This window comes from Labrus mixtus, chromosome 14 (genome assembly GCF_963584025.1).
Source record: "Labrus mixtus chromosome 14, fLabMix1.1, whole genome shotgun sequence".
Lineage (NCBI taxonomy): Eukaryota > Metazoa > Chordata > Actinopteri > Labriformes > Labridae > Labrus > Labrus mixtus.
In genome coordinates this window covers 29,235,664-29,379,842 of record NC_083625.1, presented here as the reverse complement: position 1 = coordinate 29,379,842, position 144,179 = coordinate 29,235,664, and the positions used below count along the sequence as shown (strand labels likewise).

General features: G+C 39.9%; 5 protein-coding genes across 9 annotated transcripts in view; 3 read left to right on the top strand and 2 right to left on the bottom strand.

Moving 5' to 3' along the window:
• Positions 1 to 4,704, top strand: part of alcama (activated leukocyte cell adhesion molecule a) — a 38,554-nt gene extending 33,850 nt beyond the window's left edge. For both annotated transcript variants that reach the window (XM_061056103.1, XM_061056102.1), the window contains exons 13-16: positions 1,511 to 1,537; positions 1,916 to 2,030; positions 2,353 to 2,463; positions 3,145 to 4,704. In XM_061056103.1, coding sequence (XP_060912086.1) covers positions 1,511 to 1,537; positions 1,916 to 2,030; positions 2,353 to 2,437 — 227 coding nt within the window. In that variant the 3' untranslated portion in view covers positions 2,438 to 2,463; positions 3,145 to 4,704. The remainder of the gene's footprint in view (positions 1 to 1,510; positions 1,538 to 1,915; positions 2,031 to 2,352; positions 2,464 to 3,144) is intronic.
• Positions 4,705 to 9,422: 4,718 nt separating this feature from the next.
• On the bottom strand, positions 9,423 to 42,633 carry cblb (Cbl proto-oncogene B, E3 ubiquitin protein ligase). 4 transcript variants are annotated; one of them, XM_061056098.1, is made up of 19 exons: positions 42,407 to 42,633; positions 41,277 to 41,447; positions 40,271 to 40,521; positions 32,580 to 32,726; positions 31,313 to 31,469; positions 29,634 to 29,755; positions 27,957 to 28,094; positions 26,619 to 26,706; positions 25,649 to 25,780; positions 23,121 to 23,321; positions 21,488 to 21,682; positions 20,545 to 20,889; positions 19,083 to 19,174; positions 15,719 to 15,832; positions 15,576 to 15,640; positions 13,915 to 14,016; positions 12,726 to 12,905; positions 12,522 to 12,638; positions 9,423 to 10,773 (listed from the first exon to the last, which is right to left on the bottom strand). In XM_061056098.1, the coding sequence occupies exons 2-19, from the start codon at positions 41,442 to 41,444 to the stop codon at positions 10,520 to 10,522; spliced, it is 2,868 nt and encodes a 955-aa protein (XP_060912081.1). In that variant the 5' UTR covers positions 41,445 to 41,447; positions 42,407 to 42,633; the 3' UTR covers positions 9,423 to 10,519. The 4 variants fall into 4 exon arrangements, with proteins under 4 accessions (XP_060912081.1, XP_060912082.1, XP_060912084.1 ...); XM_061056099.1 differs by having other exon boundaries at positions 15,719 to 15,829; XM_061056101.1 differs by lacking the exon at positions 12,522 to 12,638.
• A 20,331-nt stretch (positions 42,634 to 62,964) lies between these two features.
• Positions 62,965 to 81,548, top strand: LOC132988753 (nucleoprotein TPR-like). The gene is made up of 6 exons (XM_061056324.1): positions 62,965 to 63,621; positions 65,312 to 67,245; positions 72,290 to 75,308; positions 78,042 to 78,262; positions 80,384 to 80,816; positions 81,520 to 81,548. Exons 2-6 carry the CDS (start codon positions 65,359 to 65,361, stop codon positions 81,546 to 81,548), a joined length of 5,589 nt encoding a protein of 1,862 aa, XP_060912307.1. The 5' UTR covers positions 62,965 to 63,621; positions 65,312 to 65,358.
• A 575-nt stretch (positions 81,549 to 82,123) lies between these two features.
• Positions 82,124 to 130,377, top strand: LOC132988752 (trichohyalin-like). Its single transcript, XM_061056323.1, has 3 exons — positions 82,124 to 82,994; positions 129,730 to 129,793; positions 130,080 to 130,377. Exons 1-3 carry the CDS (start codon positions 82,124 to 82,126, stop codon positions 130,375 to 130,377), a joined length of 1,233 nt encoding a protein of 410 aa, XP_060912306.1.
• A 1,338-nt stretch (positions 130,378 to 131,715) lies between these two features.
• Positions 131,716 to 141,674, bottom strand: zpld1a (zona pellucida-like domain containing 1a). Its single transcript, XM_061056096.1, has 11 exons — positions 141,085 to 141,674; positions 140,356 to 140,469; positions 139,775 to 139,995; positions 138,138 to 138,319; positions 137,666 to 137,738; positions 137,321 to 137,418; positions 136,480 to 136,560; positions 136,224 to 136,395; positions 135,314 to 135,416; positions 134,679 to 134,708; positions 131,716 to 132,929 (listed from the first exon to the last, which is right to left on the bottom strand). Exons 2-11 carry the CDS (start codon positions 140,459 to 140,461, stop codon positions 132,751 to 132,753), a joined length of 1,245 nt encoding a protein of 414 aa, XP_060912079.1. The 5' UTR covers positions 140,462 to 140,469; positions 141,085 to 141,674; the 3' UTR covers positions 131,716 to 132,750.
• Between the last annotated feature and the right edge of the window lie 2,505 nt (positions 141,675 to 144,179).

Genomic DNA, 144,179 nt, shown 5'->3' with positions numbered 1-144,179 from the left:
AGAGGAAGGCTCTGACTGTTGTGTCTTCATATGCACCCAACATCAGTTCAAAATACACAACCTTCTTGGAGTCTCTAGGTAGAGTCCTGGAAGGGGTTCTGCCTTGGGACTCTATAGTTCTACTGGGAGACTTCTAAGCTTTGTTGTTTGGCTTCTGTGCTAGTCATGGATTGGCTGTAACAAACATAGGGAAGATCATAAGTGTTCTTGGTACCAGAACACCCTATAGGCCGAAGTTCGATGATGGACTTTGTAGTTGTTTCATATGTTTTATACACTTGAGTGAAGAGAGGAGCTGAGCTGTCAACTGATCACCACCTGGTGCTGAGTTGGATCAGATGATGGGTTAGGCTGCTGGACAGACCTGATAAATCCAAGATTTATGGGAATATGGGGTCCCGGGGCCATTGCTTAAGAGCCATCCGGTCCCTGTATGACCAATGTGTAAGCTGTGTCCTGGACCTCTCTTTTAAAACTGGTTGTTATCAAACTGTCTTTTCTTTGTTCTCTTGTAGAGCCCTATTGTTTGAATGCATGCTGTGCCTTTGCTGTTGCTATTCAATGTTTGTGTCAGTCTCTTCTTATCCTCTGTTCTTTTGTCCTCCCCCCACCCCCTTGCTCTCTATCCCTCTTCCTGCATCTTATCCCATCTCTCCCCCTATCCCTTTCCAAGCCCAGTGCAGTCTAGGCCTGTGAAGACTGTATCGTCATGAGCCGGGGATCCGGCCGAAGATTTCTGCCTTTTAATAAGGCAGTTTTTTCTTACCACTGTAACTTTTGCTGCTTTGCTAAAGTGCTCATGATGGATAGGCCGGATCTTTGTAACATAACAATGAGTAAGGTCTTTTACCTGCTTTTTGTAACATAACAATGAGTAAGGTCTTTTACCTGCTTTTTGTAACATAACAATGAGTAAGGTCTTTTACCTGCTTTTTGTAACATAACAATGAGTAAGGTCTTTTACCTGCTTTTTGTAACATAACAATGAGTAAGGTCTTTTACCTGCTTTTTGTAACATAACAATGAGTAAGGTCTTTTACCTGCTTTTTGTAACATAACAATGAGTAAGGTCTTTTACCTGCTTTTTGTAACATAACAATGAGTAAGGTCTTTTACCTGCTTTTTGTAACATAACAATGAGTAAGGTCTTTTACCTGCTTTTTGTAACATAACAATGAGTAAGGTCTTTTACCTGCTTTTTGTAACATAACAATAAGTAAGGTATTTTACCTGCTTCTTGTAAAGTGTCTCGAGATAACACTTGTTATGAGTTGACGCTATACAAATAAAAGTTGATTGATTGATTGATTGTCTTTTCTTTAGTATCTCCATAGATTTTCTGTGGTTTGTTTTTGGGAGGTGCTAAATATGTCCTCTGACAGCAGAGTAAACTGCTGCTTTGACAATGTGTTGGTGTTTACCTGTCCCGGGCTTTTAATCACTTTTACAAACAGTATTCATATTTTTGTTTGGATTTCACTTTTTATATATATTTTATATTTTCTTTCAGTTGTTCCAGAGAGAAAACAGCAACAAGGTAAGATTTTTATTTTTTTTGCTTATATCTTTCTTTTCTTTTCTGTTTAAAGTACATTTTGAGGAATATTTCTTTAAAAATATCAAACCAGTTTTAAGGGAAAACCAGGTATGGTAAATTTAGCAAAGATTGACAATGAGTAATTTATGCACCAACCAAATTGCTTTCTCTTTATTAATATGATGATATATTTAAACTGAGCCACAGACTTTAGGCTCAACAAACCAGGCTTACCCTCTTTTCTCCCTTAGATAGATTATAAACCTCCATTGATTGAGTATAAATCAGATTGAGAAGATAGTGATTTACAAAGGACCAGGTTCTGGTCATGTTGCTCTATATGAAAGCTTCTATATGAGGGTTGCTGTCCATTTGCAGACCCTAAGGAGGATTCAGGGGACCAAGCAAAGCTCATAGGAGGCGTCATGGGCGGACTTCTCATAGCTGCTCTTGTGGTGGGACTCATCTACTGGCTCTACATGAAAAATTCAAGGTGAAGTATTCATTTAAGTACCTGCAGAAGTCATGGTGGCAATGCTACATCTACTTGACATCAGGAGGCTCCATAGGTCCAAAAAGATTTTCCTGTGGGCCCAAAGTGTACGGGTCTCGGGGGCTCAGGTCCCTGTGAGGAAGTCTCTAAAGAAATGAGAATAAATACTCCTGAGTGAGTGTTAGGTATGATCCACAGTCTCTGTCAAAAGATGAAACTTAAGTGATAACTGGAGTTAAATAAGTACTGTAATAAGTCATTACAAAGACAGAATTATAAATGTAACTAACAGTTCTCTGGATTACTTCTGTATGACCTACAGACAAGGAAGCTGGAAAACTGGTGAAAAGGAGACAGGAACACCTGAGGAGAGCAAGAAACTAGAGGATAACAATCAGACAGTTTGAAGACTGTGCTACATGGGATAAAAGAGGTATGCATATGTGACTCTTATCCAATAACTTGTTATTTCATGTGCAAATCTCAAACAGTACTATTTAAACATATTTTTACAAACATACAAAAGTTCTGTCAATCTCATCGCTTAGACTCCAGACCTTTGATATGCCATTCCCAGCACTGAGATATTTTCTCTATAGAGAAAATATTTAAAGAAAAAAACACAACATAATGACCAAAGGAAAGTGGACATACAATGACACAAATCCATGTGCGTGTTTTTGTGAAATTGATAAAGCTGTCCACCTGTTTCCACTTATAGAGTCTTAATCATCGATCAAGATGCATCATTTCTGTAAACCAGTATGCATAATAATATCTATACAGTATCCCTTTACACAACAAAGCACAGCGCTATCCACTCAGGCCCAGAACAAAATATCTCTTCATACTGGATGTAATTGTGTATTAGATGATTAGCAGCTTATGTATTAGATGTGAGGTCATGAAGGTTGATTTTATTTTGGATCTGGCTCTACTAGTCCTGTAGTGATGTCACCATATGTTTAAATCTCAATGCTTACTTTAGTAAGTACAGTGATATCATGTATGATAGGACTGACAGTCAACTGTATGAGCTCTCAGAATCTGGAATAGCTTTTAAAGATTAATTTGAAAAACGATGATAATGCATCACATGTTGTCATCATCATAGGAAGAAGCAGGTGGAAAACCAACTGTCATCATTAAACACACAGACTTCCTGTTGGCCGCTGATGCACTCAATAAGTTTCCAGATACCAAGAACCAAGTCCTGTCACCAGCCTGCTGTCCCCCCTTACTGTTTGAAGTCCACACTGAGGCCGCCACGTCACTGTGTCATTCTTTCTTTCTTCTTTTTTATTTGTGTTTCTAGTCAATACTCCTTGTTATGTTGTTGGAGACATTCTGTTAGATTTTTTGGTTGGAGCTCTGACTAGTTACAGTATTTTTTTTTGTATTTCTTTGGTTTGTTCTAGAATGCCTGAGTTAAGGCCTGAATAAACATTATGTGTCTGTCCTGGCTGAGCATGCCAACATTTTGACTTTGTACTTGTGCGCTGTGTGCCTTTATGTGGCTGTGCTCAGAGAAATAGACACTTCACTGCTGTATCACCCTGACCGAAACTGTTACCACAATGACCTCGACATATCATAACCGCCTGACACTCTGTCACTGTGCCTACCCTAATAACAAACTGTGTTTGACACATGGAGCAACATGATACAGAAGAAATTTTGGTGAAAGACTTTATTTTAGTCTCAAATGTGATTCTTTTACTTTATTTTTCATCTAATTGAAGATTTAAAAGAGAAAGAAAAAGCAATTGGAAAAGAGCAACAAGTTAGAAATCCAACAGCATTGTGTTCTTAATGTCTTATAAATTCATGTTTTAGTTTGATACACTACATGTCATGTTAATGTCTTTACCTCACTGTTTCTCTGTTCTTTTACCAACCCTTCAAGGCTGGGATCAGGGTTTTGGAGAAAGTTGATTTTATCTTTAATGTTATCTTTTTATGCTTCATTGTGTACATTTCTTATGTATTTACCTGGATGGTGATACTGCAGCATGCACATTTTTTAGGTACTGAATGTTTGAACTTCTTTGTGTTCATTGGTTTCATTATCAGAACAGGACTCTTAGCTTGTGAAGGATGACCCAAACTGAAGACAGTAGTTGAAATGTAGAGACTAGTAAAGCTGCTTGTTCTCTGGATTTACATTTACATGACCCAATGGGCCAGCAAAGAGAAGGACTTGAAAAGACAGTTAGAGTATTGATAACAGTAGTTCAGTTCATAGTTAGCTAAGCAATGGTTCATTTTGAAATATGATATTTTGCAGAAAACATATACATATTTATGATTTATGTAGTTTTTCTATCTATTTTGACAGAAGCATCAACATGTCACCTCATTCTCATTTACCTTTGTTCTTTCACTGGATGAAACCCATTACCAATAGTAAAGCTTTGAGTATTTATCTAATAATGTCATTAGGAAAGGAATGTTTTTTTCAGATCTCTTGTTTTTTAAACTGTCAAATTTACCAATGAAGCTTTTTCACAAATGGTTGCAAAATGTTATGAAACTGTTCTATCATGACGTTTGTTGCTTTCAAGTAATCAGGTAAACAGTGAAACCAAAGAAGAAAAAGGCTTTAGTTGTAAATACAGACAGACTTTGTTTTCTGTTTTTGATTGTTGTCAATAAAGTGTCAATAAAACAAAAATGTTTGTGTTTTTTTTGTTTATTGTCCCAAGAAAAACATCTGTCTATCTTCACATAGTTGTAGTTTTTAGTTTTCTGTTCAGTTCTGATGTTTACACTAAGGAGTGAGTCACATTTGTTTTGCACATTGATCACATGAAAGAGAGGCCTGCACCGAGTCTAGCACCCCCCAACCCAGTAGGGTCCAACTGCAGCCTTGCAGACCGGGCAAGACCCTTACAAAACACGCCCACAGACACACGATGCTACGGTGGCTGAGGAAGACAACAGAACGATGCAACCCAAAAATGAAGCTATATTAATACTTCAGGTAGCAGTTTAAACATTTATTACACAAAAGACCTTTTAGGGACGAGAACACTATGATACGTGCATTGGATTGCTGTTTTCTCTGTTGTGTTTGTCCCTACCAAACAAACATAAATAATAATTATATTAAGCAAAGACAAAAGGATTACACATTACATGTATTTGAAATCGAATCTGAACAATATCAATGTTTTTATTATGATACAAATATATGAAGGCTTTGGGAAAACAAATCATTTTGAAAAATGTATTAAGAAGAAAACTTAAGGATTTGTTATTTATCATGTGACCCTTTGAAAAGTTAAAGTAACTGCAGAACTTTCAACACGTGCATTTAACTTTATTTTGCAATCTTAATTTCTGAATCACATTTTCCCCTATTCAGTTTATGTCATGTCTCGAAAATGACTATAACTTCAGCTAATAATAGATTTTATATTTTCACATTTGCTGAACAGTAATTACTTAAACAGGAATCTCCATGCAGTCTGTGCTCATTTACTACAAAAAACCCTTAACTTACTTTTATTGTATTAATTAGCTTAGATTGTACAAGTGGGAGAGAGTGAGACAATTTTAAAAATGTTGAAAATAACATCTTTACTTTACGATTAGCTCTATGGTAAAACAAATTTGATGCCCAAACATTTTAAATACTTAACTTTACAATGAAACAAGGTTTGTCAAAAATGCCATCAGAAGGTTTTAACAACTAGGATTGATTAAGGAGATGAAGCTGTTAAAACATCAGGGAGGTTAAGTCCTCACATTCAGTTGGGCCTTGTCTCTTACATCCTGCTCAATGTTTAAGGGTAATAACACGTTTCTCCCTGGAAACACAAATAAATGTTTAAAATAAATAAGTTACATAAATCTTTATAACATCTTTTCACTTACACACAAGGCCTATATATATATCAAAAATACACTGATTTGCAATACTCATGAATATTTAAACCTACCAAAATCCAGTTTCAATCAAATGACAAGTCTGCACTGTCCAATCTTCAAGATAAAGGCTCATGTGTAAATTAAAGCTAACTGACAAAACATAAATCCCATAACACACTTGAACTCACCTATAGCCTACATATTTCTTTAAATATGTTTTTAGCATTCCTTCTGTTCATCATACATTAAAATATGTTTCCTCATATGAGTGTAGTAATGGAGCCATATGTAGCCTACAACCACCAATGTTTAGACTGCACCAACATTCACTGTACTTGTTAACAATCTGATTAAAATGAACAAATGAACACAAACACTAAACTATTAAATGAATCTTAACCAACTAATAAATATATAAATGTATTCAACTACCGGTAAGTATTTTTTATCTTTGAGTCTGTGTTGTAATTTAGCTTTCTTACAACTGCAAAAAAACACAGACAATAATAAAAGCATTTTTCTTTCTTCCATTAGAAACTTATAACGTTTTCCTGACAGTGTTACTTCCATTTGAATTTGTCCCTTTCCCTTTAGGTGACTGAAATGAATGAAGAGGGGAAACCAGAAGTACAATGTAACCATCAAAATAAAAGTGAAACATACCTCATTACATTAAGGCACTTGGCAAATGAATTTGTTGCCTGTATCTTCAGGTTATGCTAAAGTTAGTTAGTGCAATATAAAGTGATTATTTTAGTCTAGTGGCATTCATTAATTGTTATTGCTAATCCCAAATAAAGACCATCTAAATGACCCCTCCACCATCGTGACATTCTAACATTGACATGTTTAACTTGGTCCTCGAGGTGTTCTCTGCCCATCAGTGAACCCAGGTGAGGCACAGACTGTACTACCCATGTACACAGAGCTTTTCAAGTTAGGAGGTGCAGACTTCAGACTTCAGATTTATCTTAAAATGTCTATCACATCACAAGCAAAAAAACATTCTGCTGAATAATGTAGTTTGATTCTGGATGACTGAAAACTGTGTTAGGGTAAAAAGTTATGAGGTCAGGCTGACTAGGATGGTCCAAAGATGAATAATAGCTTAGACATACATAGCCCTAACATATAGAGGGGCCATGCCACAGACCCTAACCAGACCTTACTTTATAACCAATTTGAAAAGGGCTAAGGTTACATTTTTTATGGGCAAAGTGGAATTTGAATGAAATATATTGATTTTGTAAATACTCAACTCACACTTACTGCTTTATATATCTTATTTTAAATGTCATATTTTCCCCCCTTCTCCACAATGCCCAATCATCAGCAAATAGTGAATGTCCAATATCAGAATCTTTTTCAGAAAATACATCACTAATCACAACTGATGAACTCCGCTGAGGAGTTCCGTACGGTGGCCAGTAGGTGCCAAAGGCTCGGCAACTGCTTAAACGACGCATATTCAGAAAAACATGCAGAATTTTCAGAAACGCTGTACATTCAAAAGCTAATACAAACTCCCAAACAAATGCAAAGGCTGAAACACATGCAGCCTTTGCTGCACGCAGCTAAAGAAACAAACGTGCTGCAAAAAGGCAAAACAATTTCATTAACATCAAACGCCCTGCAGAGACATGAAAACAGTCAGAAACACCGCAAGATCAGTCTTCACAACGGAAGTGCTCCAGCCTCTAGGGGCGCTCTGTGGAACTGAGAGAGAGAAGTACAGAACGTTTTGTTTAGGTAGGACAGCTGTATCGTTGAATGACATCAACATTACAGAAAGGAGATTCAAGAGTCCCACTGAGATTTTGGCATCGGGGACAGTTGCTGTTGCTACAGACCCGGTATGCCTGGAGCTAGTGCTCGTTGTGGGGCTTAAAAGCACCAACTCCATCACATCCCAGTTTATCATCACACAATGACATTTGTTCTCCATCACATCCCAGTTCATCATCACACTATGACACTTGTTCTAAAGTCCTGTTTTTGCACAATAGACAGCCCCGGAGAAATACTGCACTGGTAGTGTTTACCCGTATGTGGTTTGATAATAAATCCACTTCCTCGTCTCCCTCCCACATCAGTAGAGAGTTGAGGGGAATGCAGTGAGAGCAGCCCCGGTAGGCTATGCCTGGAGCCAAGCCCTGCACACATTCTCTTTGTTATTTTGGCCATTTACTTACCTCCAAAGACAATTACACTGCTGCTTCAAAATCTGAATTTGACTTGTGTTGCTGGCTTGGTCGGGAGTAGGAAGAGTAGGGGTCACTCATCATGTTGTGTCTAGGTTTCCCTAGATCGGGGATATAACACAAAACAAAACATCGAGCAAAGGATTCCTGACTTTATTTACTTATTCATGAAAATAACTTATCAAGAAAAACATTTATTGTGTATAAATTAATTGCACATTAATCTGTGCCCTACTCAACACTGTTTTCACCGGACCACATTAATAAGAAAATAAAATACTACTAATATAAACTACCCTTGCCAATCTAAGGCAACTTACCCCCTTGACAAGGAAGACCAACGAAATGCAAAATTCTGAACTTAAACCTTTCCAAGTTTAAGAAAATGAAAGAAGGAACAGAGTCCAAAACCGAACCCCAGGGAGACGCCACAAGATTTCACATCGAAAATCTTTCTATAAAATGTGGTGGCCTAGTTTTCAGGAAAGAAATAAGGGTCATTGTCTAACTTTCAAAACTAGTTTTGATAGTTTTCTGCCTTTGGATTAGCCTCGATGACAAGGAACCAAACACACCTAATTGTTTACAGCTCCTGAGTATATAAAACTACAAACAGTTAATCATTCTGGTCAGGAAAAAAAAACATTGATGTGAAAATGGGTCAATACTCGTTTGTTTGGTTTCTTAATTCATACACAGAGACTGCTGAGAGCTGACTTTGCTCCAACAACTATGTATAATAATAAGTATTTGAGTCCAGGTATTGAGAAGTAAGGATGACATAAGATCCAAATATCTGATTGATACATTAAACAAAATCCTCACTGCAGATCCATCTGATGCTCTGTCTCTGTTAGACACTCATCAGACTACTGCCATGGAAGTAGAATTAAGAGGTCACTCACTCTTTGAATGTCAAATACTACAGGTATCAATGACAAACTTCAGAGGATATTTGATGTTTTTTTTCCAGCTTGGGTCTTTTTGCCACCATTTCTATTAGTCAGAATAAAATTGCACTCTCTATACTGCAGAGATTTGGAAGTTCAGTAACATTGCTATAGATATAAAAGTGTTGGTGCAGGAGAAAACTGAAGGAAGCTTGTCCATTGTTGTACATACTCTGGATTATTTACAGCCTGGGTGTTCACAATAAATAAACTATTATTTAAACAGTCCCAAAACTGCAATAAGTAATCTAACAGGAATTATTACAGTAGCCGGATTTAACCATCAATTTTAAACATGTGCGATGGAAAAACTACAACCTTGCCTGGTCCAGCACACATCTGTTAACATCTGGTATAACAAAACAAAATGGCCATAAAAAAATATTTTCTTATATTTAAATAACTCCAACAATATATGAGACATCTTGAAGTCATAAGGCAGAAATACAGCTTCCAGATTTGAATTTAAGGCAGTTTAAATTCACCCGTACTGCACAGTGAAGTTGCATATGTCCTGTCTAATTTACTATGGTCTTCAGAGGATTCTGTTGGCTTTACACTGCAGCACAGCATCAGAAAACAGATAGAGAAAATCCTCAAACATTTGGGAATATTGACACTTTCACCATGTGATGGCTTTGATATTAAATATGATCCAGCAGGTATGCAGTATGCAGTATGACGACCGCTGAGCTTTTCATATGTGAGCTCCGACACATCATTCTGCACGCTGATCAACACAACAATACACACCTCTCATTTGAATGCTTAGGCTAAAATGCAGGCACAAATGTCTCTGGCTTTTGAAAATTCTAAAAAAAATATCTAAAACACTAAAATGTCACTCTTCTAGTCCATGTAAGACACGAGGTGATAAATAATGCTGCTCCACCAAGAGCTGTCCTGAACATTCTCCAGATCTGAAGGAGTCAATAAGGCATCCTCAGGCTCTTTCTGACTCCCACCTGAAAGCCCTTCTCATTCTGAAACACAGGTATTTCCTGTGAGGGGCAACAGACATTAAGAGGAATAAAAAGAAGACATGTGGAGGAGTTCGAGAAGAGAGCAGTGGAGCCCACCACAGGTTGTCAATAAAAGTGACCCCTAACATCTACTAAGCACATCAAATGAGCTGAAAGTATTTTGTTCTGTTTAAAACGTGTGGAGGCCTGTACAGTAGAATATGAAGGGGAACAACAGTAGCAGGATCATTCAATCAAACCACGAGACAGAAGTGTTGAAAACAGAAGAGCACACTGTAAACACTAACAAAAGTGCTTCTCTTTTGTTCAGGTTCAAAGGTATTTTCTCAGATTTTGTGTTTCTGCAGTGTTTTAGTCACTTTGAAGTTAACTCTGCTTTGGAAATGTTATTTATTCAGCACATTTTTGTTGACTGCCATGTTTTAGTCAATCCATTCACATAACCACTTCCTTGCTTTGCATCCTTGTCAATGTCTCCAGTTCTAGAGGTTTAGTCTGGGGGCCATTAAGGCAAACTCTCGGAGAATTCCTCTGGCCACGTCGACTTTGTACTGGGCGATGGTCAGCGCCCGCTTCACGTCCTCAAAGGAGTAACCTTCCCCCATCAACTTGGCTATCTTGGCATCCACAGTCTCCAGGTCCAGGCTCTGGGGTTTACCTGGCTGACTGTCTAAAGGGATCTTCCTCGGGAGGGGCTTGGGCGGTCTGGCGGGGGCCTGTAAACAGTCCATGGAGACTTGAAGAGAAAGGAGAGAAATCATTTCAGACTCAGACCTTCACTTGAGTGTTATTAGTGATCAAGGAATGGTTCTGACCATTCTTTTACATTCACACACACACACACACACACACATATACATCAAATACAAAGTCAATTAAGAGATCAGTGAATACACCACTAAGCGACATGTCAGGGTTTAAAGAAAGGAGAAACAGAATCTAAACTAAAATGATTGACTTACTTCTTTAAAGTCTAAAAGTCTTTAAATGTCCAAACTGAAAAATTCCATAAAGCGTGAACAACATAAAGAACTGTACCGAAGTGACAACAAGAGGAAAAGAACACTGAGACAAAGAGGTAATCAGACCCTCAATCAAATGGAGGGAAACCAGACAAAGGGAGGACGAAAGACAAGAAACACAAATGAAAACAGGAAATACTTAAGACACAGGGAACTCAAGAATGTAACAATAGACACTAGGGGTCTTTTTCAAACCGGCCACTACACCCTCTCCCTACCCCTCCGTTTTATTAAGTCCGTCCCAAACCAATTAGCGGGGAGTGGTAGTGGGTTATAAAACCCTCCACCAGCGAGTGTGCACCGATGCCGACTTTCGGATCACATGCAACATGTCTATAGTGTCCGGTTGTCATGGAGACAGCAACCTGTGAGTTCAAGTGCCTATAAACACTGCTCCAACTAAGACAGACATTTAATATCGTCATACAGACGTTAACAACTTCAAATGTGTACTGAGGATCAAATATATGTTTATTTATTGTAAAGTGTTTTATATTTACAGGGACTGTTGAAAAAACAAAATAATATTAAATCATGTTGCAGACAACTTTTCACTGTTAATATTTATTTCTTATTTTTCTACTTTTGATGTCTTTGTGAAATCTCAATTCAACAACAAAAAATACACTTTTTGCTGCTCTGATGTTCAACGATATTATCCTTGTCTTTGCATTAATTTAGGACACCCTGATCTAAGAATTACAATAAATTAACTGAAATTATAAATTACAATAAACAATGTAGGCTCAATCTAATAGTTTTGTTATAAGTTATTAGCTACAAAAAAAAGCCGTTCCCGCAAGATACCACTGAGTAACCATGGTAACACACAGTTCCTGTTTCCACCTGAGAGAGGGACGTTTTTCCCAAAACCTGCTGCTGTATTTCTACCCTACACCTTGATGAAGGGGACACGGAGGGGGAGGGTGTAGGGTTTGGTTTGAAAAAGGGCCTTCGACACAAGGATAAGAAATTACACAATAAAACAGGAAGCACTCAAATCTGAAACACTAAACCAGAAACCCATTACACCTTAGCTGTGTGAAGTATAAACTAAATATTATATCACAGCCTTGTTCTGTCACATTTTTCCCCCCAATATTTTTGGGGTTGGCACCCGTATCAATAATAAAGACCCGTCTTTAATATCAAGAGAGCAGATACTTGTGAATTTGGTCTTTTATGTCCTGGAATACTAAGGGATGGTAACATATGGTCTGCCTGGTTCAAGGTCTAGAGAAAATAATACAACTGAAAATAGACCTAATGAGGTGAATATGTCATTCAGAATTCAGCCAAACTTTGGTCAAGATTAAAAGATGGTCACAGGACTTCTTCATGTTGTCAGTATAATACTTCTCTCCACAAAACAAGAGGGAAATGTACAGAGTAGGGAAACTGTTTGGCTGCTTTTCTGCTTGAATAGCAATAACAGAATGTGCTTTGTGAGATGTGACTCTACCTTGACTGTCTTTTAAAAAGTTGAATTCTAGGCAGCATCTGGAGCCTTTAACATGTTCTGTATGTCTTCTGAGCGGAGGCAGAGGAACAGCATTGTTCAGCATGTCAATCACTGTGTCTAAACCACACAAAACATGGAGATAGTTAACAGAGTCATATGATATATTATGAACAGTGTGATACTACTTCTTATGAGAGAGCTCACCTGGGGTTAGAAGCAAGTGATCCTGACCAGAGGACAGCCGATGTGGTTTTGTAAGGGCCGAGGAGGAGGAGGAGGAGGAGGAGGAGGATTTACAGGATGAGAGATCTGTGAGGCTGTGTCGAGCTGGTGGAGGAGGTGGAGGCTGGGAGGGTGGGCCGCTGTTAAAAGCGTCTGTTAAAGCTGAAACAGGACAGAATCCAAAACTGAGCTCTATGATATGATGACAAGTTCATACATATTAAACAGGGAGGTGGCTGACACTGCAACACAAACAAAACACATGATGGAGAGCGGCTGCCATGGTGGCCTTTCTGATATAAAATGTAGCCATGCACAGAACACAAGTGTATGTGTTTGTCTCGGTAGAGATACAGTCCTCAAATCCATCTCATTAGATAGATAGATAGATAAGGCATCAAACTTAAAAACACTGAGTAACAATAAGGCAGGCCTATTTGAAACATTTTCTTGCTGTTTGTCTAACCCTAACCCATCACAATGTCTATTGATTACTATTTAAAGGAAAACCAAATGAACGTTGCACATGTACTGCCAGTGGAAGGAAAATATGCATTTCCTGAAATGGTGCTGAATACATTTTGAATTAAGATTTGACTTGAGTTATTTTTTGTGTGGTTTTGAATCTTCGTATCTCTTGATAGTGCATCAAACTGAACTTCAGTCAATAAAAGCATATGTGAATACTGAAAGAGACAGGTATCCCTCGACGGATCATTAAAATCCACTCAATGAAGAAAAGAATGGCAGGAACAAATCATTTTTGACATATGAGGTGGTCCACCTGAGCACACAGCTGTGATGGCCAATAAATAGTAAATGGACTTGAGCTTATATATCACTTTTCTAGTCTTCTGACTACTTTGCACTGCTCTGCACGTCACACCCACACATTCACTGATGATAGTGATCGCTATGTAGTATCATCCATTAGAAGTTACTAATCCCATTCATACACCACCACTGAAGCAGCGGGAGCAATTCAGGGTTAAGTGTCTTGCCCAAGGACACATCGGACATGTTGCCCAGCTGGGGATTGAACCCTTGACCTTCTGGTTGAGAGGCGACGATTCTACCAACTGAGCCACAGCTGCCCCCAATAGGATGGGCTCAGATGGAATGTAAGCTGGGACAAGAAGGTTAGGGCCCAGTGAGATGGGGGTGAGACTACCTTGAAGGGGCAGCAGAATGTCATAGTCAGATGATGAATTGTTGGCATTGAAGAGGCTGGAGGCAGCATGTGACGCCCCCCTGAGCGAGTCTGAGTATCCCCCTAAAAAAAACAAGCAGAGCGCAGCAAAACAGTTTACACAGCTATTTTAAAAAGGGCACAGCATGCAATTAAGATATCACACTTAGAACAATCATTTAAAGAAGTTTGCATTTCTTTATGGATTTTTTTCTGCTTCTGTTTTTCATCAGGCTTAATTTTTTTTAAACAAGATAGAATAAAACCCCTACTTATTTTACAACATTGGAATAAGAACCTGAAAAAACAAACAAGCAAACAATTGATCTGTAGTTGAAACAAATCAGCGGATTAAATGACTTGTTTAGATGTGTTCTTAAAGTTTTTTGTGCAACACATTCATCCTGCTTTCTGAAAACTTAAATGGATACTTCACCCGTTGAAACATGAATCTGTATTGACATTGGGTCATATATGTAGTAGAAATGTGAAGTAAATGTTGAAGTTGGTGCCTTCTTGGCCGTGAAAAGGCAGAAAGTGTCTTTTTGGCTCATGTGGATGAAAGACACCAAATCCCAGAATGCACAGCACCGCAAACCACTCCCACTAAGGTCCTCTAGTTCAGAATCAGAAATACTTTATTAATCCCAGAGGGAAATTTGATCGTTACAGTTTCTCCAAAATATACAGTATAGCAGTAGAAATATAGTAATAAAAACATTTACAGACATGTTTACTTCAACACATAAGACCGTTTCCTCAACTGATTCAGAGATTTCTTCCAGATGGTATCTTGGAAATTCCTGTCAGAAAACAGACTCTATGTCTGTGTCCATAGACAAACAGTGAGAGCACCGACACTACCAGTCCACTCCAGCTCGAGCCGGCCCCGGCTCCTCGTCCTCACCGCCGCCGACAGTCAGGCCTTATGTCTTGGCTGCTGAGCTGAGACAGTTGCTGCCGACAGGCCGGTCTTGTGACGTGGTGGCAGCAGTGGCTAGAGGCGGCCCCGGCGGATGGTGGCCAGCGGCAGCAGCGGCCGAGACACAAAACCGGCCTGTCGGCAGCAACCGTCTCCCCGCTATGTGTATATTTTTTCGCCATTATCAGCTTTCTCCATAGAGCCTGTTAGCATAGCTTCCAAGCAATATGGCAGACGTTAAGTTTCGATTCTGGGAGTGAGTTCCCACCCACTGATCTGTGATTGGTCTGTAGCTTCAGTGGTCGAAAATATGAGGAACTAGCGTTGTAGTTTCACCCCGCTAACCGCAACAGCTTCCAATGACGCAATATGACGATTTTTGCATCACTGGAAGCTCCTTTTTAGACTTAGAAATACAAAGATTTCTCATCTCAGGGGAAAATGAGGGAGGGACCATTCAAAAACACTACCAGGTTTCTAATGATACAAAGATTAATGCAAATGGGTGAAGAATCCCTTTAAGTATGATTAAAACATTATCTATGTATATATATTAAGAAAATGGGATCAGTATATGCAGATTGTGTTCGCGGACAGACGCTTGCATATACATTTTGAGCCATGTCATACATTTTCTTTGGATTTGAGATTTGCAGAATTGAAAAGTTTCTACATCAGAGCTGTCAGTGATTTAAAAAGTGTAAAGATAACATGGACTCACTGGGCTCAGGAGGGCCAGACTTCTTCTCCTTGATGCAGGACTCTGGAGAGCTGTTCTCAAAGTTTCTGTTGACAAAGGTTCACAGCAGTTTAATTTTACTCTTGGTGTATCGTCATGTTAACACTTTGAGAAGAGGCCGGTACCTGCTGGGTATAGAGAGGCAAAGGGGGGCCTGACTCAGGCAGAGGTTGGATGAAGGGATCTGGTAATCCTGCACCCTCACCATCGCTCCACGCTGATTCTCCACCACAGCACTGCTGACAGGGTTGGACAGACTATGGTTATGCTAACTTACTTCTGGGTTTTAGGACTCATTCCTGTGGCGCCCTATTCACAGTATGAATAAGTATTAAGAGTGTTTAACTGCAGTCAGGTAAAAGTGAGAAAAGGGGAAAACGTATCCCTAAAGAGTGCTCATTTGAAGGGGTAAAATTAAGAGTTGATGGCTAAATTATGTCATATCACCCCCTTCAAAGTGAGTTTGACCTTTGACCCTCATCGTCTTAGAGCTCCTGTGAGGAAGACTAAAAGACTTCAGTTTAAATTTGTACTTGTTCTTTTAGATTTAACTGCTGCATTTGACACTGTGTATCATGATATCTTGATCTCTCGTTTGGAGCATTGGGTGGGCATCAGGGGCATAGCACTGGATTGGTTCAGGTCGTACTTGGCAGATCGAACTTTCTGTGTCAGCCTTGGTGACTTTTTATCCTCCTGCTCCTCTCTTGTACGGAGTCCCACAGGGCTAAATTCTAGGCCCTCTCCTTTTCTCTCTCTATTTGCTCCCGCTAGGTTCAATACTTAGGAAGCATGGCATTGCATTCCACTGTTATGCAGACGACAGTCAGATTTATGTGCCACTTAAAAAGAACAATGAATACTCGACTGTTTGACTGTTGTTTGAGTGTCTTGATGACATAAAGGCCTGGATGGCTCTGAACTTTTAAAATTTTAATGATAAAAAGACAGAAGTGATGGTTTTTGATGGAACCACTGGGACCCTCCCTGTAGATCTGGGTTCCTTGGCCCAGTATACCAAAAAATGCATCACAAACCTAGAAGTGGACCCTGATCTTAAGCTTGACAGTCAGATTAAGGCTGTCGTAAAATCAAGCTTTTTCCATTTGAGGCAGCTGGCGAAAATAAAGCCAATTCTTTCAAGGCAGCACTTTGAGACGGTAATCCACGCCTTTGTTACCACACGACTGGATTACTGTAATGCATTGTATGTGGGGGTTAGTGGGTCCTCCATCGCCCGTCTCCAGACAGTACAGAATGCAGCTGCACGTCTTTTAACTGGAACACGAAAATATGACCACATTTCCCCCATTTTAGCCTCACTCCACTGGTTGCCCATACAATTTAGGATCAATTTTAAAATCATTTTATTTGCTTTTAAACCTCTCAATGGTCTTACCCCGCCCTACCTCTCTGAGCTTCTACCCCCGTACACGCCCACCCGCTCTCTCAGGTCAGCTGATCAGCTGCTCCTGAAGGTGCCTAAAACCAAGTGGAAGCTCAGAGGGGACTGTGCGTTTGCTGTTGCGGCTCCAAAATTATGGAACGATATACCTCAGCACTTTAAACAAGCCTCTTCTCTGCCTGTTTTTAAATCTCGTCTTAAGACCCATGTCTTTTCCCTGGCCTTTGACACACAGTAAGACGTCGACTTATTTATTTATTTATTTTATTTATTTTTTGCGTGCCTATTCATTTTACTTATGTTTTATGTCTTTTAACTTGATTCTGTATTTCACATGTAGTTTTCTTTTATCTCATGTGAGCTGTTATGTATTTTATTTATTCTTCTGTACAGCACTTTGGTCAACTGTGGTTGTTTTAAAGTGCTTAACAAATAAAGTTTGATTGGATTGGTACCCAGTGCAATAAGTATGTTAAACAACAACAAGCCCTTTGTTGCTCTTTCTGCACACTGGCACACCTCCACTTTGCACTTTAATAACTTTGTAGGAATTCCCAACTTGGTATGAGCTTGACTGACTTTAATTTGGTTTTATATTTTGTTGTCTGATTTTTTTAATTTGTAAAGTAAAAAGCCTGTTCATTTTCTCCATAGCAGATTTGATTATTAGCCATGATGTCATAACCATCCAAGGTAGACTGACCACGAGCTACCTGAGTGTAAAACAATGATTTATTCTCCTGTATGAGACACAAGTATGATATCAACCTCGTTTTAATAAAAAACATTCGCGATATTGGGGCAAAGAACTACACTACCCACCATCATAGAGTACCACAGAGACGTCTCTGATTGGTTGAGCTTGCTGTTACCATGACAATGTGCACTGTGTGCCTGATAGTGTTTTTTTTATACAGAGTTACATCTTGTTACAACTGCCAACTATTGCTGGCTCTTTAACTTTTGATCAGTTTTTTACATTTTTATATTGTTGATTTGTATTTAATTGTGCACTGTGTTTCTTTTGTTGGCTGTCCTGCTTTGCTGCTGTAACACTGTAAATGTCTCCACTGTGAGATGAATAAAGGATTATCTTCTCTCATTATCGTTCTATAGATAGATACCAAGAACATATAGATACATTTGTCTTTCAGGGTCACATGCACTAATGCCTTTCACAAACTTGAATGAACAGGTGTGTTGCCGTAGCAAGCCTTTTAAAGGTTAGCTAAGTGTTAGCATACTATGTGGAGCAGCAAATCACAGCTTGAACCTATTTGACCACTAAGTAAAACCACTTCAGTACAAAAACAACATCAGGTTTCTAAATCTTTCAGAACCCAACAGCATCTTGGATTGATAATACATGAGAGTCACACTATCTTTTTTTAAGACTTGAAAATAAATTCACAATAAGTAAAACCAGTTCCATAATCATAATCTAAACCACTTTCATGCTGCAAAATGTGGGCATCATATAAATTGAAGTTCTGTGACCACATTTATTTCAGATGTGAATATTAAATTGGGTTGTGACATTTTAATCTGGTAATCACTTAGGTATGCATTCTGGCATGTTTGAGTCCAGCCAGCAACTTTTTGCATTTCAACCCCCCTGCTCCCATGTATCCTGTCTGCCTGTCCCCCTTCAATCTAATGGAAAGAAAAATGGATGTATGTTTTTGTTTCTGAAATGTAACCTGTGCTCGCATACTGCATGTGTTAATCCATCTGTGTAAAGGAAGTGTGTTTATTCCACTTTGACTAATACTTCAAATATTTTGCAACCAGAACTTCCCCTTTTGACACAAGCTGCATCAGAAGTGACATCTCTGAACACTACTTCACTAGAGCTCATTATGTAAAAGAATCCTAATGTAATTATTGCAGCAGCTAAATGCTTCTTAGCTTTGCAGTTAGCATTTTCAAAACTGTTTCACACCAGGAATTCTCCCTAAGGCTACCCAACCTCCCTGCTAAACATCCCTTGAGACAGTAAGAATGGTCAAGAAATGGAATCGAGGACAAAAAAAAGGATGTTTAAAGTAAAACAAGAATTTGTGAGTGTGTGTGTTTGCACTTACTTTTGGCTACTGGTCATTGTGGACAACATTGATGAGTCTCGTGGGGGAAGGATGTCATACTCGTCGTTGTCTTGAACACCATTTGAGAAGGGCTGTACACCAGAGAAGGACAGGGGAACTTCAACAAAATCAAATACTAGTAAGGAGTAGTATGTTATTGTATTATCTTTTCTGTTCTACAACAGATTTGATTCAGGTCACACTCCCTAACCCGCCCACCAGAGCACAGACCAGCATGCATTGCCCCGCTCATCAGCCCACTCACGCCCCTCAGCAGCACTTTGACTTCTCCAGTTCCTTCTACACAATCCAGCTCTTGGTGTTCATGAGTAGACCGGGCTGCATGGACAGTACTTCACTAACAGACTATTTGAGAATTCAGGACTGTGTGTTTGACATGGTGGTCTAAAGAGCATCATCACATTATCGTGGGTTTGGTATAAAAGGAAATTGAACAGGACCACAGCTAGGTCATCATGGACTTTGTGGACTGGTGTGAACCATCTTCAACACCAGCTAGACAAAGAAGATGGTGGAGACGCCCTGGTAAACATGCAGCGATTGGACATTGAGAAGGTGGAGACATACAAATACCTGGGTGTTCACCTGAACAACAAACTGGACAGGTCACACAAACACAGCTGTCTGTATAAACAGGGCCAGACTGCAGCTGCTGAGGAGACTGTGCAGTTCTAAGGACAGGAGGGAGCACAGAGAGGGACAGAAAGAGACCCAACAATCTGGCCAGGATCTTTTTTGGACGCTCCTCTGGATTCCATAGAGGAGGTAGGTGAGAGGAGGATGTTATCAAAGCTGACATCCATGTTCGACTGTAGAAGCCTTAACCAGCTCTGTAGGCAGCACACCTTTTTTACCCATCCTGCAACAAGTAGGCCTATTGTAGCTCATTCATGCCATCTGCTGCTATACTTTGGAAATCCAGTGTCCCAACTACAAGCAGAATGAGTCTCGGGGTATCTCTACTATAACCACCCACTTACTCTACAGTATCCCATTATTATCAGACCTCTTTAACAGTTCATTCTAATCTGTCATAAAAGCTCTTAAAAGTCTACTGTGTCTGAACAGCAGAGCATTAGAAGAGGCTGTTACTAATGAAGCAGAGACTAATACTATACTACACTAAATACAGTTTCAGTTAGTGGGAGTTAGAGATGTGTATATGTTTTTATCAGAGAAGGGGGGTTAGGATCTAGGAGGTCTGTGTGTGTGTTTGTGTGTTCTGAACAAAGCTTTGATGAAACTTTATTATTCAGGAAAAAACAAGTTGTACATAAGAAATGTATTGAAGTAAGCTGAAATTTAGAATTTAGAAAAGGTATGGGGGATATAGATATTAACGTTTGTTCAAAACAACCACTCAGGAAGCCAGAAGGTGACCATAGTTTCAGCCTTTTCAATCCTCACACCTTACAAGTTTAAACAGAAATCCTAATCCTACCTTGCAGCTTTCTGAGTTTCCTGTCCTGTCCATTTTGTGTAACTTTCCAAATTCTGCAGATGGACAACTGAACGGTCGTCCGTTCAGGTGAGGGGGGACACTGGGTCCTAGTTGGAGCAGATGCTCAGATCCAGTCCTATGGTCCTCTGAAAAGGGGCTGTCCCTGGAGCAACATGTCTGAGGGGTTAGCACACTGGTAGAAGAAGAAGTGGGAAGCCAAGAATTGCGTTTCTCTGAGGGGATGAGAGGAGGACGTTCAGGCGGAGGCAGAGGAGGCGGGTCCCTCTGGGGGGGAGGTGGTGCTGGAAGAGGCTTGTCCTGCTTTCTGGACATGCTTGGTGAAGACTAAAGAAATGGAGAGATATGCTTCATACGCTGATATTACAGAAGACAATCTCAACAGCTTTGAAAACGTTTTGTTTAGTTTGTAGGATGGGCAAGGCTTGGGAGAAATATGCACACAATCCAAATAACCATAAACTTCAGAGGCACCACTGTTTTGGCATCAAGTCTTTGTGCATTCCCAAGCTGCCACATTCAAATATTCAGGTGAAATATAAAACTTGCCTTTTGACTGAAAGTTGTGCCCAAAGTTTTTTTCCGCAACCATTCCCAAAGTTTTAAGCTACTGAGAAGAAATTGGCAATTAATACTATCCTTTAGAAAGTCAAACATAGCTTACAGCCATCCTGGGTCGTTAAACTGCTTTTAGACAGTTTTTATATTTTTGTATTTATATGTTTTATCTGTTTGGCATCTGTTTCATGGGTTCACATCTGTGTAAATATAATTCTTGTAGACCCTGTTAAGCTCTTCCCAAACTTATATGAAATATGTTTCAAATGTATTTGTGTCAGTCCACTGGTAACAGACTTTAAAGATGATGTACAGGAAACTGCAGGTAACCCAATATTCTTGTTCTAGTGAGAAGGCAGTTCCTCACCTTCGGGGAACTGCTGGGACTGGAGGATGGGGAGTGGATGGCGCCCTTCTGGATAAGGTCAAGCCGGGGTGGAACAGGAGGAAGGCTGAGGTGCTGCAAGCAGTGACTCTGGTCTCCCACATGAGCTTTTCTGTGTTGGCTGACAGGTGAGGAACTAGGAGACACCATGGGGGAGTTCTGGCGCTCAGCACAGTGCTAAAAGAAAAGTAAAATATCTCTTACTGTAAGTCCTTCATTATCAGCTGCTGTGTGTTGTCACAATAGAAATGCATCATCTGGCCTCGTACTCACCCAGCTGAAAACTTTCATCTAAAAATAAATACATTTGAAAAATAGTCCGACTTCTCCAAATCCCCATGTAACATAAGAAAAACATTTCTAAAGAGTAAAATGTGACTTTAAAGTGAAGCTTTTGTTGAGACTTGTGTTTGGACAACTTTGGTACAGAAACAGGAATGATAGCACACACTAAGTATATTAATGACTCTGTGTACAATATGATCACACTACTTTGATCCTTATAAATAATGTGTTTTCAATACATACACTAGCAGTCATAAGTTTGGACACACAACAGTAACAGTCTTCTCAATAATATACTTCATTATTATAATATAGCTACTGTACGCTGTATCTGCAAAACTACTAACTGAAAGGCTTTTCTTTATTTTGTAATATTTTCCACAATTTAGAATAATACTAGATATTAATACAATAAAAACATTTCATTTCCTTTTGGAAAGAAATGCATACATCCATAGGCATCAACTTCAATATTTCTATTTATTTAAGAAACACATGTCAAACATTCAAGCATAAGCCTTTAGATTAAAATGTCTTTAATAACATGCATTTCAATCAAGAGTCCAAATATTTGACTGGTAGTGTAGGTAAAGCCCTGTTGCTTCTAGTGTTACAGCAACCCAATCGGCACATTGGAGGAGGGAACAAGTTCATTTGATGTTTCAGAATTGAAGTAGAATCATTCATCTAATCTTTAAGAACCTTTTCTGAAAAATATTTCTATATAACTGATAAGAATCCTGTTTTTAGATTCTGTCTTTTTAGAGTGCTTTACTTATTACAACACATGTATGAGGACTTGAAACAAACATTTAGAAACCATTTTATTCATATTGCAGTTTCGGCTAAGTCTTATAGTCTTAGTATTACTTAAACCACTCTAGATGTGCTGTATGAAGCTCCTACATTTCACCTTTTTTACATTTTGTGTCTTTTATTTTTTATATTTAACATTTTTAAATTCTATTTTATATATTGTAATATCTTCTTATTCTGTATTATTTAAGTTGTTGCTAGTTCTGCTTTATTTCCTTGTTAATTGTTTAGCACCAATACACCAAGTCAAATTCCTTGTATGTGTAAATGTACTTGGCAATAAACCCAGATTCTGATATTGTCAAAATACCATAAAATATTGTCAAAAATAAAATGAATACTTTAAATCCTAAAGCCACAAATGTTTCTGCATGCTTACTATAAATGAGTTTAATAAAAATAGAGCTGACCTTTATCCTGTAAAAAAACAAAAAAAATAAAGAGAGAAGCGGGACGCTTTATGCCCTTTCCTTAGTCAATAGATTTAGGTCCAGGTTATTATAGAGATATTTACCTTTCTGATGTTGGCCAGTCCATTCATAACCAGGCAGTCCTCTCGGTCTTCATCGTCATCCAGTTCCAGGAAGGTGCAGCTGTGCTGGTCCAGGAAGAAGCACTTGTTGCCCTCATTTCGTGGGTCAAAGGGATCCACAATTATGGGCTCAGTGCCCTTGATTTCACATCGACAGAAAGGACAACCCTGACCATCTGATTCCTGGAAAACACACACACACACACACACACACACACACACACACACACACACACACACACACACACACACACACACACACACACACACACACACACACACACACACACACACACACACACACACACACACACACACACACACACACACACACACACACACACACACACACACACACACACACACACACACACACACACACACACACACACACACACACACACACACACACACACACACACACACACACACACACACACACACACACACACACACACACACACACACACACACACACACACACACACACACACACACACACACACACACACACACACACACACACACACACACACACACACACACACACACACACACACACACACACACACACACACACACACACACACACACACACACACACACACACACACACACACACACACACACACACACACACACACACACACACACACACACACACACACACACACACACAGTCTTAATCACATGATCTGATGAGCAGGGTGAGAAATCCAGCAGACCATCCAGCAGCCTGCGACACACATTGTTAAGTTTATGAGCTGCTTCACTACTGCTACATGTCTCACCCCAAACGAACCCCATTCATGAAAGGAATCTTTTTCCATTCCCCTCTCACAAGTTCCAATCAGACAATATAAGAAAATTGCAAAGCTGCATTTGTGGCTAACATGTACAGGAGTTGTGGGAGGAGATGCTTGAATTGTTATAGTGATCATCAGTGTGGGTGAACGAGGAAAGAACCCCCCTGAGTCAGATGACATCTAAAACAATATTAACGCATTCACACTTTGTAAAGTTAAAATAGTGTTAGCACACACAAGTAGGAAAGAGGCTGACAGCTAAATAACAGCCTTTGAGGTTCTCTGTGAAACATTGTGTGATTAGTTGATGCATTGTTCAAGTTTACAATCAAAATAGTCATTAGTTGCAGCCCTAATTGTTATTCTACATTTTTAATGGGACAATTTCACTTTTTAACCAAATAAAGGTTGGGTTGAGAAGTAGAATCCTAGACTTCTTGAAAAATTAAAGTTTCCAAATAAATACCCTACAGAAAGAATCATAATCATTGTGAACGGTGAAGTACAGCATACTATGAGGAAACAGGTTTTCATCACAGAGGAACATGACTCCATCCTCTGTGAAAATGACTGATGACTAATCTCCAGATAACGCACTTGGTCAGACACACAAACCTACATATCTAAATCTGTCTCATGAAATCTAAAACTATTCTCCCACAGTCTGTAGAGATTCAAAGTATAGACACGAAAGAGAGAACAGGATGTGGAACTGCATAGATCGACATCTAACTGTGTGTGAGAAGTGTGTGTTATACTAATGTTCAGAGTGTGAGGAGAGTCAGGGAACGACCACTGAGTCAACGAGCTGAGCGTGTTACGTACTATCAAGAAGGCCCCCCCCCCCCTCTCGAAATCACTAGTTAATAATAATTATTATTATTATAATTATACTTTATTTGTATAGCAGTTTTCAATACAGGGAACAAAGTGCTTCACAGAAGACAATAAAAGCAAACAACTAATGAAAGCAAAAAAGAAAAATATCTCATTAGTGAAGCATTCTAACATTTACACACACTGACATACAAAGTTGAATGTGTGGCTGTAGTGGGACACATGGAGAATGTGTCACGTTCAGCTGTCATAACAGGAAGTATGACAAACAAACACAGTTGACGTCAGTGCTGCCAAATCCTGTAAGAGAGTCTAGGACTGTGCTCTAACTATGATTTTCAGAGAAAAGTGCTGCTGCTTTGAACGTCTTCAAACATAGCAGAAAACCAACCAAATCAAACAAGACAAGTCATATTGTACTGTCAGTGGACACGCCGTTGGGTTTTTAAATAAGCTGTAGGTATTGTTGACTGTACACTTTTACTATGGACTGTTGGTCCTTTGTCCCTTAACTCACTCACGCACATCATGGTGATATCCATGGTAGTTATGTTTTATATGTATGTATTCATGTCATAGTGCTGTTTTTTATGGATGTATTGACTACCTCTGTTGCAAACCAAATTGCCCCTCTGGAACAATAAAGATTTTCCAAATCCAAAAAACAGGCCATTATTCAACTAGACATCTCAACTGAAAATGACCTGTTGCCAAGGTAACCAAACCTTTGTTGGCTTCAAAAAGTATTTTAGTAAAAAAAAGGTATGACTGACTTTCACCTGCAGAAGTTAAACAAAACAACACGATACAGACTGTTATTAAACAAGGTCTTAAATATATTTAGCAAAACTTTAAACAATGACATACCTGCCAGGCTGTAAGACAGGAAGTACACATCAGGTGACCGCAGGGTTCAATCTTGACGTCTTTGTCGTTTTCAGCACATATCTTGCAAAGCTGGAAGGTGGAGCCCATCTCACAGTACAGCTCATACTGCTCCTGTACAATCAGGGAAAACATGATGAATATAATAAGAACACACACACATACAGCTTACATAGAATGAGAGCAATCCACCAAGGGTCCCTTATGTTTCACATTATGTGTTCACAACTTCCCATCAATAACTCAGAGGTATTCCATGACCTTAAACTGTCATGATTAATGTTCTTTTCAAAGGATGAAGAGTTGTAATCAAATGACAAACATTATGCTTGTGATCCATCTGTTTAACACACACATTAAATGATTTTGTTTTTTTTTGGAAAAATCTAATTTAAAAAAAAGTTATCATATAAGAAAATGGCTGCCACACATAACAAGCCTCTGGATTTCTCTTACTACATGAAACATATTTTAGTTTAGTAGGCAGTATTCAGTACAAAATGTTTGAATATGTAGAAGCAGTATGTTAGCCGTCTTGTCCCGCTCTGATTTGTATTTTTGTGTTTCTGCTCTATTGACATTATTCATCAGCGGCATGCTCAAGATGTGTGCTTTATTTTCAAAATGATAGTTTAACAAACAAGTTTAATCCCCACACACACACACACACACACACACACACACACACACACACACACACACACACACACACACACACACACACACACACACACACACACACACACACACACACACACACACACACACACACACACACACACACACACACACACACACACACACACACACACACACACACACACACACACACACACACACACACACACACACACACACACACACACACACACACACACCCACACACCCACACACACACCCACACACCCACACCCACACCCACACCCACACCCACACCCACACCCACACCCACTTGTGTCACTTTGATGTGATCATGAGGGGTCGGCTCACATAAACCAGTGAGATCAGGATTGTAACTGCGACCATCAGGGAACAGGTAGCTGCGGATGAAAAAACAGTTTGAACTACACAGAAAGATATCTGCACCAAATATTTTCATTTCACTTCCAACATGTTATCAAGTATGGATTACAGGAATTGTTTTTACGTGTTGATATTTAATTTTAGATTTATAAATATGATTAAAACCAATTGTAATAAGTCATTTTTATTTTCCTAAATTTAAAACAATATGAGTTGCTAATGCCTCTCCAGACTTCTAGCCATCAGTAATTACTCAGTTTACAAGGTATGATGATGACTTTTCCTAACACAATCCTCTTGTTTGGGGTGCTCAGACCTGGTATAAACATCAAATCAGAAGTGGACAGCTCGAAGTACATGTGTTCACACATTCCTTACTAAGGAACATGGATCAGGTACACAAGGCTCCATTAGAGAGACGGAAGAATACGTAGGAAGGAGAGAGCAAACAAGGAAATATGTTTGAAGAGACATGAGACATCATGTGAAGTCAGTTAGTGATGATAATATCAGATCAGTTGGGGTTAAACAGCTGATTGTGTCACACATGTTCACTGTTTCATTCTAATAAAATGTCTACAATAACTTTGTCTCTGTATTTTACCCGATAGCAGACATCTACACACGGTATTTACTGATCATGTTGTGAACTCTGTGTTTTATAAACTTTTGGATTGTGTCATAAACTCTCTGTCTGTTGGGGCACTGGATGTTCCTCATGTGTGGAGGCTGTTTGTTCAAGTTTGGCCTCAGTTAAAATTATAAAACAACGATCAAACTTGACACTAAGTATCGATCAGCCTTATATTAACTACATGGACAGGACGATGTAAAAAGTGTTTGACAGACTCCCACTCTCATATTTAAGTTATCGTCATAAATCAAGAATGATACACAAAGTTATGTTTTATTCTCAATCCTCCTGTCAAACACTTTTTTGAAAATCCCAGCAGCTGATTGATGTTTCTGGTCTGCTTAAGTGTCCGGTGTGTCTGTTAAACATCTGTTTTTTAGGGCTGGAGTCCAATATTCGGCTGTTTGAATATTCGTTTGTCGGGTAGGCAATCGATTGTTTATTTTAGGATTCGAATATTCGGCCCAAGACACATGAGCATACAGACTAATAAACCCATATAGACAAATGTGTCCTTGACCACCTCTTTACAGTATGTGGCCCGAGTGATCAGATCGTATTAACTGTATTTACTGTGGATGTTGATAGCAGGTGTAAACAGGCTCTAAAGAGAGTGTGTAACAGGTTACTTACAAACCCTCCCTGTAACCATCGATGAGGGCCTGGAAGAGCGGCTTGTTGTTGGGGATGGTCTGTAGAATGTTTCCATCGTTGGTCACATAGCCTATGGCCCACTGGCCGAGACGAGTACAACTTAATCTGAAGATGTAACTGTTAAAAGAGAAAGATGAAAAATTCAATGTCCATTTTTTTTAGTTGTAATATTAGCTACTTGTCAACATATAAGTGACTTTTAGATTAATTATATGACGAAGATTCAGATAAACTGGTTCATGTTCAAAATCTTTTTTTTTTAATTCAGCACCAAATCAAATAATAGTGCATACCAAGAGTCTTTATATATTACACAGCAGTATAGTTTCATGACATTTTGCTGTTACAGCTTGCAATGGTTTATTCATTGTATTTTTCTGTATATGTTGTGTTATATGTATTCTTATGTAAAACATGCAGAACAGCAGATGGATAACTGTGAGTTATACATAACAACTCCATTTTGTTGTGCTTGTTTGTTTTGCTTCCTATCATTATGGCATTAATGGAAAATTGTATTGCACATTACACATTTTTCACATATCCTGCAGGCCTTTTACGATCAAAAAACCTTTATTACATTCAAAATGTTCAAGCAGATAAGGCCTCATGGTGCCTCATATGAAGTTAAATGAACTTGGTGTGATTAAGGGGTGAAGATGCAACATTGTTGTATTCTTCATTTGGTTTGGTTTGCCTTTACACTGAACTTTGTCAAGCACATCAGAGCCTTTCAAATGTTGTGTACAATAGTACCCGCCACTAGTTACTAGCTACTAGCTGTAGCTCCAATCAGTGGCTACTGCCATGGAGCCTAATGCTGCACTGTATCCTGAATAAACAACAGGACAGTGGAAGAATTGCATCTCGTAGTGTAGCGCAGTTTGGCAGTATGTGATCAAATAAAGTGTTTTGTCAGCTGTGTCAGATTATACTGGCATATCAATTGGCGCAATATGTAACCAAATTTAAAACAGGTATGTGGACGTTAACCTGCAAGGAGGGCTGAAGGCTAAATGTTAAATGGACTTGAGCTTGTATAGCGATTTTCTAGTCTAATGATGCAGGTCACACCTACCCACTCACACACTCAGAGGCTAAGTGACCTTCAGAAGTAACTCATTCCATTCATACACATTCAAACGATGTCGCCGCTGATGCAGCAGGAGCAACTTGGTGTTAAGTGTCTTTCCCAAGGACACATCGGACATGTTGCTGCAGGAGCTGGGGATCAGATCTCCAACCTTTCAGTTGATAGAAAACCGACTCTACCAACTGAGCTGTCCCTGATGTTGTTAGCAATGCTAACGTTAGCCATGCTAGGCAAACCTATTTGACACTGTTAACAGACGGCCAGATTCAACACCACATTGCACTAAAATTCGGTTAACTTCCCTGGTGTGGTTTGGATAGCGGTTTCACCCACGGCAAACCGAAGGTTCTCTGGTCCGCACCAGAATTTGTTTGCGCATTCACACTACCCAAAACCAAACAGAATATCCGATAAAGCCCACCAGAGTGAATTTCAAACTGACCAAACAGCTTAAGAGTGAATGCAGCCTTAGTCAATTATTCCTAATGTAAAGAAGACACCTAGAACAAAAAAAAAGAACAAGTACACCTAAGTAATTTCAAAGTAAATAATAGTTACCATACCTCCCCTGCTTGTTGATGTATTTGTGCAGACGGGCTTTGACTTCATCATAAGTAAGGAAAGCCATGTAGCCAGGATGTGTCACTGCCAGGAAATTCCAGTTCCTTAGAATTGAACTCCATGGCTGAAAAAGAGCATCCAGTTTGTTATTGAAGTGCTACTTACTTCAGTATGGTGACATTGCTGAACCTGGCTATTGATGAATTAGCAAATTCAGAGTGTTAATCAAGTGTGCACCTGTAAAATCAAATGTGCACATGTATGCCACAACTATTGGACTGAAAACTTAATGATTGATGACCAGTTAACATTTTAGGTTCAAGTGGCCTCGATTGCCCGGTCATGTCGATTTGCCCTGTACAACATCAGGAAGATCAGACCTTACCTGTCAGAACATTCTACACATCTCCTGGTACAGGCTCTTGTTATAATACACATCGACTATTGCAACTCTCTACTGGCAGGTCTTCCTACATGCACTATCAAACCCCTGCAGATGATCCAAACCGCAGACTCAAGACTGGTCTACTGATCCAAAAGAGCACATGTCACTCTGATGTTCATCTCCGTCCGTTGGCTTCCAGTTACTGCTCTCATCAAATTTACAACCCCGCTGCTTGCCTAAAACAGTGACAAAAATGGCTCCTCCTTACCTCAACTCTATCATCCAGGTCTACACTCTCTGATCCATCTGATCCGACCTTAACAGCAGTGCCTTAAGTGTGTTTACTTACTCTCTGATGTACGTCATTTTGGATAAAGGAGTCTGCAAAATTAATTGTAGAGCTGTAAAAGCTGGGACTATTGATTCTGGTGGGATAAATGTATTACAGAAGTAATGTGTACTTTAACTCAGGGTAAATGATTTTGAAGTTTTGGTGACCTGCAGAAGGAATATAGACTTTAAAACAACAACTTCTCCAGATACCTTCAAGGAAGTATATTATTTTGAAAAAAATAAGATGATTAAAAAAACAGAAATAAGTGAGGAGGGCAATGTGGTCATTGATATTATGATCAAAGCATTCAAACAGAACAACAAGAAAATGATTTCAAAACTCAACAATAGTTTTCAGACACAGAAAGGGAACAATACGGGATACATCGAATCTAAATGGTAAAAAGAACTTAAAATAGAAATACCAAGGCAGGACTGGTGTTCAATGTGGCGCACACAACTACTCGACAAGCTCTAAGAAGTGGAGAGAATCTTTTTTACTGAAGCCTCCGCTCTACTCCATCGACACCCCTCCAACCCCCCTAGCGTTCACATGAAGGAGTTATCACATGGAAGGCATTGTAATAAAGCTTGATGAAGAGCAAGCAGAGGACAAAGGCAACGCCAGTCCTTGGCTGGAGTTTGCCTGTTGACTGTAGACAGTCATGACTCAGAGTTGGATGTGTCTGGGAAACCAGCACAGGGAGGCATCCCAATCAGATGCTGGAACTACCTCAACTGGCTCCTTCCTATGTGAAGGAGTAGCAGCTCTACTACGACTATCATCCCTGAAGCTGACTAAAGGCTGGTTTGGACGACAGAGGGTGATTCACTCAGGGCCTGGTACGCTGTTTCTTTCAATAGAGAAACAAACTGCCTGAGCACAGATCCCAATACTAAAATGCCATGTGTGTCAAAATGAGTAGATTCACAGGTTTAAAACGTTTTTTTCGGTTGACCTACCTGAAAGAGGCGTGTGAAAATGTCGAACTCAAATACAGAAATATAATCGTTGCAGGTGAGGTCGATGGTTGATTTGAGCGCCATTGCCTCCAGGCCTGAGCTGATGGGATGCATTTCATGAAGGCAGTGCCGGAAGACTTTCCAAGGAACAATGGTCCTACAAGACAGCAACAAGTTTAATCACAAAAGCAAAGATACATTCATTTGTAAGGCAAAAGTGATTTAATGAAACAATTATCCACTGGTGATATACAGTAAATATTCAATAGAATGAATCCACTGATAGTACGGTAGGTGTAAAAAAGGCCTGTTCAGGTTAGTCTTTTGTTCTGCATCTCCCGTTTCTGAGTGCACCTGAATGTGTTGCTCATTGTCTGAGCGCCCCTGAATGCAGCATGCACAGCGCATCTCCGAAGTAACCACAGTGAGAGAAACATGCCCAGACAAGTTTGGATTCAACTAAAAGGAGTCGTGAATTTTCTGACGGACTTTTATTATTGTGTGTGTGTCTGTGAGACAAGTGAGTTGATTATTGCTGGAAATTAATGTATTTTGTATTGTTCATACTTTGCCTGTTCAATTTGTAAGTGCTGATGTTGTTTTTCCACTTTAAATACATGCTAATTGCTAGCTAATTGATAACAGTAGCATAGCTTGTGAAGGTGCAAAAGTGCATTGACTGCTAAGTGCTAAGTGTTTTCAACAGTCTGTATTCTGGAATGTTCTATGTATAATTCACATTCCTAATTGTCTTTCTTTTATTTATTTTATTATAGAACCACACACACACACATACACATATGTTCAATTATTTCAAGAAAAGGAAAGGCCTCAAACTCATGCCTTGTACTGTTCACCTTGATTTTATATAAATGGCTTTTAACGTACTGGATTCTCCATCTTTCTTCCTCACTCACACCTTTGCATCAAAAATAGTGTCCTGACCCGACACCCTGAGGTGATTGCTGCCACCCTTTATTGGATTCTTAATACCTCTCATACAGTAGGGGTGAGTGTGTGCAGTCTAACAATTGGCAGTTTTCTTTAAGACAGTTCAAAGTTTTTGAATCCCCCTTGTGTTATGTCCATGAGAAACACCATGTGCTTTTTGAACAAAAATAATGTGACAGTGAAAAAAAACCGAAAAAAAAACAAGGACAAATCTCCAGACTGCATCTCCTCTTTACAAAATGTAATAATGATTACCCAAAAACGGAAGCATTATATCCGTACGGCAATTAAATAGCAATAAATAGATATAGCCTACTTTTCTCCAAAATACTTTCTCCAGAAGTCAGCAGCATCAGCCTTGGTGATCCTAAAAGTGTCTCCCTGGAACTGTCCTCCTGGGAAAATTGCTTTGATTTCAGCCAGCATGTGGCTGAATATCAGAGACAGCTTGGTCAGGTTTCTCCTGCAAAGAGGAACCAAAGGAGAGGAAGATGTTGTTGTTATGCATTTATGTTTTTCTGGTACACGAACACATCCTTTTCCAAATGAAGAGAGCTTTGAAGTGTAGACATGGTTTGAGAGTACATGTACCAAAACAGATATAATTTTCTTTTCCTAATTAGCAATTTAAAACTTGCATTAGCTTTGTGTGCCACACTGAGCATTATTGTTGTGTCACAAAGCTGTAAGAGGTGTATCCACACACACACACACACACACACACACACACACACACACACACACACACACACACACACACACACACACACACACACACACACACACACACACACACACACACACACACACACACACACACACACACACACACACACACACACACACACACACACACACACACACACACACACACACACACACACACACACACACACACACACACACACACACACACACACACACACACACCAGATGGTTCTTCTTTATGGACGCTTACTCATCTCAGCCAGCCTTAGATCCTTCATGTGACATCATCACATGTCATATGTTTCAGAGCAGAGGTTGCTGTCTGCTTTAATGTGACGTCATATAGACAAACTAAAATTAACCATGTTGCCACATAACTTTCCATAAACATGTTTTTCATACAATAAGTATTGCATGAATGTACGTTTTACTTTTACTTTGTCAGTGATAAAGCACAGTGATCCTGATTTAAGATAGTAGGAGGTGGGTGAAATCATACACCAGGAAACACTTCCTGTCCTCTCAGCTCGGAAAATAAACCACATCACTTTTATCCATCCGCTTACAACCTGAACATGGAACATGAGCCAGTCATTGAAACATTTAAGGAAACATTATTTACATAGCGACCATAGGGGTTACCCTATATATGTCACATCTTTGTCACATTTTACATAGATTTGCCTGTTCTCTCCAAATAAATAAAGACTCATTGCCTATCTTTGTATAAATATCAACTTATTAATACTTTTACTGCAATTCTGAAAATAACTGTTACTTGTAATCACTCAGGCTCTCATTAGCTATAATAGGCTGGGGAAAGCAAATGGAAGGTCGTAATTGGCCAATAAGGTGTCAATCAGGTCTGAGTAAAAATACAGGAGAGTCAGTGTCGGTAGAAGCGGTGAGGACGAGGAGCCGGGGCCGGCTCGAGCTGGAGTGGACTGGTAGTGTCGGTGCTCTCACTGTTTGTCTATGGACACAGACATAGAGTCTGTTTTCTGACAGGAATTTACAAGATGAAAATTACTTCAGGAAGAAATCTCTGAATCAGTTAAGTAAACGGCCTTATGTGTTGTAGTAAATGTGTGTAAATATAGAGGACCTTAATGGGAGTGGCCTGCGGTGCTGTGTATTCTGGGATTTGGTGTCTTTCATCCACATGAGCCAAAAAGACACTTTCTGCCTTTTCTCAGCCAAGAAGGCACCAACTTCAAAATGTATTTCACATTTCTACTACATATATGACCCAATGTCAATACAGATTCATGTTTCAACGGGTGAAGTATCCCTTTAAGGTATATGGCAAATGGACTTGAGCTTGTATAGCGCTTCTCTAGTCTTCTGACTACTCAAAGTGTGAAAGATATGTGAAGAAAACAACTGCCTGTTGGAACCAACCATTTAGGCCCCACTCCTTCTGTTAACCGAAGCGCGCACACATAACTTACTGCTAAAATGCTACAGATCCCTCAGGCCAGTGCAGTCGGTATCAGAACATATTCTTGTGATGGTTTTGAGCAGACAATCAAAGTAATGGAAAGTTCAATGACTGCATCATTAGTTCTTGTCATCTTTCCTCTTCTCTAATGATCTGCTTTAGAGCGGTGCAAGGAGCCACGTTCGTCAGCAGTTGTTTATGATTTTATATTTACTCTTTTTTGCATCAAATAACTAATAAAAACACAACTACTTAAAGAAATGAAAACTTCAAACAAATCTCCATGATAATAATTATCACGACGGTATATGGGTTAGACACTTATTTTGACTTTATAGTTTGACTAATCTATGAACATTGAGGAGGCGGTGGGTTTATGATCGATTCATAGCTTTCATGCTCATTGAACTGCACACCTGAAGGGCAAGAAAAGCCGCTAACGCTGTACGCTACAGAGAAGTAATTGGTCACAGTTGCCAACTAGACGTTTAAACCAGTTTTATTTTTCAAATTAAAGACATGCACTAACCGACGACTTCTATAGAATTGAATCAGAGAAAGAAAACACAGAGAGCAGGAAGTGGATTAATACTGACTTCTCCTAATCCTGATATCACATTTTGTGTGAACATAATCTAAATATTACTGTCTTTAACGGACATTACCGCCCCAGAACACTGACTGACGGTGACAGCTGACAGGGATCCTGATACTACCATTAGGTAACTCAAATAATAAGCAAGCTGATGTAAGCCAATTAGCACTCATTGTTGATTGGATGATGATGAATTTCTTGCACTTGTCACTTCCCTAATGGACTTTTTTGACTCAGCCACATCAAAAATACATAAAACTGTGTTTTGTACTTTTGGAGACAGATAAGGAGGCATAGCGCCACCTACAGGAGCAACTAAGATATACTTCTGAACATGAATTGATTGATTTTCCTCTGGTGCTTGTATACTGAAACAAAGACAGTAGTCCAATTAAAATGTTTAACTGATCTATAACTGAAACTGGACTCAACTGTGGATTGAAGCATACTAGCTGATTGTGTAACTAGACTGAAGAGTAAGCTCCACCACAACTTGGTATCAGTGTCAAGTCAGTACATAGTTATTGGCAACAAAAGAATATTAAATAAACTCTAGTTCAAATATCTAATTTCCCTTTGTGACATAAGTCCTGTAAGTGATGCTGCTGCGAATCTTTCTTCTTTCATTCCTACAGCCAGAAATGCTGCTAAAAGATCATCACTAGTATTAACTGTTGGTGGTGTAATAGGGGAAAATGTATTTAGCAGATGTGTGAAAATAATTCTGTTGTGAACTTTCTGACATTTCAAGAAATGCTAGTTTAGATTTAAGCATCATGTGTTTGGATGAACTTTGATTTCTACAAGGATGACTCTACATTGACATTTGCGCTTCCTCTTTTTAGGTTGATTGTGTTAAACTGTTTATCTCCTACAAGAGGCGCTTGTCAATAGTGTTGTTTCCTCCTTGACATGTATAAAAGGAGACTTCATTCTGTTTGTCATTTGAGTTACTCTGCAGTGTGGTCACCATGATACACTCTGTACAGTTTCTTATTCTTGTAGGAATAAAACCTCACAAAGATGATTGGGCTTTTGGTCTTTGTTCATATTCTCACTGGGGAAATATTTCCATTACAGTGGGAACATAAAGTAACAATAGGCTTCATGTCTATACCATGAGTCAGGATTTATTCACAGTCAAACGGGGTGAGCCAGCAGATGCTCTGAGAAGGGAGTGAGCTCAGATCTTTTATCTGCAACATTCTGCTTCCTGGCATTAGACGTGCACATTTAATCCAGCTGGTATAAGGACATCTCTTTAGGTAGCTGCTAAACTCATTTTCTGTCAGGCCATCTATAAAACACTTCATATATGATGTTCTTTTGTTGTAAGGAAGGACATGACAGAGAGATTGCAGTGCAACCAAGAACACTTACAGAAACACTGTGGTCGATGGGATTCCAATCAGTGTCAGTGATAGGATAATACTTTATTGATCCCCAGAGGGGAAATTCGGGCGTTGCAGGAGCACAAAGCAAGTAGAAGATGGTCAAACAAAATATAAATGTAAACATAATAGATAAGATAAATAAAAATAGGTGGTATATACACTAGCAAATGGGAAATGTTATACATGTACTATACACATAAACACTTCTTTGTTTATATGAGCCACACAAATATAAGATGGAGCTACATTGGTTTGGTCATTGCTGAGGAGTTGGTGTGGTTGTTGTGCCAAAAGTTGGTTTGAGGAAAGACTTGATTAAAAAAAGAATGTTAATCTTTTGAAAGATAATTTCCCTTTTTACATAAGAAAGCCTGCAGACCTATACGAGGTCTACATGTCACGCTCTGTTTGTCTTTCACACACCAAGAAAGCAAATGGTTATTCAGGTTTCAGGGTCAAGAGATTTTACTAAAATATACTTATTTAAGTAAGAAAATTAAGTTCCATGTGCACCCTTTACTTAAATGTTCTTCCATTCTTCAATTAATTCCTAATCAATATTCCTGTAATGTCAAAGTCTTGCTAAGCATCAGCATCAGACATGCAGCCAGATGGAGGATCAAATGGAGACCAAGACAATCAAGTATAATGAAGTATATATATGAAACAAAGTTGTTCCAGACGGTCTGCCACAAAGACACGAGTACACATCTCTGGTGATGCTTGTAGTACCAGATGTCAGATCATCAAAGAAAGATTTTCATTCTTTGTCTGAGGTTATTGTGTGTTTTGTAAAACAATATCTACACACTTTGTGACACTACTCACTATTTAGAGCACTATATAGGGAAAACACCATTTGTATTGATGTCTGCAGTATGACTGAGCATAATTAGACTCTATATAGTGGGCTCATTGTATCCCACAATGCATTGTGAAAGGTAATGTACAGTACGAGCTTAAAGATGCATATGGAACTTAAGATGTACTGAATAACTGTTCAGGTAAAAAAATGGCAGATCAAATTAGAAAACAAGTTTTAGAGACTCGGATGCATTTAAATATATCTGCTGGATAACAACTCCGGCTCTGCGCACGGCAATATCCCAAGGGGAAGTTCAATTTCTTTCACTGTGTTATTATCAAAACATGATACACAAACACAGAACTGAAATATAGCCACATGCACAAACCAGACTCTATGCTTTAATTGAGAGATGCCAGAGCAGCATCCAGTCCCAATTACTTGGTACCAGTGAGCCAAGCCGGGTCCCTATGGCCGCCCCACTATTCATCTTATCTCACTGTCCTTCTCCATCCTCTGCTCCACTCAAACTGAATGTTCCTAATGACTTTAAGTTATTGTTACAGACAAAATCAAACGTCATGTCATTATGTCATTATTCCAATCTAAAAGAAGTTGCTCTATATTTTGGTTGACTTGATAATGGTAAACTTTACTCAGCAATGAAAGCAACTAAATTATCCCAGCACGACAGCTGCACAACATATATTCATGATTTCATTTTTTGTATATGTACCTCATCCTAAAACCAGGCACCTTTTCCCTGCAGGCATCAAGAAATGTTTTATGGGCCTCAAAAGCTGTCATCCAGCTTCAGGAAAACTGTGGTCCTGAGATCAGGTTGGATCAGAGTAGCGTCCTGAGCAAGTCTGTGCCTGGTCTGCTACACTGGAATGATATGTTTGAATCCAGTATTCTATGCAGTTTAGTCATAAACTAAGTAGCAACTTTCACATTTATCTTCTTATCCCTTAAGTTCTCCACTTATCCAGTCTTCCAACTCCACCGCCACCTCTGACTTCCTTTGTATTCTGAGTCAGTCAGGTCTGTCTGAACCATTACAATCACAGTAGACTATTTGAAGTCATCTCTGATGGTAAGAGGCTGCAAACCAACATTCCCTGTAAAAACATGACAGTCTTTCCAAACAACAAGCCATGGGTAACTCAAGAACTAAAAACAAGAAGAAACACATTTTCTTTACGGGCAGTAATGAGGAAAAGAAAGATATTAACAGAGAAGTAAAAATTGAGATTAGGAAGGCAAAAAGATTGTATAAGGATAAAGTAGAATATAAGTATAGCAGCGGGGATCTGCAAGCAGCTTGGAGAGGAATTAAGTCTATGTCCTCATTCAATCAGGAAGTCAGTGACACTGACAAGAAACCTTTTAAAGTCGATGGAATAAATGATGTAGAGCTTCTGGATGTTCTTAACGACTTCTTCTGCCGTCTTGATAAACATGATTTTGCTGTAAGACCCTCCTCAGAGAATCTCTCCTCTCGGAAGGCAATATTGTCATCTCTGAAGAACGTGTAAGAGATCATCTTAAAAACATTAACATGAGGAAGGTTTGTGGACACACATTATGTCGCTGTTCTCCAGCACATCTTCCAGTTGTCATTGGACTGTCACTTTATTCCTGCCATCTGGAAATCTTCCACAGTGGTGCCTATTCCAAAGATCACTAGTCCGAGGAAACTAAATCATTTTAGACCGGTTGCACTTACTTAATTATGAAGACCTTTGAAAAAATGGTAAAGAACCTTTTTTTCTCAACAGTGGAGGGTAACCTTGATCCTCATCAGTTTGTCTACCAGGCAGGGAGAGGTGTGGACGATACAACACTTTAGATCTTCAACATTTAGAAAAGCCACAAGCTCACGCTCGGCTCTTGTTTGCTGATTTTTCATCTGCTTTTAATAGAAAGAATGATCTGTGATTTTAAACTGCCTCATCAGCTTGTTCTGTGGATTATGAACTTTCTGACTGACAGAACTCAGAGGGTGTCTGTAAATGACCATTTATCAGACTCCTTAACCATTTCCACTGGCTCACCACAAGGGTGTATCCTTTCCCTCCTCCTCTTCATCATGTATACTGATGCTTACAGGAGCTCTCAGGAGGGCAGATACCTGGTCTTCTGATGACACAGCCTTGTTGTCTCTCTCTCTCTGGTCCAGAGTCAGACCATGGGACAGCGCTCCCTGATTTTATTTTATAGTGCGACGACAACTTTTTAGAATTAAATGTTCTAAAAACAAAGAACTCGTCTTCGACTTTAGACGTAACAGGGAGGCAGGCACAGGGTCCATCATACATAGTAAAAATGTGGAGATCATAAGGTTATATGGGCACATATTTGGACGACCAACTGAAGATTTGATGCTGAAACTGAGGCTATCGTAAAGAGGGGGCAACAGAGAATTCACCTTTTAAGGAAACTGAACTCTTTCTCTTTTTACAAATCTTTTATTGAGAGTCTCCTTTGTTTTTCTTTTATCTGTTGGTTTCACAAGCTCTCAGTTAAAGACAGAAACAGCCTAACAGGAAATGTTAAAATCTGTTCTAAGATAATCGGTGTGAAACAGAGAGATTTAAACTCTTATTGTAACCAGCAGATCCTCAGGAAGGCTGAGAGTATTGTAGTTTCTTCTTGTCACGCTTAAGTGAATTTTCTCTGCTGCCATCACGGCGTTGTTATGTTTTACCTGCCTGTAAAACTAACCGCTACTCCAAACCATTCATCCCCTCTGCCATCAGATATCTGAATGCTCCTTAATGATCTTATCTTTATAGCGCCTCAGATCTTTTATTTGACTGATCATTCTAGTGTTTTGTATTCAGTCTGGCTGACCTCTAATCAGTCTAATAAACTCCTTGTGTAATCTGTTGTTTGTGTTTCTTTCTCATGTGTACGGGCTGCCCCACACTAATTGCCCAAAGAGGGATTGATAAAGTTGTTTGAATTGACTTGAAGGGTAAAGACAGGTCAAGACAATTACCATCTGTAAACTATGAGTAAAGTCAGTTTACTGTCTTAAGAAAATCAAACGTTCTCTTACCTGTCCTGTGATTGCTCCTCATACATCCTCTCCTTCCCCTCTTTGAAGAGCCGAATGGCACGTTTGGATTTCTTTATAAGGCTATCAATGTAAATCTTAAAGTAGTCATTCTCACTGAGCTGTGTGAGCCTCTGGTTCTCTTCATATTTGACAAGTATAAGGCGCAGATGCTGATATGCATCAGGTAAGATATCCAGAATGTATGGTGGACTATTTTTTAGAAGGAGTCGAGGATTTTGGCAGAGGCGGACCTGTGGGAAAGAAGACAATCAGAATCAGGTACACACACACACACACACACACACACACACACACACACACACACACACACACACACACACACACACACACACACACACACACACACACACACACACACACACACACACACACACACACACACACACACACACACACACACACACACACACACACACACACACACACACACACACACACACACACACACACACACACACACACACACACACACACACACACACACACACACACACACACAACTGTGCTCTCTATGTACAACATTAAATATCAACAATAAACACAAGATAAACACAAAATAAGCAAAGACTATGTACAAGACTAAATAAGATAATAGTGCAGTGGTTAGTAGTGCAAAACATTTTATTTTGACTTTTTAATTAATTTGATTTCATTCATCGACCAAACAAAACATTTGTGCTACAACATTCAATTGCACAAAGTGCTTTTATTTTATAACCACTCGTGAAGTAAAAACTAGGATGTCAGACAGATCAAATAATTATTATTCTGATCGTCTGTGGGGGGGGAGATCATAGAGTTTGTAAAAAGTATTCCTGCCAAGCTGTTACATTTAAGTTTATCAAATAAGTGCTTCAATTAATTGAGTATGTTCAGGGAACACATTTTGATTAGAATTAGTTCAATATCTATGACTGCATCCCTAATTATCAGTGTTGCTTCAATCTGGCAAACTGGCAAGTTAGATTGATCACTCCAAACTCACAACTTTATCCATGAGTTTCCAAGTTTTCTCCACAGTCCTCCGGTCGACGGCTGCTTGTTTAGGTGGTCCCACTGCATCATGGATGGCATCAATGATACCTAAGATTCGACCCTTATTTCTGTTTGGTCCACGTCCACCAGGGTTTCGGCCACTGAGTGCAGTTGCCATGGCCTTAACAATGGAAAAAAAACAGTAAATTGTGACCTCCATTACTGTTATAAATAAATAACACCATTGGAATAAAAGACACTATCCTGAAGCTGGTTGTAAAATAATCAGAGGTCTTTTCTTTTTGGCCTTAATGGTCTAACTGTTACTGTCTTAACTTTAACATCAAAACCAATATTCTGATGTATATGTGCTGTTTAATGCATACTATTGTACTTCATCAGGAGTAGCCTAAATGTCAATCATGTCATTTTTACACATGAATAATTGAGAGCTTTCTTGCTAAATAAGAGCCAGATGACTATGTGGTGAGAGTCTAGATCAGTGGTTCCCAAAGTGGGGGTCGGGACCCCAAGGTGGGTCGCCAGCCACCAAGAGGGGGGTCGTGAGATGCCTTCCATAAAAAATTAAAAGTGCATAAGTATATCTTTTTACCATTTTTGTAAATATACAAAAAGTAGTCCAATGTCATATAAGACATTATCATTAAGTGAAATGAAATTTTTAATTATTTTAGGCTGTTGTATTATTTTGTGTTACTAGTTTTTGGATAGGTTTATTAGTGTGTGCGTGGCTGTCGCTACGTTATATATCTAACTAACCACCTTAAAGAACAGTGGGGGGTCCCCAGTTTCTGTCACCCTTATTTTGGGGGTCACGACCTGAAAAGTTTGGGAACCCCTGGTCTAGATAACACTGTTGTCCCTGTGGACTTGGCACGCTGCTTTAGATTGTATTTACAAGATGATCGATAGTGTAGTAAGAGTTGTGTTGATAGAAAAGTACCCTGCTTAGCCACCCTCTCTTTCTTGTTTCCTGTATAAACATTTTACACCTCTGACTGAGCTGCTGGGGAAACTCCGACATCCCGTGAAGCCGTCAAAGACGACGATTCCTAAAAGTTCCTGTTTATTGAACGGTTACTGACAAAAGGCGATCAACATAACAAAGTCCTAACTTACCTAACCACCACAGGATGTCTGCTGGGATCCAAAATCAACTCGCTTCACATCCACAAAAAAATCGGGAGTGCCCAAGGGTCCAGTGGAAAAGTGTGTCAAAAAAGTATTGAGTTTGTAAATGTTTGTTACTAAATAACATCTGTATGTTGAAGTCGTCTTGTGGAAGCCTTTCCCACCGTTCTTTACGGCGGAGAAATGTAAACGTAAAGCAGGGAGGTCTGAGATGCATGCTTTGAACGTTAAGTTAAATATCATATTGTTGTCACTTCCAGCTGGAGATTACAAAATAAAGGTTTCAATGACTTGCTGAATAATCGACATTCATTTTGTATTTGAAGATATGCACTTAACATGATTTTTTAAACTATTAAATAAAGTATTTGAGGTAGCATGCTGTTCCAGTCGCACTTGTTCATGTCTGTCATATTCAATGTTGGAACGTGTCCTTATTTTAATCTGAAGCGAGACGTGTGACTTCCTGTACAATCTGACAACCTTCTCTTTAACTTGATGCGGCTTTTCCGGTGGTAGGAGGGTCAATGGGAGTATGAAGCAATAATTTCCAGGAAACGACCAAAGCAATAACAGAAGCGATTAGGCACCCATTGGTGCTCCGTGGGTTTGTCACTCGTATAAAGTTTGACAGACGCACAGGTAGCAGGGTCCTCCGGTCACAGAGTAAAAGAGGACAAAGTTTTCATCTGACGGAATGGGATCACTGCAGGGTCACTGAAACCATATGATCTGAACTGTTTCTCTCTTGCGCGTCTTAATTTATTGAAAATACATTTCTGCTAGAATAGTTTTGTTGTTTTAACAAGCATATAGGACTGGGAAAGTAGAGCATGGAGGAAAAGAAAATGACTATGACTATGCTATTTAAACTGGGATTATCAGATTATTTGACAGAGGAAGCTTCAAAAAACGTTCTCATTTACTCTGACATAAAGAACATGTCATGTAATTTGTAGCTTTTAAATAAAGTTGTATATCACACTTTAAGTACAAAGTGTGCAGCGCCGCTTTTTTATTATTTATTTATTTTTTATTGGATTTATCCAATCCAGAAACTCTTCCCAACAACTCGAACCTTCACAGTTCATTCTTTTATTTTGGAGGTTAAGTAGCCCAATTTCCAGTGTTTGGTAGCTTCATGCTGGTGTCTTGATGCAGCTACAAAGGACAGAGACTGTAGAGCGGCCGCTCCCAAATAAATCTCCACAGCTCCTCTCTCTCTGAACAACGCAAGCAGTGCTGCACCGGAAATAACAAAAGGAAGAGTGTGGGTGTACAATTTACAGATCTTTTTTAACACATGTTACCCATTTGTGTTTGTTTAAAAAAAGCACAAAAACATATTCTGGCATAAATATAGCGTGTAAACATGGGGAAAATGTTTCAATTGTTCAGTCAATTTTCTTCTAAAGTCCACTTCTGCAAATGAATAAGTGTCTGGGTAGCTCAGCTACGAATTCATCATCATCATCATCCTTTATTTAAGTTCTCGGAGAGATCATTGAGGGCGACCCTCATTTACAATGATGCTGAGAGTACATACATGAATGACAAACAAAATGAGTCAAGGCTACCACAGGAAGTGAAATCAATAAAAGCAATAAGAACAATAAAATATATAAACCAAAAATAATTAAAAGCTTGAATTACTACAATGATTAGTCAACAATTAAAATCAAATAAAACAGTGTTGAAAGATCAGAAAGAGTTATGCAATTGTTGAATTTGTTTGTTTTTTCCTTTTATTATCATTTAATTCTTTCATCATTTAATACATAGGTCATAAAGTCATAACCTTTTTCTGTTTTCAACATTTCCTGTTAAACTGACACACACTCGTAGTGCCTACGCTCCTGTGAGGTCAAGATAAGTGTGCCATACATTGAAGCAAGGCCACATAGGAGCTCGTAGGCGTATAGCGTTTCTGAGTATCAGCTCTTCTGTGTATCTGCTCGTTTCACGGTCTTCGAGCTGAAACCACATATGAACTTTGTATTACCTATGTCATGAACTTGGCATGACCTGTGGATGCATCACGTTTCTGCGAACGTGCATTGTTGAGGTGTTACAGGATCTTGAAAAAAGAGACACTTTTTGGCGATAAAAACCCTGCAGAAAATGTGATCGAGGTTCCTTTTTGCTTTGCTAAACGAATCCACGTCACTCTGACTTTTGAAATCCCATTTTGGGACTTAGTCTCTGAGCCAAGATCTTTTAAAACCTCAAGTGTCTACACTCACAGGTTTAGGCTTTGGTCTTTGAGTTTTCATTTTCTTTTCCATTTTTATATCTTTTACTTTTACTGTTTTGTATTTGCATTTGGAATATCATTTGAGATTTTTTTAATACATTTTCGGAAACTTTTTGAAATCATTTTCTGACTGAAATCATTTACACCACAAAGACTGGAAGTTCCCCTTTAGGACCCCGTGTACCTCGGAAGGTAAGTTTTTGAGCAGTCACAACACGGCACACTTGTCTTACTGATTTATATTACACACTTCATACACACCTATATCTTAGCGAGGGGAGTTCACAGTTATTCCCTCTCTGGGGGGTAATCTAGAGGGTACCAGGGGTTATCCTTGAATCTAATTATTCTAGAAATGAATGTTAGGCAAATAATCCTGGGGCTGTGATTATAACTTGTTCATCTGTCCTCCAAAGGGTGTTAGAGGAGTAATTTTACATAGCTCCTTCCACTAGGAAAGAGTAGACTAGCAGGTTGGTAGGGAGTGAGCTCTCATTTAGTTCAATAATTAGTTAACTAATGTGTGGTGAGCTTCCGTTAGCGATAGTAAAGTTATTCACCCCTTTTTGCATGTCCAGGACATGCTACAACAGTTACAGTCAGGTATTGGGCAGTTAAGAAGAATAGTTCTAAAGTGTCCAAAAGTGCTCAATTTTAGGTCCTGTTGTAAAATATTCCAGGAGTTTGCAGCACTAACACTAAAAGCAGTTTTCCCCAGGTCAGTCCTGGCATGAGGAACCTGGAGAACCAGCCTCTCACTTGAACGAGTTAAAAATGGAGGAGGGTTCAGATGTAACAAGGAGGTGATATATGATGGAAGCTTTACAGTAAGTGCTTTATAGATAAAAAGATGCCAGTGGTTATTGCGTCTTTCAGTAAGAGATGGCCAACCAACTTTATCAAGTAAAATGCAATGGTATGCTATCACCGGTAATAAATCGAAGTGCAGAATGATAAACAGCATCCAAGGGCTTTAGCATAGTGGTAGATGCATGTCTACAGACTACATCACCGTAATCTATGACTGAAAGAAAAACTGCTTTGACTATCCTTTTCCGACAGAACATAGGGAAATTCGATCCATTTCTATATAGGTAACCAATCTTTTGTCATAATTTGAAAGTAAGATTGTCAATGTGATATTTGAATGTTAGTTTGTTGTCTATCCAAATACCAAGATATTTATATTCTTTAACTGTCTCAAAATTGGATCCTAGCAGGGTGGTAATTTGAAGGTTATTATCAATTTCACCTCTAGCCCTAGAAAACAACATACATTTAGTTTTCTGACCACTTAAAACCAATTTTATATCATAAGTGCAACTTGGAGAACATTAAAGGAATGTTGCAGATTCTCCATGGCAAGCTGAGCAGAGTTTTCAATACAGTACAATATTGTATCATCTGCATATAAGTGAGCATGTGAATGACCACTAGATAAAGACGCACTAATATTATTAATTTATGATTGTAGAGCTATATTATTCATATAACTATTGGACAATTACAAATCGGTTGTTCCAAAATGTAGGATTGATTGGGGCATAATATATCTCATGCTTTGAGTTGGCAGGAGTAATGAATAAATGTTTACTTAAATAACACAAAATCATAACTAATGTTTTAACAGGGCATTTTGAGAAAAGAGCAAGTAGTCAATGCTGTTTTTGTTAAATTTAGAGAGATCTAACACAAATCCACCATGAGCAAACACTTGGCAACATTGGCGGGATTGTAAATAAGCCTGTAATGCTGCATGATACTAAACAATAGAAATGTACTGATGTCAAATTGTGGGTATTCATGTAGCTGTGGAGGCAAAATTGAATAAAAGTGCAAAGACCCAAAAAGTTTTTCAATGTGAAATATACTATTTTCAACTCAAATAGACAGAAAAGTGTACTTGATCACACAGCTAATATGCTGATATAATCTGACAGAATCTAACAAAAAAATTAATGAGCAGGCAAATCAAAGACTCAAAGATTGAATGTGAACACTTGTGAAACAGTTTTATGCTGAATTTAACATTAGATTGTAGTTTTAACATGGCTGTAATCAGGCCTGCCCGCAGAAATGGCTGGATATAATTTAAATCAGTGTATGCACATTCAAGTAGTGTTAGCATTACTCTTCTGGCTAACATTAGCTTCCTCTGGGCCGGTTTATATCGGTAACATAAAAAAAAAGAGGTGGACTACATTTTGAAACAGGGTTGATTTTACTGAAGCAACAATGAATAAAATGTGTGTGCGTTTGTGTTGCTTTAAGAGGTAATGGTGAGTATTTAGGTGTAAATTTGGTCATATATGTTCCTCAGAAAGCTTTCCCCTTTGAACCCTTTGAACCTTTGAACCTTTTTTTTTCAAAGGTCCCCTTTGAACCTTGACAGCCTTGGCTGTAACATGATGATGTTACTTCAGGGCAGGATTTGCTAGAGGTAATAAATAGCAGTTCTACAGAAAGAATCTTCCCATTGGCTGCTTCAGAGCTCCTTAACCCTTCTAAATGGGAGATCTATGTGAAATCAAGAACTGTAAACCAATTATAACCATAGCAGCAGGCCATCTTCACCAACAATGCTCAGAAACCTACAGGACCTGAGAGCTCAGGAGCTCCCAGGAAAATATTTGATTAGTAACTAAGATTTATAGATAGCGACATGCAGTAATATGATGTAAATGCACAGAGAGAGAGGGAGCGATAGGAGTTCAGGGTGCAAGTTCCCCTGGTAGTCTAAGCCTATAGCAGCATAACTAGGGGCTGGTCCATAACTCAGCCAGCCTGAACTATAAAATTTATCAAAAAGGAATGTTATGAGTCTATTGTTACATAGTGTGTCTGCCTCCTGGACCCTGACCGGTAGATGATTCCAAACAAGAGGAGCCTGATAACTGAAGTCTCTACCTCCCATAGTACATTTAGAGACCGTAGGTACCACGAGCAGACCTGATAACTGAAGGCTCTACCTCCCATAGTACATTTAGAGACCGTAGGTACCACGAGCAGGCCTGATAACTGAAGGCTCTACCTCCCATAGTACATTTAGAGACCGTAGGTACCACGAGCAGGCCTGATAACTGAAGGCTCTACCTCCCATAGTACATTTAGAGACCGTAGGTACCACGAGCAGGTCTGATAACTGAAGGCTCTACCTCCCATAGTACATTTAGAGACCGTAGGTACCACGAGCAGGTCTGATAACTGAAGGCTCTACCTCCCATACTGTTAGAGACTGTAGGAACCACGAGCAGGCCTGATAACTGAAGTTGTTTTATCAAGTCAACTTTGGTTATATTCTGTGTAGCGGGTTTGACAAGGTTTTAATTTGGGGTGCCAGTCAGAGTCATGTCTGACAAATAAAAATTAAATGCAAACAAAAAATAGTCAACCTGCACAAAATATGACATAAGCAAGAGCCACAAAACAATCAAACAAAACAACAAGGTGATTTCAAATATATATATTATCACATGTATCCACCACACTGCAAACAAAATTAATGTGTGTGCGTGTTTCACAGTCTGTGTTTGTACATCAAAGTTCACTTCCGTTCCGAAAAGAGTCCGCTCCGGTATACCCACGACCCACAGTTCAGTCCATTTCAGGGTTTTACCATGGGCCTCGAAAACAAATAAGGAAACAAACTCAAAAGAAAACCAGCGTCTCTCTTCGCGGTGCGACAATCAAAACACAAACAAACAAGAGACACACCAGGTACTCACGGTACCAAAGTTTTTAAGTCAGTCAGTATTCAGAGTCAGAGTTGGGCTTTGCTCCATTGCGACTGGCATCTCCTGACTCCAGGGAACAGCTGATCCGCCAGGAACAGGGAAATAAACAAATCCAACAGGTAATCGGGCCTGACAAAGACGGACCTCCAGCGACGAAGATTTTAACAAACGGCTATAACACGAACATTCAAACACGCTCTATGCCGAGGTAACACTTCTCCTTCATTGACTTTCTTTCAATGACTCTCCGCTCTGATCACCGGTGACTTGCACCTATACAAATGCCCTTCCTGGAGGACGGATTCAGACTTCGCGACACTGTGGCTGTTTTCCATTGGAGTTTAAGATTAATGTGGGTGGATGACGGAGGAAGCAATGAATGGAGGTGTGTAGAAAGGGGATGCTGACTCTGCAGGCGCTACATCTTTAATAATTATATTTAATTATTAACAATATTAATAACAATATCATTAAACTATGTTTAATCAATTCCCCCCCCCCCAAAAAAAAAAAAAAAACCTTCCTAAACTTGAAACAGGCCGGACCTTTGTTTCAACACATGGAGATTCCAACATCCCCGTTCATCCTAAAGAGCGGGTTGCGGGTCACGATCTTTGGGGCTACCCACGGACTAGACAGTCCATGTGTCTGGGATTGAGGAGAAAGGTTTGGTGCAGTTAATTAGGAAATCAGTTCATGGGTTAACAGTTCAGAGGAATAAGAGGCATTTTAGTATAGGCAGACACTGAGCCAAAGTCTGGGCAGAATGTCTATGTCTAATGCTAAGCATCAAAACATAAACAGGCATTAGCAAAGCTTTGCTGCTCAAGGTGCATGATTTAACAAAACAAATGAAACAAACAAAGAAGAGGAGGCGAGAAAGAGAAGAGTGTCAGATTTGTGGGCTAACTCCTCACCTGGGCAGAAGTAAGCCTGTGGGATGGTGTTTGTGGCATGTAGGTGTGTAAATGTACATTATGTGTCTCACTACCAATATCAAAACACAAAACAGGGACTAGGAAACATTCATGTTGGTAGAGTGACATTGTTGGGTTTTCGAAATGGAGGCTACACCCCCACTCCTATGATGAATCAGAGTCGTGTTCTCAGTAAGGGATGGAGGCCCACTGACATACCACCTCTGTCATGCGCTCCAACTCACTGGCAGAATTGTCAGAACTTGCTTCCTTAGGAAGCTCGTAGGAACACCTTCACCCCTCTGGTTCTGTTGTCTATTCTGCTGATGACGTGGTCTCTTGGACTTATTCCTAGCACGAGGCAACTTGTTGCCTTCACGTGTTATGTAACTATCATGTGTCACAAACCCTGGACGTAAGCGTGTCTCCCAAACCGCCTGTGCGAATTTCTTGATCTCTTTCATACTAAGCTGATGTGTACAACTATGCATGGTGACATTGTGCCGCACGCAGCCATGCAGATTGTGCATGAAGATGGACTTGAAAGTTTGGTTCTCTTCCAAACCTGGATCCTTACATCCCTGGAAATATGCAGATCTTAGGCGCCAGTAATAATCTTTGGGGGCCTCATGCTTCTGGTGCAAGACACTGAAAGCACTAAGAAGGGTCAGTGTAGGTGGAGTATTCCTGGCACAAAGCATTGCAGAGCGCAGAGTACTGGTCTTTGATCTCAGGCTGAAGGGTAGTCGTGAAGTCATGAAGTCATGGACACTCTTGGAAGTTGTCTTTCAGATCAGCCTGAGTTTTTCTCTTGTGGATGCATCAGATTAATCACTGAGACACAGGTTAATCACTCCGAGGTAATCATCGATGCAGTGGTCTGAGTTATCTGGGTCAAACCGCTCTACATCCTTTGCCATAGATTCAATGAGCCTTGTGTGCATTCTTTGATCTCTGGGTAAAAGGGAGCCATCCGAGTCATTTGAGGTTTGGATATTCCTCAGCTGTGAATCATGCGATGGGAACCTACAGGTAGCAGGAGGGGGCCTGGTGTTATCTCTGCCTCTGGGAGCTGAGAAGTCACCCCCCTTCCTATGTGGTATTCAAACCTTTGAAGGTTTGAAAAGGTGTCCCAGCTGTCAGGGAACTGGGGTGTTTCCCCAAAGGGCGGGGCTCCACAATCAAAATCAGAGAGAACTAGACTTATTTCCTCAGTCCTTGGGTTATCCTGGCTGCTCAGTTCTTTACCGAGCTTTTTCAGCAGGTTTGTTTGATCTCTTAAGGGGCTTGGTCCAGTATCAGAGTCATATCCTGACGATATGTCTTGCTCCATGCTTACCTGTGCTCCCTGAATTAATTCAAACATGTCAAACACTTTCTGCTTGGCAGTTTGTAAGTGCTGACTAACAGATTTGTTTTCTTTCTGCAAGGATCGGACCTTTAGTGGGAGTGTCCCCATGAAAGCATGGACACTCCTAGCCTTAGTCTTCCAGACCGACTTTAGTTTTTCCATGTGAGGACGCGTGAGGCAGGTCAAGGAGATAATGGTTGACTTCTCTAAGGTAGTCGTTGATACTTGAATCTGGGCTATCTGGGTCAAAGCGCTTCAGATCTTTGTCCCAAGGTTCTATCTGCCTGGTCCGCAGACCATGACTTGAAGGCTGGTGAGGGTTTTCCGAGTCGTCTGAAGACTCGTAAACCCTATGGTTGTCATGGTAGTATGGGTGACTTAACCATGGCGGGGTTAGTGTCCGGCTCAGACATGATGGTCTATTGCGGGACAGGTAATGCTTGGTGTCTGCTGTAGCCTGAGACTCCTCCCTGCTTCTAGGGAGCGAAAAGTCCCTCCCCCTGTGGGCTGTGGTCCTCCCTGCTCGAAGCATATGGAGTGACTAACCCGTGGGGCATTTCCACGTGGCAGAGCTTCATGGTCTGGAGAGGTTGGACGGTAGTTATCCCGAACACCCAGACTATTTACAGGGTCGTTATAGGAGGAGCGCGCCCTTGTGCCGTGGTCGACTGGGCAGCCCTTTTTCCTTTCCTGCAGGTCTTGCAACATGTCCATCTCCCTCCTCCAGGGACTTGGTTCAGTATCCCATCCGTCATCTGAGGTTTCCTCAGCTGACCCGGGGGCTGCAGTGCGTACATGCCCATCCTGAATTCCGGGTACCGTGACACTTTGTTTCTTCTGTTCGGCCAACCTGCTGCTTCTATGCAGTGTTTTCTTCTCCTCCTGCAGGGCCTTGCATTTGTCCTGCAAGGTCTTAAGTTTATCCTGCATTCTTTTGAAGTTGTCCCACAGGATCTGTTTTTCTTCTCGTACCTGGGCTAGCTGTGCCCAGTGTTCCTCATTCTCATTCATTTATTTTTTCTTTGCATGTGCTGAGGGTGTAGGAGTTCAGACTGTTGATCTCTAAAGGGAGGTGGATAAGACCAGCAACTCCATCATGAAGGGGTGGATCATCAGATCCACAGTGAGCCTTGGCCCATGGTTGATGTATGTCTTCTGCATACATTCTGTCTTTGTTAGGGGTGGTCCTGGCTCGGTGGTTGACAAGATCAACTAGATCCTTCAACTTCTTATCACAAATGCTAATTGAATAGCTATATAGGTTGGCACTTTCCTCTGAGGAGAGGTGCGTCAGACCAGCAACCGTTTCTTGCAGTGCTGCGTGGTCTGATCCAAAGGGAGTCTCAGCTCCCAGTTCACATAAGGTCTAGGTACATATTTTATGTGGTAAAACAGAAACCCAGTGGATTACTGTTAGCAAAGCTGCTAAGCTAAACTCAATCAACAGGAGAGTCAATCTGATCTAAGTACTCAAACAAATCGCTGCACTCTATCCTGGAAGCTGCTTCACTAAACAAAGCCAAATCACCAAGAGAGCAACTCTGATCCAAGTTTCAAAACTGATCACTGAGCTCTATCCTGGAATGTAGGTTAAACTAAACAAAGCTAAATCAACAGGAGAGTAAATTTGATATAAGTTTAAAACTGATCACTGCTCTATTAAGGGGAAGGAGTAAATCAAATAACAAAAGCAATACACATATACATATAGACAATCATTCTAGAAAATCACAGTTTTTGGAAAGACAATAGCGTGGTAGGAGAGGTTAAAGTTGTAGTCAAAGATTCATTAGTCACTGCAATTCAGGTGGGATGTGGGTTAGAAGAGCCATGGGGTAGTTTTGGAGTTGCGGTAGAGCTGCCCTTCTATATAGAGTTTGTCAACAACCAAGCTAACACGTCTATTATTTAGTCTATGTTGTTTGAGGATGGGGTAGAGAATTTTTCGCCATTCATTTATTTAATGTGGGAATTGGTCATTTAGTCCGTAGTGTGTGCCCTTAAGTTCCCTTCCCTCTCCCTTATATGTCAGCAGAACACACACACACACCCTCTCCCTATCTCTCTCTCTCACACACACACACACACACTCTCTCTCTCTTTCTCTCTCTCTCTCTGACACACACACACACCAAGAAACCCTCAACATTCTTACCATAAATCTAAATCATGGCTCCACTTAAATTCCTAAGCTGGAACATCCATGGGATTGGCTCCCAAGCTAAAAGGATTAAAGTATTCAATCATCTAAATAAATTAAAACCAGATATATGCCTTCTACAAGAAACTCACCTGACAAAATCTAACAACCTCTGCTTAAATTCACCTGAATTATAATTCAATACAAAGAGGTGTATCCATACTGATCCACAAGAAAATATCACTAACTAATTCCTCCACCATCATTGACCCAGAAGGAAGATACATCATCTTAAACAAGTCCATTAACAACACTAATTTTACTATTGCAAATATTTATGGACCCAACACAGATGAACCCTCTTTCTTTCATAGATTCTTTACATCATTACATAACTTCACAAACTCAAAAATAGTAATCGGAGGCGACTTTAATACAGTCCTCAACCCCACAATAGACCGCTCAGGATCTGGAAGCAGAAAATGGAAATCCACAGAAACAATAATACAATACATGGAGGAGCTTGGACTTGGCGACAGTTGGCGACTTAACAACCTAACAGCAAAAGAATTCACATATTTCTCACCACTCCATCACTCTTTCTCCCGTATAGATTTTTTTCTCATAAGTAAATCAGTCATACAGGACATAACAGATACCTCAATCCATCCGATTATAATAAGTAACCACGCTCCAATCTCCTTACATCTAAACAGCAAGCAACTCCATAAACAACCAACCAGATGGCAATTCAATCTCTCACTACTAAAAGATCTAAACTTTGACACAGCTATAATGGAAGAGTGGGCATCCTTCATTGACATTAATGACACTCAAAATAACCATCACTTATCTGGGAAACCGCAAAAACAGTTATTTGAGGCAAAATCATTTCATACTCATCTTACAAAAAGAAAACAGAGATAGCACATGAGCACAACCTAGAGCTTAAAATTAAAGAAACAGAAATGATCTATGCACAAGCGCCAACAGAAGAGAACTAAATAAACTTAGGAAATATAAATTAGAAATGTCAGACATAATAAATAAAAAAACACAATTTCTAATCCAACAAATCAAACACAAGCACTATGAATATAGCAACAAATCAGGAAAATATCTCGCAAATCAGCTACAGCAAAAAAAGGAAAAAAATACCATCCTAGCTATACAAAACCCAGCAGGGAAGCTTCTCATATCACCAGATGAAATTACAAACACCTTTAAAAACTTCTACCAACAGCTGTACACATCAAACACAGAACCCAATTCAAAAGACATATATGAATTCCTTGATAAACTAGACATACCAACTTTAACAAAAACTCAAGCAGAAGTATTAGATAAACCACTCACAAAAGAAGAATTCTATTCAGCACTAAAGTTAATTCCCCCGAACAAAGCACCAGGACCTGATGGCTTCCCCGCTGAGTTTTATAGACATTTCTGGTCAACCATTTCACCACTATTCATCAGAATGACAGAAGATCTAATAAATTCCGGAAAAATCCCTTCACATATGAACACCGCCAACATCTCAGTAATATTGAAACCAGATAAAGATCCTACCCTCACCTCCAGTTACCGCCCAATATCCCTCATCAATACAGACATAAAAATAATGAGCAAAGCACTATCCACAAGAATCGAAATGGTCACTACATCCATAATCCACATTGATCAAACAGGTTTTATTAAAGGTAGACACACAAACAATAACACACGCAGACTATTCAACATAATTCACCAAGCAACACAGACCACAGAAGAAACAATAATAGCTTCTTTAGATGCCGAAAAAGCATTTGACCGCGTAAACTGGAAATTTTTACTTGCCACACTTCATAAATTTGGATTGGGAAAGTCATTTATCACCTGGGTCAAAACACTATACAACTCACCAAGAGCAACAGTCACAGTCAATGGTCTAACGTCATCAAGCTTCACACTGCACAGAGGAACAAGACAAGGATGCCCACTCTCTCCCTCTATTTGCAATATACATCGAACCACTTGCTGCAGCAGTCCGCCAGAATAAACTCAATCACCCAATGTAACCCACAAGATAAGTTTATATGCTGACGACATCATACTCTACCTACAAAATCCACAAATCTCACTACAAGAAACAATGAATCTTTTTTTAAAAATACTCCAAAATCTCTAATTACTCAATAAACTGGACCAAATCAACACTGCTTCTCTGTAAAGAGGTGGAACCCGGCAGCCCTACCACTACCTATTCCCTCCACCACTGATACTATAAGATACCTAGGCATCAATATCTCCCCCAAATTGTCAGAACTTATACCATTGAATTTCAATCCACTTATCAGAACTATAGAAGACGACATGACCAGATGGATGAATCTACCGATATCACTCATAGGAAGAATAGCAAACAAAAACCATGCTTCCCAAAATAAATTACATTTTCTCTATGATCCCAGCATGTCCACCCCCCACATGGTTTAGTTCCTTAAACTCAACAATAACCAAATTTTACTGGAAAAACAAAAAACCTAGAATAAAATTGACCACACTTCAAACACCAAAAAATACCGGAGGACTAGATGCACCAAACTTTTATAACTACTTCCTGGCAAACCAGTTACAAATCATAACAAAATGGACACACCCCACGAACAATCCCACCCATGGCTAGACATAGAACAGGAACAATGCAAAAACATACCCATATCAACCCTACCATTTATCAGCACTTCAATTAAACTTCATAATGCCTTCAAAAATCCTTTCATTGCTACAGCCCTAACAGCATGGTGGAAAGCCCACAAAATAATGAACACAACACCCACACCCTGTAAGAACACCCCCTCCCCTCCCCACCGGATTGCTGATGGACGGTCTACCTCCCCCCACCCCCTTGCTCTCTATCCCTCTTCCTGCATCTTATCCCATCTCTCCCCCTATCCCTTTCCAAGCCCGGCGCAGTCTAGGCCTGTGAAGACTGTTTCGTCATGAGCCGGGGATCCGGCCGAAGATTTCTGCCTTTTAATAAGGCAGTTTTTTCTTACCACTGTAACTTTTGCTGCTTTGCTAAAGTGCTCATGATGGATAGGCCGGATCTTTGTAACATAACAATAAGTAAGGTCTTTTACCTGCTTTTTGTAACATAACAATGAGTAAGGTCTTTTACCTGCTTTTTGTAACATAACAATGAGTAAGGTCTTTTTACCTGCTCTTTTGTAATGTTAACAGACAATGAGTAAGGTATTTTACCTGCTTCTTGTAAAGTGTCTCGAGATAACACTTGTTATGAGTTGACGCTATACAAATAAAAGTTGATTGATTGATTGATTGAATATGGAACAACCCAGACTTTCTTCAAAACAAAACACCACTGAATCTCACCACCTGGAAGGACAAAGGCATCACCCAGCTTCAACATATAATTCAAAACAAAACCTTCATCCCCTTCAAAGAAATAACTCAAAAGTACAATATAAACAATAAATCTCACTTCCAATATCTCCAAATCCAATCTATCATAACACATAAGTTTAACCTCAAACAAGACTACATCGAAAATTATACACTAGCAGACACAATACTAAAACTCTCAACACCCACTAAAACTCTATCTAAACTATACAAACTCATAAACATTGACCATACAATATTTCTCCCCACAACAAAATGGGAAAAAGATTTATCAACAACAATAGACCATGACACCTGAAACATAATCTGCAACAATACCTTCTCAATGACAAATAAACCTAAACTCCAACTAATTCAGTATAAGATTAACCACAGAACCCATATCACACTTAAGAAAAAACATCAAATGGGACTTTCTGATACTAATAACTGCTCAGTATGCCCCCCTAACACCCTGGATGACTACATGCATGCAATCTGGCACTGCCCACCCATACAGCAATTCTGGAAACAAATCACAACTAAACTCTCTTCAATACTGAACTGCCGGGTTCCACTCTCCCCTTCACTATGCATCCTAGGAAACACTCTTTCAATCACACTTCCCAACAACCAAAAAAACACAATACTCATTGGGCTCACTGTCGCCAAGAAAGCAATCCTCCTCAACTGGAAAAGCAGAAAAAAACTAAACACCTCAGTATGGATAGACCTCTTTGTCGAACACATCACCATGGAAAAACTTACAGCATCCATCCACAATAAAACACACCAATTTCTGACAACTTGGGAGCCAATCCTCACCTCACTACTTCCCGAATAACATAGTTCAAACCCCTGATATTCACTACCACAAATATAGACTCATACAAATACATACACACACACACACATTAAGACACACACACATATTAAGACACACACACACACACACACACACACACACACACACACACACACACACACACACTTACACAAACACGCACATAAAGACACACACACAAAGACACAGACATACATCCTTTTTTTTCCCCTTTCTGTATAACTATCACAACTTATTTGTGAATTTATTTTCCTCTTACTATCACATTTAATCTTTTTTTGTTACTATTGTTATTATTATTGTCCTTAGCCACCACTTTATTATGACGAATTATTGATTTATTTCCTCTCTCCCCCCTTATATTCATATCATATTCATCATCATGAATTCTCATCACAGCCACTCTCATTTTTCATGCATTTCTTTTTCTTTTATTTATTTATTTTTTCTGTCTCTTTCTCCATCCAGATGATTGTCTGTTTTTCTTTGGTTGCCTTGTTTTATTCATTATTTATGTATTTTCTGTTTCTCTTACTACTGCTATCACCCCATGCCAACAAACCTTTGCTGTTTTTTTGTGTGTTTTTTTTGTTTCTTTTTACTATTATTATCATAATTACTACTGCACACTCTTGTAACAATTGCTTCAAATATTGATATTATCCCTATTATTTACCATTATTTAATATTATTATTATTGGGTTTTTTTTCTCTCTCTTGCTTTATATATATATATATATATATATATATTTCTTTTTTATTATTATTATTTATTTATTTATTTTGTACTATCATTATTATTATAATTTTTCTCTTTTTCTGGTATTAGTGGTATGTTGAGAGGGGTGAAGAAGGCAAGATAATGAGAATAAAAATGATACACTAGCAAATCATAGTCAAACAATCTGGACAAATTACATTATTATTACTACAACATGATCTGCACTATTTATATTACTGTCATCAATACATAACCCAATACATTACCCAACAACACACTACACTGGAACACAATTGATATGGTCCATTACCCACTTTATTTGTTCTTTTTTATTTTATCATTCCTCAGTTATTCTAGTTTTCTTCTTTCCCTTTGTTTTGAATATGCTTTCTAGCCCCTCCTGGTGCCTCCATCCTCTCAGTGGTCCATCTCAACACTAAGGTTAAAAAAGGATAGACTTCAGGACAACGATAATAATAACAAATACAAAAACATACAAAAAAATAAAAAATAAAAAAATAAAAAATTGCAATGATAAAAATACTGCACCTTAAAGAAATTAATCAGATGATACCTCCGAGCACCAACACAAACAGATCCCCTCCCATCAGGTCTGGGGGTTGTTCAAGCTTGGCGGGAGGGTAGCAGTAGGCAACCCTATCAGCTGGCCCCCTCCGCAGGGTCTGGGGGCAACTGAAACAGGGGCACCCCTGATGAGAAGTCAGCAGTAGGCGACCCTATCAGCTGGCCCCCTTCGCAGGGTCTGGGGGCAACTGAGTCAGGGGCACCCCTGCATCACACAATGACTGAAGTAATAAAAATGATAATATATATAGAAAGAAAGAGGGGAAGGAAAGGAGGAAAGGGGAAAGAAGAAAAAGGAGGAAAAAAAAGAAGAAAAGAAAAGAAAAATGGAATGAAGGAAAGAAGAAAGAAAAATAGGAATACAAATGAAAAAAAAAAAAGCATAAACTTGAATGACACACACACACACTCACACACACACACACACACTCACACACACAAGCAGGGCCCTTCAACACCCTCAACATACAAAACTGCTAAACGTTATTATTACTCCCTGCTTGCTGTGCATTGTATCGTCGTGTCTCCCCTGTCTCCTACATACTATTGCTCTTGTCATATCCCTCACTCGTCTTGTATTGTTCTGCATCACCTAATAAAAATAAAAAAACTGCCGAATTTGAATCTGTCTGGAACACAATAATCGACAACCTCAACTCATAACTACCCCCACAACATCCCACCCATCAACTCTTTCTGCCTGTGCACCAATCACACCCAACACAAACACCTTTCTTAGCCGTTCACCTTCCTTTACATAAAACCAGCCCTCTGAAATATCATTTTACATTTTCAATATAATATACACATTATTATAATCATTATTATTATGTTGTAGAATCTCTTCCTTGTTTTTTTATTATCGATTTATGTATTTATTTTTTGTGACTTCCGTGGATCAATGGTCTCTCTCAACACTTCTGCCTTATTTCATTTAATACCCTGTTATATTTCATCTTTCTTGAACTGCGACATACTATTATTATTACTTTTTTTGTTACTTCATTTTATTATTATCATTATCAGATACGAAACATAGTATTTTTATTTTCTTGTCATTTTTATCATTATTTATTGATTGATTTTTGCTCTTTTTGTTTGTTTTATTTATGTATTTATGTATTTATTTTCCTCTCTTATTTTTTTGTTTTGTTCACTACTATAACTTTGTTTTTTTTTCTATTCTTACAATTATTTTGATTTATAGTATTATTCTCTTTATTCCTTTCGATATACATCAGGCATCACATCATCTGTTCAATTTCAAAACACCATCATGCAAACTTTTTATCTGTTTATTCTTTATTTGATTGGAGTTTTTTTTGTTTGTTTTTTTGTTTGTTTTTCCCTTCTTCCAAAGTTTTCAGCTACATATTACTTCCATTCCATCATAAGACATGTCATCATCATTAGTATTATATATTTATTATTATCCCTGTTTCCCCTTTCTTTTTTATATACCACTCTTTCCTCTCTCTCTCTCACACGCATGCACGCACGCACGCACGCACGCACGCACGCACGCACACACACACACACACACACACACACCTCTGTCATACCACCCAAGTCCCCTCCTGAGGGTCTGCTGCTGCAGGACCCGGCCAAAGAAAAGAAAAATAATAGCTTTGCCTCCTCCCCTCCAATCAAATCAAACGCTCAAACCAAACCCAAAACCCCGGCTGCAGTCAACTTCCGCTAAAACATAATCATTACACAAAGTCTCACCTCTCACACCACAACATTGTTTAACATATTCAACACATACCATACACACTGCTCAACTCTCTTCTACCTCTCAAGTCCCCCTTACAAAGCACCTTCTCTCCCTTCCCTACTCTCTATCGCTTCTTTCACTTCTTGTATCCTTTCTTAGGTATTTCATATAGTTTTGTAGTTTTTCTAATCATAGTCTGATGTGTTTCTATTGTTTTAGTATTTTGCTGTCTTTATTTGTTTTATTTTATTTATTTTTTACTGTATTTTGGAGTTGTTGTCCTGACCTTGTCTGTTTGTTTGTTTTTTGTGCCTCATTTGTTGTGTATATATCACCAGTTTGTCACTTTATTGCACCTAATAAAAAATAAATGTAACCATTATGTTAATAACTATCAAAAATAAAAGAGCAAAAGAGAAGGCAGGGGAGGAAGCTGGCTGCATTATAGAATGATCACTGGATACAGGATACCTGTGTTTCTACACAGGTAGTTGGGGGCAGCAGTAGCTCTGTCTGTAGGGACTCAGGTTGGGAACTGGAGGGTCGCCGGTTCAAGTCCCAGCGCAGACCAAATATAGAAGTTGGTCTGGTAGCCGGAGAGGTGCCTGAGCACCGCAGAGGCGCCCAAACCCCCTCCCCACCATCAGCTCAGGAGCGCCCACCGTGGGCTGCTCCATCACTCTGACATCTCTCCATTAATGCATGTCCATAGGATCCTTTTTCTGCATGTGTGTATATTTCAGCCTGTGTGTATGTTCATGACTTACAGAGTGTAAAAACTGAAATCAATAAAAGTAAATCTTAAAATCTTAAAAAATCACTAGCTACAAAAAGACACTACAAAATAGACAGCTAAACCCCACTTGGTAAAGAAACAAAAAGACTGAGAGAAAGTACCCAGAACACTATGAAACAAGACAGAATATTCTAGCAGAGTAGTGGAGTGAAGACCAGGGGTGCGTTTGAATTGTCTCTTTTGCTTAGGAAGGTTCCTAACTGAGTGAAATGACCCGGAAGCATTTAAGTGGCGGCCAGCTAAGGAAAGGTGTGTCAATGCTTCCTTTGTAACCTCCTTTAGCATAGGATACACTGGACCATCCTTTACCAAAGGAGATGAGATATGCCATCTCACAATTCATTTGTTTTATTCAACATATTTCATTCACTTAAGAATGCTTTGTGAAGTTGTACATTTGTATACCTTAAACATTATATATATCTTGCATAAATGTAACAATTAATTTCATACAATGATACTTATTTTGGATTAATGATGATTTATGAGTGGACAGAAAGGTGAGCGTGAGCAACCATTCTCAATGTGAACACCATTTGGTTTCACTTTTGTTACTTTTAGTCTGGTAGCCTATATGCCTTTTATTTCAATTCCAACCTTGTGGTAATTAGGATTATTTCACTGGTAAGAAGGCACAGGGGAACGTTTTTTAGATTATTTTAGTAGTCCATTTTCGGAACATTATAGTTTCACCACGGCAGACCCACATCATTAACCTCCGCCGTCGCATAATTACTTCACCTAGTGGAAATGTGGTCGGATTGTCAGAGCAACGCGATCACCTTCCCTAAATCTTTTATGAATTCTCCTAACATCTTAACCTTAACCTCATGACGTTTTACCCGGGGTTAAGGTAAAGTGGAAGGGGATAGGAGGGACAATCCGAATGCACCCCAAGCTTTTTTGTTAAGTTGATGAGCTGAATGGAAAATGCTGGTGTGCATACCTTGCACAAAAAAAAAGTATAGAGCAAGTTGTTTGAGGCTAATATCCACAATGTTGGAGGTAAGAACACCAGCATCTGCCCATCGCAAACATGTTGATGGCTAACATAAAGTAAAATTGAACAGTAACATCAAGGTTAGCGCTATAATTAGTCAGCTAATAAGTTATCAATATGCTTGTGCAAGTTTAAAAAAAAAGTATAACTCATGTTTCACTATACATGCATTGATGCTACATTAAAGTGCACTCTGTAGATTTGGTAGTGAAATTTGAAGGTCGGAGAAGTGCAACAATTCTATGCTATATTTTCTGAACTAAACACACACACTTGGAAAAAATGTGTCCCTGGAACACTGTTTGGAGCTAAAAATCTACCAGGAGAGATACGGTTTCACTGTTACGGGCCCTCCACCATAACTTCTCGCGTAGCATTTTATCTTCAAACAGTTACAGGGACCAAGTATTCCTCTGAGGACAGTTTGTGTTTAGAGTTATTAACATATACCACAGAATCTGTACACTTCTCCAACATTCTAATTTCTCTACCAAAATTCCACAGTGCATCTTTAAGGGGAAACAACAGTGGACCTTTAAGAGAGAGGTACACAGTTAACTTCAATGTAAATGATAGAAATGTGTTTAAGATGAGCATTGATATCTAGAATTATTGCATGCCTTTTCTATCTTGTCTGAGATTCTCAAATGTAAAAGTAAACTAGTAAGTGGCTAAAAGCTAACGTTGGCTGTGTTCTAACTGTGGTCAATGGGTTATTATAATTTTTTTAATTAGAATGTGGCTTAAGGTCTTTTTTCATTATTTATTGTCTTTGTAGTTGCTTAACAGTTGGAAAGCAGTAAAATTAAAACAATTTGTTAGACGTTCAATATTTGTATATGTGAGAGCCAATACTATGAAAACAAGTTTTGAGCTTTCCAACCTGGGAGTGAAGCTACAGAACACTGGCAGCTGTATGAAGATTATACATGATTTGCTGTATTGGAACATCCAGTGAACCTTTTTCTAGTCTTCTTTTGGGATAGTACAAACTGGTAATCTTTTTTGTGTGGCTAAAAAATAAGAAGGACATGGTTTGATTCATCTGGCAAGAATGTAAACAGCACTCAGGTTATGAACTCTTTAATATATGAGTATAAGATATAAGATCAGCACACTACAGAAAATTAAAGTTTACATTTTAATATGACAAACAATGCAAACCAAGGTAATTATTTTCATAAACAGGTACTATTAGATCTTGACACATTTTAGTAATCCTTCTGCTTGACTGCATTGAAAACAAAGACAGTTGCTTATTAATGTTAACCAACTATTAAAGGAAAATGTTAAATTTACAGTATTTGCTACCACACATATCTGCAAATATTTAAATAAATCATCAGTTTACTTTAAAAGCCTCAGGGAAAGTGTTTATGAATTTATAAAACATTCATGCCCCATGCTTGTTCTGAGTGATTTCTCAATGATTTAGTACATCAAGAGAGCCAAAGGAAACCCTCAACAACAAGCCAAACCTGGACCCCACCCTTATCTATTGAGACCAGAATCACAGAGCCTACGCCTTTTCACCCAAATATCAAATTCTAACCAATCATACACGTCACTCAGTGGGTGTTCCTTTTATCTGACAGCCAAACCTGTTGCTCCACCAATGTATAGAGGGAGGAGATAAGGGATGTTTTGAAAGGTTATTACAAGCCTGCTTTTTGACTTGCACAGCATTTTCAAATGACTGGCTTAAATGTGCCTTGTCTCTGAGGATTTTAAGCCATCCAACAAGACAAAAGAAAGCTGAGGTAAGAAAAAAACAGATAAAGAATGTAAACTCGGCTCAATACATTTATTTACAAATAGCGTCTATATTTTATTTGCTATCAATTAGACTCATATTTTAAACCATTATGTCATTCATACTCAGACCTGTGATCTTTATGGAAACTCCAGTTCTGGATTTATAATGTGGAAAACATCAAGAGCACATGGAAAGTGCACTTTCTCCCTCAAATCAACAAATATCCCTTCATTCTGATAACTGTGGAATGTTTTACATCGGTAATTATAAGATGCGGGTAACCAGAAACATCTGTGTATGATACTGTAAATACTGCATTAATACAGAAAAACATTTGGCCCGTATTGGGTCGTTCTTAACAACTCAAAAACAAAGATATATGTTTTGTCAGTAAATTGCAACGCATGTATAATGACTTGTTTTGTCTGTATTTGGTTTTATGTGACTGTCTGTTTGTATTATCTCTTTTTTTTAAATTGTGAAGCACTTTGTGACGTCTGCTCGGTGCTATATGAATAAACTTTACTTACTTACACAGCAGGATCCAGAGCTTATAGCTGAAGTTGGTTACCCAAACATATTTATATTTCTACTTACAGTATTTTTGGTGACACATTTAAATAATTGTTATCATTGATGAACAGACAACCTTTCTTTTTCAAAATAGTTGCATGGTTTATTGGAAAAAGTAAATAAAAGGTTTTGCTATACTCAGTGCACTTGGTTAAAATATTGGGCTTTTAAGGTGTTCATTTGCATTAAACTACTTGGAGTATAACTTCTTATTAACTATTTTCAGTTGTAGGCCACTTTGTACTAATATTTCAAAGTAATAAAGATACATCTAATTCAGGATACGCAAGGTCACCTTCTAACAATAATAACAGCACAATATAAATATACTAAATCTATAAAATATATATATAGGTGTGTATGTATAACAGTTCTGGGGACTTTTTGAATAGGAACTATCCACTTGGGATTTCCCTAAGAACTACACACCATTAGGACTTTTTTCTGTCTGCATTGTACCTACTCTGAAGCAGGAGCTGAAAAGTTTCCTCTAAATAGGGGTCTAGGAACTAAAATAGATTTCACAGTGAAGTACACGTGATGTGCAAGAGTATCTGGTGGCTGCAAGATCATATTAACCGTGGAGAACAGAGTTCTTGTGTTCCTTTACCTAATTAGGTTTGCATAATATTCAGTGTAGGCTGTGGAAAGAACATCCTGTCATTGTGAATATCTTAATCAAACAGATTTTCTTTAATTCAGATAAAAAAATACTGTGATTATTACTGCAACACTTTCTGTGACAGAAACACCAAACAGATTTAGGATTTACAAGCAAATATGTAAAAAGGTTACTTAATAATATGTGTTCTACAGATTGGTTTAGAAATTACTCCAATAAGCTCCACACTGATCAGCTGCAACAATATGAATATTGGGGTGGAAAACAAAATTTCTGATTTCTCCGATGAATTTTCTTAGTCATCAAGGGAAGGGTTAAGAAAGCAGTGTTGGGCTGGAGATGATGTAGGATGTATCAAAGAAAGTCTTAAACCTTTTTTCATCTGGCTCTTCAATTATTTCAACATTTCATTATTATCCAAATTGTCTTTTCCTGTCCTAGATTATATATAATATGTTTTAAAGTGGCATGTGATATTTGTCTTTTTCTTGACCAACAGTGCAAAGGCAACAGGATAACCCAAACGGAGCAAACATTGGGAAAAACATGCAATTTGAAGACAGAAAAACAAAGATGGGCATACATGCCAAAAATGAGGCTATTGAAAGCCAAAGACAATTGACATATCAAGTAATGGAGGAGATAAAGCACATTTTGGACGAGAAAGAAAGAGAGACAAAAACAGTTGACTATCTACGAGCGAAGACAGAGCAGCAACAGAAGGATATTGACAGTCTGACATCTGAAAAAGATGAGCAATACTTATTAATTAAAAGACTCAGGATACAGAATGTACATATAATGGAGAAACTCAAGGTGTGTAGGATTTATGACACTGAAGAAATACTGCAACTTTACAAAGTCCAGGCTGAAATATATAAAAAAAGAGAAACTCCGGAGAGGAGACCTAATGAGATCATAGATGAGCCACAGATGTCCAAAACAACCAATTCTGATAAAATGGCATCAAAAAAAAGTATGGAACCCAAGGAAGCCATAGAACAGGTAAATCGCAAGCTGGAAGTAACAGAGAGACTGAGGACTGACAGTCTGCTTAGTCTATTAGACAAAAATAAGAAAATAATGCTCGGCATGAAGCTGGCAAAAGAACAACTTGAGATAAATATGGCAGACACAAGTCAAGAGTTAATGAGAGGTCAAAGACTTATCTTACAACATAGAGAACAAGTCGAGGATATCAAACATAACATGAATGTAATCATTAACAAGATTAAGCAAAAACAGACAAAAATCCAAGCGGATGTTCAAACACGTGAAGCCATAGTCCCACAGATCCAAGGCAAACTAGAAAAGAAAGAAAGAAAATACACCTTTGAAACTGTGAAGTTAAAACTCTGCAGAATCCTGGAGGGAAGTGATAAACTCTGTGATATGCTGAAGGAATATGACCTTGAGGAAGATGATTTGAGAAAGCTTGAGTTAAAGACGGAGACTAGTTTGGTAGAAAACATGAAATCTGATCCCCAAACACATAGACAAGATAAAGAAGTAAGCATGAAGACAACACAAGACATAGAGAAAAACTTGGCACAGATACAATCTGAAAGAGATGAGATGAACCAATTAAAAACAAAAGTACAAGCAGAGAGACCAAACATTCAAAGAGACCGGCAGGTAGTTGAAGCAGAAATGAGTGCAATGAAATGTACAAGGGACGATATTGAAAGGGAAAAACAAGAACTTGAATATAAGTTAGAAATTACAAAAAGAGAGATAAGAGAGATGGAAGTGCTGAAAAATGAGATTGAAATAAAGAAAAGGTACTTTGTAAAAGTGATACAAAAGAGCAAGAGAACAACAGGAGACCTCAGCAAACTGGAGGATGAGACAGAACATGATAAACAAGACATGGAGAAAAGCCAAGAGGGGACAGAGGGTCAAAGGTCAAAGTGGGTGGAGTTGAACATGGAGCACAGATTTGATGAACATGGGGCACATTTTCAAATGGCTGATAAAACCAAAGAAACTCTTCAATTAAAAGAAAATCTACTTGAGAAAGACAGCAAAGGGACACGTATAAACGATCATAAAGTGAATATTGACACACAGGGAGTGTTTCCTGAGGCAGGAGAAATGGGAGAAGACACAAAGCAAGGCAGAACAGACGTTTCAGAAAAGAGTCAACTGAAATGGATTTGTTTTCAAGCAAAGAAAAAACAACGGGAGGTTGAGCAATGGCTGGAGAAGACAATGAAAGAGAAGGATGAATTAGAAATCATGAAGATCAAGATACAACGACAAAAGGAGGAGATTCAACTAAAGCTGGAAGATACAATAACTCAAATTCTGACGGTGAAAGAGATTAAAGCTTGCATAGAAAAAACTGCAGCAGAGATGAAAAACGCACAAATGGAGTTGCTAAAAGACCAAAGCAAGATGAAGGAAAACAAGAAAGAAGTTGAAAAATTAATGGTAAGTAAATAATCTTTCCCCTTATTTTTATCTTTTAAATAAGCTTAAAGAGGACATATTATCCCCCTTTTCCACCTTTCAAACAGTCCCCTGTGGTCTAAATGAAACATCTGTCCTGTGCTTTGGTCAAAATATAACATGGTCAAAATATGGTCGAAATATAACATGAATTCCCCCCCCCCCCCCCCCCCCCCCCCCCCCCCCCCCGAGTTTTCCTGGTAGACATCACTACTCTGTAGCGAGAATAAAAATGGCGGACCTGTGTAAAAGTTTTGCTCTAGGCTGGGAGTGGAGTCCATGGGTGGAGATATCAGGGGAGGGGAGGGTATTTTTTTTTTTACCAGAATCCCACTATGACATCAGGCATAGGCGAGCAATTTGAAATGGAGCATTTCTCTCTGTGTTGTAAGACTTATGCAGACCACAAACAAAGGATTGGATGGGTTTATTTCACATTTTGTGGGTCAGTAGACACTTCGAGAGCTTTGCCTTCAGGCTCAGCTCCCTCTTCATCATAACGGTCCGGCACAACGCCTGCATTACTGCTGACGCCACGCCAATCCATCTGTCGATCTCATGTCCCATTCTACCCTCACTCGTGAACATGACCCCGAGAAACTGTTTCACTTGGGGCAAAGACTCACTCCCCACCTGGAGAGAGCAATCCACCTTTTTCCGGCAGAGAACCATGGCTTCTGACTTGGAGGTGCTAACCCTCATCCCAGCCGCTTCACACTTAAAAAAGCAGAGACAAGATTTTGAGGTCCCCAAACTGGAAACCCTCCTCCCCCCGGTTGCTCCTTGAGATCCTGTCCATGAAGATCACAAACAGGACCGGTGACAAGGGGCAACCCTGGTGGATATCTCAGATATCATATCTCATTATTCTCAGTGGGTGTGTCACTGAGTGGGGAAAATTTGTTTGAAACGTGAAGTGGTTGGTGGGGAACCATGTGCTTTGATTTTCGACTTTGCTTCTCTCGGACAGTAACCCAGCCACTGCCTCCCGGCTGCTCGGGAGCTACCGGGGGGGAAGCCAAGCTATGTCGGCTCGCACCGGCTACAGGTGGCTGGCTAACTACTGCTGCATACGATGGCTCTGACTCAATGGTGTGGAGCCGTCTCTCTAACTCAGACACCCTCGCCTCCAAAGCTAAAAATAAACTACATTTCTTACATGTATCATTATCACTAAAGGAGGACGAGGAGTAACTTAACATCTGACACGTAGAGCATGAGAGAGCAGGAGAGGGAGAGACAGAAAAAGAAGCCATTGTAAATAAAGCTAACTGCTAAGCTAAGCTAGGCTAAGAGTAGGTAGCTAAAATAAACAAAACTGTTAAGCAGGTTTGTCGCTAGAGAGAAAGAGTGCTTTTCGATTACTTCTGTTTGTCTGAACGTACAGTGTGTTGGAAACAACAGTCGTAAGGAACTAGGCAAAATTAACAATTAAGCTTTTAGCTCTAACAATCAGTACTGAGCAACACAGTACAGCGGAGAACAGAACAGGAAATGATGCAATACACTCACCCGTAGTACATGTAGACTGGATGAGCAAATTCCCATGCTCCCCCAAGAAGCCCTGAGAGGGTAAAGAGCTGGTCCACTGTCCCACGGCCGGGACGGAATCCACATTGTTCCTCCTGCATACGATTTTTGACAATCGGCCGGAGCCTCCTTTCCAGCACCCTAGAGTAAGCTTTCCCCGGAAGGCTGAGAAGTGTGATACCCGGATAATTGGGCCACACCCTCCAGTCCCCCTTTTTGTAAATGGGGACCACCACACTGGTCTGCCACTCCACAGGCACTGTCCCAGATTTCCACACGACATTGAAAAGGCGTGTGGTAACACTTTATATTAACGTGCTTGTAATAAGCTGTAATTAATAGGTAATAAGTCACTTATAAGACGTTATAAGACCTTATTAGATTCTTATTAACACAAATAAGACTATATGTGTGTGTGTGTTAATAGAGGCATAATTAAAACCTTTATTATGTCTTATAAGAAACTTATAGGCTCTTATTAGAAACGTATTAACAGTTTATATACCGCCATAAACATTAATAAGATGTTTATTAACATTTATAAGACTTTATAAGAAAATATAAAGCCTTATAAAGATTAATAAATACTTTATTATGCACTTATTAAGAGCTAATAAAGCTCCTCTGCAGGTACTGGATCTAAAGTGGGAACACTACTTATAAAGGTTAATAAATACTTTTATGCACTTAATAACAGCTCAGTGGGAACAGGGTCCAACTTTCAAGTAAACGCAGAAACAAAAAGGAAGTCTGTTGTATTGTATTGAATTGAATTGTATTGAACTTCCACTCAAACAGTTTTTGAAAAAAGAGATAAAAGTATTATCTTTAACATTAACTGTAAACAACATTATGAAAACATTTGGTGTGTCATAGCTACCAACATATCTGATCAAATTCAGGGAAAAGCATAGTTGTTTTTAACCCATGTTACTGTAAATAAAGTGTTGAAGGTGGACAAACATCAGAAGACTAGGACACCTGGAGCCCAAGGTCTGAATACCAGTCAAGAGGCACACACAGGAATACATTTTCAAACTTTGAAACTTGTTAATTATTATTAATGTTTATGGCGGTATATAAACTGTTAATAAGTTTCTAATAAGAGCCTATAAGTGTCTTATAAGACATAATAAAGGTTTTAATTATGCCTCTATGAACACTTATAGTCTTATTTGTGTTAATAAGAATCTAATAAAGGTCTTATAACGTCTTGTAAGTGACTTATTACCTACTAATTACAGCTTATTACAAGCACCTTAATATAAAGTGTTACCAGGCGTGTCAGCTAAGACAGCCCAACAATGTACAGAGCCTTTAGCATCTCAGGGTGAATCTCATCCACACCTGGCGCCTTGCCACTGAGGACCTTTCTAACTGCCTCAGTGACCTCTGCCAAGGTTAGTGGTAAGGTTTCCCCTGAATCTTCAGACTCTGCCTCCTCTTCAGAGGACGTGTTGTCTGGGTTCAGGAGTTCCTCAAAGTATTCCCTCCACCGCCCAACAATGTGCCCAGTTCGGGTCAGCAGTTCTCCACCCCTGCTGATAACAGCCTGGGGCAAGCCTTGCTTTCCCTTCCTGAGCCGTCAGACGGTTTGCCAGAACCTCCTTGAGGCCAACCGAAAGTCCTTCTTCATAGCCTCCCCGAACTCCTCCCACACCCGGGTTTTTGCTTCCGCAACCACTGAAGCCACAGCCCTCCAAGCCACCCAATATCTGTCAGCTGCTTCCAGAGACCCCTGGGCTAACCAAGCCCAAAAGGCTTCCTTCACCACTGGTGTACACTATCTGGTTCTTAGGTTGCCGCTACGACAGGCACCGACGGTCTTCTGGTCGCAAATCCTAGCAGCTGCTTCCAAAATGGAGGCTTTGAACATGGACCACTCGGACTCCATGTCCCCATACTCCCCCGGGATGAGGGAGAAGTTCTTCCGGAGGTGAGAGTTGAAGACCCCACAGACAGGGGTCTCTGCCAGACGTTCCCAGTTCACCCAAACTACATGTTTAGGTTTTCCAGGACTGTCCGGCTACCTTCCCCGCCATCTGATCCAACTCACCACCAGGTGGTGATCAGTTGACAGCTCTGCTCCTCTCTTTACCCGAGTGTCCAGAACATACAGCCGCAGATCTGATGAAACAAAGTCGATCATCGATCTTTGGCCTAGGGTGCTCTGGTACCAAGAACACTTATAGGTTCCTCCCAATCACCCCTCCCCAGGTGTCTCCATCGTCGCCCATGTGAGCGTTTAAGTCCCCCAGTAGAACTACAGAGTCCCTAGGCGGAACCCCTTCCAGGACCCCACCCAGAGACTCCAAGAAGGCCGTGTACTCTGAACTGCCGTTAGGTGCATATGCACATATAACAGTCAGAGCCTTCCTCTGAAGTCGCAGAGAGGCGACCCTCTCGTTCACCGGGGAAAACTCCAACACAGCGGCGCTCAGCCGGAGGCTTGTGAGTGTCCCCACACCCGCCTGGCGCCTCTCACTCTGGGCAACTCCAGAAAAGGAAAGAGAACCGGTGCTATGCGTCGAGGTGAGCTCAACTATCTCAAGCTGGTAGCGCTCCACCTCCCGCACCAGCTCCGGCTCCCCACCAGAGAGGTGACTTTCCACGTCCCTAGAGTCTGTCTGCGCTGCTGTTGATTAGCAAGCCCTGGCCTCTGCCTACGCCTGCCACCCTGCTTATCTTGCACCTGCTCCCCATGTCTCTCCCTGCGGGTGGTGGGCCTACAGGGTGGCGGTTCCATGTTGTTTTTTCGGGCTGAGCACGACCGGGCCCCATGGAAGAGAGCCCGGCCACCAGACACTCGCCTTCGAGCTCCCCCCCCCCCGGGTCCGACTCCAGGGGGGTGCCCCGGTTTCCCTCTTCCGGGCGAGGTGACTGGCTCCCATGTATTGCGCTTCATATGGGGATTTTTTAACCGCTCTTAGTCTGGACCCTCCCCCGAGACCACTTTGCCTTCGGAGACCCTACCAGGGGCTAAAGCCCCAGACAACACAGCTCCCGGGTTCACCAGGCCACAAAATCACCACGTTAAGGTGATGGCTCTTGGAGGAATCATTAATGTGTTTCTTTAAAATAATGCAGCTCATGGCAAATTTCTTTGATAAGCACACATCTTAATAGTAGCACACTGTCATTTTTGGTTTCTCTCTGCTCATAGATTTTTTTTTAAATAATTAAAAAAATATTTGACCCCTTAAGTGGTAATATGACTTAAATGTGTTATGACCTTACTCTCAATCAAGTTATAAAACGTATAAGAGAAAAAGACAACTAAATCCAGTGTAGATGTATGTATGTATGCATGTATGTATGAATGTGGCAATGGCTATGTGTATAAATATATATAGATACAGTCATGTATACATGTACATGTATATATCTCAGTAATAATGATTACATTAATAAATACAATGCAATCACAAGAATATGAGTTATTTTGCTGTTGACTCTAAGTTGTTATGATAATGCAAACCAAGTCTTTTTTTTCAAGGTTAAGATGACTTCAATTAAAGCGCAGATCAGCAAGTGGAAGTTGACGGTTTCTTCAATCAGAAAGCCTTCTACAATAAATCCCTTCACACTTCAAGAACCTCAGACAGAAACACACGGAGACTCCCTCAGAGATCTAACTTTCAAAATTGTAGAAGAAAGAGCGGAAGATGCTACTACAAACGAGGCCACAACATTAGTGATTAATGTACAACAAAAAGCAGAAGTCGATAAGGAGATGACAAAACTTAAGGAAAAAGAGGATATAATAAGGAAGCAAATAATATATGCTATGGAGAATATTAAGGAAGAAAATCAAGAGATTAAAAGAATCATCATGGAAATTAATGACCTGCAGAGCCAGAGACCAGAGACTCCAACCTTGATTCAAACCAGAAATAAAGTGGAAAGAGACACTGGACTGCTGATAGAAACAGAAAACAAAGACATATTGAAGGTTAAAAACGCTCAAGAAGAAAGTGATGAGATTGCCTTGAAAACACAAGATGCTGAGAAGCAAAAACAAAGTCAACAGTCAAGTGAAGATCTACAGACGAACACTGAAGAAAAGGTTGTACGTTCTTGTAAACAGAAAACAGGAAATGATGACATACAAAGACTTAGAATGGAGATTGATCAAACACAAGGATTACTAATGACACTGTTAAATCTCAAACTTGAAAAAAAAGCAAATGAAAGGAAAACTGACAAAGAGCAAGTAGATGGAGAATCTGGTGTTGAAGCATTGCTCCAAGATATTAAACAATTACAAGATCTTTTGAAAGAGGTTAATAAAATATTGATGAAGAATAAAATACCTTTGAAGGAAGAAAGTGGCAATATTAAAATGATGAAAATTGGAGCAAGAAAACAAAAAAAAGAACTGGACCAGAAGCTTGAGAAAACATTGAGAGAAAGAGACGAGTTGGAAATCTTTAAGATAAAAATTAAGAGACAAGCTGATGCCGTTGAGAAGACGTTGAAGAAAATAGCACAACTTAACATCACCATCGACAAAGTGGCTGCTAGTACTCAAAAGAAAAGTGATGACTTAAAAATGAATATGATAGAGACTGATGTGAAACTCAAATATTTAGTAGAAGTGAAGAATAAGATTGAGTCTACTAAACAAACACTGGAAAATGGCCATCTTTTATTATCCAAGGAAAGAGCTGACCTTAAAAAATTCAAGACTGAAATCAGGCAGCAAAGTTGTAGAAATACTGCCTTGGAAACTGTTGATACTAAGGGAGACAAAAAGATATGTGTCAGACCAGAAACAAATCCAAACAAAGAAAGAGTAATAAAACCAATCGTAAGCAAAAACAAAGCAGAATTGTTAGATGAAATCATGATTCTCACGTCAAAAAACAAAACACTTCAGGAGGACAATGACTTAAAAACAATCAGTTTGAAGCATAAAAACTGCGAAATTGAAGAGCTTAAAATGGAAAGAAGTGAGCATTTGAAACAAAAGGAAGACTTAAAAAAGATTAAGATGTTGAAACAACAGACTGAAAAAGAAAGGGAAAATATAAGAATAGTAAGAGAACACGCCATGGCAGAGGTAAGTGAGATCAAAAGACAGAAAGAAAAGCTCGATGACAGAGTGCAAATAACTAAAAGAGAAATAAGAGAAATGGAGCTTCTAAAGTCAGAACTAGAAATCAAGAAAAAAGAAAGTGAAAAGGTGTTTAGGAAAAGCATGAGAAAATGTAGGCAGAGTGAGATGATGTGGGATGAAATTCAAAGAAAAAAGCAATTACTGAGGAAAGAGACCAAAAACAGAAGAATGAAATTAGACCAAAGATTAAAGAAATGCAGGAGAAAAGGGGAGGAGTTTGATAGCTTCAGAAAAAAACAACAGAAGAAAGAGTTACCTGTTGAGAACTGGAGTATTGACGATAACGCTTCTATAATCGAAGTATACAAAGGACCTGAAGAGAAAAGTCGGACAAACCTAATGGCGACAAGAATCGAGGACAAAGCTGAAACGGTATATCAAAGCTCAAAAATCGCTAATTCCTTTATTGACCTTGAAAACATAAGACAAAATATGAATGGACATTTGGAAAATATTTGGAAGGAAATAGAGATAATGGAAAAAGTAACTGCTGATTTTGGAATACAAAGAGAAGTGCTCAAGGCATTTGAAGCTAACAACAGGACTTTAAAACACAACATGGAAATAATAAAGTCTAAAGTAGGGGCCGATTTTGGAGAAATAAGTGAAGAAGCAATGGAAGAGAGGGTTGAATTGAACCATGTGTTGGGAAATATTGAAAGACAATCACAGGATCTTGCACTTGCTCAAGAAAAATTAAAAAATGAAAGAAAGGAGATGGAAGCACTGTTGTTTGAATATGAAAAAAAACACAGGGAAAATCAAAAGATAATCCGAAAAAACTATTGTGTAGAGCAAAAAGTAAAACAGATGTGGATTGAGGTAAAAAATGAAACAAAAGCTCTAAAAAGAACAAGTCTGAAGAGAAAGAAAGAGATGGACCAGTGCATGGAAAGGATCAACAAAGAGAGGGACGAACTTGAGATCCTGAAACATAAAATGGAAAGAGAAGGGCAAAAAAACAAAGAAATTGATAGTTGCACTGAGCTGGTGGAGGGAGAAATGAAAAGTCTGAATACTCAAGAGCGAGAAAAGTGTAAGGAAGTTGAGCTTGAAGGGCTACAAGAGAAACTGGAAATGCACAAGAACAGTGTACTGTCAGAAAGAGAAGAACTGGAAAGTTTGAAGGACGGTCTCAACAAGAAGAAAGAAGAGTTTGAAACTGATATGACCACCATCAGGGAAGAGAGAGAACAACTCAGTCGGATGAAGACTAATCTGGAGAGGCTACGAGAAATGCTTTCCAATGAAAAACAGGAACTAGATGGACAAAGGGCTGTGCTGAAACAGAAAGATGATGAACTGATGAATCAAATGAAACCAATAGAAATGCTGAGAGTCAAACTTCAACAGCTGAATGAAAAGATGTGTGTAGACCTGAATAACCAAATGGCCAGTTTGCAGCACAAAAATGAAGATCTTCAAAAGCTTTACACTGAACTGGAAGGGAAGCTTGAAGGACTCACCAAACAGAAAGAAAACATGACTGGTTACACTGAGCTGTTGGAGAGAGAAAAGCAAGCCTTGTTAACGCTTGTGTCAGACATGAATCTCCAGGAACAAGTCAAAGAAAACCAATGGCATCAAAGGTTTGAGGTGGAAAGGCATGATCTTCACAAACTAAAGGCAGAGCTGGAGAAAGAGAGAGAGGATCTGGATGAAGCCAAAAAGATGTTGATAAAAGACAGACAGGACTTGGAGCTTACTAAATGTGACATCCAGAAACAAAATTACATTTTGGAAGAAGAGAAACACAAAATAAAAGAGGAAAGAGACACTTTGGAAATGGCTATGGCTGAGACACACAAGAAGCAAGAACATGCAGATAGTCTGTTTGGTGAGATAAACAGACAGAAAACTCAGATTAAAGACATGACCCTTCAGGTAAAGTCAGAAAGAGAACAAATGGAAAACATCATGAACTCGATCACCTTGAAACAAAAAGAACAAGAGCGTAAGGAAGTTGAGCTTGAAGGGCTACAAGAGAAACTGGAAATGCACAAGAACAGTGTACTGTCAGAAAGAGAAGAACTGGAAAGTTTGAAGGACGGTCTCAACGAGAAGAAAGAAGAGTTTGAAGCTGATATGACCACCATCAGGGAAGAGAGAGAACAACTCAGTCGGATGAAGACTAATCTGGAGAGGCTACGAGAAATGCTTTCCAATGAAAAACAGGAACTAGATGGACAAAGGGCTGTGCTGAAACAGAAAGATGATGAACTGATGAATCAAATGAAACCAATAGAAATGCTGAGAGTCAAACTTCAACAGCTGAATGAAAAGATGTGTGTAGACCTGAATAACCAAATGGCCAGTTTGCAGCACAAAAATGAAGATCTTCAAAAGCTTTACACTGAACTGGAAGGGAAGCTTGAAGGACTCACCAAACAGAAAGAAAACATGACTGGTTACACTGAGCTGTTGGAGAGAGAAAAGCAAGCCTTGTTAACGCTTGTGTCAGACATGAATCTCCAGGAACAAGTCAAAGAAAACCAATGGCATCAAAGGTTTGAGGTGGAAAGGCATGATCTTCACAAACTAAAGGCAGAGCTGGAGAAAGAGAGAGAGGATCTGGATGAAGCCAAAAAGATGTTGATAAAAGACAGACAGGACTTGGAGCTTACTAAATGTGACATCCAGAAACAAAATGACATTTTGGAAGAAGAGAAACACAAAATAAAAGAGGAAAGAGACACTTTGGAAATGGCTATGGCTGAGATACACAAGAAGCAAGAACATGCAGATAGTCTGTTTGGTGAGATAAACAGACAGAAAACTCAGATTAAAGACATGACCCTTCAGGTAAAGTCAGAAAGAGAACAAATGGAAAACATCATGAACTCGATCACCTTGAAACAAAAAGAACAAGAGCGTAAGGAAGTTGAGCTTGAAGGGCTACAAGAGAAACTGGAAATGCACAAGAACAGTGTACTGTCAGAAAGAGAAGAACTGGAAAGTTTGAAGGACGGTCTCAACGAGAAGAAAGAAGAGTTTGAAGCTGATATGACCACCATCAGGGAAGAGAGAGAACAACTCAGTCGGATGAAGACTAATCTGGAGAGGCTACGAGAAATGCTTTCCAATGAAAAACAGGAACTAGATGGACAAAGGGCTGTGCTGAAACAGAAAGATGATGAACTGATGAATCAAATGAAACCAATAGAAATGCTGAGAGTCAAACTTCAACAGCTGAATGAAAAGATGTGTGTAGACCTGAATAACCAAATGGCCAGTTTGCAGCACAAAAATGAAGATCTTCAAAAGCTTTACACTGAACTGGAAGGGAAGCTTGAAGGACTCACCAAACAGAAAGAAAACATGACTGGTTACACTGAGCTGTTGGAGAGAGAAAAGCAAGCCTTGTTAACGCTTGTGTCAGACATGAATCTCCAGGAACAAGTCAAAGAAAACCAATGGCATCAAAGGTTTGAGGTGGAAAGGCATGATCTTCACAAACTAAAGGCAGAGCTGGAGAAAGAGAGAGAGGATCTGGATGAAGCCAAAAAGATGTTGATAAAAGACAGACAGGACTTGGAGCTTACTAAATGTGACATCCAGCAACAAAATGACATTTTGGAAGAAGAGAAACACAAAATAAAAGAGGAAAGAGACACTTTGGAAATGGCTATGGCTGAGATACACAAGAAGCAAGAACATGCAGATAGTCTGTTTGGCGAGATAAACAGACAGAAAACTCAGATTAAAGACATGACCCTTCAGGTAAAGTCAGAAAGAGAACAAATGGAAAACATCATGAACTCGATCACCTTGAAACAAAAAGAACAAGAGCGTAAGGAAGTTGAGCTTGAAGGGCTACAAGAGAAACTGGAAATGCACAAGAACAGTGTACTGTCAGAAAGAGAAGAACTGGAAAGTTTGAAGGACGGTCTCAACAAGAAGAAAGAAGAGTTTGAAACTGATATGACCACCATCAGGGAAGAGAGAGAACAACTCAGTCGGATGAAGACTAATCTGGAGAGGCTACGAGAAATGCTTTCCAATGAAAAACAGGAACTAGATGGACAAAGGGCTGTGCTGAAACAGAAAGATGATGAACTGATGAATCAAATGAAACCAATAGAAATGCTGAGAGTCAAACTTCAACAGCTGAATGAAAAGATGTGTGTAGACCTGAATAACCAAATGGCCAGTTTGCAGCACAAAAATGAAGATCTTCAAAAGCTTTACACTGAACTGGAAGGGAAGCTTGAAGGACTCACCAAACAGAAAGAAAACATGACTGGTTACACTGAGCTGTTGGAGAGAGAAAAGCAAGCCTTGTTAACGCTTGTGTCAGACATGAATCTCCAGGAACAAGTCAAAGAAAACCAATGGCATCAGAGGTTTGAGGTGGAAAGGCATGATCTTCACAAACTAAAGGCAGAGCTGGAGAAAGAGAGAGAGGATCTGGATGAAGCCAAAAAGATGTTGATAAAAGACAGACAGGACTTGGAGCTTACTAAATGTGACATCCAGAAACAAAATGACATTTTGGAAGAAGAGAAACACAAAATAAAAGAGGGAAGAGACACTTTGGAAATGGCTATGGCTGAGATACACAAGAAGCAAGAACATGCAGATAGTCTGTTTGGCGAGATAAACAGACAGAAAACTCAGATTAAAGACATGACCCTTCAGGTAAAGTCAGAAAGAGAACAAATGGAAAACATCATGAACTCGATCACCTTGAAACAAAAAGAACAAGAGCGTAAGGAAGTTGAGCTTGAAGGGCTACAAGAGAAACTGGAAATGCACAAGAACAGTGTACTGTCAGAAAGAGAAGAACTGGAAAGTTTGAAGGACGGTCTCAACAAGAAGAAAGAAGAGTTTGAAACTGATATGACCACCATCAGGGAAGAGAGAGAACAACTCAGTCGGATGAAGACTAATCTGGAGAGGCTACGAGAAATGCTTTCCAATGAAAAACAGGAACTAGATGGACAAAGGGCTGTGCTGAAACAGAAAGATGATGAACTGATGAATCAAATGAAACCAATAGAAATGCTGAGAGTCAAACTTCAACAGCTGAATGAAAAGATGTGTGTAGACCTGAATAACCAAATGGCCAGTTTGCAGCACAAAAATGAAGATCTTCAAAAGCTTTACACTGAACTGGAAGGGAAGCTTGAAGGACTCACCAAACAGAAAGAAAACATGACTGGTTACACTGAGCTGTTGGAGAGAGAAAAGCAAGCCTTGTTAACGCTTGTGTCAGACATGAATCTCCAGGAACAAGTCAAAGAAAACCAATGGCATCAAAGGTTTGAGGTGGAAAGGCATGATCTTCACAAACTAAAGGCAGAGCTGGAGAAAGAGAGAGAGGATCTGGATGAAGCCAAAAAGATGTTGATAAAAGACAGACAGGACTTGGAGCTTACTAAATGTGACATCCAGAAACAAAATGACATTTTGGAAGAAGAGAGACACAAAATAAAAGAGGAAAGAGACACTTTGGAAATGGCTATGGCTGAGACACACAAGAAGCAAGAACATGCAGATAGTCTGTTTGGTGAGATAAACAGACAGAAAACTCAGATTAAAGACATGACCCTTCAGGTAAAGTCAGAAAGAGAACAAATGGAAAACATCATGAACTCGATCACCTTGAAACAAAAAGAACAAGAGCGTAAGGAAGTTGAGCTTGAAGGGCTACAAGAGAAACTGGAAATGCACAAGAACAGTGTACTGTCAGAAAGAGAAGAACTGGAAAGTTTGAAGGACGGTCTCAACGAGAAGAAAGAAGAGTTTGAAGCTGATATGACCACCATCAGGGAAGAGAGAGAACAACTCAGTCGGATGAAGACTAATCTGGAGAGGCTACGAGAAATGCTTTCCAATGAAAAACAGGAACTAGATGGACAAAGGGCTGTGCTGAAACAGAAAGATGATGAACTGATGAATCAAATGAAACCAATAGAAATGCTGAGAGTCAAACTTCAACAGCTGAATGAAAAGATGTGTGTAGACCTGAATAACCAAATGGCCAGTTTGCAGCACAAAAATGAAGATCTGCAGACGCTTTACACTGAACTGGAAGGGAAGCTTGAAGGACTCACCAAACAGAAAGAAAACATGACTGGTTACACTGAGCTGTTGGAGAGAGAAAAGCAAGCCTTGTTAACGCTTGTGTCAGACATGAATCTCCAGGAACAAGTCAAAGAAAACCAATGGCATCAAAGGTTTGAGGTGGAAAGGCATGATCTTCACAAACTAAAGGCAGAGCTGGAGAAAGAGAGAGAGGATCTGGATGAAGCCAAAAAGATGTTGATAAAAGACAGACAGGACTTGGAGCTTACTAAATGTGACATCCAGAAACAAAATGACATTTTGGAAGAAGAGAAACACAAAATAAAAGAGGAAAGAGACACTTTGGAAATGGCTATGGCTGAGATACACAAGAAGCAAGAACATGCAGATAGTCTGTTTGGCGAGATAAACAGACAGAAAACTCAGATTAAAGACATGACCCTTCAGGTAAAGTCAGAAAGAGAACAAATGGAAAACATCATGAACTCGATCACCTTGAAACAAAAAGAACAAGAGCGTAAGGAAGTTGAGCTTGAAGGGCTACAAGAGAAACTGGAAATGCACAAGAACAGTGTACTGTCAGAAAGAGAAGAACTGGAAAGTTTGAAGGACGGTCTCAACAAGAAGAAAGAAGAGTTTGAAACTGATATGACCACCATCAGGGAAGAGAGAGAACAACTCAGTCGGATGAAGACTAATCTGGAGAGGCTACGAGAAATGCTTTCCAATGAAAAACAGGAACTAGATGGACAAAGGGCTGTGCTGAAACAGAAAGATGATGAACTGATGAATCAAATGAAACCAATAGAAATGCTGAGAGTCAAACTTCAACAGCTGAATGAAAAGATGTGTGTAGACCTGAATAACCAAATGGCCAGTTTGCAGAACAAAAATGAAGATCTTCAAAAGCTTTACACTGAACTGGAAGGGAAGCTTGAAGGACTCACCAAACAGAAAGAAAACATGACTGGTTACACTGAGCTGTTGGAGAGAGAAAAGCAAGCCTTGTTAACACTTGTGTCAGACATGAATCTCCAGGAACAAGTCAAAGAAAACCAATGGCATCAAAGGTTTGAGGTGGAAAGGCATGATCTTCACAAACTAAAGGCAGAGCTGGAGAAAGAGAGAGAGGATCTGGATGAAGCCAAAAAGATGTTGATAAAAGACAGACAGGACTTGGAGCTTACTAAATGTGACATCCAGAAACAAAATGACATTTTGGAAGAAGAGAAACACAAAATAAAAGAGGAAAGAGACACTTTGGAAATGGCTATGGCTGAGACACACAAGAAGCAAGAACATGCAGATAGTCTGTTTGGTGAGATAAACAGACAGAAAACTCAGATTAAAGACATGACCCTTCAGGTAAAGTCAGAAAGAGAACAAATGGAAAACATCATGAACTCGATCACCTTGAAACAAAAAGAACAAGAGCGTAAGGAAGTTGAGCTTGAAGGGCTACAAGAGAAACTGGAAATGCACAAGAACAGTGTACTGTCAGAAAGAGAAGAACTGGAAAGTTTGAAGGACGGTCTCAACGAGAAGAAAGAAGAGTTTGAAGCTGATATGACCACCATCAGGGAAGAGAGAGAACAACTCAGTCGGATGAAGACTAATCTGGAGAGGCTACGAGAAATGCTTTCCAATGAAAAACAGGAACTAGATGGACAAAGGGCTGTGCTGAAACAGAAAGATGATGAACTGATGAATCAAATGAAACCAATAGAAATGCTGAGAGTCAAACTTCAACAGCTGAATGAAAAGATGTGTGTAGACCTGAATAACCAAATGGCCAGTTTGCAGCACAAAAATGAAGATCTGCAGACGCTTTACACTGAACTGGAAGGGAAGCTTGAAGGACTCACCAAACAGAAAGAAAACATGACTGGTTACACTGAGCTGTTGGAGAGAGAAAAGCAAGCCTTGTTAACGCTTGTGTCAGACATGAATCTCCAGGAACAAGTCAAAGAAAACCAATGGCATCAAAGGTTTGAGGTGGAAAGGCATGATCTTCACAAACTAAAGGCAGAGCTGGAGAAAGAGAGAGAGGATCTGGATGAAGCCAAAAAGATGTTGATAAAAGACAGACAGGACTTGGAGCTTACTAAATGTGACATCCAGAAACAAAATGACATTTTGGAAGAAGAGAAACACAAAATAAAAGAGGAAAGAGACACTTTGGAAATGGCTATGGCTGAGATACACAAGAAGCAAGAACATGCAGATAGTCTGTTTGGTGAGATAAACAGACAGAAAACTCAGATTAAAGACATGACCCTTCAGGTAAAGTCAGAAAGAGAACAAATGGAAAACATCATGAACTCGATCACCTTGAAACAAAAAGAACAAGAGCGTAAGGAAGTTGAGCTTGAAGGGCTACAAGAGAAACTGGAAATGCACAAGAACAGTGTACTGTCAGAAAGAGAAGAACTGGAAAGTTTGAAGGACGGTCTCAACAAGAAGAAAGAAGAGTTTGAAACTGATATGACCACCATCAGGGAAGAGAGAGAACAACTCAGTCGGATGAAGACTAATCTGGAGAGGCTACGAGAAATGCTTTCCAATGAAAAACAGGAACTAGATGGACAAAGGGCTGTGCTGAAACAGAAAGATGATGAACTGATGAATCAAATGAAACCAATAGAAATGCTGAGAGTCAAACTTCAACAGCTGAATGAAAAGATGTGTGTAGACCTGAATAACCAAATGGCCAGTTTGCAGCACAAAAATGAAGATCTGCAGACGCTTTACACTGAACTGGAAGGGAAGCTTGAAGGACTCACCAAACAGAAAGAAAACATGACTGGTTACACTGAGCTGTTGGAGAGAGAAAAGCAAGCCTTGTTAACGCTTGTGTCAGACATGAATCTCCAGGAACAAGTCAAAGAAAACCAATGGCATCAAAGGTTTGAGGTGGAAAGGCATGATCTTCACAAACTAAAGGCAGAGCTGGAGAAAGAGAGAGAGGATCTGGATGAAGCCAAAAAGATGTTGATAAAAGACAGACAGGACTTGGAGCTTACTAAATGTGACATCCAGAAACAAAATGACATTTTGGAAGAAGAGAAACACAAAATAAAAGAGGAAAGAGACACTTTGGAAATGGCTATGGCTGAGATACACAAGAAGCAAGAACATGCAGATAGTCTGTTTGGCGAGATAAACAGACAGAAAACTCAGATTAAAGACATGACCCTTCAGGTAAAGTCAGAAAGAGAACAAATGGAAAACATCATGAACTCGATCACCTTGAAACAAAAAGAACAAGAGCGTAAGGAAGTTGAGCTTGAAGGGCTACAAGAGAAACTGGAAATGCACAAGAACAGTGTACTGTCAGAAAGAGAAGAACTGGAAAGTTTGAAGGACGGTCTCAACAAGAAGAAAGAAGAGTTTGAAACTGATATGACCACCATCAGGGAAGAGAGAGAACAACTCAGTCGGATGAAGACTAATCTGGAGAGGCTACGAGAAATGCTTTCCAATGAAAAACAGGAACTAGATGGACAAAGGGCTGTGCTGAAACAGAAAGATGATGAACTGATGAATCAAATGAAACCAATAGAAATGCTGAGAGTCAAACTTCAACAGCTGAATGAAAAGATGTGTGTAGACCTGAATAACCAAATGGCCAGTTTGCAGCACAAAAATGAAGATCTTCAAAAGCTTTACACTGAACTGGAAGGGAAGCTTGAAGGACTCACCAAACAGAAAGAAAACATGACTGGTTACACTGAGCTGTTGGAGAGAGAAAAGCAAGCCTTGTTAACGCTTGTGTCAGACATGAATCTCCAGGAACAAGTCAAAGAAAACCAATGGCATCAAAGGTTTGAGGTGGAAAGGCATGATCTTCACAAACTAAAGGCAGAGCTGGAGAAAGAGAGAGAGGATCTGGATGAAGCCAAAAAGATGTTGATAAAAGACAGACAGGACTTGGAGCTTACTAAATGTGAAATCCAGCAACAAAATTACATTTTGGAAGAAGAGAAACACAAAATAAAAGAGGAAAGAGACACTTTGGAAATGGCTATGGCTGAGATACACAAGAAGCAAGAACATGCAGATAGTCTGTTTGGCGAGATAAACAGACAGAAAACTCAGATTAAAGACATGACCCTTCAGGTAAAGTCAGAAAGAGAACAAATGGAAAACATCATGAACTCGATCACCTTGAAACAAAAAGAACAAGAGCGTAAGGAAGTTGAGCTTGAAGGGCTACAAGAGAAACTGGAAATGCACAAGAACAGTGTACTGTCAGAAAGAGAAGAACTGGAAAGTTTGAAGGACGGTCTCAACAAGAAGAAAGAAGAGTTTGAAACTGATATGACCACCATCAGGGAAGAGAGAGAACAACTCAGTCGGATGAAGACTAATCTGGAGAGGCTACGAGAAATGCTTTCCAATGAAAAACAGGAACTAGATGGACAAAGGGCTGTGCTGAAACAGAAAGATGATGAACTGATGAATCAAATGAAACCAATAGAAATGCTGAGAGTCAAACTTCAACAGCTGAATGAAAAGATGTGTGTAGACCTGAATAACCAAATGGCCAGTTTGCAGCACAAAAATGAAGATCTTCAAAAGCTTTACACTGAACTGGAAGGGAAGCTTGAAGGACTCACCAAACAGAAAGAAAACATGACTGGTTACACTGAGCTGTTGGAGAGAGAAAAGCAAGCCTTGTTAACGCTTGTGTCAGACATGAATCTCCAGGAACAAGTCAAAGAAAACCAATGGCATCAAAGGTTTGAGGTGGAAAGGCATGATCTTCACAAACTAAAGGCAGAGCTGGAGAAAGAGAGAGAGGATCTGGATGAAGCCAAAAAGATGTTGATAAAAGACAGACAGGACTTGGAGCTTACTAAATGTGAAATCCAGCAACAAAATGACATTTTGGAAGAAGAGAAACACAAAATAAAAGAGGAAAGAGACACTTTGGAAATGGCTATGGCTGAGATACACAAGAAGCAAGAACATGCAGATAGTCTGTTTGGCGAGATAAACAGACAGAAAACTCAGATTAAAGACATGACCCTTCAGGTAAAGTCAGAAAGAGAACAAATGGAAAACATCATGAACTCGATCACCTTGAAACAAAAAGAACAAGAGCGTAAGGAAGTTGAGCTTGAAGGGCTACAAGAGAAACTGGAAATGCACAAGAACAGTGTACTGTCAGAAAGAGAAGAACTGGAAAGTTTGAAGGACGGTCTCAACAAGAAGAAAGAAGAGTTTGAAACTGATATGACCACCATCAGGGAAGAGAGAGAACAACTCAGTCGGATGAAGACTAATCTGGAGAGGCTACGAGAAATGCTTTCCAATGAAAAACAGGAACTAGATGGACAAAGGGCTGTGCTGAAACAGAAAGATGATGAACTGATGAATCAAATGAAACCAATAGAAATGCTGAGAGTCAAACTTCAACAGCTGAATGAAAAGATGTGTGTAGACCTGAATAACCAAATGGCCAGTTTGCAGCACAAAAATGAAGATCTTCAAAAGCTTTACACTGAACTGGAAGGGAAGCTTGAAGGACTCACCAAACAGAAAGAAAACATGACTGGTTACACTGAGCTGTTGGAGAGAGAAAAGCAAGCCTTGTTAACGCTTGTGTCAGACATGAATCTCCAGGAACAAGTCAAAGAAAACCAATGGCATCAAAGGTTTGAGGTGGAAAGGCATGATCTTCACAAACTAAAGGCAGAGCTGGAGAAAGAGAGAGAGGATCTGGATGAAGCCAAAAAGATGTTGATAAAAGACAGACAGGACTTGGAGCTTACTAAATGTGACATCCAGAAACAAAATGACATTTTGGAAGAAGAGAAACACAAAATAAAAGAGGAAAGAGACACTTTGGAAATGGCTATGGCTGAGATACACAAGAAGCAAGAACATGCAGATAGTCTGTTTGGCGAGATAAACAGACAGAAAACTCAGATTAAAGACATGACCCTTCAGGTAAAGTCAGAAAGAGAACAAATGGAAAACATCATGAACTCGATCACCTTGAAACAAAAAGAACAAGAGCGTAAGGAAGTTGAGCTTGAAGGGCTACAAGAGAAACTGGAAATGCACAAGAACAGTGTACTGTCAGAAAGAGAAGAACTGGAAAGTTTGAAGGACGGTCTCAACAAGAAGAAAGAAGAGTTTGAAACTGATATGACCACCATCAGGGAAGAGAGAGAACAACTCAGTCGGATGAAGACTAATCTGGAGAGGCTACGAGAAATGCTTTCCAATGAAAAACAGGAACTAGATGGACAAAGGGCTGTGCTGAAACAGAAAGATGATGAACTGATGAATCAAATGAAACCAATAGAAATGCTGAGAGTCAAACTTCAACAGCTGAATGAAAAGATGTGTGTAGACCTGAATAACCAAATGGCCAGTTTGCAGCACAAAAATGAAGATCTTCAAAAGCTTTACACTGAACTGGAAGGGAAGCTTGAAGGACTCACCAAACAGAAAGAAAACATGACTGGTTACACTGAGCTGTTGGAGAGAGAAAAGCAAGCCTTGTTAACGCTTGTGTCAGACATGAATCTCCAGGAACAAGTCAAAGAAAACCAATGGCATCAAAGGTTTGAGGTGGAAAGGCATGATCTTCACAAACTAAAGGCAGAGCTGGAGAAAGAGAGAGAGGATCTGGATGAAGCCAAAAAGATGTTGATAAAAGACAGACAGGACTTGGAGCTTACTAAATGTGAAATCCAGCAACAAAATGACATTTTGGAAGAAGAGAAACACAAAATAAAAGAGGAAAGAGACACTTTGGAAATGGCTATGGCTGAGATACACAAGAAGCAAGAACATGCAGATAGTCTGTTTGGCGAGATAAACAGACAGAAAACTCAGATTAAAGACATGACCCTTCAGGTAAAGTCAGAAAGAGAACAAATGGAAAACATCATGAACTCGATCACCTTGAAACAAAAAGAACAAGAGCGTAAGGAAGTTGAGCTTGAAGGGCTACAAGAGAAACTGGAAATGCACAAGAACAGTGTACTGTCAGAAAGAGAAGAACTGGAAAGTTTGAAGGACGGTCTCAACAAGAAGAAAGAAGAGTTTGAAACTGATATGACCACCATCAGGGAAGAGAGAGAACAACTCAGTCGGATGAAGACTAATCTGGAGAGGCTACGAGAAATGCTTTCCAATGAAAAACAGGAACTAGATGGACAAAGGGCTGTGCTGAAACAGAAAGATGATGAACTGATGAATCAAATGAAACCAATAGAAATGCTGAGAGTCAAACTTCAACAGCTGAATGAAAAGATGTGTGTAGACCTGAATAACCAAATGGCCAGTTTGCAGCACAAAAATGAAGATCTTCAAAAGCTTTACACTGAACTGGAAGGGAAGCTTGAAGGACTCACCAAACAGAAAGAAAACATGACTGGTTACACTGAGCTGTTGGAGAGAGAAAAGCAAGCCTTGTTAACGCTTGTGTCAGACATGAATCTCCAGGAACAAGTCAAAGAAAACCAATGGCATCAAAGGTTTGAGGTGGAAAGGCATGATCTTCACAAACTAAAGGCAGAGCTGGAGAAAGAGAGAGAGGATCTGGATGAAGCCAAAAAGATGTTGATAAAAGACAGACAGGACTTGGAGCTTACTAAATGTGACATCCAGAAACAAAATGACATTTTGGAAGAAGAGAAACACAAAATAAAAGAGGAAAGAGACACTTTGGAAATGGCTATGGCTGAGATACACAAGAAGCAAGAACATGCAGATAGTCTGTTTGGCGAGATAAACAGACAGAAAACTCAGATTAAAGACATGACCCTTCAGGTAAAGTCAGAAAGAGAACAAATGGAAAACATCATGAACTCGATCACCTTGAAACAAAAAGAACAAGAGCGTAAGGAAGTTGAGCTTGAAGGGCTACAAGAGAAACTGGAAATGCACAAGAACAGTGTACTGTCAGAAAGAGAAGAACTGGAAAGTTTGAAGGACGGTCTCAACAAGAAGAAAGAAGAGTTTGAAACTGATATGACCACCATCAGGGAAGAGAGAGAACAACTCAGTCGGATGAAGACTAATCTGGAGAGGCTACGAGAAATGCTTTCCAATGAAAAACAGGAACTAGATGGACAAAGGGCTGTGCTGAAACAGAAAGATGATGAACTGATGAATCAAATGAAACCAATAGAAATGCTGAGAGTCAAACTTCAACAGCTGAATGAAAAGATGTGTGTAGACCTGAATAACCAAATGGCCAGTTTGCAGCACAAAAATGAAGATCTTCAAAAGCTTTACACTGAACTGGAAGGGAAGCTTGAAGGACTCACCAAACAGAAAGAAAACATGACTGGTTACACTGAGCTGTTGGAGAGAGAAAAGCAAGCCTTGTTAACGCTTGTGTCAGACATGAATCTCCAGGAACAAGTCAAAGAAAACCAATGGCATCAAAGGTTTGAGGTGGAAAGGCATGATCTTCACAAACTAAAGGCAGAGCTGGAGAAAGAGAGAGAGGATCTGGATGAAGCCAAAAAGATGTTGATAAAAGACAGACAGGACTTGGAGCTTACTAAATGTGAAATCCAGCAACAAAATGACATTTTGGAAGAAGAGAAACACAAAATAAAAGAGGAAAGAGACACTTTGGAAATGGCTATGGCTGAGATACACAAGAAGCAAGAACATGCAGATAGTCTGTTTGGCGAGATAAACAGACAGAAAACTCAGATTAAAGACATGACCCTTCAGGTAAAGTCAGAAAGAGAACAAATGGAAAACATCATGAACTCGATCACCTTGAAACAAAAAGAACAAGAGCGTAAGGAAGTTGAGCTTGAAGGGCTACAAGAGAAACTGGAAATGCACAAGAACAGTGTACTGTCAGAAAGAGAAGAACTGGAAAGTTTGAAGGACGGTCTCAACAAGAAGAAAGAAGAGTTTGAAACTGATATGACCACCATCAGGGAAGAGAGAGAACAACTCAGTCGGATGAAGACTAATCTGGAGAGGCTACGAGAAATGCTTTCCAATGAAAAACAGGAACTAGATGGACAAAGGGCTGTGCTGAAACAGAAAGATGATGAACTGATGAATCAAATGAAACCAATAGAAATGCTGAGAGTCAAACTTCAACAGCTGAATGAAAAGATGTGTGTAGACCTGAATAACCAAATGGCCAGTTTGCAGCACAAAAATGAAGATCTTCAAAAGCTTTACACTGAACTGGAAGGGAAGCTTGAAGGACTCACCAAACAGAAAGAAAACATGACTGGTTACACTGAGCTGTTGGAGAGAGAAAAGCAAGCCTTGTTAACGCTTGTGTCAGACATGAATCTCCAGGAACAAGTCAAAGAAAACCAATGGCATCAAAGGTTTGAGGTGGAAAGGCATGATCTTCACAAACTAAAGGCAGAGCTGGAGAAAGAGAGAGAGGATCTGGATGAAGCCAAAAAGATGTTGATAAAAGACAGACAGGACTTGGAGCTTACTAAATGTGACATCCAGAAACAAAATGACATTTTGGAAGAAGAGAAACACAAAATAAAAGAGGAAAGAGACACTTTGGAAATGGCTATGGCTGAGATACACAAGAAGCAAGAACATGCAGATAGTCTGTTTGGCGAGATAAACAGACAGAAAACTCAGATTAAAGACATGACCCTTCAGGTAAAGTCAGAAAGAGAACAAATGGAAAACATCATGAACTCGATCACCTTGAAACAAAAAGAACAAGAGCGTAAGGAAGTTGAGCTTGAAGGGCTACAAGAGAAACTGGAAATGCACAAGAACAGTGTACTGTCAGAAAGAGAAGAACTGGAAAGTTTGAAGGACGGTCTCAACAAGAAGAAAGAAGAGTTTGAAACTGATATGACCACCATCAGGGAAGAGAGAGAACAACTCAGTCGGATGAAGACTAATCTGGAGAGGCTACGAGAAATGCTTTCCAATGAAAAACAGGAACTAGATGGACAAAGGGCTGTGCTGAAACAGAAAGATGATGAACTGATGAATCAAATGAAACCAATAGAAATGCTGAGAGTCAAACTTCAACAGCTGAATGAAAAGATGTGTGTAGACCTGAATAACCAAATGGCCAGTTTGCAGCACAAAAATGAAGATCTTCAAAAGCTTTACACTGAACTGGAAGGGAAGCTTGAAGGACTCACCAAACAGAAAGAAAACATGACTGGTTACACTGAGCTGTTGGAGAGAGAAAAGCAAGCCTTGTTAACGCTTGTGTCAGACATGAATCTCCAGGAACAAGTCAAAGAAAACCAATGGCATCAAAGGTTTGAGGTGGAAAGGCATGATCTTCACAAACTAAAGGCAGAGCTGGAGAAAGAGAGAGAGGATCTGGATGAAGCCAAAAAGATGTTGATAAAAGACAGACAGGACTTGGAGCTTACTAAATGTGACATCCAGAAACAAAATGACATTTTGGAAGAAGAGAAACACAAAATAAAAGAGGAAAGAGACACTTTGGAAATGGCTATGGCTGAGATACACAAGAAGCAAGAACATGCAGATAGTCTGTTTGGCGAGATAAACAGACAGAAAACTCAGATTAAAGACATGACCCTTCAGGTAAAGTCAGAAAGAGAACAAATGGAAAACATCATGAACTCGATCACCTTGAAACAAAAAGAACAAGAGCGTAAGGAAGTTGAGCTTGAAGGGCTACAAGAGAAACTGGAAATGCACAAGAACAGTGTACTGTCAGAAAGAGAAGAACTGGAAAGTTTGAAGGACGGTCTCAACAAGAAGAAAGAAGAGTTTGAAACTGATATGACCACCATCAGGGAAGAGAGAGAACAACTCAGTCGGATGAAGACTAATCTGGAGAGGCTACGAGAAATGCTTTCCAATGAAAAACAGGAACTAGATGGACAAAGGGCTGTGCTGAAACAGAAAGATGATGAACTGATGAATCAAATGAAACCAATAGAAATGCTGAGAGTCAAACTTCAACAGCTGTATGAAAAGATGTGTGTAGACCTGAATAACCAAATGGCCAGTTTGCAGCACAAAAATGAAGATCTTCAAAAGCTTTACACTGAACTGGAAGGGAAGCTTGAAGGACTCACCAAACAGAAAGAAAACATGACTGGTTACACTGAGCTGTTGGAGAGAGAAAAGCAAGCCTTGTTAACGCTTGTGTCAGACATGAATCTCCAGGAACAAGTCAAAGAAAACCAATGGCATCAAAGGTTTGAGGTGGAAAGGCATGATCTTCACAAACTAAAGGCAGAGCTGGAGAAAGAGAGAGAGGATCTGGATGAAGCCAAAAAGATGTTGATAAAAGACAGACAGGACTTGGAGCTTACTAAATGTGACATCCAGAAACAAAATGACATTTTGGAAGAAGAGAAACACAAAATAAAAGAGGAAAGAGACACTTTGGAAATGGCTATGGCTGAGATACACAAGAAGCAAGAACATGCAGATAGTCTGTTTGGCGAGATAAACAGACAGAAAACTCAGATTAAAGACATGACCCTTCAGGTAAAGTCAGAAAGAGAACAAATGGAAAACATCATGAACTCGATCACCTTGAAACAAAAAGAACAAGAGCGTAAGGAAGTTGAGCTTGAAGGGCTACAAGAGAAACTGGAAATGCACAAGAACAGTGTACTGTCAGAAAGAGAAGAACTGGAAAGTTTGAAGGACGGTCTCAACAAGAAGAAAGAAGAGTTTGAAACTGATATGACCACCATCAGGGAAGAGAGAGAACAACTCAGTCGGATGAAGACTAATCTGGAGAGGCTACGAGAAATGCTTTCCAATGAAAAACAGGAACTAGATGGACAAAGGGCTGTGCTGAAACAGAAAGATGATGAACTGATGAATCAAATGAAACCAATAGAAATGCTGAGAGTCAAACTTCAACAGCTGAATGAAAAGATGTGTGTAGACCTGAATAACCAAATGGCCAGTTTGCAGCACAAAAATGAAGATCTTCAAAAGCTTTACACTGAACTGGAAGGGAAGCTTGAAGGACTCACCAAACAGAAAGAAAACATGACTGGTTACACTGAGCTGTTGGAGAGAGAAAAGCAAGCCTTGTTAACGCTTGTGTCAGACATGAATCTCCAGGAACAAGTCAAAGAAAACCAATGGCATCAAAGGTTTGAGGTGGAAAGGCATGATCTTCACAAACTAAAGGCAGAGCTGGAGAAAGAGAGAGAGGATCTGGATGAAGCCAAAAAGATGTTGATAAAAGACAGACAGGACTTGGAGCTTACTAAATGTGACATCCAGAAACAAAATGACATTTTGGAAGAAGAGAAACACAAAATAAAAGAGGAAAGAGACACTTTGGAAATGGCTATGGCTGAGATACACAAGAAGCAAGAACATGCAGATAGTCTGTTTGGTGAGATAAACAGACAGAAAACTCAGATTAAAGACATGACCCTTCAGGTAAAGTCAGAAAGAGAACAAATGGAAAACATCATGAACTCGATCACCTTGAAACAAAAAGAACAAGAGCGTAAGGAAGTTGAGCTTGAAGGGCTACAAGAGAAACTGGAAATGCACAAGAACAGTGTACTGTCAGAAAGAGAAGAACTGGAAAGTTTGAAGGACGGTCTCAACAAGAAGAAAGAAGAGTTTGAAACTGATATGACCACCATCAGGGAAGAGAGAGAACAACTCAGTCGGATGAAGACTAATCTGGAGAGGCTACGAGAAATGCTTTCCAATGAAAAACAGGAACTAGATGGACAAAGGGCTGTGCTGAAACAGAAAGATGATGAACTGATGAATCAAATGAAACCAATAGAAATGCTGAGAGTCAAACTTCAACAGCTGAATGAAAAGATGTGTGTAGACCTGAATAACCAAATGGCCAGTTTGCAGCACAAAAATGAAGATCTTCAAAAGCTTTACACTGAACTGGAAGGGAAGCTTGAAGGACTCACCAAACAGAAAGAAAACATGACTGGTTACACTGAGCTGTTGGAGAGAGAAAAGCAAGCCTTGTTAACGCTTGTGTCAGACATGAATCTCCAGGAACAAGTCAAAGAAAACCAATGGCATCAAAGGTTTGAGGTGGAAAGGCATGATCTTCACAAACTAAAGGCAGAGCTGGAGAAAGAGAGAGAGGATCTGGATGAAGCCAAAAAGATGTTGATAAAAGACAGACAGGACTTGGAGCTTACTAAATGTGACATCCAGAAACAAAATGACATTTTGGAAGAAGAGAAACACAAAATAAAAGAGGAAAGAGACACTTTGGAAATGGCTATGGCTGAGATACACAAGAAGCAAGAACATGCAGATAGTCTGTTTGGTGAGATAAACAGACAGAAAACTCAGATTAAAGACATGACCCTTCAGGTAAAGTCAGAAAGAGAACAAATGGAAAACATCATGAACTCGATCACCTTGAAACAAAAAGAACAAGAGCGTAAGGAAGTTGAGCTTGAAGGGCTACAAGAGAAACTGGAAATGCACAAGAACAGTGTACTGTCAGAAAGAGAAGAACTGGAAAGTTTGAAGGACGGTCTCAACAAGAAGAAAGAAGAGTTTGAAACTGATATGACCACCATCAGGGAAGAGAGAGAACAACTCAGTCGGATGAAGACTAATCTGGAGAGGCTACGAGAAATGCTTTCCAATGAAAAACAGGAACTAGATGGACAAAGGGCTGTGCTGAAACAGAAAGATGATGAACTGATGAATCAAATGAAACCAATAGAAATGCTGAGAGTCAAACTTCAACAGCTGAATGAAAAGATGTGTGTAGACCTGAATAACCAAATGGCCAGTTTGCAGCACAAAAATGAAGATCTTCAAAAGCTTTATACTGAACTGGAAGGGAAGCTTGAAGGACTCACCAAACAGAAAGAAAACATGACTGGTTACACTGAGCTGTTGGAGAGAGAAAAGCAAGCCTTGTTAACGCTTGTGTCAGACATGAATCTCCAGGAACAAGTCAAAGAAAACCAATGGCATCAAAGGTTTGAGGTGGAAAGGCATGATCTTCACAAACTAAAGGCAGAGCTGGAGAAAGAGAGAGAGGATCTGGATGAAGCCAAAAAGATGTTGATAAAAGACAGACAGGACTTGGAGCTTACTAAATGTGACATCCAGAAACAAAATGACATTTTGGAAGAAGAGAAACACAAAATAAAAGAGGAAAGAGACACTTTGGAAATGGCTATGGCTGAGATACACAAGAAGCAAGAACATGCAGATAGTCTGTTTGGCGAGATAAACAGACAGAAAACTCAGATTAAAGACATGACCCTTCAGGTAAAGTCAGAAAGAGAACAAATGGAAAACATCATGAACTCGATCACCTTGAAACAAAAAGAACAAGAGCGTAAGGAAGTTGAGCTTGAAGGGCTACAAGAGAAATTGGAAATGCACAAGAACAGTGTACTGTCAGAAAGAGAAGAACTGGAAAGTTTGAAGGACGGTCTCAACAAGAAGAAAGAAGAGTTTGAAACTGATATGACCACCATCAGGGAAGAGAGAGAACAACTCAGTCGGATGAAGACTAATCTGGAGAGGCTACGAGAAATGCTTTCCAATGAAAAACAGGAACTAGATGGACAAAGGGCTGTGCTGAAACAGAAAGATGATGAACTGATGAATCAAATGAAACCAATAGAAATGCTGAGAGTCAAACTTCAACAGCTGAATGAAAAGATGTGTGTAGACCTGAATAACCAAATGGCCAGTTTGCAGCACAAAAATGAAGATCTTCAAAAGCTTTACACTGAACTGGAAGGGAAGCTTGAAGGACTCACCAAACAGAAAGAAAACATGACTGGTTACACTGAGCTGTTGGAGAGAGAAAAGCAAGCCTTGTTAACGCTTGTGTCAGACATGAATCTCCAGGAACAAGTCAAAGAAAACCAATGGCATCAAAGGTTTGAGGTGGAAAGGCATGATCTTCACAAACTAAAGGCAGAGCTGGAGAAAGAGAGAGAGGATCTGGATGAAGCCAAAAAGATGTTGATAAAAGACAGACAGGACTTGGAGCTTACTAAATGTGACATCCAGAAACAAAATGACATTTTGGAAGAAGAGAAACACAAAATAAAAGAGGAAAGAGACACTTTGGAAATGGCTATGGCTGAGATACACAAGAAGCAAGAACATGCAGATAGTCTGTTTGGCGAGATAAACAGACAGAAAACTCAGATTAAAGACATGACCCTTCAGGTAAAGTCAGAAAGAGAACAAATGGAAAACATCATGAACTCGATCACCTTGAAACAAAAAGAACAAGAGCGTAAGGAAGTTGAGCTTGAAGGGCTACAAGAGAAACTGGAAATGCACAAGAACAGTGTACTGTCAGAAAGAGAAGAACTGGAAAGTTTGAAGGACGGTCTCAACAAGAAGAAAGAAGAGTTTGAAACTGATATGACCACCATCAGGGAAGAGAGAGAACAACTCAGTCGGATGAAGACTAATCTGGAGAGGCTACGAGAAATGCTTTCCAATGAAAAACAGGAACTAGATGGACAAAGGGCTGTGCTGAAACAGAAAGATGATGAACTGATGAATCAAATGAAACCAATAGAAATGCTGAGAGTCAAACTTCAACAGCTGAATGAAAAGATGTGTGTAGACCTGAATAACCAAATGGCCAGTTTGCAGCACAAAAATGAAGATCTTCAAAAGCTTTATACTGAACTGGAAGGGAAGCTTGAAGGACTCACCAAACAGAAAGAAAACATGACTGGTTACACTGAGCTGTTGGAGAGAGAAAAGCAAGCCTTGTTAACGCTTGTGTCAGACATGAATCTCCAGGAACAAGTCAAAGAAAACCAATGGCATCAAAGGTTTGAGGTGGAAAGGCATGATCTTCACAAACTAAAGGCAGAGCTGGAGAAAGAGAGAGAGGATCTGGATGAAGCCAAAAAGATGTTGATAAAAGACAGACAGGACTTGGAGCTTACTAAATGTGACATCCAGAAACAAAATGACATTTTGGAAGAAGAGAAACACAAAATAAAAGAGGAAAGAGACACTTTGGAAATGGCTATGGCTGAGATACACAAGAAGCAAGAACATGCAGATAGTCTGTTTGGCGAGATAAACAGACAGAAAACTCAGATTAAAGACATGACCCTTCAGGTAAAGTCAGAAAGAGAACAAATGGAAAACATCATGAACTCGATCACCTTGAAACAAAAAGAACAAGAGCGTAAGGAAGTTGAGCTTGAAGGGCTACAAGAGAAACTGGAAATGCACAAGAACAGTGTACTGTCAGAAAGAGAAGAACTGGAAAGTTTGAAGGACGGTCTCAACAAGAAGAAAGAAGAGTTTGAAACTGATATGACCACCATCAGGGAAGAGAGAGAACAACTCAGTCGGATGAAGACTAATCTGGAGAGGCTACGAGAAATGCTTTCCAATGAAAAACAGGAACTAGATGGACAAAGGGCTGTGCTGAAACAGAAAGATGATGAACTGATGAATCAAATGAAACCAATAGAAATGCTGAGAGTCAAACTTCAACAGCTGTATGAAAAGATGTGTGTAGACCTGAATAACCAAATGGCCAGTTTGCAGCACAAAAATGAAGATCTTCAAAAGCTTTACACTGAACTGGAAGGGAAGCTTGAAGGACTCACCAAACAGAAAGAAAACATGACTGGTTACACTGAGCTGTTGGAGAGAGAAAAGCAAGCCTTGTTAACGCTTGTGTCAGACATGAATCTCCAGGAACAAGTCAAAGAAAACCAATGGCATCAAAGGTTTGAGGTGGAAAGGCATGATCTTCACAAACTAAAGGCAGAGCTGGAGAAAGAGAGAGAGGATCTGGATGAAGCCAAAAAGATGTTGATAAAAGACAGACAGGACTTGGAGCTTACTAAATGTGACATCCAGAAACAAAATGACATTTTGGAAGAAGAGAAACACAAAATAAAAGAGGAAAGAGACACTTTGGAAATGGCTATGGCTGAGATACACAAGAAGCAAGAACATGCAGATAGTCTGTTTGGCGAGATAAACAGACAGAAAACTCAGATTAAAGACATGACCCTTCAGGTAAAGTCAGAAAGAGAACAAATGGAAAACATCATGAACTCGATCACCTTGAAACAAAAAGAACAAGAGCGTAAGGAAGTTGAGCTTGAAGGGCTACAAGAGAAACTGGAAATGCACAAGAACAGTGTACTGTCAGAAAGAGAAGAACTGGAAAGTTTGAAGGACGGTCTCAACAAGAAGAAAGAAGAGTTTGAAACTGATATGACCACCATCAGGGAAGAGAGAGAACAACTCAGTCGGATGAAGACTAATCTGGAGAGGCTACGAGAAATGCTTTCCAATGAAAAACAGGAACTAGATGGACAAAGGGCTGTGCTGAAACAGAAAGATGATGAACTGATGAATCAAATGAAACCAATAGAAATGCTGAGAGTCAAACTTCAACAGCTGAATGAAAAGATGTGTGTAGACCTGAATAACCAAATGGCCAGTTTGCAGCACAAAAATGAAGATCTTCAAAAGCTTTACACTGAACTGGAAGGGAAGCTTGAAGGACTCACCAAACAGAAAGAAAACATGACTGGTTACACTGAGCTGTTGGAGAGAGAAAAGCAAGCCTTGTTAACGCTTGTGTCAGACATGAATCTCCAGGAACAAGTCAAAGAAAACCAATGGCATCAAAGGTTTGAGGTGGAAAGGCATGATCTTCACAAACTAAAGGCAGAGCTGGAGAAAGAGAGAGAGGATCTGGATGAAGCCAAAAAGATGTTGATAAAAGACAGACAGGACTTGGAGCTTACTAAATGTGACATCCAGAAACAAAATGACATTTTGGAAGAAGAGAAACACAAAATAAAAGAGGAAAGAGACACTTTGGAAATGGCTATGGCTGAGATACACAAGAAGCAAGAACATGCAGATAGTCTGTTTGGTGAGATAAACAGACAGAAAACTCAGATTAAAGACATGACCCTTCAGGTAAAGTCAGAAAGAGAACAAATGGAAAACATCATGAACTCGATCACCTTGAAACAAAAAGAACAAGAGCGTAAGGAAGTTGAGCTTGAAGGGCTACAAGAGAAACTGGAAATGCACAAGAACAGTGTACTGTCAGAAAGAGAAGAACTGGAAAGTTTGAAGGACGGTCTCAACAAGAAGAAAGAAGAGTTTGAAACTGATATGACCACCATCAGGGAAGAGAGAGAACAACTCAGTCGGATGAAGACTAATCTGGAGAGGCTACGAGAAATGCTTTCCAATGAAAAACAGGAACTAGATGGACAAAGGGCTGTGCTGAAACAGAAAGATGATGAACTGATGAATCAAATGAAACCAATAGAAATGCTGAGAGTCAAACTTCAACAGCTGAATGAAAAGATGTGTGTAGACCTGAATAACCAAATGGCCAGTTTGCAGCACAAAAATGAAGATCTTCAAAAGCTTTACACTGAACTGGAAGGGAAGCTTGAAGGACTCACCAAACAGAAAGAAAACATGACTGGTTACACTGAGCTGTTGGAGAGAGAAAAGCAAGCCTTGTTAACGCTTGTGTCAGACATGAATCTCCAGGAACAAGTCAAAGAAAACCAATGGCATCAAAGGTTTGAGGTGGAAAGGCATGATCTTCACAAACTAAAGGCAGAGCTGGAGAAAGAGAGAGAGGATCTGGATGAAGCCAAAAAGATGTTGATAAAAGACAGACAGGACTTGGAGCTTACTAAATGTGACATCCAGAAAGAAAATGACATTTTGGAAGAAGAGAAACACAAAATAAAAGAGGAAAGAGACACTTTGGAAATGGCTATGGCTGAGATACACAAGAAGCAAGAACATGCAGATAGTCTGTTTGGCGAGATAAACAGACAGAAAACTCAGATTAAAGACATGACCCTTCAGGTAAAGTCAGAAAGAGAACAAATGGAAAACATCATGAACTCGATCACCTTGAAACAAAAAGAACAAGAGCGTAAGGAAGTTGAGCTTGAAGGGCTACAAGAGAAATTGGAAATGCACAAGAACAGTGTACTGTCAGAAAGAGAAGAACTGGAAAGTTTGAAGGACGGTCTCAACAAGAAGAAAGAAGAGTTTGAAACTGATATGACCACCATCAGGGAAGAGAGAGAACAACTCAGTCGGATGAAGACTAATCTGGAGAGGCTACGAGAAATGCTTTCCAATGAAAAACAGGAACTAGATGGACAAAGGGCTGTGCTGAAACAGAAAGATGATGAACTGATGAATCAAATGAAACCAATAGAAATGCTGAGAGTCAAACTTCAACAGCTGAATGAAAAGATGTGTGTAGACCTGAATAACCAAATGGCCAGTTTGCAGCACAAAAATGAAGATCTTCAAAAGCTTTACACTGAACTGGAAGGGAAGCTTGAAGGACTCACCAAACAGAAAGAAAACATGACTGGTTACACTGAGCTGTTGGAGAGAGAAAAGCAAGCCTTGTTAACGCTTGTGTCAGACATGAATCTCCAGGAACAAGTCAAAGAAAACCAATGGCATCAAAGGTTTGAGGTGGAAAGGCATGATCTTCACAAACTAAAGGCAGAGCTGGAGAAAGAGAGAGAGGATCTGGATGAAGCCAAAAAGATGTTGATAAAAGACAGACAGGACTTGGAGCTTACTAAATGTGACATCCAGCAACAAAATGACATTTTGGAAGAAGAGAAACACAAAATAAAAGAGGAAAGAGACACTTTGGAAATGGCTATGGCTGAGATACACAAGAAGCAAGAACATGCAGATAGTCTGTTTGGCGAGATAAACAGACAGAAAACTCAGATTAAAGACATGACCCTTCAGGTAAAGTCAGAAAGAGAACAAATGGAAAACATCATGAACTCGATCACCTTGAAACAAAAAGAACAAGAGCGTAAGGAAGTTGAGCTTGAAGGGCTACAAGAGAAACTGGAAATGCACAAGAACAGTGTACTGTCAGAAAGAGAAGAACTGGAAAGTTTGAAGGACGGTCTCAACAAGAAGAAAGAAGAGTTTGAAACTGATATGACCACCATCAGGGAAGAGAGAGAACAACTCAGTCGGATGAAGACTAATCTGGAGAGGCTACGAGAAATGCTTTCCAATGAAAAACAGGAACTAGATGGACAAAGGGCTGTGCTGAAACAGAAAGATGATGAACTGATGAATCAAATGAAACCAATAGAAATGCTGAGAGTCAAACTTCAACAGCTGAATGAAAAGATGTGTGTAGACCTGAATAACCAAATGGCCAGTTTGCAGCACAAAAATGAAGATCTTCAAAAGCTTTACACTGAACTGGAAGGGAAGCTTGAAGGACTCACCAAACAGAAAGAAAACATGACTGGTTACACTGAGCTGTTGGAGAGAGAAAAGCAAGCCTTGTTAACGCTTGTGTCAGACATGAATCTCCAGGAACAAGTCAAAGAAAACCAATGGCATCAAAGGTTTGAGGTGGAAAGGCATGATCTTCACAAACTAAAGGCAGAGCTGGAGAAAGAGAGAGAGGATCTGGATGAAGCCAAAAAGATGTTGATAAAAGACAGACAGGACTTGGAGCTTACTAAATGTGACATCCAGAAACAAAATGACATTTTGGAAGAAGAGAAACACAAAATAAAAGAGGAAAGAGACACTTTGGAAATGGCTATGGCTGAGATACACAAGAAGCAAGAACATGCAGATAGTCTGTTTGGTGAGATAAACAGACAGAAAACTCAGATTAAAGACATGACCCTTCAGGTAAAGTCAGAAAGAGAACAAATGGAAAACATCATGAACTCGATCACCTTGAAACAAAAAGAACAAGAGCGTAAGGAAGTTGAGCTTGAAGGGCTACAAGAGAAACTGGAAATGCACAAGAACAGTGTACTGTCAGAAAGAGAAGAACTGGAAAGTTTGAAGGACGGTCTCAACAAGAAGAAAGAAGAGTTTGAAACTGATATGACCACCATCAGGGAAGAGAGAGAACAACTCAGTCGGATGAAGACTAATCTGGAGAGGCTACGAGAAATGCTTTCCAATGAAAAACAGGAACTAGATGGACAAAGGGCTGTGCTGAAACAGAAAGATGATGAACTGATGAATCAAATGAAACCAATAGAAATGCTGAGAGTCAAACTTCAACAGCTGAATGAAAAGATGTGTGTAGACCTGAATAACCAAATGGCCAGTTTGCAGCACAAAAATGAAGATCTTCAAAAGCTTTATACTGACCTGGAAGGGAAGCCTGAAGGACTCACCAAACAGAAAGAAAACATGACTGGTTACACTGAGCTGTTGGAGAGAGAAAAGCAAGCCTTGTTAACGCTTGTGTCAGACATGAATCTCCAGGAACAAGTCAAAGAAAACCAATGGCATCAAAGGTTTGAGGTGGAAAGGCATGATCTTCACAAACTAAAGGCAGAGCTGGAGAAAGAGAGAGAGGATCTGGATGAAGCCAAAAAGATGTTGATAAAAGACAGACAGGACTTGGAGCTTACTAAATGTGACATCCAGAAAGAAAATGACATTTTGGAAGAAGAGAAACACAAAATAAAAGAGGAAAGAGACACTTTGGAAATGGCTATGGCTGAGATACACAAGAAGCAAGAACATGCAGATAGTCTGTTTGGCGAGATAAACAGACAGAAAACTCAGATTAAAGACATGACCCTTCAGGTAAAGTCAGAAAGAGAACAAATGGAAAACATCATGAACTCGATCACCTTGAAACAAAAAGAACAAGAGCGTAAGGAAGTTGAGCTTGAAGGGCTACAAGAGAAACTGGAAATGCACAAGAACAGTGTACTGTCAGAAAGAGAAGAACTGGAAAGTTTGAAGGACGGTCTCAACAAGAAGAAAGAAGAGTTTGAAACTGATATGACCACCATCAGGGAAGAGAGAGAACAACTCAGTCGGATGAAGACTAATCTGGAGAGGCTACGAGAAATGCTTTCCAATGAAAAACAGGAACTAGATGGACAAAGGGCTGTGCTGAAACAGAAAGATGATGAACTGATGAATCAAATGAAACCAATAGAAATGCTGAGAGTCAAACTTCAACAGCTGAATGAAAAGATGTGTGTAGACCTGAATAACCAAATGGCCAGTTTGCAGCACAAAAATGAAGATCTTCAAAAGCTTTATACTGAACTGGAAGGGAAGCTTGAAGGACTCACCAAACAGAAAGAAAACATGACTGGTTACACTGAGCTGTTGGAGAGAGAAAAGCAAGCCTTGTTAACGCTTGTGTCAGACATGAATCTCCAGGAACAAGTCAAAGAAAACCAATGGCATCAAAGGTTTGAGGTGGAAAGGCATGATCTTCACAAACTAAAGGCAGAGCTGGAGAAAGAGAGAGAGGATCTGGATGAAGCCAAAAAGATGTTGATAAAAGACAGACAGGACTTGGAGCTTACTAAATGTGACATCCAGAAACAAAATGACATTTTGGAAGAAGAGAAACACAAAATAAAAGAGGAAAGAGACACTTTGGAAATGGCTATGGCTGAGATACACAAGAAGCAAGAACATGCTGATAGTCTGTTTGGCGAGATAAACAGACAGAAAACTCAGATTAAAGACATGACCCTTCAGGTAAAGTCAGAAAGAGAACAAATGGAAAACATCATGAACTCGATCACCTTGAAACAAAAAGAACAAGAGCGTAAGGAAGTTGAGCTTGAAGGGCTACAAGAGAAATTGGAAATGCACAAGAACAGTGTACTGTCAGAAAGAGAAGAACTGGAAAGTTTGAAGGACGGTCTCAACAAGAAGAAAGAAGAGTTTGAAACTGATATGACCACCATCAGGGAAGAGAGAGAACAACTCAGTCGGATGAAGACTAATCTGGAGAGGCTACGAGAAATGCTTTCCAATGAAAAACAGGAACTAGATGGACAAAGGGCTGTGCTGAAACAGAAAGATGATGAACTGATGAATCAAATGAAACCAATAGAAATGCTGAGAGTCAAACTTCAACAGCTGAATGAAAAGATGTGTGTAGACCTGAATAACCAAATGGCCAGTTTGCAGCACAAAAATGAAGATCTTCAAAAGCTTTATACTGAACTGGAAGGGAAGCTTGAAGGACTCACCAAACAGAAAGAAAACATGACTGGTTACACTGAGCTGTTGGAGAGAGAAAAGCAAGCCTTGTTAACGCTTGTGTCAGACATGAATCTCCAGGAACAAGTCAAAGAAAACCAATGGCATCAAAGGTTTGAGGTGGAAAGGCATGATCTTCACAAACTAAAGGCAGAGCTGGAGAAAGAGAGAGAGGATCTGGATGAAGCCAAAAAGATGTTGATAAAAGACAGACAGGACTTGGAGCTTACTAAATGTGACATCCAGCAACAAAATGACATTTTGGAAGAAGAGAAACACAAAATAAAAGAGGAAAGAGACACTTTGGAAATGGCTATGGCTGAGATACACAAGAAGCAAGAACATGCAGATAGTCTGTTTGGCGAGATAAACAGACAGAAAACTCAGATTAAAGACATGACCCTTCAGGTAAAGTCAGAAAGAGAACAAATGGAAAACATCATGAACTCGATCACCTTGAAACAAAAAGAACAAGAGCGTAAGGAAGTTGAGCTTGAAGGGCTACAAGAGAAACTGGAAATGCACAAGAACAGTGTACTGTCAGAAAGAGAAGAACTGGAAAGTTTGAAGGACGGTCTCAACAAGAAGAAAGAAGAGTTTGAAACTGATATGACCACCATCAGGGAAGAGAGAGAACAACTCAGTCGGATGAAGACTAATCTGGAGAGGCTACGAGAAATGCTTTCCAATGAAAAACAGGAACTAGATGGACAAAGGGCTGTGCTGAAACAGAAAGATGATGAACTGATGAATCAAATGAAACCAATAGAAATGCTGAGAGTCAAACTTCAACAGCTGAATGAAAAGATGTGTGTAGACCTGAATAACCAAATGGCCAGTTTGCAGCACAAAAATGAAGATCTTCAAAAGCTTTACACTGAACTGGAAGGGAAGCTTGAAGGACTCACCAAACAGAAAGAAAACATGACTGGTTACACTGAGCTGTTGGAGAGAGAAAAGCAAGCCTTGTTAACGCTTGTGTCAGACATGAATCTCCAGGAACAAGTCAAAGAAAACCAATGGCATCAAAGGTTTGAGGTGGAAAGGCATGATCTTCACAAACTAAAGGCAGAGCTGGAGAAAGAGAGAGATGATCTGGATGAAGCCAAAAAGATGTTGATAAAAGACAGACAGGACTTGGAGCTTACTAAATGTGACATCCAGAAACAAAATGACATTTTGGAAGAAGAGAAACACAAAATAAAAGAGGAAAGAGACACTTTGGAAATGGCTATGGCTGAGATACACAAGAAGCAAGAACATGCAGATAGTCTGTTTGGCGAGATAAACAGACAGAAAACTCAGATTAAAGACATGACCCTTCAGGTAAAGTCAGAAAGAGAACAAATGGAAAACATCATGAACTCGATCACCTTGAAACAAAAAGAACAAGAGCGTAAGGAAGTTGAGCTTGAAGGGCTACAAGAGAAACTGGAAATGCACAAGAACAGTGTACTGTCAGAAAGAGAAGAACTGGAAAGTTTGAAGGACGGTCTCAACAAGAAGAAAGAAGAGTTTGAAACTGATATGACCACCATCAGGGAAGAGAGAGAACAACTCAGTCGGATGAAGACTAATCTGGAGAGGCTACGAGAAATGCTTTCCAATGAAAAACAGGAACTAGATGGACAAAGGGCTGTGCTGAAACAGAAAGATGATGAACTGATGAATCAAATGAAACCAATAGAAATGCTGAGAGTCAAACTTCAACAGCTGAATGAAAAGATGTGTGTAGACCTGAATAACCAAATGGCCAGTTTGCAGCACAAAAATGAAGATCTTCAAAAGCTTTATACTGAACTGGAAGGGAAGCTTGAAGGACTCACCAAACAGAAAGAAAACATGACTGGTTACACTGAGCTGTTGGAGAGAGAAAAGCAAGCCTTGTTAACGCTTGTGTCAGACATGAATCTCCAGGAACAAGTCAAAGAAAACCAATGGCATCAAAGGTTTGAGGTGGAAAGGCATGATCTTCACAAACTAAAGGCAGAGCTGGAGAAAGAGAGAGAGGATCTGGATGAAGCCAAAAAGATGTTGATAAAAGACAGACAGGACTTGGAGCTTACTAAATGTGACATCCAGAAACAAAATGACATTTTGGAAGAAGAGAAACACAAAATAAAAGAGGAAAGAGACACTTTGGAAATGGCTATGGCTGAGATACACAAGAAGCAAGAACATGCAGATAGTCTGTTTGGTGAGATAAACAGACAGAAAACTCAGATTAAAGACATGACCCTTCAGGTAAAGTCAGAAAGAGAACAAATGGAAAACATCATGAACTCGATCACCTTGAAACAAAAAGAACAAGAGCGTAAGGAAGTTGAGCTTGAAGGGCTACAAGAGAAACTGGAAATGCACAAGAACAGTGTACTGTCAGAAAGAGAAGAACTGGAAAGTTTGAAGGACGGTCTCAACAAGAAGAAAGAAGAGTTTGAAACTGATATGACCACCATCAGGGAAGAGAGAGAACAACTCAGTCGGATGAAGACTAATCTGGAGAGGCTACGAGAAATGCTTTCCAATGAAAAACAGGAACTAGATGGACAAAGGGCTGTGCTGAAACAGAAAGATGATGAACTGATGAATCAAATGAAACCAATAGAAATGCTGAGAGTCAAACTTCAACAGCTGAATGAAAAGATGTGTGTAGACCTGAATAACCAAATGGCCAGTTTGCAGCACAAAAATGAAGATCTTCAAAAGCTTTATACTGAACTGGAAGGGAAGCTTGAAGGACTCACCAAACAGAAAGAAAACATGACTGGTTACACTGAGCTGTTGGAGAGAGAAAAGCAAGCCTTGTTAACGCTTGTGTCAGACATGAATCTCCAGGAACAAGTCAAAGAAAACCAATGGCATCAAAGGTTTGAGGTGGAAAGGCATGATCTTCACAAACTAAAGGCAGAGCTGGAGAAAGAGAGAGAGGATCTGGATGAAGCCAAAAAGATGTTGATAAAAGACAGACAGGACTTGGAGCTTACTAAATGTGACATCCAGAAACAAAATGACATTTTGGAAGAAGAGAAACACAAAATAAAAGAGGAAAGAGACACTTTGGAAATGGCTATGGCTGAGATACACAAGAAGCAAGAACATGCAGATAGTCTGTTTGGCGAGATAAACAGACAGAAAACTCAGATTAAAGACATGACCCTTCAGGTAAAGTCAGAAAGAGAACAAATGGAAAACATCATGAACTCGATCACCTTGAAACAAAAAGAACAAGAGCGTAAGGAAGTTGAGCTTGAAGGGCTACAAGAGAAACTGGAAATGCACAAGAACAGTGTACTGTCAGAAAGAGAAGAACTGGAAAGTTTGAAGGACGGTCTCAACAAGAAGAAAGAAGAGTTTGAAACTGATATGACCACCATCAGGGAAGAGAGAGAACAACTCAGTCGGATGAAGACTAATCTGGAGAGGCTACGAGAAATGCTTTCCAATGAAAAACAGGAACTAGATGGACAAAGGGCTGTGCTGAAACAGAAAGATGATGAACTGATGAATCAAATGAAACCAATAGAAATGCTGAGAGTCAAACTTCAACAGCTGAATGAAAAGATGTGTGTAGACCTGAATAACCAAATGGCCCGTTTGCAGCACAAAAATGAAGATCTGCAGACGCTTTACACTGAACTGGAAGGGAAGCTTGAAGGACTCACCAAACAGAAAGAAAACATGACTGGTTACACTGAGCTGTTGGAGAGAGAAAAGCAAGCCTTGTTAACGCTTGTGTCAGACATGAATCTCCAGGAACAAGTCAAAGAAAACCAATGGCATCAAAGGTTTGAGGTGGAAAGGCATGATCTTCACAAACTAAAGGCAGAGCTGGAGAAAGAGAGAGAGGATCTGGATGAAGCCAAAAAGATGTTGATAAAAGACAGACAGGACTTGGAGCTTACTAAATGTGACATCCAGAAACAAAATGACATTTTGGAAGAAGAGAAACACAAAATAAAAGATGGAAGAGACACTTTGGAAATGGCTATGGCTGAGATACACAAGAAGCAAGAACATGCAGATAGTCTGTTTGGCGAGATAAACAGACAGAAAACTCAGATTAAAGACATGACCCTTCAGGTAAAGTCAGAAAGAGAACAAATGGAAAACATCATGAACTCGATCACCTTGAAACAAAAAGAACAAGAGCGTAAGGAAGTTGAGCTTGAAGGGCTACAAGAGAAACTGGAAATGCACAAGAACAGTGTACTGTCAGAAAGAGAAGAACTGGAAAGTTTGAAGGACGGTCTCAACAAGAAGAAAGAAGAGTTTGAAACTGATATGACCACCATCAGGGAAGAGAGAGAACAACTCAGTCGGATGAAGACTAATCTGGAGAGGCTACGAGAAATGCTTTCCAATGAAAAACAGGAACTAGATGGACAAAGGGCTGTGCTGAAACAGAAAGATGATGAACTGATGAATCAAATGAAACCAATAGAAATGCTGAGAGTCAAACTTCAACAGCTGAATGAAAAGATGTGTGTAGACCTGAATAACCAAATGGCCAGTTTGCAGCACAAAAATGAAGATCTTCAAAAGCTTTACACTGAACTGGAAGGGAAGCTTGAAGGACTCACCAAACAGAAAGAAAACATGACTGGTTACACTGAGCTGTTGGAGAGAGAAAAGCAAGCCTTGTTAACGCTTGTGTCAGACATGAATCTCCAGGAACAAGTCAAAGAAAACCAATGGCATCAAAGGTTTGAGGTGGAAAGGCATGATCTTCACAAACTAAAGGCAGAGCTGGAGAAAGAGAGAGAGGATCTGGATGAAGCCAAAAAGATGTTGATAAAAGACAGACAGGACTTGGAGCTTACTAAATGTGACATCCAGAAACAAAATGACATTTTGGAAGAAGAGAAACACAAAATAAAAGAGGTAAGAGACACTTTGGAAATGGCTATGGCTGAGATACACAAGAAGCAAGAACATGCAGATAGTCTGTTTGGCGAGATAAACAGACAGAAAACTCAGATTAAAGACATGACCCTTCAGGTAAAGTCAGAAAGAGAACAAATGGAAAACATCATGAACTCGATCACCTTGAAACAAAAAGAACAAGAGCGTAAGGAAGTTGAGCTTGAAGGGCTACAAGAGAAACTGGAAATGCACAAGAACAGTGTACTGTCAGAAAGAGAAGAACTGGAAAGTTTGAAGGACGGTCTCAACAAGAAGAAAGAAGAGTTTGAAACTGATATGACCACCATCAGGGAAGAGAGAGAACAACTCAGTCGGATGAAGACTAATCTGGAGAGGCTACGAGAAATGCTTTCCAATGAAAAACAGGAACTAGATGGACAAAGGGCTGTGCTGAAACAGAAAGATGATGAACTGATGAATCAAATGAAACCAATAGAAATGCTGAGAGTCAAACTTCAACAGCTGTATGAAAAGATGTGTGTAGACCTGAATAACCAAATGGCCAGTTTGCAGCGCAAAAATGAAGATCTTCAAAAGCTTTACACTGAACTGGAAGGGAAGCTTGAAGGACTCACCAAACAGAAAGAAAACATGACTGGTTACACTGAGCTGTTGGAGAGAGAAAAGCAAGCCTTGTTAACGCTTGTGTCAGACATGAATCTCCAGGAACAAGTCAAAGAAAACCAATGGCATCAAAGGTTTGAGGTGGAAAGGCATGATCTTCACAAACTAAAGGCAGAGCTGGAGAAAGAGAGAGAGGATCTGGATGAAGCCAAAAAGATGTTGATAAAAGACAGACAGGACTTGGAGCTTACTAAATGTGACATCCAGAAACAAAATGACATTTTGGAAGAAGAGAAACACAAAATAAAAGAGGAAAGAGACACTTTGGAAATGGCTATGGCTGAGATACACAAGAAGCAAGAACATGCAGATAGTCTGTTTGGCGAGATAAACAGACAGAAAACTCAGATTAAAGACATGACCCTTCAGGTAAAGTCAGAAAGAGAAAACAATCGAAAAGAAATTGTAACTACAAAGTCTGAAATGGCAACACAAACTGACGATACAGTAACAAAAGGGATACAGGAGCAAGATTTCAGTATGCAGGCCTTGAATAATCTTCCAGAGTCTGAATCTGAATCTGGTGCACTGTCACAAACAAAGCAATATGATCAGCCCTTTCGGATAAATAAATCAGATCAACATCATCTCACAGAAGATAAGAAGTTAAAAAGGGATATTTTGCAAAACATCTGGAAGGACACTAAAAAAGAGCAGAAAGAAATAAGTCACATGAAGCACAGGAGTCATAAAATGAAAAACAACCTGGCAAAGAGACTACAGGAATTCAATCAGTTTTTCAAGGGGGCATGGTTACAGAAAGAAACATTAGAGAAGAAAAATATTGAACAAATAACTCAATTCAGGAGGTATCAATGTGATTGTGAGAAAGACCACAAAACACTAGATGAAAAATACTCAGAGCTCCAACAACTTAAGGTCCACATGCTTACTGAGATTGAGAAACTGCAGAATGACACAAGGTCCATGACAACCCTGATAACGAGCCACAAGGACAATCAAACCGCAAAAGAGGAAATAATGGCAGGGAAGACAATAAAACAAACTTCTTCAAAAATGTATCCAGGGGAGATAAGAGACGAGGCTGAAGCACCTCCAGTATCAAACAATGGACTCCTTGGTCAGCTCTGGCATCACTGCTATGGCTGCTGCTGTGAGACCGTGTCTGAAAAATAGAAATGGGAAACATGTCTTCTAGTCCTGACTCTTGTGTTAATTTAAACTGCAGCTTATTTATAAACATGTATTTGATTTTCTATTTCATTATTAACATCAACATTATTAAACAAGTTTTATTTTAATGTTGCCTAGTTGTGTTTTTTTGTAGTCCAGAAAAATAAATATTTAAAAAGGACTTGATGTGAAATACTTTATAATTGATGCTTTTTAACTTTTCTTTTCTACATGGCTACATGTTACTGGAGCTATGAGTGCAGAAAGTTCACTGCAAATGGCTTCATTTGACACTTTGATTGTGATTCCTACTTAAAACCTTATCCTTTAACATTCTTTTTTAAAAAGATTAAAGTTATGCTCTTATTAAATCCACATAGTATTTGTAGTACTGGATACATGCTGTTTACAATCCTTTCCGTGACTTGCCACATTTATTTAAGAAACATGGAGAATGTAAAGAAATATTGCAACCTTAGACAAGCATAAATGAGTGAAACAGTGAAGGTTCTTTGATGTTATTTTGCTTAAATAAAACAACAAATTGGTGTGAATTATGTTTTTTATTCAAACCGTTTCAATTTCAAGAATAAATGGCACATTGTCCAGCTAGGTTTTTGTCAATGTTTAGATTAGAATATGACATATGAACCGGTTAAATAATAACCAAAGATAGTTTACTGTAAATGAAATATGCGTGTGTTAAAGCTTTAACTGATCTGTCTACCCTAATGTCCTCTGGCAGGATGTTACACAATACAGGTGCTCAAACAGAGGAAGCACAGTCATGTTTTGAGCATGCAGTGTAACATCTATAAATACAAGTCATTTGGTAGAGGATCTCCAGATGTCGTTTCATAAAAAATTAGAAGGTCTGCAATATATCCAGGGGCTAAACCTGAACCTCAAAACAATCAGTTGGATCTTAAAACTAATTAAAAAACATACTGTAAGCCAGTGTATTTGAGCTAAAACAGGAGTGATGGTCTCTACAGTATATTCTTGAAGAGAAGGCGTGTCATGTTCATTGAAGAAACAAAGGAGAGAACCAAAGTGCAGAAGCTATACAAAAATTATTTATTTAAAAAAAATAAAAGCAATAGACAAAACAAGGCTTACTTCAAAAAATGTCCAAACTGAAAAAATCCACTAAAGGTAAAAAGCACAGGGAGCCACGAGGAATCACAAGGATGTAGACGACTGACACTGGGAAAATCTGACAATGAACTGACAACAAGAGGGAAGGAACACAGAGACTAAATACACATGGTGATCAAACACAGGTGAGACAAACCACACAGGTGAAGACAATGGGCCTCATTCACTAATATGCGCGTAGAAATGTTTTTACTCTGCGCATACGCGCATAGGCGCGTGCCTGCAACCTGCATACTACCACGCCCCCCATCTCTCCATATAAGGACTTCCAATTGGTGTATCAAGACCAGAGCGGTGAGATGGAGACACGTAGAAGTTGAAAGAGATCGCCCAAAAAGTTAAAAAAGAGTGGTGTGTCTGGGGACTTGGTGCATTCAGGTGGTGTCGGATAAATCGGGAAAACAATTTTCCAAGTTATAAAATACACATGAACACCTGCTCAAGTCGGAAAAAAACAACTCGGAAACTCGGAAAAGAATTAGGTGACCAACTTCCCGACTTGACATCAGGCTCGTCATTGAAGTGTCTTAAATATCTAGGACAGAGATATTATAATGCTCTTTAAGTTGTATACTGCACACATCTGTAAAGAATTTGTATCTGATAAAGGAGTCTCCTTCAGTGGAATGTTTGCTCAGAGGTGTTGTTGGCAGGATGTTCTTTGAGTTGCCAGGAAATGCCTAAATCTAAGATAGGATCCCCCACAGTGGAACGTGAACAAAGGGACCTCTGAGTCCAGAGAGATACCCAAGAACAAGAAACAGATGTCCTCATGTGCCCTGTGACATTATGTATAAATAGCACTCTCAATGGATGTTCGGGAGAGATCATTATTGGCTTTTTGACTCTCCTGAGCAGACGTGTTCAGTGATTCTGCATCTTATTAATAAATAATTCTGTTCAAAAGCAAGTCAGTCTCAACGGCGAATTTCTTCATCATCAAACATATCATCAACAACGGAAATCCACATCATCATCACATGGGGGGGCAAAATATGTTTAGTTAATGTTAACATACTTTTTATTAACTCACGTATTGCACATCAACTTTTGGCTTAAACAACTTGTAACAGCTACATTTCATAGATCTTCTTCGTAGCATCAACGCAATTTTTTGCTGTTGATACATCATTCAGACTTTCTGAACTGAAATCAAGTGAACACACGGAAGTCTGAAGAACGACTTCCCAACTCAGAAACTTGGACCTCCCTTACAGCGGAGGGGGAGGAAGATTCTAAGGGCCCATGACTGACAGGGGCCCAAACAAATATTAAAACATGAATTATTTTTATTCATAAACAGATTTTCTATTTTTCACATACATACTGTAAGCGCCATTTTTGCATTAATAAGTTTGATTATTATTGTTTGAATTATGATTTGCTAGAGCATAGCAGACAATATGTTTGTGTTTATCTTGGGAATATTTACTGAGATTATTCCTATTTTATTTTGAAGGTTTGTTGTGATTCTGTCAGACTTCCGTAGTCATGTGATCAGGAGACAGGAAGTAAAGTGTATTGTTATGTGTTATGCTGTCTAAGTAAAATAAACGAGTGACGGCGGAGCAACACGGTAGTTTTAACGTGGACACATGTGGAACATGTGTGAAGCCAACTCAACGCGTAAAACAGTTTAATGTCGTCACTATAGAGTGGTTAGGAAAGAACTAAGTTTAAGAACATAAGATTTACTAAGAAGACAGAAGAAACCACTACACATAAATACACAGTTACTCGTCTGTCTTTGTGTGAGTCTGTGTTGTGATGAGTTTATGCGTCTGTCTTTGTGTGAGTCTGTGTTGTGATGAGTCTGTGTTGTGATGAGTTTCTGCGTCTGTCTTTGTGTGAGTCTGTGTTGTGATGAGTTTATGCGTCTGTCTTTGTGTGAGTCTGTGTTGTGATGAGTTTATGCGTCTGTCTTTGTGTGAGTCTGTGTTGTGATGAGTCTGTGTTGTGATGAGTTTCTGCGTCTGTCTTTGTGTGAGTCTGTGTTGTGATGAGTTTGTGCGTCTATCTTTGTGAGTCTGTGTTGTGATGAGTTTGTGCATCTGTCTTTGTGTGAGTGTTGTGATGAGTTTGTGCGTCTGTCTTTGTGTGTGTTGTGATGAGTTTGTGCGTCTGTCGTTGTGTGAGTGTTGTGATGAGTTTGTGCATCTGTCTTTGTGTGAGTGTTGTGATGAGTTTGTGCGTCTGTCTTTGTGAGTGTTGTGATGATAAGTTTGTGCGTCTGTCTTTGTGTGAGTCTGTGTTGTGATGATAAGGTTGTGCGTCTGTCTTTGTGTGAGTCTGTGTTGTGATGAGTTTGTGTTGTGATGAGTTTGTGCGTCTGTCTTTGTGTGAGTCTGTGTTGTGATGAGTTTGTGTGTCTGTCTTTGTGTGAGTCTGTGTTGTGATGAGTTTGTGTGTCTGTCTTTGTGTGAGTCTGTGTTGTGATGAGTTTGTGCGTCTGTCTTTGTGTGAGTCTGTGTTGTGATGAGTTTCTGCGTCTGTCTGTGTGAGTGTTGTGATGAGATTGTGGATTTGTTTTTGTGAGTGTTGTGATGAGTTTGTGCATCTGTCTGTGTGTGTTGTGATGAGTTTGTGCGTCTGTCTTTGTGTGAGTGTTGTGATGAGTTTGTTTTTGTGAGTGTTGTGATGAGTTTGTGCGTAAGTCTTTGTGTGAGTGTTGTGATGAGTTTGTGCGTCTGTCTTTGTGTGAGTCTGTGTTGTGATGAGTTTGTGTGTCTGTCTTTGTGTGAATCTGTGTTATGATGAGTTTGTGCGTCTGTCTTTGTATGAGTCTGTGTTGTGATGATGAGTTTGTGCGTCTGTCTTTGTGTGAGTCTGTGTTGTGATGATGAGTTTGTGCGTCTGTCTTTGTGTGAGTGTTGTGATGAGTTTGTGTGTCTGTCTTTGTGTGAGTCTGTTGTGATGAGTTTGTGTTGTGATGAGTTTGTGCGTCTGTCTTTGTGTGAGTGTTGTGATGAATTTGTGGGTTTGTTTTTGTGTGAGTGTTGTGATGAGTTTGTGCGTCTGTCTTTGTGTGTTTGTTGTGATGAGTTTCTGCGTCTGTCTTTGTGTGAGTCTGTGTTGTGATGAGTTTGTGTGTCTGTCTTTGTGTGAGTGTTGTGATGAATTTGTGGGTTTGTTTTTGTGTGAGTGTTGTGATGAGTTTGTGCGTCTGTCTTTGTGTGTGTGTTGTGATGAGTTTCTGCGTCTGTCTTTGTGTGAGTCTGTGCTGTGATGAGTGTGTTGTGATGAGTTTGTGCGTCTGTCTTTGTGTGTGTGTTGTGATGAGTTTCTGCGTCTGTCTGTGTGAGTGTTGTGATGAGTTTGTGGGTTTGTTTTTGTGAGTGTTGTGATGAGTTTGTGCATCTGTCTGTGTGTGTTGTGATGAGTCTGTGCGTCTGTCTTTGTGTGAGTGTTGTGATGAGTTTGTTTTTGTGAGTGTTGTGATGAGTTTGTGCGTAAGTCTTTGTGTGAGTGTTGTGATGAGTTTCTGCGTCTGTCTTTGTGTGAGTCTGTGTTATGATGAGTTTGTGTGTCTGTCTTTGTTTGAGTCTGTGTTGTGATAATGAGTTTGTGCATCTGTCTTTGTGTGAGTCTGTGTTATGATGAGTTTGTGCGTCTGTCTTTGTGTGAGTCTGTGTTGTGATAATGAGTTTGTGCATCTGTCTTTGTGTGAGTCTGTGTTGTGATGAGTTTGTGCGTCTGTCTTTGTGTGAGTCTGTGTTGTGATGATGAGTTTGTGCGTCTGTCTTTGTGTGAGTGTTGTGATGAGTTTGTGTGTCTGTCTTTGTGTGAGTGTTGTGATGAGTTTGTGCGTCTGTCTTTGTGTGAGTGTTGTGATGAGTTTGTGCGTCTGTCTTTGTGTGAGTCTGTGTTGTGATGAGTATGTGTGTCTGTCTTTGTGTGAGTCTGTGTTGTGATGAGTTTGTGTGTCTGTCTTTGTGAGTCTGTGTTGTGATGAGTTTGTGTGTCTGTCTTTGTGAGTCTGTGTTGTGATGAGTTTGTGCGTCTGTCTTTGTGTGAGTCTGTGTTCTGATGAGTTTGTGCGTCTGTCTATGTGTGAGTCTGTGTTGTGATGAGTTTGTGCGTCTGTCTTTGTGTGAGTGTTGTGATGAGTTTGTGCGTCTGTCTTTGTGAGTCTGTGTTGTGATGAGTTTGTGCGTCTGTCGTTGTGTGAGTGTTGTGATGAGTTTGTGCGTCTGTCTTTGTGTGAGTCTGTGTTGTGATGAGTTTGTGCGTCTGTCTTTGTGTGAGTCTGTGCTGTGATGAGTTTGTGCGTCTGTCTTTGTGTGAGACTGTGTTGTGATGAGTTTGTGTGTCTGCATTTGTGTTAGTGTTGTGATGAGTTTGTGTTGTGATGAGTCTGTGCGTCTGTCTTTGTGTGAGTGTTGTGATGAGTTTGTTTTTGTGAGTGTTGTGATGAGTTTGTGCGTAAGTCTTTGTGTGAGTGTTGTGATGAGTTTCTGCGTCTGTCTTTGTGAGTCTGTGTTATGATGAGTTTGTGTGTCCGTCTTTGTTTGAGTCTGTGTTGTGATAATGAGTTTGTGCATCTGTCTTTGTGTGAGTCTGTGTTATGATGAGTTTGTGCGTCTGTCTTTGTGTGAGTCTGTGTTGTGATAATGAGTTTGTGCATCTGTCTTTGTGTGAGTCTGTGTTGTGATGATGAGTTTGTGCGTCTGTCTTTGTGTGAGTGTTGTGATGAGTTTGTGTGTCTGTCTTTGTGTGAGTGTTGTGATGAGTTTGTGCGTCTGTCTTTGTGTGAGTGTTGTGATGAGTTTGTGCGTCTGTCTTTGTGTGAGTCTGTGTTGTGATGAGTTTGTGTGTCTGTCTTTGTGTGAGTCTGTGTTATGATGAGTTTGTGCGTCTGTCTTTGTGTGAGTCTGTGTTGTGATGAGTTTGTGCGTCTGTCTTTGTGTGAGTCTGTGTTGTGATGATGAGTTTGTGCGTCTGTCTTTGTGTGAGTGTTGTGATGAGTTTGTGTGTCTGTCTTTGTGTGAGTGTTGTGATGAGTTTGTGCGTCTGTCTTTGTGTGAGTGTTGTGATGAGTTTGTGCGTCTGTCTTTGTGTGAGTCTGTGTTGTGATGAGTTTGTGTGTCTGTCTTTGTGTGAGTCTGTGTTGTGATGAGTTTGTGTGTCTGTCTTTGTGAGTCTGTGTTGTGATGAGTTTGTGTGTCTGTCTTTGAGAGTGTTGTGATGAGTTTGTGCGTCTGTCTTTGTGTGAGTCTGTGTTGTGATGAGTTTGTGCGTCTGTCTTTGTGTGAGTCTGTGTTGTGATGAGTTTGTGCGTCTGTCTTTGTGTGAGTGTTGTGATGAGTTTGTGCGTCTGTCTTTGTGTGAGTGTTGTGATGAGTTTGTGCGTCTGTCGTTGTGTGAGTGTTGTGATGAGTTTGTGCGTCTGTCTTTGTGTGAGTCTGTGTTGTGATGAGTTTGTGCGTCTGTCTTTGTGTGAGTCTGTGCTGTGATGAGTTTGTGCGTCTGTCTTTGTGTGAGTCTGTGTTGTGATGAGTTTGTGTGTCTGCCTTTGTGTTAGTGTTGTGATGAGTTTGTGTTGTGATGAGTTTGTGCGTCTGTCTTTGTGTGAGTCTGTGTTGTGATGAGTTTGTGCGTCTGTCTTTGTGTAAGTCTGTGTTGTGATGAGTTTGTGCGACAGTCTTTGTGTGAGTCTGTGTTGTGATGAGTTTGTGCGTCTGTCTTTGTGTAAGTCTGTGTTGTGATGAGTTTGTGCGACAGTCTTTGTGTGAGTCTGTGTTGTGATGAGTTTGTGTGTCTGTCTTTGTGTGAGTCTGTGTTGTGATGATGAGTTTGTGTTCTGATGAGTTTGTGTCTGTCTTTGTGTGAGTCTGTGTTGTGATGAGTTTGTGCGTAAGTCTTTGTGTGAGTCTGTTGTGATGAGTTTGTGCGTCTGTCTTTGTGAGTCTGTGTTGTGATGAGTTTGTGCGTCTGTCGTTGTGTGAGTCTGTGTTGTGATGAGTTTGTGCGTCTGTCTTTGTGTGAGTGTTGTGATGAGTTTGTGCGTCTGTCTTTGTGTGAGTGTTGTGATGAGTTTGTGCGTCTGTCGTTGTGTGAGTGTTGTGATGAGTTTGTGCGTCTGTCTTTGTGTGAGTCTGTGTTGTGATGAGTTTGTGCGTCTGTCTTTGTGTGAGTCTGTGCTGTGATGAGTTTGTGCGTCTGTCTTTGTGTGAGTCTGTGTTGTGATGAGTTTGTGTGTCTGCCTTTGTGTTAGTGTTGTGATGAGTTTGTGTTGTGATGAGTTTGTGCGTCTGTCTTTGTGTGAGTCTGTGTTGTGATGAGTTTGTGCGTCTGTCTTTGTGTAAGTCTGTGTTGTGATGAGTTTGTGCGACAGTCTTTGTGTGAGTCTGTGTTGTGATGAGTTTGTGCGTCTGTCTTTGTGTAAGTCTGTGTTGTGATGAGTTTGTGCGACAGTCTTTGTGTGAGTCTGTGTTGTGATGAGTTTGTGTGTCTGTCTTTGTGTGAGTCTGTGTTGTGATGATGAGTTTGTGTTCTGATGAGTTTGTGCGACAGTCTTTGTGTGAGTCTGTGTTGTGATGAGTTTGTGTGTCTGTCTTTGTGTGAGTCTGTGTTGTGATGATGAGTTTGTGTTCTGATGAGTTTGTGTCTGTCTTTGTTTGAGTCTGTGTTGTGATGAGTTTGTGCGTAAGTCTTTGTGTGAGTCTGTGTTGTGATGAGTTTGTGCGTCTGTCTTTGTGAGTCTGTGTTGTGATGAGTTTGTGTGTCTGTCTTTGTGTGAGTCTGTGTTGTGATGAGTTTGTGTGTCTGTCTTTGTGAGTCTGTGTTGTGATGAGTTTGTGTGTCTGTCTTTGAGAGTGTTGTGATGAGTTTGTGCGTAAGTCTTTGTGTGAGTCTGTGTTGTGATGAGTTTGTGCGTCTGTCTTTGTGTGAGTTTGTGTTGTGATGAGTTTGTGCGTCTGTCTTTGTGTGAGTCTGTGTTGTGATGAGTTTGTGTGTCTGTCTTTGTGTGAGTGTTGTGATGAGTTTGTGCGTCTGTCTTTGTGAGTCTGTGTTGTGATGAGTTTGTGCGTCTGTCGTTGTGTGAGTGTTGTGATGAGTTTGTGGGTTTGTTTTTCTGTGAGTGTTGTGATGAGTTTGTGCGTCTGTCTTTGTGTGAGTCTGTGTTGTGATGAGTTTGTGCGTCTGTCTTTGTGTGAGTCTGTGCTGTGATGAGTTTGTGCGTCTGTCTTTGTGTGAGTCTGTGTTGTGATGAGTTTGTGTGTCTGCCTTTGTGTTAGTGTTGTGATGAGTTTGTGTTGTGATGAGTTTGTGCGTCTGTCTTTGTGTGAGTCTGTGTTGTGATGAGTTTGTGCGTCTGTCTTTGTGTAAGTCTGTGTTGTGATGAGTTTGTGCGTAAGTCTTTGTGTGAGTCTGTGTTGTGATGCGTTTGTGCGTCTGTCTTTGTGAGTCTGTGTTGTGATGAGTTTGTGCGTCTGTCTTTGTGTGAGTCTGTGTTGTGATGAGTTTGTGCGTCTGTCTTTGTGTGAGTCTGTGTTATGATGAGTTTGTGTGTCCGTCTTTGTTTGAGTCTGTGTTGTGATAATGAGTTTGTGCATCTGTCTTTGTGTGAGTCTGTGTTATGATGAGTTTGTGCGTCTGTCTTTGTGTGAGTCTGTGTTGTGATAATGAGTTTGTGCATCTGTCTTTGTGTGAGTCTGTGTTGTGATGATGAGTTTGTGCGTCTGTCTTTGTGTGAGTGTTGTGATGAGTTTGTGTGTCTGTCTTTGTGTGAGTGTTGTGATGAGTTTGTGCGTCTGTCTTTGTGTGAGTGTTGTGATGAGTTTGTGCGTCTGTCTTTGTGTGAGTCTGTGTTGTGATGAGTTTGTGTGTCTGTCTTTGTGTGAGTCTGTGTTATGATGAGTTTGTGCGTCTGTCTTTGTGTGAGTCTGTGTTGTGATGAGTTTGTGCGTCTGTCTTTGTGTGAGTCTGTGTTGTGATGATGAGTTTGTGCGTCTGTCTTTGTGTAAGTCTGTGTTGTGATGAGTATGTGTGTCTGTCTTTGTGTGAGTCTGTGTTGTGATGAGTTTGTGTGTCTGTCTTTGTGTGAGTCTGTGTTGTGATGAGTTTGTGTGTCTGTCTTTGTGAGTCTGTGTTGTGATGAGTTTGTGTGTCTGTCTTTGAGAGTGTTGTGATGAGTTTGTGCGTCTGTCTTTGTGTGAGTCTGTGTTGTGATGAGTTTGTGCGTCTGTCTTTGTGTGAGTCTGTGTTGTGATGAGTTTGTGCGTCTGTCTTTGTGTGAGTGTTGTGATGAGTTTGTGCGTCTGTCTTTGTGTGAGTGTTGTGATGAGTTTGTGCGTCTGTCGTTGTGTGAGTGTTGTGATGAGTTTGTGCGTCTGTCTATGTGTGAGTCTGTGTTGTGATGAGTTTGTGCGTCTGTCTTTGTGTGAGTCTGTGCTGTGATGAGTTTGTGCGTCTGTCTTTGTGTGAGTCTGTGTTGTGATGAGTTTGTGTGTCTGCCTTTGTGTTAGTGTTGTGATGAGTTTGTGTTGTGATGAGTTTGTGCGTCTGTCTTTGTGTGAGTCTGTGTTGTGATGAGTTTGTGCGTCTGTCTTTGTGTAAGTCTGTGTTGTGATGAGTTTGTGCGACAGTCTTTGTGTGAGTCTGTGTTGTGATGAGTTTGTGTGTCTGTCTTTGTGTGAGTCTGTGTTGTGATGATGAGTTTGTGTTCTGATGAGTTTGTGTCTGTCTTTGTGTGAGTCTGTGTTGTGATGAGTTTGTGCGTAAGTCTTTGTGTGAGTCTGTGTTGTGATGAGTTTGTGCGTCTGTCTTTGTGAGTCTGTGTTGTGATGAGTTTGTGCGTCTGTCTTTGTGTGAGTCTGTGTTGTGATGAGTTTGTGCGTTTGTCTTTGTGTGAGTCTGTGTTGTGATGAGTTTGTGTGTCTGTCTTTGTGTGAGTCTGTGTTGTGATGAGTTTTTGTGTCTGTCTTTGTTTGAGTATGTGTTGTGATGAGTTTTTGTGTCTGTCTTTGTTTGAGTCTGTGTTGTGATGAGTTTTTGTGTCTGTCTTTGTGTGAGTCTGTGTTGTGATTAGTTTGTGCAACTGTCTTTGTGTAAGTCTTTGTTGTGATGTGCTTCTGATGATGGCCTAAGGCAGACAACAACATGACACCTGTTATGTTGTTTGTCTTCCGGGTCCAAGCCCCGACAGGAACGATGGAGCATGATACGTGAACATGTGATGAGTTTGTGCGTCTGTCTTTGTGTGAGTGTTGTGATGAGTTTGTGCGTCTGTCTTTGTGAGTGTTGTGATGAGTTTGTGTGTCTGTCTTTGTGTGAGTGTTGTGATGAGTTTTTGTGTCTGTCTTTGTGTGAGTGTTGTGATGAGTTTGTGCGTCTGTCGTTGTGTGAGTGTTGTGATGAGTTTGTGCGTCTGTCTTTGTGTGAGTCTGTGTTGTGATGAGTTTGTGCGTCTGTCTTTGTGTGAGTCTGTGTTATGATGAGTTTGTGTGTCCGTCTTTGTTTGAGTCTGTGTTGTGATAATGAGTTTGTGCATCTGTCTTTGTGTGAGTCTGTGTTATGATGAGTTTGTGCGTCTGTCTTTGTGTGAGTCTGTGTTGTGATAATGAGTTTGTGCATCTGTCTTTGTGTGAGTCTGTGTTGTGATGATGAGTTTGTGCGTCTGTCTTTGTGTGAGTGTTGTGATGAGTTTGTGTGTCTGTCTTTGTGTGAGTGTTGTGATGAGTTTGTGCGTCTGTCTTTGTGTGAGTGTTGTGATGAGTTTGTGCGTCTGTCTTTGTGTGAGTCTGTGTTGTGATGAGTTTGTGTGTCTGTCTTTGTGTGAGTCTGTGTTATGATGAGTTTGTGCGTCTGTCTTTGTGTGAGTCTGTGTTGTGATGAGTTTGTGCGTCTGTCTTTGTGTGAGTCTGTGTTGTGATGATGAGTTTGTGCGTCTGTCTTTGTGTAAGTCTGTGTTGTGATGAGTATGTGTGTCTGTCTTTGTGTGAGTCTGTGTTGTGATGAGTTTGTGTGTCTGTCTTTGTGTGAGTCTGTGTTGTGATGAGTTTGTGTGTCTGTCTTTGTGAGTCTGTGTTGTGATGAGTTTGTGTGTCTGTCTTTGAGAGTGTTGTGATGAGTTTGTGCGTCTGTCTTTGTGTGAGTCTGTGTTGTGATGAGTTTGTGCGTCTGTCTTTGTGTGAGTCTGTGTTGTGATGAGTTTGTGCGTCTGTCTTTGTGTGAGTGTTGTGATGAGTTTGTGCGTCTGTCTTTGTGTGAGTGTTGTGATGAGTTTGTGCGTCTGTCGTTGTGTGAGTGTTGTGATGAGTTTGTGCGTCTGTCTATGTGTGAGTCTGTGTTGTGATGAGTTTGTGCGTCTGTCTTTGTGTGAGTCTGTGCTGTGATGAGTTTGTGCGTCTGTCTTTGTGTGAGTCTGTGTTGTGATGAGTTTGTGTGTCTGCCTTTGTGTTAGTGTTGTGATGAGTTTGTGTTGTGATGAGTTTGTGCGTCTGTCTTTGTGTGAGTCTGTGTTGTGATGAGTTTGTGCGTCTGTCTTTGTGTAAGTCTGTGTTGTGATGAGTTTGTGCGACAGTCTTTGTGTGAGTCTGTGTTGTGATGAGTTTGTGTGTCTGTCTTTGTGTGAGTCTGTGTTGTGATGATGAGTTTGTGTTCTGATGAGTTTGTGTCTGTCTTTGTGTGAGTCTGTGTTGTGATGAGTTTGTGCGTAAGTCTTTGTGTGAGTCTGTGTTGTGATGAGTTTGTGCGTCTGTCTTTGTGAGTCTGTGTTGTGATGAGTTTGTGCGTCTGTCTTTGTGTGAGTCTGTGTTGTGATGAGTTTGTGCGTTTGTCTTTGTGTGAGTCTGTGTTGTGATGAGTTTGTGTGTCTGTCTTTGTGTGAGTCTGTGTTGTGATGAGTTTTTGTGTCTGTCTTTGTTTGAGTATGTGTTGTGATGAGTTTTTGTGTCTGTCTTTGTTTGAGTCTGTGTTGTGATGAGTTTTTGTGTCTGTCTTTGTGTGAGTCTGTGTTGTGATTAGTTTGTGCAACTGTCTTTGTGTAAGTCTTTGTTGTGATGTGCTTCTGATGATGGCCTAAGGCAGACAACAACATGACACCTGTTATGTTGTTTGTCTTCCGGGTCCAAGCCCCGACAGGAACGATGGAGCATGATACGTGAACATGTGATGAGTTTGTGCGTCTGTCTTTGTGTGAGTGTTGTGATGAGTTTGTGCGTCTGTCTTTGTGAGTGTTGTGATGAGTTTGTGTGTCTGTCTTTGTGTGAGTGTTGTGATGAGTTTTTGTGTCTGTCTTTGTGTGAGTGTTGTGATGAGTTTGTGCGTCTGTCTTTGTGAGTGTTGTGATGAGTTTGTGTGTCTGTCTTTGTGTGAGTGTTGTGATGAGTTTTTGTGTCTGTCTTTGTTTGAGTCTGTGTTGTGATGAGTTTGTGCGACTGTCTTTGTTTGAGTCTGTGTTGTGATGAGTTTTTGTGTCTGTCTTTGTGTGAGTGTTGTGATGAATTTGTGGGTTTGTTTTTGTGTGAGTGTTGTGATGAGTTTGTGCGTCTGTCTTTGTGTGAGTGTTGTGATGAATTTGTGGGTTTGTTTTTGTGTGAGTGTTGTGATGAGTTTGTGCGTCTGTCTTTGTGTGTGTGTTGTGATGAGTTTCTGCGTCTGTCTTTGTGTGAGTCTGTGTTGTGATGATAAGTTTGTGCGTCTGTCTTTGTGTGAGTCTGTGTTGTGATGAGTTTGTGCGTCTGTATTTGTGTGAGTCTGTGTTGTGATGAGTTTGTGTGTCTGTCTTTGTGAGTGTTGTGATGAGTTTGTGCGTCTGTATTTGTGTGAGTCTGTGTTGTGATGAGTTTGTGTGTCTGTCTTTGTGTGAGTGTTGTGATGAGTTTGTGCGTCTGTCTTTGTGTGTGTGTTGTGATGAGTTTGTTTTTGTGAGTGTTGTGATGAGTTTGTGCGTCTGTCTTTGTGTGAGTCTGTGTTGTGATGAGTTTGTGCGTCTGTCTTTGTGTGAGTCTGTGCTGTGATGAGTTTGTGCGTCTGTCTTTGTGTGAGTCTGCGTTGTGATGAGTTTGTGTGTCTGTCTTTGTGTGAGTCTGTGTTGTGATGAGTTTGTGTTGTGATGAGTTTGTGTGTCTGCCTTTGTGTGAGTGTTGTGATGAGTTTGTGCGTCTGTCTTTGTGTGAGTGTTGTGATGAGTTTGTGCGTCTGTCTTTGTGTGAGTCTGTGTTGTGATGAGTTTGTGTGTCTGTCTTTGTGAGTCTTGTGATGAGTTTGTGCGTAAGTCTTTGTGTGAGTGTTGTGATGAGTTTGTGCGTCTGTCTTTGTGTGAGTCTGTGTTGTGATGATGAGTTTGTGTGTCTGTCTTTGTGAGTGTTGTGATGATAAGTTTGTGCGTCTGTCTTTGTGAGTGTTGTGATGAGTTTGTGTGTCTGTCTTTGTGTGAGTCTGTGTTGTGATGATGAGTTTGTGTGTCTGTCTTTGTGTGAGTCTGTGTTGTGATGAGTTTGTGTGTCTGTCTTTGTGAGTGTTGTGATGATAAGTTTGTGTGTCTGTCTTTGTGAGTGTTGTGATGAGTTTGTGCGTCTGTCTTTGTGTGAGTGTTGTGATGAGTTTGCGTCTGTCTTTGTGTGAGTCTGTGTTGTGATGATGAGTTTCTGTGTCTGTCTTTGTGTAAGTCTGTGTTGTGATGAGTTTGTGTTGTGATGAGTTTGTGTTGTGATGAGTTTGTGCGTCTGTCTTTGTGTGAGTCTGTGTTGTGATGAGTTTGTGTGTCTGTCTTTGTGTGAGTCTGTGTTGTGATGAGTTTGTGTTGTGATGAGTTTGTGTGTCTGTCTTTGTGTGAGTCTGTGTTGTGATGAGTTTGTGCGTCTGTCTTTGTGTGAGTCTGTGTTGTGATGAGTTTGTGCGTCTGTCTTTCTGTGAGTCTGTGTTGTGATGAGTTTGTGTGTCTGTCTTTGTGTGAGTCTGTGTTGTGATGAGTTTGTGTTGTGATGAGTTTGTGCGTCTGTCTTTGTGTGAGTCTGTGTTGTGATGAGTTTGTGTTGTGATGAGTTTGTGCGTCTGTCTTTGTGTGAGTCTGTGTTGTGATGAGTTTGTGTGTCTGTTTTTGTGAGTGTTGTGATGAGTTTGTGTCTGTCTTTGTGTGAGTGTTGTGATGAGTTTGTGCGTCTGTCTTTGTGTGTGTGTTGTGATGAGTTTCTGCGTCTGTCTGTGTGAGTGTTGTGATGAGTTTGTTTTTGTGAGTGTTGTGATGAGTTTGTGGGTTTGTTTTTGTGAGTGTTGTGATGAGTTTGTGCATCTGTCTTTGTGTGAGTGTTGTGATGAGTTTGTTTTTGTGAGTGTTGTGATGAGTTTGTGCGTAAGTCTTTGTGTGAGTGTTGTGATGAGTTTGTGCGTCTGTCTGTGTGAGTCTGTGTTGTGATGAGTTTGTGTGTCTGTCTTTGTGTGAATCTGTGTTATGATGAGTTTGTGCGTCTGTCTTTGTGTGAGTCTGTGTTGTGATAATGACTTTGTGCGTCTGTCTTTGTGTGAGTCTGTGTTGTGATGAGTTTGTGCGTCTGTCTTTGTGTGAGTGTTGTGATGAGTTTGTGTGTCTGTCTTTGTGTGAGTGTTGTGATGAGTTTGTGCGTCTGTCTTTGTGTGAGTGTTGTGATGAGTTTGTGTGTCTGTCTTTGTGTGAGTGTTGTGATGAGTTTGTGCGTCTGTCTTTGTGTGAGTGTTGTGATGAGTTTGTGCATCTGTCTTTGTGCGAGTGTTGTGATGAGTTTGTGTGTCTGTCTTTGTGTGAGTGTTGTGATGAGTTTGTGCGTCTGTCTTTGTGTGAGTCTGTGTTGTGATGATGAGTTTGTGTGTCTGTCTTTGTGTGAGTCTGTGTTGTGATGAGTTTGTGTGTCTGTCTTTGTGAGTGTTGTGATGAGTTTGTGCGTAAGTCTTTGTGTGAGTGTTGTGATGAGTTTGTGCGTCTGTCTTTGTGTGAGTCTGTGTTGTGATGAGTTTGTGCGTCTGTCTTTGTGAGTGTTGTGATGATAAGTTTGTGCGTCTGTCTTTGTGAGTGTTGTGATGAGTTTGTGTGTCTGTCTTTGTGTGAGTCTGTGTTGTGATGATGAGTTTGTGTGTCTGTCTTTGTGTGAGTCTGTGTTGTGATGAGTTTGAGTGTCTGTCTTTGTGAGTGTTGTGATGATAAGTTTGTGTGTCTGTCTTTGTGAGTGTTGTGATGAGTTTGTGCGTCTGTCTTTGTGTGAGTGTTGTGATGAGTTTGTGCTTCTGTCTTTGTGTGAGTCTGTGTTGTGATGATGAGTTTGTGTGTCTGTCTTTGTGTGAGTCTGTGTTGTGATGATGAGTTTGTGTTGTGATGAGTTTGTGTTGTGATGAGTTTGTGCGTCTGTCTTTGTGTGAGTCTGTGTTGTGATGAGTTTGTGTGTCTGTCTTTGTGTGAGTCTGTGTTGTGATGAGTTTGTGTTGTGATGAGTTTGTGTGTCTGTCTTTGTGTGAGTCTGTGTTGTGATGAGTTTGTGCGTCTGTCTTTCTGTGAGTCTGTGTTGTGATGAGTTTGTGTGTCTGTCTTTGTGTGAGTCTGTGTTGTGATGAGTTTGTGTTGTGATGAGTTTGTGCGTCTGTCTTTGTGTGAGTCTGTGTTGTGATGAGTTTGTGTTGTGATGAGTTTGTGCGTCTGTCTTTGTGTGAGTCTGTGTTGTGATGAGTTTGTGTGTCTGTTTTTGTGTGAGTCTGTGTTGTGATGAGTTTGTGCGTCTGTCTTTGTGTAAGTCTGTGTTGTGATGAGTTTGTGCGTAAGTCTTTGTGTAAGTCTGTGTTGTGATGAGTTTGTGCGTCTTTCTTTGTGTGAGTCTGTGTTGTGATGAGTTTGTGTGTCTGTCTTTGTGTGAGTCTGTGTTGTGATGAGTTTGTGTGTCTGTCTTTGAGAGTCTGTGTTGTGATGAGTTTGTGCGTCTGTCTTTGTGTGAGTCTGTGTTGTGATGATAAGTTTGTGACTCTGTCTTTGTGTGAGTCTGTGTTGTGATGAGTTTGTGCGTCTGTCTTTGTGTGAGTCTGTGTTGTGATGATGAGTTTGTGTGTCTGTCTTTGTGTGAGTGTTGTGATGAGTTTGTGCGTCTGTCTTTGTGTGAGTGTTGTGATGAGTTTGTGCGTCTGTCTTTGTGTGAGTGTTGTGATGAGTTTGTGCATCTGTCTGAGTGTGTGTTGTGATGAGTTTGTTTTTGTGAGTGTTGTGATGAGTTTGTGCGTCTGTCTTTGTGTGAGTGTTGTGATGAGTTTGTTTTTGTGAGTGTTGTGATGAGTTTGTGCGTCTGTCTTTGTGTGAGTGTTGTGATGAGTTTGTTTTTGTGAGTGTTGTGATGAGTTTGTGCGTAAGTCTTTGTGTGAGTCTGTGTTGTGATGAGTTTGTGTGTCTGTCTTTGTGTGAGTCTGTGTTGTGATGAGTTTGTGTTGTGATGAGTTTGTGTGTCTGTCTTTGTGTGAGTCTGTGTTGTGATGAGTTTGTGCGTCTGTCTTTCTGTGAGTCTGTGTTGTGATGAGTTTGTGTGTCTGTCTTTGTGTGAGTCTGTGTTGTGATGAGTTTGTGTTGTGATGAGTTTGTGCGTCTGTCTTTGTGTGAGTCTGTGTTGTGATGAGTTTGTGTTGTGATGAGTTTGTGCGTCTGTCTTTGTGTGAGTCTGTGTTGTGATGAGTTTGTGTGTCTGTTTTTGTGTGAGTCTGTGTTGTGATGAGTTTGTGCGTCTGTCTTTGTGTAAGTCTGTGTTGTGATGAGTTTGTGCGTAAGTCTTTGTGTAAGTCTGTGTTGTGATGAGTTTGTGCGTCTTTCTTTGTGTGAGTCTGTGTTGTGATGAGTTTGTGTGTCTGTCTTTGTGTGAGTCTGTGTTGTGATGAGTTTGTGTGTCTGTCTTTGAGAGTCTGTGTTGTGATGAGTTTGTGCGTCTGTCTTTGTGTGAGTCTGTGTTGTGATGATAAGTTTGTGACTCTGTCTTTGTGTGAGTCTGTGTTGTGATGAGTTTGTGCGTCTGTCTTTGTGTGAGTCTGTGTTGTGATGATGAGTTTGTGTGTCTGTCTTTGTGTGAGTGTTGTGATGAGTTTGTGCGTCTGTCTTTGTGTGAGTGTTGTGATGAGTTTGTGCGTCTGTCTTTGTGTGAGTGTTGTGATGAGTTTGTGCATCTGTCTGAGTGTGTGTTGTGATGAGTTTGTTTTTGTGAGTGTTGTGATGAGTTTGTGCGTCTGTCTTTGTGTGAGTGTTGTGATGAGTTTGTTTTTGTGAGTGTTGTGATGAGTTTGTGCGTCTGTCTTTGTGTGAGTGTTGTGATGAGTTTGTTTTTGTGAGTGTTGTGATGAGTTTGTGCGTAAGTCTTTGTGTGAGTGTTGTGATGAGTTTGTGCGTCTGTCTTTGTGTGAGTGTTGTGATGAGTTTGTTTTTGTGAGTGTTGTGATGAGTTTGTGCGTCTCTCTTTGTGTGAGTGTTGTGATGAGTTTGTTTTTGTGAGTGTTGTGATGAGTTTGTGTGTCTGTCTTTGTGTGAGTCTGTGTTGTGATGATGAGTTTGTGCGTCTGTCTTTGTGTGAGTCTGTGTTGTGATGAGTTTGTGTGTCTGTCTTTGTGTGAGTCTGTGTTGTGATGAGTTTGTGTGTCTGTCTTTGAGAGTCTGTGTTGTGATGAGTTTGTGCGTCTGTCTTTGTGTGAGTCTGTGTTGTGATGATAAGTTTGTGACTCTGTCTTTGTGTGAGTGTTGTGATGAGTTTGTGCATCTGTCTGAGTGTGTGTTGTGATGAGTTTGTTTTTGTGAGTGTTGTGATGAGTTTGTGCGTCTGTCTTTGTGTGAGTCTGTGTTGTGATGAGTTTGTGCGTCTGTCTTTGTGTGAGTGTTGTGATGAGTTTGTGCGTCTGTCTTTGTGTGAGTGTTGTGATGAGTTTGTGCGTCTGTCTTTGTGTGAGTGTTGTGATGAGTTTGTTTTTGTGAGTGTTGTGATGAGTTTGTGTGTCTGTCTTTGTGTGAGTCTGTGTTGTGATGATGAGTTTGTGCGTCTGTCTTTGTGTGAGTCTGTGTTGTGATGATGAGTTTGTGTGTCTGTCTTTGTGTGAGTGTTGTGATGAGTTTGTGCGTCTGTCTTTGTGTGAGTCTGTGTTGTGATTAGTTTGTGCGTCTGTCTTGGTGTGAGTCTGTGTTGTGATGAGTTTGTGTGTCTGTCTTTGAGAGTGTTGTGATGAGTTTGTGCGTCTGTCTTTGTGTGAGTCTGTGTTGTGATGAGTTTGTGTTGCGATGAGTTTGTGCGTCTGTCTTTGTGTGAGTCTGTGCTGTGATGAGTTTGTGTGTCTGTCTTTGTGTGAGTCTGTGTTGTGATGAGTTTGTGCGTCTGTCTTTGTGTGAGTGTTGTGATGAGTTTGTGCGTCTGTCTTTGTGTGAGTCTGTGTTGTGATGAGTTTGTGCGTCTGTCTTTGTGTGAGTGTTGTGATGAGTTTGTGCGTCTGTCTTTGTGTGAGTCTGTGTTGTGATGAGTTTGTGCGTCTGTCTTTGTGTAAGTCTGTGTTGTGATGAGTTTGTGCGTCTGTCTTTGTGAGTCTGTGTTGTGATGAGTTTGTGCGTCTGTCTTTGTGTGAGTCTGTGTTGTGATGAGTTTGTGTGTCTGCCTTTGTGTTAGTGTTGTGATGAGTTTGTGTTGTGATGAGTTTGTGCGTCTGTCTTTGTGTGAGTCTGTGTTGTGATTAGTTTGTGCGTCTGTCTTTGTGTGAGTCTGCGTTGTGATGAGTTTGTGCGTCTGTCTTTGTGTAAGTCTGTGTTGTGATGAGTTTGTGCGTCTGTCTTTGTGTGAGTCTGTGTTGTGATGAGTTTTTGTGTCTGTCTTTGGTTGAGTATGTGTTGTGATGAGTTTTTGTGTCTGTCTTTGTTTGAGTCTGTGTTGTGATTAGTTTGTGCGACTGTCTTTGTGTGAGTCTGCGTTGTGATTAGTTTGTGCGTCTGTCTTTGTGAGTCTGCGTTGTGATGAGTTTGTGCGTCTGTCTTTGTGTGAGTCTGTGTTGTGATGAGTTTTTGTGTCTGTCTTTGTTTGAGTCTGTGTTGTGATTAGTTTGTGCGACTGTCTTTGTGTGAGTCTTTGTTGTGATGTGCTTCTGATGATGGCCTAAGGCAGACAACATTATGACACCTGTTATGTTGTTTGTCTTCCGGGTCCAAGCCCCGCACAGGAACGATGGAGCATGATACATGAACATGTGATGAGTTTGTGCGTCTGTCTTTGTGTGAGTGTTGTGATGAGTTTGTGTGTCTGTGTTTGTGTGAGTGTTGTGATGAGTTTGTGCGTCTGTCTTTGTGTGAGTGTTGTGATGAGTTTGTGTGTCTGTCTTTGTGTGAGTGTTGTGATGAGTTTGTGTGTCTGTCTTTGTTTGAGTCTGTGTTGTGATGAGTTTGTGCGACTGTCCTTGTGTATGTGTTGTGATGAGTTTGTGTGTCTGTCTTTGTTTGAGTCTGTGTTGTGATGAGTTTTTGTGTCTGTCTTTGTGTGAGTCTGTGTTGTGATGAGTTTGTGTGTCTGTCTTTGTTTGAGTGTTGTGATGAGTTTTTGTGTCTGTCTTTGTTTGAGTATGTGTTGTGATGAGTTTGTGTGTCTGTCTTTGTTTGAGTCTGTGTTGTGATGAGTTTGTGTGTCTGTCTTTGTTTGAGTATGTGTTGTGATGAGTTTGTGTGTCTGTCTTTGTTTGAGTCTGTGTTGTGATGAGTTTTTGTGTGTAGCGCTTCCTATGTATCAACTAGTCGGAGATACAGCGCCCTGGGTTCTTCTCTTAGAAGTCACGTTAATCTTATTACTATTATTGCTCCTTAAAGTTTATATGTCCTGTAATTGAACCTACCTTACCTTGCTTCCTCATACACGAAATGAATTAACTGACTCTAGTGTGATGACATGTTTTACCTTTAAACACTGCAAACGTTCGGTTTTTAAATATGCTTATTTATTAAACCGACCAAGAGGTGACTATGCATTTTAAAGTATTTATTGACACTTATCAATGTCTTTACTTTTTAGTAAATGAAAACAAACAAAACACACTCTCAGCACTCATTCAGAGTATCAGAAAAACTACCACGAGGTAAATGAAATGATAGGCAAGTACCCTTTAAACCTGACTAATGGCACTAAACACTCTTATGATACTTATCTAGTTGGTCATCAAAATACCATGAAACTATTTAAACTGACCAGAAGAAATAACCAGCTATTACTAGTTCACTTTAAGTGCTTAAATCCGTTAGAACACATTAATACACTCTTAACACTTTAATGTGGGCCCACACAAAAATAACAAAAGCCGGCATTAAAATAAACTAAACCCCGTCGCGGGCCTGACTCGAGTTCGATGCACTGAACGTTGGCAGCACGTCGAACAGTCAGTTCAACGTTAATCCAGAAAGAGCCATAAAGAAGAAGACGGGTCCGAACCCGGTTCAGCCGCGCTGCTCCACTCTCCGTCAGTGGAGGAAGAAAAGTCCGCACCTCCTCTCTGTGGCACTGAAGAAAAGTCCGCAGCTCATCTCAGCGGCCATGAAGCAATGTCACCAGCCGCTCTCAGCCGTGGCAATGAAGAACAGTCCAGGAACAAAGCAGGAGGGAAACAGCGGGTCTCCCTCTGAATCAGTCCGCTCCCGCGACGCACTGTCTGGTGCTAAGCGGTAGCTCCACTGTCCGTACATTCGCTAGCACAGACTTAGCATTCGGGCTAACCAGCAGTAGCCGAGGAGGTTACAGTTAACTTTCAAACAAACATATACTAAATAAAGCTGGTAGCTGTTTAGCACCTTACTAACCTTCACTTAATCCTACACTTACTCAGTTATTTAGCTCATGGCAACTCAGACAGGAAACACGCCGCAGCGGTGTGAGGAGAGCTCACGTTCACCCCGCTTCTCTCGCTACTCTCCCCTGCTCTCGTCTTCTGTCCCGCCCCTCGACCAATCATAAATAAAGTAACGTGAGGTGTCTCTAAATTGACCCATTAGAGGAAGGTAACAAGAACACACATAAAACATACAATATAGTCTGTCTTGCCTCGTGTTGGGGGACGTACCTTTCAAACAAACTATCCAACCGTGACTTTCTTAAAGTGACATAGCTTATATTAGAGTAACATTAGTGTTTCTACTAAACTATGACAACATTACTTTCTTAAAGTGACATAGCTTATATTAGAGTAACACTAGTGTTTCTACTAAAACATGAGAACATTACTTTCTTAAAGTGGCATAGCTTCTTTTGTAGTAACTGTTGGGTTTCTACTACTATGTATATTTTAACTTTAGTTTACTTGATTTTAACTCTGGGATTTATCCCTGGGTTACATGTGTCTTTGTGTGAGTCTTTGTTGTGATGAGTTTTTGTGTCTGTCTTTGTGTGAGTCTGTGTTGTGATGAGTTTTTGTGTCTGTCTTTGTTTGAGTCTGTGTTGTGATGAGTTTGTGTGTCTGTCTTTGTTTGAGTCTGTGTTGTGATGAGTTTGTGTGTCTGTCTTTGTTTGAGTATGTGTTGTGATGAGTTTGTGTGTCTGTCTTTGTTTGAGTCTGTGTTGTGATGAGTTTGTGTGTCTGTCTTTGTTTGAGTCTGTGTTGTGATGAGTTTGTGTGTCTGTCTTTGTGTGAGTCTTTGTTGTGATGAGTTTGTGTGTCTGTCTTTGTGTGAGTCTTTGTTGTGATGAGTTTGTGTGTCTGTCTTTGTTTGAGTCTGTGTTGTGATGAGTTTGTGTGTCTGTCTTTGTGTGAGTCTTTGTTGTGATGAGTTTGTGTGTCTGTCTTTGTGTGAGTCTTTGTTGTGATGAGTTTTTGTGTCTGTCTTTGTTTGAGTATGTGTTGTGATGAGTTTGTGTGTCTGTCTTTGTTTGAGTCTGTGTTGTGATGAGTTTGTGTGTCTGTCTTTGTTTGAGTCTGTGTTGTGATGAGTTTTTGTGTCTGTCTTTGTGTAAGTCTTTGTTGTGATGTGCTTCTGATGATTGCCTAAGGCAGACAACAACATGACATCTGTTATGTTACACATTTATGTTGTTTGTCTTCCGGGTCAAAGCCCCGCACAGGAATGATGGAGCATGATACATGAACATGACCTATGGAATACCTAGAGGTCACTTTGCTTCTGATTGAGAGTGTGTTAGTCAGTCTTCAAGGAGTTTGACTTAGTCTGATTTCAGTCCCACTGACATGTTTACATTTATTACAAGTCAAGTTTTGGTCGCACCAACACAATAAATCAACTCTTGCTCTTTTGTTGCTGACTGAAATTCTTTAGTTGAATTGCTGAGGAAGTTCATACTGTATGTTCAGAAAGATGACACTGAGCAGGTTTAAATCACAAGTCAAAGTGCAATATTTGCAATCTGCACAACTGTACACAAGTTCCACATTTCAGGCATAGATCTTCAATGGCATTTTAAAAAACATTTCAGGAAAGTTATAAACAATTACCTTTGGAACATGTACAAATGAAACTTAAACAACAAGTTTATTGCCGCCTCATAAAAGCTTTAAAGTGAGTTAGTGAACTACATATACTATAGGTACATCAAATCTATCAATTGATTAATCAGAGGACTACCCCTTTAATATGTAGCAATATTAATAAATTAAATATTTACCCAATAATTAATACAATGTTAGATTTCATGTCAATAAAACATATTAACATCCACGCCTGGGGCTATCTGTTAAGTCATGGAATTACTAAATCAAAGGCTTTCACTTGAAATTCGACAGTTTCCCTTTTATCTCTTAAGTTACATATTCAATAAAGTACTCGTATATTTACCAGCAGATATTATAAAGTACTGTAAGCCATGTTACTAAGCCTGTACTTCGTGGATGGAAGCTTTTTAGCTGAGGTATTGAATGTAAATGTTGCATATCCCGATTCACTTCTATGCTTATGCACATCATACCTGTTACCTGTTTTCTAGATCAACATTTAGCTTTTATAGTCCTGTAAAATGACTACATTCACATACATCATGTCACATCTGTCCCTTTGTTAGCACACATTAGGAAGTGTCTGCAGTTGGCTGAGGCGCTCAGTTGAAGGCTGGGTTACGGGCGCCTGAGGTCAGGGTGCTTACAAGAGCACTCTTTCCTTTGAGGAGGGTGAGAGAGAAGATGAAGAAGCACACGCTCATAACCCCCAGGATGATGACGCCCGATATGAGAGCGCTGGTCACTGTGTTCATCTGAAACACTGGAGCTTTCAGGTTGGCTAGAGCAGCACAAACACAAATACATAATGAAACACCACTGGAATTCTGCTTCTGAATAAAACTAAATATCTCACAGTGTTATGCTTTTCATTGTAGTGGACATTTGTTGTTTCAATTTCTGGAAAACTCATTTCATGCTTGCAACTTTTACGTGAACAGGAAAGTTGAGCTTATGGATACAGCTGGATTTGATCATTTAAATTGACAAATACCTAAGTCACAGAATACAAGTGTCTGTGGAGAATGGATTTGTTGACATTATTTTCTATTCCCCTGTGTGGTGATATGCCTTCTTTCAGTGAGTTACTGGGCCTTATTTTCCATCTATTATATAACAAACACAGTTTGACAAAAAAGTTAGCAAGGGGCAGACTTGTTGTATGTTGAGCAGTAAAGCACATTTGGTACATACTGTAGGGTTTACTTTTGGTGCAAATGCAATGCCAGTATCTCTCCTGCACATGTTGATTTTATAAGACAGACGACAACATGGCTTCTGCTGTGCTACGCATTTAAAGCCAGGCGAGTTGTGGAGCATGCGCAGAACACCTTGTTGATTTGACTGAGGTGTATTTATGCAAAAATAAATAGATCCCAACCTCATTATCTAGATGTGTCAATCTTAGTTTGACTTCAAGAAATTTGACCAAATATGATTTCAATCAGAATGACATCATTACGTACATTTAAAAAGACCAGTTTTAATCAGATTAACACAATAAATAAATCATTTTTTTCTAACTGCATGAAAATGTACTGACTGACACATTTCCAGTCACCAAGCTGTGAAAACAGCAGGATTTAAAACAAGAAATCAACAATGAGGGACAAGGTTGTTTTGTACTGTCTCTCTCTTTCTGTCTTACCCCCCTGTCCCCTCTCAAAGCCCTGCTCAACATGAGTCTGCTTCTGTTTGAGCTTTCTGCCTGTCAAAAGTTTTCCTTGCCACTGTTACTTTGTAGGTGTGAATGCTGCAGCATTTAGTCAGAGCTTTCAGTTGTCATTCTATGAAATGTTTCAAAACAAGTATTGAAGTTGGATAAGAGAAGGACTCTTGATGTTACATCACCTAACCCGCAACTCACACATACTCTGTGCCCGCCGCGGTCCGTCAGCGCCACGGTTTTGCTCCGTCGGACGGCCCATTCACACTGGATCCGTTTCTGGGACGTCAGCGCAGCGGAGCGCACCCATGACACATCACAGGAGAACTACAAGATCCCTCGGGAATAAAGAGAAAAACATGCAAACAACATGTTGCTTTGTCTTTCTGATGATGCATTGTTGTTAATTCGGTTCCTGTTTTGATGTAATGTTGATAAAGTGATGAAAAATAAGATCACTGTACATTGTGTTTTATTTTGAAATTGACCGGATGCTCTGTGCGTTTCCTTGTCTGACTTCCTGTCCGGGCTGTCATATTCTGTCCAGCTTAACGCGTGCCTGCAGCGTACTCCGGTGAAAATAGACTCGCTGTGTATTTGGAACGGAGCAGAGCGTAGTGCCGTTGGTGGCACGCGCCGGAGACGGACCGCAGCGCGCCCTGTGTGAACACAATGATCGACTAGAGTGGAAGCTAAGTACAACGTAATGCGCGGCGCTGACGGACCGCAGCGCGCACGGAGTATGTGTGAATTGCGGGTAATAGTTTATTAGAGGACATGAAACATGACTTTTTTATTTGAAGTAAGGGTTTTCATATTGTTTTTATATATTAAAGACACTTTGGACATGATGTGAAGGCTTACCCAGCTGAGAGTTGTTGGTTGGTGTTTCGTCTGTGGAGGGGAAAAAGAAAGGGCATACAAGATGAACAGAATAACATTGTATTTAGTAGAGTGTACTTTGCAGTGAAATTGGACGTTGTTAATTTCTTGCATGTTATTTTGATATGAATATCCGGGTTGCCCATATATGTTTCCAGTATGTGTAAGTTATCCCCCTTTGACTAACCTCAAAGGACACAGGGATATCAAATGTTTCCGAAGGAGTTTTTAAATGATGTTAACACTTGTGATTGAATACTGATGTCTTCACAGACCTACTTTATGTCTGACATGGCTGTAACTGTGATTTACAGAAATAAGAGGCTAATGTTTGCATTGTTGTTATACTGTGTGTTCTACAGTCTTTCTTTCCATCACTTTCAAAAGAACACACACCTAGCCAGATGGATATTTCAACGACACCATGCCTTCTGCCCTCACAGCTGCTTTAACAACTTGTCTAATGACACGTTTCAGAAACATTTTTCTTCTTGAAGAAATGTAAAAGGCTGACAGTTTGAGTGTCAGATAACAGGGATATGAGGACAGTATTGTTGGATAACATCAGGGAGAGGAGCTTTGTTGGAAACAGATGCTGAGGAGAAACAGAACTGTACCACTCCGGGTGATGATAGGCCCGGCGGTCAGGACGGCATTCCCAGATACACCGTTTGATTCCTTTCTCTCAAGGACATCTCTCTTTTTCCTGCTTCCACAGATCTAAGAAAAAAGGCAAAGAGATATGATGGTAAACTGAAATATTGACTTAATGAGATACATGCACATACTTAATGGTTAATATGACCAACATGCCTTTTACATCTTCTAGGCCTACACTGTATCTTTAAGGTATTTTCTCTCATATTGTCATATCAAAGATGATGTATGAATGTTTCCATTTAAAAATATCAGACACTGCATGTGTCTTGTGATGATCGGAAAGATATTATTAATCCAAAACTAAATGTTTAAATCTCCATTTGCCAGTAAAATCAGTCAGTATGTTATTCTTCTTTTCTCTAGTCCCTCAATTAAACAACTTTTATACGTGAGGGGAGGAGTCAGCCGGCCGTCCGGGCGATGTAAACAAACTGAAGATAGGACTCTGAAAACTCTGAAAACATCACAGACAGTGGGACTCGGGTGTTACACCCATTGTAGACAGTCATGACTCACAGAGTTATTTTCAGAGGATCTACTTGATTTCTGCTACATTTAAGTGTGAAAAATCACATATAAAGACTTTAAGTGAACATGAGCAGGTGAAATATGGAGTCTTTATGATTCATTGTGAGCAGTGTAGGGTAACGTTACTCATTAAAAGTACTTTTGAGCTATTAGGCCTGTCGGTTATCTTCACCTTTGATTGGAGACGAGGCAGAGACAAAACGTGTTACATAATGTAATTACAACAAATAATGATTCATATACTATAACAGATTATGAACACATTACCCCCAACACTGCTTGGACATGCTGTCAATACAAGAGCTGTTTATGTTAGATGTAAAGTTATTATCATCTCACTGGCATGAGCATGGGGCAGTCATCGGATCGACACAGCTTGGTGACACAGTGGAGGAAGACGGTGGACATCTTCTGGTTCTTGTGCTTTACAAAGCGGAATACTTCAAAGGCAAAGCGGCCCATTTGGCTCTTCCCATTTTCAAAGACGGTAGTCTGGGGGTCTTTTTCACAGCTGGCCCAGGGAGGTAAAACGAGAAAGATTAGAAAGAGGAGGAGGAAGAAAGCCACAAATCATATACGTGTCTGTTTGAGTTACCTAAAGAAAAGATCATAGCGTAGGTCATCGTTTGGGTTTCCAGAAGGTGTGGTATAACAGTAATCCATCAGAATGTTCCATCTATTAAACATTAAGAACATTAAGAGTACAGCCGTCTCATGCACAACTTAAGGACAATTCAAACACTTGAAAAGAAGATGCCACTTAAATCATCTAAAAGCTGTATCTCCTAAAAGTAACCCTTATCTAGTTTGCTCTGTCAAATTCAAAAACTTCACTGAAACTTCATTTGAAAGACCTTTCAAACAGATTTGGTGTTTTAAATCCTTAAGCATAAAGTCTGGGAGACATAGTGAATATGTTACACCAACAAATGTGTAAAGTTCTTTTGTTTACACTCTCTGTTTAAGCAGAGTCAACCTCCCTCACCTAACATCAGCCTAACAGGAAAAATGAAATAGCAAGACTTCTTCAAATCAGAGCTGCCTGAACCCTATTCAAAACCAAACAGTGTGTCTGTCCGATTGAAGCAGGCCAAAGACACAAGAAGATCCAGTGGAAAAGGCAAACTTTTAATAACTTCTTTTCATCCAAAAAGGTGGATCATGGACAGCAGCATAAGAGACAAATAAATGGACACACCCTGATCCTAACAGATATATACCCTGGGTATCTTTCAATACAATCAGTATTAGTGTAGCTTTATTTTAATTGTAGATTACCTAAACTGAGTATTTCTCTTTTAACATACAAACTACTCGGCAAAGGACAAATGATGGCCACATGAAGAGATCTGGTAAGATGCTCCAGTGTAACCCTGTAATGTTGGTATAAAGGAGAATGGTAATGTTGCTGCTTTACTCAGATTGTTGAAGAGTACCTCTTGTCCAGGTTAGACGCTTTCACAGCTGCAAACACCCTTGTCTTCAGGGTCAGTCCTGCCATGGGGATGGACAGCTGCTGAACGTATGATGAGTCCTGGACACAAAGCAGATATTAGCACGTTGCTCCTTCATGTGATAGGTTTGTCACTACAGTTTGTGATTGAGATTAAGTCTTAGATTGAATTGACAAGGGGATGTATTGCATGGTTTGAAATGAATTCAGGGTAAACTGAGTATAATCTGATCAGGTTTTGCATCTAGCTTTGTCTACAGTGCAAAAGTGGCAGCTTCCTAAATGTATCAAATGAGCAGATATTTGGACTAAACAAAGATGAACTTACATTGTAGAGCAGTAAATTCAACGTGCTGATGAAAGTACCGTTGCTGTCCTTCACTGAGATCGCAGCTGCTGACCTTCATTCAAGAAAAAAACAGAACAAAGTAGCCAACGCCATTTTGACAGAACATTCAAATATATTTTAACGGACTTTTTAAACTCTTAGATGTTCCTCTTATGGCTATATCCCAATATTCATAAGTAAGAGCATTCTTCTAAACTAAACTACATAAGGGTTGAAAAACAGTGCCTCAAATCATACCTGGTTCCTACTCTGCAGAGACAACCTTTCATAGCCCTCAACTTTAAATTATAAACAAAATCTATTTTTTAAATTAACATTTGGTCATATGAGTTTAGCCTTATTGGCTCTTTTCTTTTCTTTTCTTCTTTATCAGATTCAGTGAAAGTTTTAGATAAAAAACATGAACACAATATGTTATCAAATATGACTTTATGAAAACAAAGAGACTCACGAGGCCAGCTGAGTGTTGTTGACCAGGTATTCCAGCGGGTAACTGCAGCTGAACTTGTATAGCAGACCTGGCAGGTAGCTTATAATGTAAGGGGGGTCTGGTGTGTCGATATACCCTGAAATGTTTCCAATCTGCACCAGTGACAGGTTCCCATAAGCGTTGGGTCCTTGGGCTGTGGAGACCTGCAGGGAACAACATCAGTAGGAAACACTCACTGTGCTCAAAGTAGGGTTTATATATAGAATAGGAATACTTCATTGTCTACTTTTGCATGTTAATGCAGAGATGTATTTGATTTGCATGTGCAAAGCTAATACATTCAACAAAATCAAAATTGCACATTTGGAAAACACAAAACACACTTAAAAACAACATATACAAAATATGTGCAGAAAAAAAATAAAAACAGCAAGGGGTATTAAATAATGAGATAAAGTAACATGTGCCTATGTGAGGTAGCCTTACTGATTCAGATATTTAATGGCTCGCTGTGGTCCTCTTACATTTTTTTACATCTCTTACATTTTTCATTTTCATACAATTTGTGTGATGTACTTAGCAGGAAAAGTTTTTTTATGAATATTTATTTAAAGTTTCCCTTCACTTTATAGCTCATTGTCTTTACCACATTCAGACTGAAAACAAGAGCTAACCGCAAGGAGCAGGGCAGCTTTCCGGAGTTTGTCCTATAATGTGCTTTGTGAATCAGATCTTGAGGTTGAGCATCAGGCCCAATCAGGCCCAATATGTATTGATTTATTCATCTATCTATGTAATACATTCAGCATCTCACTAATCTCCAACTGAATTCCTCTTTTTCTGAGACTTTTTCTGAGAATTATTCCCATCAAGATCAACACAAAGTAGTATAGAAACTGTAAACTCCCTGTCTATGGTTTACTCAGTTATGTTGCTATATTATCCTGACAGCGCCTGTTCCTTTGTGTTTGTTGTGACCCAAATAGTTAAGATATAAAATGTAATAAAAAAGACAATACATCATTTTAATGTCTGACAGGAAACTGTCTTTTTCTGAATCTCAAAATAAACCTTACATTCCTAACTCATTATAGTAAGAACAAGATTTCAATATGGAAATATATCGTGGTCCTGACTCATGCGTTACAATCATCAAAACACACAGCACTCTTAACAGAGTCCATCTTGACTAACAGCAGTCACAACTTTATGACACAAACAAGGACAACGTGAACGGATGTTCACTGAAATAAAGATGAAAAAAGAAGAACACAGCTGATGAAAAGAAGATAAGAAATGAAGCGTGATGAGAGGTGAAACTGACGTCAAATTAAAGGGAATAAATACATTAAAAAGTGTACTTTACCTTGAAGGATGTTATTTTGTGTTAATCCAATATTGTGATGTATCATTCATAATATGATTGTCTGGCAACATATCAACTAATCGCTGAATGGTTATATTATCATTATCATGTCCCAGTCTTTCCCATCCCTAGTCCGAGTAAACTATGTTTTTATTTTTTAAATCTACACATATGAATATGAATCTAATTCATCTGGATTAGGTGATGTACAACATTACCAAACCCAACGTGTGCAGTGTCGCTAACACTGACTATGAATGATGTAAAAACACTTGAATGTGCTGCTGCTTACCACCAGAGAATTGCCACACGACTCCAGTGTGGCCAGGCTGATACTGAAGATGACCACGGTAGGAAAGGTGTTGTTATTGATGAATCCGCGGCAGTGGGCGTCTCCATGACGACCATTGAGGGCCAGGTCAGTGTCGGTGTAGCCGGAAAAGAGGACAGGGCAGAAATTGATCTTAAGGGTGATGGTCTGCACTCCACAGTACACACTGATATCCCTCTCGGCTATAAGACACACACCCACAAACACACACATACAGACACACACACAGACACACACACAGACACACATACAGACACACACACGCACACACACAGACAGACACACAGAGAAAAAAAAATACATTATATATTATGTTGAAAAAAATACAAAAGAATTATTAATTTTAGATGCAGAACAGTTTTGGGATAAAAGTCTAACACTTTCATGTTGAATTATTTATGTTTAATCTAAGTCATGTGACATAATCCTCTAGAAAATGTTGTGGGCATATTCTTTTCTTATTTAAGTATGAACATGTATTTCAGTTCTGGTGAACTGAAAGAATAAATATGTATCAGTCTGAGTTTCTTTGAATCCTTTACCTGGGAAGCGGCTGTGAAAGTTGCCGTCACAGTTGTATCCATTGAATTGAGCTCCGACTGACTCAGCCTTAATAATTATTAAAAGGATCAAAAGAATATGTTCCATTTCAGCACCTGGAATAAAGCAAGAAATTGCACTTATTGTAACAAATCCAGTGTATGCCCTTCAGCTGTTACTCTGTAGGATATATATCATTTGAAGATGAAAAAAATATAAATTATTTGATTGTTTTTCCAGGAAAAAAGCCTGAGCAGAACCCAAAGTGTAATCCAAAAGGAAACTAAGTTGAAGACATTTCATCTCTATCTGAAAAGGCTTCTTCAAAACTATAGAAGTCTTTCAGATGAAACGACCTGAATTACTAAAAATCTTAACAGACGTTTCCTGTCACAGTGCTGACTTCAGATGAGCATGTCATTATCCTGTCAAACAGAGGAAAAGCAAACAAATTTTGCATTCAATAATTTGTGACAATGTGGCATCGAAGTAATAAGAAATGATACTGAATCAAGTTCTTCTTAGAGTATAATGGCTTATCTCATCCTACACATCTCAGTGTCCTTTGAAAGCCTCTTATCACATAATCCATGTCAATTTCAGATGGAGACTCAATCCTGAAGAAACAGCTAAATTCAAGGAGTAATTGCACCTAAATTTGTCAGAGCTTCTTTAGCGTTTCTGAAAGCCTGAGGTGAAGAAGGCAGACAAGAAGAAGAAGAAGCACTCACCCTGGATCCTGGAAGGCAGCAAGTCAGCGGTTCTCCATAAGCCTGGGACAGACGATGGAATGGTCCGCACAGCATCCCTACCTGGCAACTAGAAACAGCACTCAGGAGCAGGGGGGGAAAAGGGATCCAACACATAAGAGATTCATTATTTGAACATGTCAACAAAAAAGGGCTGTCGAGAGTGAACATGGGAAAGTCCATCAAATCTGAATGTGTTATACAAATCCTTTCACGTTCGCAGAAACATGAGCAGGTTTTGAAGTTTCCCACTCATATCCTTTCGGCCCAATCTGGCTGTGTCACTGCTCACAAATGGTTTGACGCCGCATGAGGTCCAGAGGCGGTGGGGGGGAGAATTATCTTTTCATCACCCCAGTGGCCCTGGCTTGCTGACTGAGCCTTTCTTTTCTCCTCGAGCCGGTTTGGCACTGCAGAGCCCACCACGCAGGCCTTTGGCCCCTGGAATCCACACTTTTCATGTTTTGTGTGCAGGAGTCTTCAGTCAGCACAGCAGCAGGTAATCTGCTCAATGGGGCTGCGTGCTGCTGCCCGCCTCGTACCTGATCCCTCAAACTTTGATTCCTGGTCAAAGGGCTCCCACCACACGGAGACAACAAAGGAAAAAAAAGCAAAGTTCATGGAGTTTCAAGGGATTAGCTGGACCTTACTGTCCGAGCTTCCATATGGCTGGCAGTACTGTATGTGATGGGCTTAATGTAGACACACGGGAATCCTGGGACTAGGAAATGTGAGATAGCAAGTGCATTGCAGTGGCAGTTTTTCGCTGCATTTTCACTTTTGGTCCCAAAAAATAGACAAAAGAGGACTTGTTTGGTCCCTCTCTTCTGACCGTTTGAAATACTCCAACATGTGTTTTTCTTCTCCCCAGAAGTCTGTCATCACTAAGATAAGTTTTCATCACCTACAGTGAATGCTAGCTTCTAAACAATTTGTACTGCTCTGCATCAGCGTTCACACAAAATCAGACCTTTAATTGAAACCTACATTAAATTATTTGACATTTCATCGTCTATTTTGTCTGAAGTCATCAGAGTAGTTAATGAGGGGTATTCTTTCCTTACCGTTTTTGTTGCAACTTATTCAGAATATCATCTTTGGTGCGCTTCTGCTGTCCAAAGCTTCAGGAGTCATTCTCGTTTTAGATCAAGTATTTTGTCCAAAGGCTTCCAGGCAGCAATTGTGACCCATCTGTCCATCATTTTCCTTCTGTGTTAACATTTTTTGCAGCTGGCAACACAAACTGGTGGGAAGAAGTAACCATACACAGCTCGAGACATTGACTCAGGTTTCTCGGGTGCTCTGATATCCACCTGAAGAGCTGTCTAGGCAAATAAGCTCTGACAGTGGGGAAATGGCAACTTATATCTGTTCATCCAGATTAATTGTTATTACGAGAATCTTGGTCAGAAATTGGAGATAGCATATGGCTCCCCTGCAGACTGATAGTCATCTAGAGTGCACTTCAATTATCCACAACTCATTCGATCATAGTCCTGATCCAGTTGGTCTTATCAGTAAGTGATAATCTTAATCCATAGAGCATGGCACCCATGGAGGCTAACGACATCATTTTGGAACTTGTCATCACCCTGCAAGAACACAGATTGACATTGTCATACCAAAACACTCAGGTCTACTTATTGCTCAATATTGGGTGCTCATTGAAGAGTATGTGAAAGCAAATCTTCCCATCAGCTGTTTGAGACGTGTTCATGGCTCTGTTGAGTAGTTGAGTAAAAGGAAATCAGTGGATTTACGAGAGTGGAATATTGTGGCAGCATAAGCATCACAAGATTTATGAAGTTTACTGAGTGACTACTGAGGAGATCAAACTGGAGATGAAGAGAACAACAAATTTAATGGACGAGCAAATATTATGAGAGAGCATAGATTTAAATTCAGACATGACCGCTTCCATTTAAACACATTATATTAAAGTGATGTTAAAACTTGCATAAAATGTTCCTTAACCCTGCAAGCTTCTATTTAATAGAATAAATCAGTTGACTTCACAATAATACAATTAACTGATGTTTACCTATAGCCAGGAATGCATCATGACCAGTTTAGTGAACAGGTGACAATTATAATGTGATCCTAACCTAAAATCAATACTTAGATCAGTTGTTATCTAATGTTACATAAATGATCACCTACAAGGGTTTTTATAGAGTAGAAAGATTTTATATCCCTGAACAATGAACTTCTATTCTGACCTTCTGCTAGGCAATCTTAACTTTGAAGCAATACTTGGTACACTTACTACAGCTGGCCAGTAGATGGCAGTGAATTTGATGACTTGCTAACATCCACTGAAGTCTGAAATCATCAAACACATGTATTTATAAGAACAGCTTTTGAATAGCTGTCCTCTACTGAGAGAATTTGATGACTGCATTGACAGCAACTGACTGAACACAAGAGACCTTTTTTTTCATGGTATTGCTGAATGAATTGACCAACAATCATGTGAGCAATGACTCATTCTCACACTGAAGTGGGAATAATTGTTAAGATGTATGCTTTGCTCCTATTGGCTTTGAATGCACCCTGGTAGAAGTAGCCCTCCCCTGGTCCAGCCCACTTTGGTGAGAGAGACATCATGGCTGTCATTTATCAACTAGCAAAACAGGCCCTTAAAACCGGATAACATTACGGAAATATCACTTTGTAAATCATTGGGAAAGAATGGCAGAACATTAGGGAAACATGCGCCACCCTAACAATTTACAACCACAAGTGGGAACAGTGATGGCAACTAAGACTAAAGTAAAACACTGTATCTGTTAAAGAAGCACCTCACGGGTTCATGTCAGCACTGCCAGCTAGAGGAATCTGTAGACCATGTTCTAATACCAGAAATACTCCAGAGAAAGAGAGAAAAGGGAGATCAGGAAATTTAGAGAGGAGGAGATAACTTACTTTTTTTTTACTTGTTATTGGAGTAGGGAGCTTAGGGCGGCTGTGGCTTCGGCTGTGGCTTGTGGGGGTTCGATCCCCAGCTCCAGCTTCCACATGTGCAATGTTTCCTTGGGCATGACCCTTCACCCCAAGTTGCTCCCGCTGCTTGTGAC

Excerpts from the sequence above, each read along its gene's own strand:
- cblb (XM_061056098.1), bottom strand. The coding sequence starts at position 41,444 with ATGGCAACTGCACTCAGTGGCCGAAACCCTGGTGGACGTGGACCAAAC. Across the intron at positions 28,095-29,633 it reads TACATCAACAAGCAGGGGAG|TTACATCTTCAGATTAAGTT; the intron begins GTATGGTAACTA and ends CTCTTTTAACAG. Across the intron at positions 12,906-13,914 it reads CATTCTGCTGCCCCTTCAAG|CTTTAACAGACGCTTTTAAC; the intron begins GTAGTCTCACCC and ends GTCCTGTTTCAG.
- LOC132988752 (XM_061056323.1), top strand. The coding sequence starts at position 82,124 with ATGGCTATGGCTGAGATACACAAGAAGCAAGAACATGCAGATAGTCTG. Across the intron at positions 82,995-129,729 it reads CCAGAAACAAAATGACATTT|TAAATGAAAACAAACAAAAC; the intron begins TGGAAGAAGAGA and ends TTTACTTTTTAG. Across the intron at positions 129,794-130,079 it reads ATCAGAAAAACTACCACGAG|CACGTCGAACAGTCAGTTCA; the intron begins GTAAATGAAATG and ends GAACGTTGGCAG.
- zpld1a (XM_061056096.1), bottom strand. The coding sequence starts at position 140,461 with ATGGAACATATTCTTTTGATCCTTTTAATAATTATTAAGGCTGAGTCA. Across the intron at positions 137,419-137,665 it reads TGAATTTACTGCTCTACAAT|GACTCATCATACGTTCAGCA; the intron begins GTAAGTTCATCT and ends CTTTGTGTCCAG. Across the intron at positions 132,930-134,678 it reads AACCAACAACTCTCAGCTGG|CCAACCTGAAAGCTCCAGTG; the intron begins GTAAGCCTTCAC and ends GTGCTGCTCTAG.
- LOC132988753 (XM_061056324.1), top strand. The coding sequence starts at position 65,359 with ATGCAATTTGAAGACAGAAAAACAAAGATGGGCATACATGCCAAAAAT. Across the intron at positions 78,263-80,383 it reads AATGGCATCAGAGGTTTGAG|CAGGTAAAGTCAGAAAGAGA; the intron begins GTGGAAAGGCAT and ends GACATGACCCTT. Across the intron at positions 80,817-81,519 it reads CCTGAATAACCAAATGGCCA|GGAAGAGAGAGAACAACTCA; the intron begins GTTTGCAGAACA and ends GACCACCATCAG.